The 127,915-nt window shown below is 40.3% G+C and overlaps 4 protein-coding genes across 5 annotated transcripts; 1 reads left to right on the forward strand and 3 right to left on the reverse strand.

The window, feature by feature from the left end:
* Positions 1-11,184: 11,184 nt before the first annotated feature.
* RAD54B (RAD54 homolog B) lies at positions 11,185-75,184 on the reverse strand. 2 transcript variants are annotated; one of them, XM_033060042.1, is made up of 15 exons: positions 75,098-75,184; positions 71,991-72,144; positions 71,162-71,333; positions 36,716-36,916; positions 33,361-33,648; positions 30,781-30,943; positions 29,012-29,237; positions 21,889-22,096; positions 21,241-21,380; positions 20,399-20,689; positions 18,895-19,070; positions 16,437-16,698; positions 15,221-15,287; positions 14,699-14,899; positions 11,185-12,027 (listed from the first exon to the last, which is right to left on the reverse strand). In XM_033060042.1, the coding sequence occupies exons 2-15, from the start codon at positions 72,126-72,128 to the stop codon at positions 11,801-11,803; spliced, it is 2,760 nt and encodes a 919-aa protein (XP_032915933.1). In that variant the 5' UTR covers positions 72,129-72,144; positions 75,098-75,184; the 3' UTR covers positions 11,185-11,800. The 2 variants fall into 2 exon arrangements, with proteins under 2 accessions (XP_032915933.1, XP_032915942.1); XM_033060051.1 differs by lacking the exon at positions 75,098-75,184 and adding an exon at positions 73,068-73,152.
* Positions 51,821-58,514, reverse strand: LOC116996442 (fibrinogen silencer binding protein). The gene is made up of 2 exons (XM_033060064.2): positions 57,497-58,514; positions 51,821-53,306 (listed from the first exon to the last, which is right to left on the reverse strand). Exons 1-2 carry the CDS (start codon positions 57,865-57,867, stop codon positions 52,781-52,783), a joined length of 897 nt encoding a protein of 298 aa, XP_032915955.1. The 5' UTR covers positions 57,868-58,514; the 3' UTR covers positions 51,821-52,780.
* Positions 75,185-75,331: 147 nt separating the features above from the next.
* LOC117008024 (RING finger protein 151-like) lies at positions 75,332-92,653 on the forward strand. The gene is made up of 7 exons (XM_033081530.2): positions 75,332-75,417; positions 79,320-79,433; positions 80,340-80,563; positions 81,776-81,915; positions 84,299-84,461; positions 85,809-85,929; positions 86,877-92,653. Exons 3-7 carry the CDS (start codon positions 80,358-80,360, stop codon positions 87,108-87,110), a joined length of 864 nt encoding a protein of 287 aa, XP_032937421.1. The 5' UTR covers positions 75,332-75,417; positions 79,320-79,433; positions 80,340-80,357; the 3' UTR covers positions 87,111-92,653.
* On the reverse strand, positions 90,033-121,571 carry VIRMA (vir like m6A methyltransferase associated). The gene is made up of 24 exons (XM_033081517.2): positions 121,472-121,571; positions 118,745-118,860; positions 118,405-118,491; positions 117,959-118,007; positions 117,311-117,479; positions 116,274-116,396; positions 115,169-115,471; positions 113,304-114,456; positions 111,789-112,280; positions 110,900-111,054; positions 108,910-108,992; positions 108,357-108,450; positions 107,676-108,220; positions 106,862-107,097; positions 105,885-106,137; positions 104,141-104,358; positions 102,829-102,961; positions 102,104-102,256; positions 99,294-99,454; positions 98,939-99,035; positions 97,881-98,047; positions 97,390-97,721; positions 96,418-96,561; positions 90,033-95,963 (listed from the first exon to the last, which is right to left on the reverse strand). Exons 1-24 carry the CDS (start codon positions 121,532-121,534, stop codon positions 95,806-95,808), a joined length of 5,484 nt encoding a protein of 1,827 aa, XP_032937408.1. The 5' UTR covers positions 121,535-121,571; the 3' UTR covers positions 90,033-95,805.
* Positions 121,572-127,915: the final 6,344 nt, after the last annotated feature.

The raw sequence follows: 127,915 nt of genomic DNA on the forward strand, positions 1-127,915 counted from the left end.
CACAGCCGAGCTGCTGCTGACAGGCTTCTCACACCTTATTGCAGTGTCGGCATTGTGGATGCGCCAACAGGTTTGATCTGAAATGTTCTGTGTCAGAGCAGGAGCAGAGACATCTCTGACATCAAAGGGTGGAGCAGGAGAACCAGCAGGGCCACAGCCACAGAATCATAAAATTGTTTAGGCTGGAAAGACTTCCAAGATCATAAATTCCAGCTATTATTCTGGCACTGCCAAGTGCAGCAATAATCACGTCCCCAGGTGCCACTCCATCCCTTTCCCAGGCAGACTGTTCTGGTGCTTGAGAGCCCTCACCACGGTGTTTCAGCTCCAGGAACGGGGCTGCAGGGCAGAGCTGCAGGCAGGGAGCAGCACCAGTCCCTCTCTGCTGCATGATGCCTCAGCTCTCCCAAATCCAGCCCAGCACACCTGGGCAGCCAGCCAGGCAACTGCACCCAGCCTGCAGGAACACATAGTTCAAAACAAGCTGTGCCTGCCCCAGAAGCCTGATGTCTGCAAGGACTGGAACTGCAGGAGGGAAACTGGAAACCAGAGTTAAAGCAGGACATGGCCTCAAGTCACCTTAATTCCCCACTACCACGGCCCCAGGTAAATCCTCAGGTGAAATGAGACACTCACACCCTTACACTTACCCAGCAGCAGTTTTGCGTTCAAAGCTAGAACCACTGCTGTGGCCAAAGTTGGACAAAAGCACAGCATCAGGCAATCCTAATTGCTTTTTAACAAGGGTTTTGCTTGCATTTATGCCACCAGGAAACACCTACATCAGCTGTAGCAGCTGAGGGCCATAGGCCTTGGCAAAGGTGAGATGAGAAAGCAGCAGGGGAGAGAACTTCCAGTGCTGTAGGCAGGGTATCACTCCAAAGGCAATCAGTGTTCCAAAATTCCAGAGCTGCTTCACTGCAGGAGCGGGGGAAGAGCTTGGTGGAGAGAACTTGGCTTATGGCAGCCCTTTGCAGCCAGGGGCTTGGCTTTTATTGCCTAGCCAGCTAAACAAAAATCAACTTGAAGGTGAGCCAAATCTTTGCTCATATTGCTCTGCTGCTATACCTCTGTCTTTTCAGCACTGTGACACCTCTGAAATTCTCCTAGGGAGAGGAAAAGAATTTGTCTGAGGTTAACTTTTACAGTCACATCTCAGTGCAGAACTAAATAAGCCATGTCCTGAGGGAAATTTCATGTCCTCTGGACGATGTATGCTCAAGGTAAATGCTGGTGAGTAAGATTTTTCTTGGAAACTTCTTTCCAGAAGTTGCTTGGATGCCAAAGTAGGGGGAAAGCAGAAATTATTTTCCAAACAGGTTTTATTCATAGGAGTGTCAGGTTCAACAATATTTTCATCTCCAGTGTGTTCTTTCCTTCTCATACACTATCTGTGGGTTCCTGAGACCATCAAGGTAATTTCTGGGCTGTTTAGCTTTCAAATCAAAGGTGAGGTTTTTTTGCAACACTTCAGCAGCATCTTCAACAGCTTCTCAGACCATTAAACCTTGCAACATCTTTGGGAGGAGATACACAGAATACTGTTGCTTTTGAGTTAAGCTTTTCTTTATTGTACAGCTATGCAAAACAACATAGTTTGTCAATGGCTTTGTCAATTGACAAAGAGTAGAGTCATAGCTAAAAGCATCTCGATGAAAGCTGGCACTACAATTTCAAGTGGCTCTCGGGTTTAGGCAATCTTCTACTGTTCATCTGCATGCCCCAGGCTCCTTGGTTAACTCTGGCTTCTGGGAGCTGCCAACACACAGTTAGTAAAAGACCTCACAACTCTTTTAGGCTGCTGGTTTCATCCTGGTCATATTGAGTTTTTCTCCACAAAGCAGGATTCCTGAACTCTTTCATCATAGCAGGTTTTAAAACCTCACTGCTCCTGAGCAGATTCTTTTGTTCTACATCTATTACAGGTTTTAGACCCCAAGGAGCCCCTGACAATAGTTGGTGACCATTAGTCAGTCACATGCCTTGCAGATCTGTACTTTCTCCATATTCCTGATACAGTCCAGGAGATCACTTACATTGGAAGGAGACTTAGGAGGTCCTCTAGTTTCATCTTCTACTGAGAAAATGACCAACTTCAATATTAGATCAGGTTACTTGGGATTTTGTTTCAGGCAAAAACTGCTAAGGCTAGAGCTTCCACAGACTTCTGGGAGGGCTCTTTCAATGTTAAATCTTTTTTTGCTGTGTGGGATGATTGTTTTTGCTGTTATTTCTGGTCAGATTTCAGTATTTCTCATTTTTCAGTCAATAACTGTCTACTCTTACTCTTTTGTTGTGCACCTCTGATAAGAGTTCAGATCTGCCTTCTCTCTAAACCTCAGGTTTACTGATTTCTCCCATATACAGCCAAGTGTTGCATGGAATTTGACTAATTAATCTTCCCATCACTGCTATCTGATTAAGAGTTCCTAACTGCACTTATGAGGTGGAACATAGATACTAAAGACAGCAATTAAAAGTCACAGAATCACAGAACAATCTGAGTTGGAAGTGAGCATCAAGATCAGCAAGTCCAACTCCTAGCCCTGTACAGCACCGTCCCCAAGAGTCACACCATGTGCCTGAGAGTGCTTTCCAAACACTTTTTGAACTCTGTCAGGCTTGGTGCTGTGACCACTTATCTGGGGAGCTTGTTCCAGTGACCAACCACCCTCTGGGTAAAGAATCTTTTCTGGACATCCAACCTAAACCTCTCCTGACACAACTTCAGGCTGTTCCCTTGGGTCCTGTCACTGGTCACCAGAGAGAAGAGATCAGTGCCTGCCCTTCCTCTTGCCCTCATGAGGGAATTGCAGACTACAATGAGGTCTCCCCTCAGTCTCCTCCAGGCTGAACAGACCAAGGGACCTCAAGCTGCTCCTCATACACCTTTTCCTCAAGGCTCTTCATCATCTTTGCTGCCCTCCTTTGGATGCTGTCTAATACTTTAATGTCTTTCATTTACTGTGGTGACCAAGACATTGGCTAATGTGGAATGACCTCTATGAGATGATACCAGATTTCTGTATATGTAGAAAACATCAATTCCATTCACATCAGCTACAACACCATTCATTCCTAGGTTGCTGTCCATCCTCCTAGATGGATGAAGCAAAGAAATAAAATAGGTGTTCACACAAGACTTCACTGTGATGCATTTGTATAAGGTCATTAAATGTCCACAAGGCAATGCTAATCCTGAACATCCACAGCTTGCAAAACAGTATCTGTATCCTTTAGGAGGTCATGCTACAATGAATGTTGCAAACTTTTTAATCTGGATTATCCTTTCAAATTTCCAGTGATTCACAAATCAGTAGCAAAGTCAATGATTCTAAAAGCTTACAGACATGAGCTGAGAGGAAACAATTGCTTTGCCAGTGACTCCATGGGTATATTGGGTTTGAGTAAGAAGATATTAGCAGCAGGGGTGGCTTCTGTGAGAAGGTGCTTAAAGCTTCTTCCATGTCTGACAGAGCCAATGCCAGCCAGCTCCAAGACTGACCCGCAGCTGGCCAAGGCTGAGTCAATCAGGAATGATGGTGACACCCCTGGGATAATGTGTCTAAGGGGAGGCAGAAGGAAGGGTCTGGAAATGTGGAGGAGCAGCTGGAGGACAGAAGTGAGTGCATGTGAGAGAAATACTGACAGAGAGGATGAGGAGGAGATGTTCCAGGTTCCAAAGCTGAAGTTCCCCTGGAGCCCATTGTGCAGAGCATGGAGGTCACAGTAGAGCAGAGACCCATCTGCAGCCTCTGGAGCACCCCACACCAGAGCAGGTGGATACCTGAAGGAAACTGTGGCTGCATGGAAAGCCCACATTGGAGCAGGATCTGTGGCCCCATGGAGAGAGCAGCCCATGGGAAGCAGGTTTGCTGACAGGACTGGTGACTCTGCAGGGGACCAGCACTGGAGCAGCCTGTTCCTGAAGGACTGTCCCTATGGAAGGGACCCACTCTGAAGCAGGTTGTGAAGAACTGCAGCCCTGGGAAGGACTCACATTGGAACAGTTTGTGGAGGACTGTCTCCTGTGGGAGAGACCCCATGCTGATAAAAGAGCAGAGTATGAGCAGCTCTGTCTCTAAGGAGGCAGGAGAGGCATAGACAACCTGTGATGAACTGACTGCAACCCCCATTCCCTATCCCCCTGCACTGCTGGAAGGGAGGAGGGAGAGAAAACTGAGCGTGAAGTTGAGGCCAGGAGAAGTGAGGCTGTGGGAAGTTAAGATTTATTTCTCATTATCCTATTTGGAATTTGATTAGCAGTAAATTAAATTGATTTCTCCAAATCAATTCTGTTTTGCCCGTTGCAGCAGCTAGTGAGTGATTTCTTCCTCCTTATCTCAACCTGTGAGCCTTTTGTCATATTTTCACATCCCTGTCCAGCTGAGGAGGGGAGTGATAAAACAGCTTTGGTGGGCACCTGGTCTCCAATGAAGGCTAACCAACCACAATGAGCATTTGCCAAAAGCAGAAGGTAAGACCAGGAATCATGGAGTGCATTACAGGATCTGGAGGAAAGCACTCTCACTCCTTTCACCTATCTCAGTCCTTCTTTCTGTTTAGTAGTGGTATCTGGTTCCAATCTTGAATTTTTTTTTTTTTACCTTTCATCCCTGCACATCCTGCTCATTCAGTAGGTCACCATTTAAGCCTTTGTTTGCCTAGTCTTGGTCCTCTCTCCTATCATCTCCTTTCTTTCCTAAGTCCCCTCCACTTCCTTTCCTATCTGCATGGCAATCCTGATCGCACCAGTTTCTTTATCCACACCACCTTGGCTATAGTGTTACTGCAGTGAGTGACATGGCTCCTTTTTCCTCCTGGAGGTGGATGGGATGGCTGGTTTAGGATATGGATGAGACAGTTCCTTGCTGTCAACTGCAGCACTGTGCCCTGCCCAGCAGAGAGCAACTGGAATCAAGAATTGCAGAAAGAATCTCTTGAAACAGCTCTGGTCAGACTGCATTTAGTCACTCTGTGGGATGTGGGGCATTCAGGGCCTGGTCACTGGTAAAAGCTCTGAGGGAATGCAGCTTGCTCAAACTGATAACACTTTACAGTTCTGAGTCTCATTAAAGCTTAGTGTAGAAGAAATCAGGGGTCATTTTAGCTGCTCAAAAGAAAGAATATTCCTACTGCCTGTTTTTTGCAAATATTTATAAACTGGTGCAGAAACTAAGGGGAACAGCGAAAAACATGCTAGTTGCAGAAGCCATGCCTTTTCCTTCTATTTTTTCCCACCTCTATTTTAAGTCCTTATCCAAAATATGAAGGCAAGAAGGCATTTCAGCAGAAGGGTTTCCAGTTCTGGAATAAGGACAAAACAAAGTGTTTTCTCCTACCCAGTCTTTGGAACAGATCAGATATTTTTGCTGAAGGTTTTGATGCAACACAAATATAAATCAACCTGAGAACACAAAATGATGAGGGAAAAAAGAGGTAAAGCTTCACAGTAGCAAAGGAAAGAGCAAAGTGGTGTTAAGCAGGAAGTGCTGGCCAGCTTTAGCATTACAAAATCCTGTTAACCCCTTCTACATTTGTAGGACATACATCAAATATGACATTAGCATGAACACACAAAGGTTCATGTACTTAACTCACTGCTTGGAAATTGAATTTAGATCTTGGGTCTGCAAAGTTTTGGATAAGCCTTGACTCCTGCACAGAACTCTCTGTTGAGAGTTCTCTATGAGACTGTGGAGACCTGTCTGCCCAAACCACCTACAGGACGAAAACCCCATCAAAGGCAACATGTTCCAGGTGGAGGGAGGAAATTTCAGACTGCACTTGTATTGTTGAGAAAATTTTTCCCTCAAAAAGGACCCTTGAAAAGTCAAGGGTCAAGAGGGAACTCACATGTCGTAACTCACATGCTAGAAAACTAAACCTGGGCCAAGGTAGTGATACATGAACAGAGGGAAAATATCTATGGCTAATTGACAGAAAACTCCCAAAAAGCTAGCTCACAGGGACCCAGGCTTTTGTCACAGTGACTGACATTTTGCCTACTTGGAAGGAAATTAATTAGAGGAGAATGAAGAGCACATGTTGTCAAGCGGGTGTAAGCAAACAAAGGAGTACAGGGAGAACTCAGGCCGACATGAAGGCTGAGAGAGAAGAAAAGGCTGGAAGCAGCAACAGCCACAGAGGTTTTTATACAGACATATTTCCTTCAAATCTGTTTGTATTTCCACATGCTGATGGAAAGCTGGAGAAAGGTAGCAGCAAGCAATGCCCCCAAGAAGGGAAATTTCTAGCACAATACTCACAAGTTGGTTGCAGTGCTCAGAATTACTTATCTGGTCCTGACTGGTGCTGCCTGTGCAAACACATACCAGCTCACAAGAGTGGAACACTGCATCACACATTCTAAGTCCTGTCAGTATCCATTCCTACAAAAGCAGCCTTGCTTTTGTACTAAGGAAAAGCACATAAGGCCTCGTTAAAAACCGTTTTCAATTCAGCTTATTCTTCAGTTACTCCATAAAGCCCAAAGTCGTTTTTCTCATTGTTCTTTATAGCCTTCCCAGATCTTCTAGCCACAAACACATAATTTATTTAAGCCACACATAAACAACCATGATTTACGTCAACTTTTCATTCAATGGAAAGCACATGAAAGAGCTACTTTCCTTCTGTGCGTTACTTGCCTGCAAGGGCTGGAGCATGTCTTTCTAAATTCCTCGTGGTAAACCCAAGCAGTTGTCAAAGCTTGTTCCATATCTGGCATTTTAAGAACTTCCCATGAGTTTTTTTCCATTACAGAATCATTCAGTCACCACTTGGCACCTCTTTCTAGAAGATGAGAAGTGAAAGAACTTTATGACCTCTGAAAAAGGCAGACCCTTAACTGGACTTGATGTCAACCTCTTGTCAGAGTGCAAGACATGTCTGTGACAGTTGCCATACAAACTTGTAGGACATCCAAGTGAATGGAGTTATAATTCAGCTTGCTGATCTTTAAGTGAATAATGATTAAGGGTCGCAATCTCAGTGACAAGAAAACTTGTGCCAAGATGGTTAAAAGCTGAATCAACAAAAACTGTCTTATGAAACCTATTTTAAAAAAAAACACTTTGCTGCAGTATGCAGAAATAAATAAAACAGCACTCCCACTTTTTAAAATCAGGGTTGGTCTCAGGCAGGAACATGCAGTACACTTGTCTCTCTGGCAGCATGCCCTGTACCAGAAGTAATTGAAATTTTCCAAAAATCTCCTCCTCCCATCTAAGTCCTCACAAGGAACAAACACAATATTGATTGCTGTATCTGAGGACTGGCTGACAGGCCTCCCTGCCCAGTGTGATTCAAAGACCTGCAGCAGCCATTCTGAGATAAGCAGACCATTTCCTAAGGAGTGTCTTCCTGATCTCTCTTCTGACAGGGTGAGCACTCCTCTCTGAGCCACTGGTGAAAACCAGCTCAAATCGGTGTTATTCCAGGGAGTGCCCTAAAACAGTCTCAGCTCAGATGGAGCACACCCTGACCTGATAGCCCTCAGCATCTCACACTTAAGAAGGCACTGGGATGTTTGGCTGGCACTGCACTCACCACAGGCTTCCCCAGGCAGACCTCCATACTGACCCCACAGCACTAATAAATGTCAAATATTGGCAATCTTTGCTCAGCAGTTGTTGAAATAATATGCTGCTTGCCACTGTGCCTACACATGTAGTATCTGCTGCTCTTCATGCTGCAATGATGATGCAGCATTTAAGACCTGTTGTTAGGCAGAATTGCCTTGCTCCTTGGCATCTGTCCATAAGAACTACCATCTGGTGGATGAATGGTTGCATCCTTCAAAATCTGGAAAAGGCAACCAAGTACAGTAATTTCACGACTATAAGGTGCACCATTTTGACTAAAATTTTCCCTCAAACCCCAAGTGCGCCTTATAGTCCGGTGCGCCTTATCGTCCGGTGCGCCTTATCTGATGTACAAAGTTGCAAAATTTTCCAAACCGGAAGTGTGAGCTGAGAGCCGTGGGGGGAGCCGGAAGTGCCACGGCAGCCGGTTGGAGGCGGGCCCGGAGGCCCGCAGCACTGCCCCTGCCGGGTGGAGGCGGGCCAGGGGGCCCATGGCTGCCGGGTGAATGCTGCCCAGGGGGCCTGCGGCACTCCCCTTCCCGGGTCCAGGCGGGCCCGGGGGCCCATGGCTGCCGGGTTGAGGCGGGGCGTCGGCCAGCAACCATGCGGGGTGAGCTGGGGGCGGAGCCTCGCTGCAAAAAAAAAGTGTGCCTTATAGTCCAGTGCGCCTTATCTGATCTACAAAGTTGCGAATTTTGCCGACTCCCGGGGGGCGCGCCTTATAGTCCAGTGTGCCTTATGGTCGTGAAATTACTGTACATTAATTAACACCTGGTATTTCAAGCATTGCAGTAGAACACAGCCATTGCTTCAACATCCCTTGCCTCCCCCTTTCTGCAGAGCAAGTCTTTGATCTATGACACTAAGACTGACTTGTGAGACCATGCAACATAAACTACATATGGTTTTAGAGCTGGCATCACTGGCAAGGAATCCAGAAGCTGCTTCTGAAAACTTCTGCTAGGCCAAGTATTTCTCTTTTGTTTGTATTTTGTTGTATTTGATATTTGTTTTTCAGCACCAGGCACCTTCCCCATTCTCTAGGGTTTCACACTTGTTAAGAGAAGGGGCAACATGTCATAGCTGGAGACTTGAAATCCCCAATATACCTTACCAGTCAGCAGTTAGATAAGGGTAAATTCACCACAGGGACTTTTACTAGGAGACATTCTCCTTTCTCTCACATGTCCACTTGTTGCAGTCTGTATGGAAATGCTGATTATTACACTATGATAAAACATGAGCAGGATGGGCTGCTCTCACTATGAAGGCTGTTGCAGACTGCTGTGAGAGAACCACAGATGGTACAGAAAATTACAGTCTGTATTCATGCTTCCTATATTTTTCACAATTTCTTCCAGTGAGAAATGTAATTTTTCAGGATAAATAAAATTTCTGAATCAAATTTTTAATCTGCATCATGTGTAATGCCATGTGCAACATGTTCCTTGGATAGTACTGTCTTACCTACACAACCAAGAAGCACATGCAAACTTCCATCATGCCCTGAAGTTGTGACAGGTGAAGGGGGAGACACACTTGGCTGGCAGGGTGGATGCTGGAGGAGCTGTCCCCTGAGCATCACCCTGCAGCTGCCACTGCCAGGAATCTGGGGCAGCTTGGCATAGCTTGGCACAGACAGGGAATGGTACTGAAGCTGTGACTGTCCTTGAGGGTGTCTGTATGGGCTGCTTTGGCCTCCTTGACCTTGAAGCAACATTACTTAGTGTGACAGCATCAGCAGAGAAGGACCAGCACACGCTCCTACAGACAAGGACAGGAGCAAACTTAGAGATTTATGGGCACAGACCTAAGTATCATCAGTCTCAGATAATCATCAATTACAATAACCATCATTATACAGAGTGCCAGAATCTCCGCCTTGAGTTACAGAGCTGCAAACCTTGTCCTTGCTAAGTGAAATAAGCTGTGTGAACTTTGCCTGACAGCACACAGACCCCACAGCAGCTGGATAAGCGTGGCCACCACACCACCACTCACAGGGTGAAGAACGAGCTCTTCAGCAGCCAGCCTAAAATGTAAACATTTAAACTCTACCTGTTAGCATAATTCTAATTATTACCAAGAACACAATATGCATGCCAAAAAGATGTTCAGAATTGATGACTTTCTCAATCATTATCTCCATTTGGTCTTCATTACTTCCTGGTGCCATCCAGCATTAGAGTCAAAGGAAACTCAAAAAACCCTCTGAAATAAATATGGATGGCAAATTGAGTGTACATGGCTCTCAAGATCCAAACCTGCATCAAAATGCAAGGAGAATGTGTGACAATGGGTTAGGATGGGCTGTGAATTCAATGCCAGTCTAGGGAAAGATGCAGCACTAACAATAACACAGAGAATAATTTTAACTACAGTAATTTCACGACCATAAGGCGCACCGGACTATAAGGCGCACCCGCCGGGAGTTGGCAAAATTCGCAACTTTGTAGATCAGATAAGGCGCACCGGACTATAGGGCGCATTTTTTTTTGCAGCGAGGCTCTGCCCCCAGCTCCCTCCGCGCGGTTGCTGGCCGAGGCCCCGCCTCAACCCGGCAGTCATTGGCCCCGGGCCCGCCTGTACCTGGCAGGGGCGGTGCCGCGGGGCCCCAGGCCCGCCTGCATCCGGCGGGGCCGGGGCATGGCCGCCACCCCTCCGTGCTGCCTCTCCGGGGCCGGGCTATGGCCGCCGCCCCTCCGTGCTGCCTGCACGGGGCCGGTGGGTGCCTGTGGAGGGGCAGCTCCGCCTCCACGGGGCTGGAGGGTGCCTGTGGAGGGGCGGCTCTGCCTCCACGAGGCCCGGGCGTGCCTCTGTAGGGGCCGTGCCGCCTCCACGGGGCCAGGGGGTGCCTGTGGAGGGGCAGCTCCGCCTGCACGGGGCCGAGGGGTGCCTCTGGACGGGCCGTCCCGCCTGCACGGGGCCAGAGTGTGCCTCTGGAGGGACGGCTCCGCCTGCACGGGGCTGGGGCGTGCCTGTGTAGGGGCGGCTCCGCCTGCACGGGGCCCGGGCGTGCCTCTGGAGGGGCGGCTCCGCCTGCACAGGGCCGGGGCGTGCCCGCCCCTGCTCCGCCCCGCCTCCACCTGGCAGCCATGGCCCTGCCGGCTCCCCCCGTGGCTCGCAGCTCGCACTTCCGGGTAGGCAATTTTTTTGAACTTTGTCCATCAGATAAGGCGCACCGGACTATAAGGCGCACTTCCGGGTTCCAGGGAAAATTTTAGTCAAAAGGGTGCACCTTATAGTCATGAAATTACTGTATTTCTGAAATTTGGTTGGGCAATTAGGTTCTGTTGCCATATATACCAAATATCATCCTGTGACACAATGCAGTATTATGACAATGGAGGCCTCTTCTTGCTCAAGGTCTTTCAAACTCTGTAAGTCTGCAGTATTTCAGAAAATTATCCATTCTTCTGCTCTTGTGGGCATTTCACATTACTTCACTTTAAAGCTACAAAGTGATTTTGAATTTTTGTGTCTTCAAAAAAGGGAAATACAGTCATTAAAAATATACAATAAAAATGCTCAATACTTCAGTCTGGCAAAACAGATCCTTAAAAAGGAGTTAATAAAATGAAGACAATCCTGTACTATGTATGTCTGAGAAATAAAGTTTATTTTCCCAAGTAAAAGCAATAGGAGAATTTTAGAATATTTTGACTCAGTATCAAGCCATGCCCTCAGATTTTTGGACATTAGTAACTATTGCTCTGAATTTCATTAAATTGTAAATTCAACGGGAAAAAAATCTACCTTGTTATAAAGCTGCATTTATACACACACGTAACATTGTTATAACAAAAATCCAACCAGAATCTTGTTAATAAAATATACATGTATATAGCATTGCCTAATTTATAAAATTTGGCTGAAGAGTTGCCAGCTTTACAAGCAATAAATCATTATGATCAAATGAAAACTATAAACCAAAGTAGGCTTACAGTAGGAATGTGCATAAAAACAATCTTATTAATTATTATAACAAAGGAATAGAGTATTGGAAAGCAAAGTTAGTTTTAAAAAATCTGTATTATAATTACAGCAAGTATGATTAACTTAGTAATAACTGTAACTTTGTATAAACACCAGGAATCACATTTACCCAGAAACTTCATGAGAAACACACAAAACAGAACTGGGCAAAAGAACAATAGGTAACTCACATCAGCTCTTTACAAGGCCTATGACAAAAAGGATGCAGAAAAAGACACTCAAGTTTTATTAGGTGGGGAAGTAGGAGCAGTTACATTCTGGAAAATGAAAGAAACATTCTCTTTTATCCTTTCAAGGAAAGGATCAGCAAGAGTCTGATGTTGCACAGAGAAATGCTTCCATTGCATCAACTGTGACATGGAAAGTGGTTTCTTTGAATTAGGTTTCCCATGGTTTTGTTCAAGCTGGCAGCTTCTAGATATGGGAGGCTTTTCTGAGGAAGTATCTGAAAAAAATGATGCAGTACACTAATGAGAGAAAACTAAGACAGAAAATTTCAGTCTGAATCAATAAGACAGTTGGTGATAACAAACAAGGGAAAATAGAACAACACATACAATCATTCTGTACCAACAAAATCCAAACATATATCCACAGTAAGAGGGATGCCTGTTTCTTGCTCAGTGATTGAGGTTATCAAAATTGCCATATGCCAGCATAAAGACAAATCCTTTTACATGTGGATAGGAAAGGAAATATCTTATCTGCCAGTTTCCTTTCCTCTGTCTTCCTAATTCTGTGACATTTGGCCTGCTCTCATTCTTTAGGTAAATCTGAATCTAGATGCATGTTGCAGCAAAATTCACACTAGCTTCAATTTCTTCCCAGAGGAATCACTCCAGCCAGCTAAGAATAATTTGAGTAGCTGTTTCATTGACTCAGCACACTAGATCTGTACAGTCTGTACATCCAGACTATGCCAAGTTGTACAATATACACAATGCTGTATATCACAGTAAGGAAAAGACTATTGCTGTGAGATGAATTCACTTTTAAGAGAGGATCCTAAAGCCCCAGACAGTGTCAGGCCATTGCAGTGCACATCATACATTGATGGCTTTATGATTCATCTGATGCATAGTATAAACAAAGAAATAATTTTGTATGGAAAAAAATTGCATCATTACTGTCACTGGTTTAAAACTTGTCATCAAATATTTTCCCAGCAGTATTTTGTGCTCGTTAGGAAAGACCAGTGATATGAGCAGCATGACTCAGACTATTCCTGGTCTTTTTAAGTTTCTGAGAGCCCATAAAGACTCATAAACACAGAACTTTCCTTTTGACTGACATATGACATTTGAAGTAGATTTGAAATATTTTTTTTTTACTGGCCAGAAAAAAATTTAAAATAGATGCATTTACAGATTCTGCCTTCCTAACTCCTAAAGTACACTATGATCAGGTAAAACAACATGTTTACAGCTTTGTAGCTGATGTGAAGGCCAGCAGAATAGCAAACAACCCATCTACATGATCCATGCACAGGAAATTTCCTTCTTTCAAGACCCCTGTAGTTTTCTAAAGACGACCCTAGTGTGAATGGACCACAGGAGATGATGGTTGTGTGACCTGTATTATACTGATTGGCTCCTCTTTAGTTTATCTTTTGAATCATATTGCTAGAAACGGAGGAGACAAATCACTGAAAGTTCCTGGCTTTTCTGTGCAGCAGGATCTATCCCCAGTAACCTGGAATCTGGTTCCTTGATGCAGTAATTTGACAGTTTTCTGTTATTAGCAAAGGCACAGAGACCAGCTAGTGGTAGCTGCATTCTGGGGTGATCAAACTGAAGTCCATGACTCAGAACAATCTGAAAAGGGGGACAATGAGCCAGGCTGTCCTCTGCTCTTGAGGAAGTCAAACCTTCCCCTCACCCTATCACTACCACCACTTAAGTCTAATAGTGGCCTTCAGGATTTTCCTTGATTACTGCCAAAGGGTTTTGCTCACTGGGACCAGGAACTACTCTTGAAAAGGTCACCCAAGAACCCAAGAGGCCAACATTGTGAATGAATTGATGAAACCAAAGTGTGTTCAAAGCATAAGATAAGAAGTCAAGATGGTAATACAATTGCCAGCTGCTAAATAAAATTATAAGCACCAGTGTTCATCACAGCAGCAACACAAAATTCCTTTGGATTTCTGCAATCCAGGAGCCACACCAGCCTCACTGCATACCACTGGGAAAATGTGGCTAACATTTAACACAAAAGGTGCCTTTCCCACACAGATCCTGTAATAGTACCTATGTGGAGGATGGTAAATTTAGAAAATCACTTATGCAGAAACAGAAGATCTAATTTTTCAATCATTAAAGAAAGATACAAAGATGATTTAATCAGCATATGTAGCAAAAAAAAAAGGAGATCATAAAATTTTTATGGCTACTAAAGCCCTGTGCTATCACTAGCCAAGTCCTCCCCATTTTGGGTAGAATGAGATGAGAAAGAAGTACAAGTCTAACCTATTACCTAGGAACATGCAAACCATCAAGCAAAACAGTGTTGGGTTTGCAATTACTTCTTTTCTTGCCCCTATTGAGAACACACGGTCTTGTACCCATTTATTGAGTTCTTCTTATTGAGGTTTCTGTGTGCATTTACAAGACATCAGTATTGATACCACCTTATCACTCCTGTAAGTGGATTCTTCATGCTCCACAAGAAAAACATACCAAGGCAATAGACACTCTTTCCTTTTAGAAACTAGATGAGCTATAAAAACTAAAAGGGATAAGATGCAAACTTAACGATCTTTTATTTTTTTAAATCCTGTTTCCAACTTAAACCTATATACCTGAACACAGCAAGGTATGAAAACAACTTTGATATGCCAAAAGAACAGGAGACAGGTTCCTACAGAAAGGATAGATGTGAATATTTGCTCCTTGCATGATAAATGAACTGGTTGTTACTGCAAGGAATTATTCTCCCCCCTCCTCCTTTCATGAAGGACTCCTATGGATTAGATAAATCAGCCAGTATGTGGAAGATTCCATAATGAACCTCATTATTTCAATCCTCTTTTACTGAGCAGCAAAGTTTTCTCCAGAGACTATATATTAAGAATGGATTCCTCAGCAGTGGCCAGAGATAATGAAAAACAAACTCACTTTGATGGTCAATCTTTCCCATACAGTCACATTCTAGCAAGTCATGAGTAACACAGCTGGAATCTTCATGCAGAGTAAAGAGATTTTTAAGCTCCTCAACAGAAAAATGTGTGTGTTCAGATGTCTTGGAAAGGTCTACAACTGCCCCAGAAAGGTCTTGTTTGCTGATCTGTCTTTGATAGATCTTTTCTTCTATTGAGCCTGTATTGAAAAGAAAAACAGAAAAATAGGGATAATTTTTCACCAGTATTTACAAAGAAGTCAAATCCATTTTTGATAATAATATACATAGGAAATGCTAAATCACCATTTCCAGTTATTTAAGAAATAGCAAAACAAAGGCAAGTGAATCAATGTGATGTCTCCATATTAACTGAACTCAGAATAAACATATATTTTTAAAGAACACACAATATATATTTTTAAAGAACAAATTATTTCCAAAAACATTCCCTCTCTTTCTTTTATGGACAAAACATCAACATCTGTCCCACTCTGGGTACGCTGAGCACCATCTCTGACCTGTGGTTAGCAGCCTGTAGATATGGACAGCATGTTTCTGACCATCTCTCCACACTCTAGCCATTGCCTGAAGAAAGCAGGAAGATGAAAAGCATTAACAGCTATACAAAGATACTTTACTAAAGTTTGTAGCCTTCACTTCCTTTCTGTACACTAAAGTAGGAAAATGGGTGTTTCAATTATTTCCTGAAAGAAATCTCCTCTTCATAATTGTTTTCCAAGCATTAACAGCTATTTACTATTTCAGAATACTGATCATTCTCCCCCATCTCCAAAACTGGGTTTTTTTCCACAATACATCTTTAGAAGTGACTTTCACATTTCTATTGAAACTCTAAAAATGATTGTTTGGACCTCCTTTATTTCTTAAACAAACAAAATGTAAAACTGAGTACTGCTACAAGATCTTTTTTTTTTTTTCAAAAATGTATGGATTACACCTACATCCTCGGTACAAACACACACAACAGGGTTCACAGCCTCTGCAAAATTTGTCTGATTTAGCAGACTTCTCAAGCAACAAGACAAGTGACCACATGAGGGTACTAATTCACCCTGGGAAGAGGAGCAAGGCCAAGAATCAGGGCTTATTTCAGGTATTAAGGACACAGCATTACTCTACAATAAAAAGTTTCTTACCGAGATCATAAAAAGATTTTTTAAATTGTTATTTTTAAGGACTATTTTAACTGAAGACTCTTATGCCAAGTAAATAACCACTTGGGGCCAACAGTGCCTTTACAAGAATAGCACAGCATTGGCTTTCTTTTTCTTTTGACATTACTGCCATGTGATTTCTTTCATTCTTGCCATTCTGATCAGAGTCTCTCCCTTTTTCTCAGGGATTGCAAATCATCAGCAACATTTGCTATGCAATCTAATCCCATTTTCCTTTTCTTTTTAGAAACACAGCAACTCTACAAATAAAAAGACATCAAGAGACAAAGAGGATATGTGACTCAATCCTCTGAAGAAACTAGAATTTAATCTTTTTATTTTTTACTGCAAGAGGGTTTCTACTGATCCCAATATATATAATATGAAGAGAAATATTTCTTCTTTTCTTCTCAGAAGGAGTTTTCCCTCATTGTTGTACTTGTCCAGATACAATATGCTAACTGGTAGCAGTAAGACATGTAAAGCCAGGCAATTCAAAATCAGTCAAGAATTAATCTGATGCCCACCCCAACCCACATGTACACAGCTGTTGCCAGACCTGAATATCTGTAGCTGGATTCCAGTCGATATCATACAGGATCAAATGAGATGCTCCAACCAGGTTCAGTCCCACTCCACCAGCCTTTGAACTCAGCAAAAAGATAAAAGCTGGGCTGAATTTACTATTGAAAGTATCAACAATATGTTGTCTCTGGGAGACAGGAGTCTGTCCATCAAGTCTAGTGTAGGAGTATCCATAATGTTTGCATACGTCTTGTAACACGTTTAATGTCTGAGTGTAATTGGATACCAACACAACTCTGTCAAACAGTAAAACAAAGTCATTGTCACAGACCTTGGTAAAATGAAAGTCCAGTTACACATTACTGAAGACATATAAGAAAACAAAATTAAGAGTGAAAAATTACACATCAACCCAGGGTTACTCTTACTTTCTACTAAATAAAACATTTCCAATTAATCAGAAGCACATACCAGATCTGGACGCCTTATACCTACTGTAAAGCATTCAAATGTTAAATAATTAATGTCTCCTTTTGCAACAGAATTTGACATAATGCACAGATTGCAGGCATTCAGAACCAATCATAAAGACAGATTTTTTCTTTTTAAATCTCTATACAAAACAACTGTTGTTAAGACAGCATTTGCAGAGGATGTTGTAGGAGCTAATAAATAATACATATATAACTCTACTTACTGAAAAAGCTACTATGAATTTCTACAGAAAACCTCAGAAAATTCTAACAAAAAAGATAAAGAAAGTCTAGTAGGAAATCAGAGATTCTTTCCTACATTTTATGGCTGAAAAGAAAGGGGATGAAGACTGGTGAAAAATAGACACTGTTTTTTAAGAAAGCAAAATCAGTCTGATTCCTTACAGTAATGGTCCAAGCTATGTTGGTCTATTTTTTCTGAAATTTTGCCTAATTAGGTTTCAAAAGTCTGAAAATCTAGCATTCCTATCCTCCCAAATATTGAGGATGATTCTACTAAGTAGACAAATATCTTTTGAATTTAAGCCAGAAGCAAAAAAACAGATCTGGCATTTGGAGGCATCTGGCATCTCATTTGGAAGTCTTTTGTAGTCTAAACTAAATGTAATGTATTTCATTTTTTAAAAAATCATTATACATTTCATTATTTTGAAATAATATTTTTGATTAAAAACAAGTTCTGAAGAACTAGACAAATTATTTCAGGGGAAAATGAAAATATTAATATTTTAAAAGTATTTCAGACTATTTTTATTATTACACTTTACAACTGAACTACAACCATGACTTGTTTGTAAAGACTTTGCAAGACTTATTTTTTTGTCAATCAACACAACATTTACAGCTTTGTCTGCACTCAAAAATAGAATATAAAATTCAGATTAGCACTGGAATTGAGTCTGTATATTGCAAAAACTATTTAGTGCCAATGAAAGCAGAGAAACCAAAGAAAAAATAAACATGAGCTGCACTGAATTAATGCAACAAAACTTAAAGGCATAAAATAATGCCTCAATTCAGCAGCTCCTAAAGTACTGCTACAGAGAGATACACATTTTACTGACACCCCTGGTTTCGCTGACCTAAATGAAATATGGCCAGTACATCCAGATATTCAGCTGTCATTGGTTTCAATGGATGCTAAGTATATAAACTCCAGCAACAGGCTCAACTTTCTGATTTGTAAAAAGAAAGTATCTTCATATTCCATTACATCAGTGTCAAGAGATCTGCTGTTACTTCCCACTACTGAATTACAGTATATATTTATATACTGTATATAATTCAGTCCTATTTAAACATCAGTTGAAATAAATGTTAAAAGTTAAATACTTTTGGAATAGTAGGGCTTTAATGCATGAGCCCATAAAAAATTATCCTGGAACACCAGGTCATGTGAGATTCCCACAAATCAGCAATTGCACAGAAATTAATCATGTGCATCCTATTACCATAGGACAAACAGAAGTTTTCCTGCATGTCAGTGGCATTTACCACAGGGAAAATAAGTGGTTGCTGGGCAAGTTCATCTGTTGCGAATGGTTGTCCTGAACTTTAGAAAAGGTAGCAAGCAGTGAGCAGTTAACCCTGATTAAAGAGGAAATAACTTATAATCTAGAAATGAAAATATTTCAGTGCAATTTAATAGATTAACACATCTTCTCATGAAGATAACAAAGGATTGGAAAGCCTCTGCAAGTACAGGGTGCAGCACAAGGGCTGTAGCAAACTATCTTACTTGCTTTAAAATGTAAAAAATACAGGTATCACTACCTGGAAAAAATATGAAGAGCATCTTTAAAAATTATGTCAGCTGCAAATTCTAGTTTCACAATCTAACAAGAAAGCCAGGTCTACAATGCTTAAATTAATTTGGCAGCCCTGCAAACAGCTGCAATACTTTTATTTTGAATGCTGCATTCCCATGCATTTGAAAAGCAAATCAATATCCAGAAGGTCACTCCCATTACCTCCCTTCTACCTTTCTTTCACACTTGCCTTTCAGAAGAGTTGAGCTCATGGATTGCTGCTAACAACTTCACCAGCACCTGCAATTTTCCTGAATCGGTTTCAGAGAAAGTGTCTGAAGTATAATCTTGTGGGAATACATCTATTACACCTTCATAGAGGCTGGACTCATCATATTCCTCAGACATAGGATCACAGCTTTTTTCCTATTGAAAATAAAGGGTTAAAATTCCATGTCCCCTCTAACGTATTTTTTTTTAATATTGATATATTTTTATCACAAAGACAAAAGGCAGAAGAAAAAGCTGCCACAAAGCAAGGTATTATGTAAGCCTGAGCATGACAACCTCCCAACATGGGATAGAAAGCAAAGTTTCAAAATACTTTAAAGTGTTTATTTTAGTTTAGACTCTAATCTAAGACATTGTTTGCAGCTAAGTAGAAAGCTGAAATACTTAAAACTGAAAAATGTGTACAACTTCTCTACTTAAAACAATCACACAAATGTATTTACACAGTAAATATATCTCTAAACCTTGGGAGTGAGGAGGAAATCAATACACTGTTTATTCTTTCTAAATGCCCTAATATCTTATTATGAAACTTTCCAATCATTCACTCTGTTTAGGAAATTACTGTCATTAAGATTCAGTTATACTACTGGAAGTGAAGAAAAGCTAGCAGGCAAAACCAATAAAATAGCAGAAATACAGGTAATATTTTGCTGTACTTAGAAAATCAATGTTTCACAGGGAGGAAAAAGCCAGACCACTAAAATGCCGAAACCACAATGGCAATAAATGACTTGCACATACAGTCCTTTCCATCCCAATATTTAATAAAGGCTTGTGCTTTTGCATATGAAAAGTCTCTCACGTTTATACTATGAAGTAAAGGCAATTAACTTTACTTGGCAGCATTGGAAGTTACACTGGATATTCCACCAAGCTCATGAAGTATGTCTTTTAAGAAAGATTTACATTTCTACCTACCTTACTTGGACTTCAGCTAGTGGCCATAGAAGTTACAATTACCAAATTCTAACTAAGATACTATTTGCCTAAAGGAATAAGAACATTTTTTTATGTACAATCCCAGGAGAAGTGGTAACAGAGACACCTAGTATCACCGACATACTGCAGCTCCCAGTGTCATTAACCTTGAAAAAGTGAAATTATCATGTGGACAGGGAGGTTTCAGAGAAACCAGCAGACAAACTACATAATAGTAATCTAGACTAGTAATCTCTAGTTAACAGTGTTCTTTGTAAAATTCACATTTATATGCATTTTTACAGATATTCAGAGACAAGGTTAAGATGGAAAACACATTAAGAAAGAGAAAACAGGATAAGGCAATAGGAAACTGGTGAGATACCTTTCCTGAGTACATTCAGGTTTCCTAACACTTGTGCTTCTGAAAGCAAGTTGTATGTGAGAGTATGGAAATGACCTTAAGCAACATGCACAGTTTTAGTGACCCGCGTCTGCTGAAATGACTAATTGCAAACACACACTCCCGTGCAAATAGATACCTTTATAGCTTTAAACAGAAGACATGGATGATTGCAAAGTTTTTTTAAAGCTCCTATACATATTAGGTGAGGACTATTTTCCAGCCTGCCTTGTAGACAGGATGTAATAACACGAGAACTAAGCAGTTTTCGATACAATTCAAGTTGCAGCGCTGTTGGTCGGCAGAAGATTATGCTCTCCTTTTTGGGGGGCAGAAATTTGTTTATAACCTCCTGTGTTCTTCTTAGAATAAAGAGGCCAGTGAGGCGCGTGAGTTCTGCTGCTCTTTTTTCTCCTAATTCCTTTTCCTCCTACAAGAACAAAGCACAGAATTAATTATAATCTTGCATTTCGTCAGAACAATGTTCTGTGTGATTTTAATTAGGTATTTAAATAACCTCTTAAAAGTATGATACTACTTTCTGACATGGGACTGTAATAACCAATTCTTCTCCAATTAGTACCACTGCATTAGTTCTAGGTCTGGTTTCTAAAGTCTTAAACAAAGGAAAATAATGTCCCAGATGACATCCAAGGCTTGAATTATATTCTAGAATTTCTTGAGATGCAGTGAAAGCATGCAGACCTTGCAGTATTGTGGAGAAAACAGAGATGGTTTTTTGGACAATGGAGGTGTTGGACCACAGTTGTTGCTTGATAATTATTAGGCAGCTGAAATTAGGTGATTTTAACATGTGTGCTCTCCTTCTTCTCCCTTTGGAAAATGAGTGACTTTATGTCAAATAGGAAGGTGAAAAGCCTCAGCTACTATTAGTAATCCCGAGCTTCACTTCACTCCATAGAATGCAAATTTCACTTGACTATGAATTTTCTTCTATAACTGAATTTCTTAATCAAATACCTCTGTTGCTGAAGGTTCTCTAGATCTGACAATTGGCTCCTCATATATCTTTCTATACGTGGATAAAGAACCGAGTATTCCTGGATTCACAAACTCTATTAATGCATAAAATTCTTGCAAGTCATTTTGGATGGGAGTACCTTGAAAGGAAACAAAATAATTCTGCAATTGGTTATTTTTTCTTTAAACTGATGGAAGTACATTGAATACAGGGTTTAATATTCAGAATTCATCTTGAAAACAGATGTTTTGTTTTGATGTGAATTACTCAGTCCTGAATTGATCTAAAACTTTACCATGAATAACAAGATACACTACTCCTAACTTAACAGGCTGCAGATACAATTGTTCTGAGTTCTAAATAAATTTTATTAAATAACTAAAAAGGAAAATCTTGAGTGTATGCTGAATCCTGATTTCCTTACAAAAGATCCAAGGCTCCTTGCTTGCCCCTGAAGACCGATAAATTTTGCCTTTATGTAAAAAAATTGGAAATAACCAGTTTTTACAAGACCTGAGATTTCTTCATTTAATACCCATTGCCAAAATTCCAACTGATCTCATGCTGTATTTAGAATATCTTTTTCTTTTGCTCCACCCTAGCGCTATCAACATAAAAAAATATTAGAAGTTACTATAGATACTAACCAGTAAGGATAATTCTCCTCTCACAAGACAGACTAGTAAGGGCTGTAGTTGTCTTAATAGTGCTATTTTTCAGACGATGTCCTTCATCACAGATCAGGAGGTTAAATTCTACAGCCTGAATTTGATCCAAAGATCTCAACAGCATCTCATAACTGATTATCATAACTGCATAAAGTGGGGAACCGATGAATTCTTCTACTTTGTGGTCCTGCAGGCATAAAGGAAAATACATCACACAACTATTGCATTGGAGTTCAAATCCTTAAAAATCATCACATTCCTTAAAAATCTACTACAGGAATTTCTTCTCACATGACACGAGATACTTACTAGCTCCTTTATGACTTTGGATTATTGATTCTTTCCCAATTTGCAAAAGAGCTCTGATACAGCAATTTAGAATTTTACCACCTCATTAAAATAAAATTTATTATTCTTTTAAGCCTTCAAATCCTCTGAGACACATTACCATGAAGGTGGAAAGCACAGAGTTCCTGTAATAGCTTCCCACTGCTGGCATTTGGGTAAGCTTCAAATGAATAATTAAAGCCAAGATAATGAAGGGCCACAGGTAGCTCCTTGTACATTCACTTCAGCTCTCAGCCTGGTAATGTCCAGTAGGAAGTTACCATATTCCACCAGAATTCCCCATGTAGTTTTTAATTTAATACTATTGAATATTATATTAAATTGACATTATTTAACCTATTGAATTGGTTCTAGGTATCAGATTGTACAAGAGCAAAGTTCAGCTTGCTCAGAGCTCAAACGGGAGGGATTCTGCAGGAAGCCTTCATGGAGGCCAAAGGAACTCCCAGGCTGGGAGTTTTTCAAGAATGCTCTTTCAAGGAAGCATGAAAATAGTGCATCCCCTTTAAAGATAAGGGAAACAGGTGGAGTAAGAGACCCCTTGGCTTAACTGCAAGCTTCCGAGGCAAAATCAAAAGCAAAGTGTACCAGCGATGGAGATGTGAATAAATACCTGTTGACATCTACAAGGGCATTTTCAAGGCCTGCAGAGATGCAGACAGAGAAGCAAAAACTCAGGTAGAAATTACAGTAATTTCACGAATACAAGCCGCAGCAATTTGACAAAAATTTTGGTGGAAACCCGGAAGTGCGGCTAATAGTCGGGTGCGGCTAATATATTAATAATTTTCTGACATTTACAACCCCAGACGTGCCAGCCAGAGTGCCGAGCCAAGCACCGGCCAGTAAAAGCCGGCATTTCGCAATTGTTACAGTGTTACCGTGTTGCCCTGGCTCCCTGCAGGCAGCACGGGGGGCGGGGAGAGAGGCGGGAGAGCTCTCTTCTTCCCTCCTCTGCCGCAGCCCAGGGGAGGAGGGGGGGGGGGGGGGGGGGGGCCGCCATTGCCGCGGCCCGGGGAGGAGAGGTGGGGGGGGGGGCGCCACCATTGCCGCGGCTCGGGGAGCCGACGGGAGCCCTGCGCAGCCATTGCCGCGGCCCGGGGAGTGGGGGGGAAGTGCGCGCCGCCATTGCCGCGTCTCGGGGGGGGGCGGGAAGCGCGCGCCGCCATTGCCGCGGCTCGGGGAGGAGGCGGGGTGCTTTGTCCGCGCCCGCCGCCGGCGCCACGGGCGCGGGAAAGCTCCGTCCCCGCCCGCTGCCGCTGCTGTAGGAGCAGGGGAAGCTCCGTCCCTGCCTGCCACCGCGGGGCAGCGCCAACCCGGGGTGACCGAGCCCAGTGGCAGCGGCGGCCGGCCCCGAGCTGCAGCACCGGGCTGGGCCACCTGGCCCCGTCAGCGGCCCCTAGCGGGCCGAGCCTGCACAGCCTTAGCTCAGCCAGTAAACCCCGCCCTCCCGCGGTTCTGTTACTAATTGCACGCGGGTCCTCGCTGCGAACAACAGAGCGACTTATATTCGGGTGCGGCTTATCTATGGACAAAAACCGAAATATTTGCCAACACCCAGAGATGCGGCTTATACTCAGTGCGGCTTGTATTCGTGAATTTACTGTAATTTAGCCAGAGATGTTGAAAACTGCAAGAAAAAGTTCTGCAGGTATGCAAAACCAAGCAGAAACAGAAGGAAAATATTGGCCCACCAATAAACAGGAGACGTGAATTAGTCACAGCACCTTCTTCACCTCTGTCTTCACCAGCACTGCTGGGTCCCCAGCCCCAGGAACAAAAATCCAGGCTAATGCACATACAGACCCACCAGTGTCAGTGAAGGAAGAGTGGGGGTGAGCTATTACAGGCCCTTGACCCCCATGGATTAATGGGCAAGGCATTGCTCAGGGGATTAAGAGAGCTGACTGACATCATCGCAAGGCCACTCTGCATAACTTTTGGAGAAGTCAAAGGAGAGCACAGGATATCCCAGAGGAAGGATAATACCACCCCCATCTAAAAGCAGGGTTTAAAGGAGGAACTTTTAAGTTATGGAATGAATCTTTATGGGAGCTGTCACACATCAGATGAAGCACAGGATTGTGCTTGGGAATGTGTTGGGAAAAGCCAACACAAACTCACCAAGGAGAAATTGAGCTTGACAAACCCAGTCACCCTCTGTGACAAAGTAAGCTGTTTGGTTGATGTGGGTTGGGTGGTGGACATTGCCTCCTGGATTTCTCCAAGGCTTTCAGTATGGTTTTCCACAGCTTCTCTCTGGAGAAACAGATGGGCTGTGGTTGGATGAGTGCTCCTTGTGCTGATGGGAACTGGCTGAAAGGCAGCACCCAGAGGGTGCTGGTAAATGTCTCCTTTTCAAATGGGTGCTGTGGCACAAGTGGGGTCCCCCAGGGACTGATGTTTGGCCCAGTGCCGTTTAATATCTTCATAAAGTGATCAGGAAGACGGAATCAAGTGCACCATGAAGTGGTTTCCCAGTGATACCAAACTGAGTGGGAAAGTGAACACTTTGGAGGAGAGGACAACCCTGCAGGAAGGGTTGGCTGGAGAGTGGCTAACAAGAATCTGATGAAGTCCAGCAAGGGCAACCGTAAGGCCTTGCACCTGGGAAAACATAACACAGGTGTGCAGCACGGGCTGGGATCTACCCAGCTGGGGAGCACCTCTGTGGAAAGGGATCTGGGAATCAGGTGGGCAATCAGATCAGTGTGAGCAAACAATGCTGTGCTGGCTAAGAAAGCCAGCAGGATGCTGGGCTGCATCCACAAGGGCATCACCAGAGATCCAGAAATCACTATCCCACTCTGCTCAGTGCTCATCAGGCCACACTGGAGCACTGTGCTCAGTTTGGTCCCTGCTGTGCAGAGATGTGGACAGGCTGGAGAAGGTCCAGAGAAGAGCTACAGACTGGGAAGCCTGTGACAGAAAAAAAAGGCTGAGAGAACTGGATTTATTCAGCCTTGAGAAAAAAAAGGCTGAGGGAAGACTTTATCACCATGTTCCACTATTTAAAGAGGAGATGGAGACTCCCTTTTTACCTGAAGTTGCATGGAAAAGACTAAGGGATAATGGGTACAAGGTTACTCCTGAGGAAGTTTCAATTGCACATGAAGAAAATGTTTCACAGTGAGAACCACCAGCCAATGGAATAATCTCCCCAGGGGGAGGTGGAGATTTGGCTGGACAGTATGCTGGGCCATCTTGTCTAGATGACACCTTTGCCAAGAAAGGTTAGCAAAATGCATGATCCTTGAGGTCCCTTTCAATGGGATATTTCATGATTATTCTATAATTAACTTTGCTATTAGCCCTTAACATTGATGGGCTGGCCAACAGGTAAGGCCACTCTGGGACTCAGAATATAAGAGTCCATAACCAGCCCTTTTACATAAACATGCCTTATATACTTCTCAAGCCCTTTTCCTTCAAAAGACACCAAGAATTTTCATGTCTATTGAAGGAAATGCACACACTAAATATTCACTGTAATGGGACAGACAGCTTTCTCCAAAAACAATTACATTTCTGTGCAGACTTCTAAACATACTAGGATTGTTTACTTGTCCTGCAATAATGCATAAAATTGGAAAAATCTACTGTGGGCATGTCCCTTACCATTCCACTTGGCTCCTGAATGCTTCTTCCTATGTCCTAACAGTGTTCACTAACTAAGCAGGCTATGGGTGCTGCTGACAAGCTGAAGAACCTCTTTAATTGTGAAAGCAAATCAGTCTAGAGCCTTAGAAGGTATTTTTATTTCCAAATGAGATCAGTTACCAAACACAGACAACTAAGTCTGGAGCCAGATGGTGTAATACATTGTAAAAGCAGCACCACTTAATTATCACAACCTTTAGAGCCCCCTAGCAGGTGATTCAGATGAATCTATGGGATGAATCCAGCACATTAATCTCACAAAGTACCATGCAGCTGATCAGACCCCCAGTGCTGCTCATGATGAGGCCCAGCACATTGGAAAAAGCAAGGAGTAGAAAGGACCAGGTTCAAGGACATGCACCCATTGCTCCAGGTGTTTGGGACTGGACTTGAGCTCTCCTGTTGTTTCCAGGACTGTAGTTAAATACCTGTTTTCTTGTTGTATTTTTACTGCCATTTTCAAAACAGGAGCAGAAAATTTCCTAATGCAGGAACAGAGACACAGAGGAGCCCTGTAGGGAAGACCCAGTGTTGTCCCAGCCCAGTACGCAGGCTCCACATCGCAGCCTTGAAGACAGAGGCAATGCTTCTCTGAACTTCTCCTGGCATGGTCAACCATCAGAAGATGCCCAAGGTTCAGAAATCATTTTCTTTTCCTACACTTCCAGGCTGTGAGCTGAGATGGGGAAAGTACTGAGGCACTGGGGAACAGCCACCAAAATACCTCCCCTGGAAAAGTACAAAGTACACAGAAGAGTTTGAACTCCTTGGGAAAAAAAAAGCAGGAGACTCCCTTAGAAGCCTCCTGCAGTCAAATATAACATATTTCCTACTGTATGTAACAACAACAGTGGATGATGAATGAAAAATTAAAATAAATTTACAAGCTAATTTCAAGTAATTAATTCACACACTCAACTGGCTGCAAGATATGTCTATATTAGAGCCTCCATTTTAACAATTACCCAAAGTGACTTGACAGGTTTAAGTGAGTTGCCTGGAGCCACATATGGAGCAATTGTCAGTCAGTATTAGAGGTTCCTAATGTCCTAGACTTCCTCTTTGAACAGACCTTTCTTTGCACTAGTTCAAATCCAATGTAGCTGGTAACGTGTAAATTAAAAAATGCTGAATCATAAAGCAATGTAGACCTGTAATTAATTATTTTTTCCAGATATTTTGACTTTAAAGCAAATCAAAACAACTCCAGTAAGAAGTGATACTCTGCAGATGGATAAAGGAATTATTCTCTCAAACACATCGAAAATATAATAGGAATTAACAAGACCTAAAGGTAACCTTTGTGGGGATGCCTTCATTTTAAAAGCAATGTTCTCTACATGACATTTGAATTCTAACATAATTAAAGTGTAATCGCATTTTAAAAGTAGATAATGTCCTGGTGTTTTAAAAAGTCTATTACTGAAGGGTTAAGATCAATTTTTGGTGTTTCAGCATGAAAGTGAGGAAAACATCTTAAAAAGTCTACCAGTTCTTTGAATGCATTCCTTATAGACAAGAAGAGAAAAAAAATGCTTGAGACAAGCTCTTCCTTTTAAGTTGTACTGGAGAAATAACAGTATGGTAATTGCTGTTTTTCCAGAGAAGATAGACAGTAAATTATTTTGAAATACCTCATTATATCCCAGGCAGGTCATATTGTGTCTTCCTTCTGCATGACAGTGTATTCTGCGGTATTTGGGAACACAGTAGTTAAAGCTGCTGAGTTTCCCCAATCAAATAGGTCCAATAAGATGACTAAGAGTTTTAAAGTTATTTAAATTTGAAGAAAATGAAAGCTACTGTCATTTTGGGGCATAGTAACTTTCATCAAATTCAGGCTTTATCCTCCCAACATCATTCATAAAAATTGCAAGAAAACGTTTAATTATCTCTAACTGGCCTTTTGGGTTAAAATGTTTTCATATTCTATTTTGCTTTATATCCATTTCTTTCAGGAAATTTCGTATCTCCCATCCTAACCTATACTATATTACAGTTCCTGACTAGTCAGTTTGCTTCATTTCCACAACCTGAAACAAGTTACGAAGAAAAGCAGATGATGCAAAATGCACCTATAATACATGCATTATCTTCAGTGGAAGATCAGCAGTTTCAAGAGTTTGACAATGAGTGGAATTTAAAGAAACTATTGTTACAAAATTTTGTACAATCTACCAAGAAGTAAACTTCCATTGAAAACTTCTGTTTCATCTGAAATATTCACTCTTCCAATAAGGATCATGCAAGAGACTAAAGGCAAATCTGATTGATGTAAGAACTGGATAACCTTTAGAATGAAGTACTATTTGTTTCATCAGTCTACTTGTATGAGAATTATTAGATTAAAAAATAATTTTGGAATATAAGTATCTTTATCTTTGCTGCAAGCACCAATGGAGGTACTACAAGCTCTCCACTTCCCTGGAACTTGTGAATGTTAATACCAGCAGGAACAGCTTCACTACAGGAGGGGACAGGGATCAGCATCATCCTGCTTCTTAATAAGATTTGTACTTGTCTGCATTCTTCTAGAGACGAGAGATAGTCTCATTACCTAACACTGAGACTCTAGGCTTGGTAACTCATGAGACTTTAAATCATCCTGACAGAGATCTAACTCTTGACAGTGACAAAAAAGGCAATAATCTCCTGAAGTACCCCAAACAGGCAGCCAAAACAAATCAGAAGTTTTCAGTACAGAACCAGAGCAACTACCACAGAAAGAGAGCACAAAGTTGATGCTTTGGTGTGTAAAGCAGGGAAGGTGTGCAGTTTGATACATAACAGAAAACTCCTTAAACTGAAGAGGCACAGGGAGGAGCATGTCACCTTTTACAACTTCACAGGTGAAACCAGAGGAAAGGTGAAACAGACATATGCTACATGCAAGCTGGGGTTATGACCTGGTGACTGACAGCCAAATACCCATATGGACAATTATCTGAAGAAGAAATAAGTATTACAAATAAATTACTAGGCTTTGTCTCTAGTTTGTTGTTTTGGTTTTTTTTAAAGGAAGAGGAAAAAAACCCCATAATTCCTATATTCTGAGCCAATAATGACCTAATCCCCTTTTGGAAATAAATCTTACCTGATCCACTGTAAAGACTTTGATCCTTTCACTTCCCAACCATTTCTGAAATTCTTTTTTCCAGTTTTTCACCAGACTCCCAGGGGTGACTACCAGGGCTCTCTTTAGCACAGGTTTGCATCCATAGGGCCCTTGACGCAGAAGAGTCCAGACAAGGGCAATGCATTGCAGGGTTTTCCCTAAGCCCATCTCATCAGCAAGAATAGCTCCAAATCTGCCACTAACTCTGTAAGATGTAATGAGACACTGGTAACATTTTAAAAGATATAGCTATAACAATTCACAACTGCTTTAGGGATTTTCCTCTGTGGTTTTCTGAAGTATAAAGAACCTCTTTATACTTATTATGTCTACTGTAGGTTTTTATTCAGTTGTACTAGAAGATCTTAGAATGAAAATTGTCCTTTTCTACACTAATTCATAAGTCCTCTAAAACTAAAGTTAAAATCTGCTTTTAGAACTAGAATTACTATCCAATACCTTAAGGAATCTATGACTTGAGAAAACACTTTTGAAAACTATGCTGTATTTTCTTTAACAGGTTAAAATAACATATTTTTTATTCTAAATGCCTGAATTATAAATTCCATTAATAACTTTGAATTACAGTAATTTCACGATTATAAGCCGCACCTGATTATAAGCCGCATGTTACAATACAGAGTGTGATAAAAGGTATCTATTCTATCACCATCTGTTGAGGGTGGGGACAGTGATCCTTATCTCAATGGCAGATAATCTGCTAATGGGCCATCCATTGAAACCAGGCAGGGCATTGTTCTTTATCTTTTCACACCCCATCCTTCCTCCAGGGAGTCATTGTCTGCTAATGGCCCATTGAGTCCCACTGTGTGACTGATAAAATTACTGCATCCAATTGAAAGTTGCTCCAGCCAGGGGGAAGAGCCCAACATTTCTTACCAAGATAAAAACAGAGGGTTTGGGACACTAAGGGAGCCCCTTTCTCCACTGGACTCCAGAGAAAAACCGGATTTTTCCACATCACCACTGGACCTCCAGAGGGAAACTGCACCTTCTACAGGAGCACTGCTCCAACTGAATCACATCTGTCACTGCAGGAGGACTGCAACCACCATTTAATGGGACTGCTACCAACACCCTGCCTGACGGGGTGTCAGGTTGTACTCTGACTTTGTCAGGGTTTGGAGTTTGTTTCTTTGTAGTACTGTATTTCTATTTTGATTTCCCTAGAAAAGAACTGTTATTCCTAATTTCCATATTTTTGCCTGAAAGCCCCTTGATTTCCAAGTTATAATAATTTGGAGAGAGGGGGTTTACATTCTCCATTTCAAAGAGAAGTTCCTGCCTTTCTCAGCAGACACCTGTCCTCCAAACTAAAACAGCAACTTTTTGTTCTTTGTCCATATATAAGCCGCACCTGATTATAAGCCGCACTTTGGATTCGGACCAAAATTTTAGTCAAAATGGTGCGGCTTATAATCGTGAAATTACTGTATATGAAATACAGATTTCAGAAAGCAGTGTTCTTCAGCATGGCTTTGATTACATCTGTGTTTACAAAATCTGGTATGCAGAAATGACAACCTTTTGGTGCATGAGCTCCTCATGATACCTGGCAAAATCATGGCAAGTGTGATGCTACCTTTAGGTCAGAAAAAACTTGTGCAGCCTCTTTTAGGAGAAAATTACTAATATTAATTAACAGTTGCTCAGAACTTCCCAAGTTTCAAACATGGGCATGAAAAAATTATAAATATTAAAGGCCAGAAGGATAATTATTACCTTACCTCATTCCCATTACACATTCATACAGAAATAGAAGTCCTTCCTTCTGATGTGGGCGGAGATTATTTGCAATGTAGGGATCTACAACTACATCTACCACAGGCAAACCAGCCTTATTGAACATCCACTGATGACTTCCATTTGGTCGTGGCATAACTAGAGAATCTTGAAGTTCAAAGCAAAATCAAGTATTACACAAAAGCATTACTTCTAGTCTGTTAGTAAAACCTGTTAAAGTCAATTATCTAATTATTGTTAAAAATACTGATTGTTACATTAACCATTCTCAGACTGAACATGTATTTATAAGTACCTAGATTGCCTTCAATAAAAACAATCTTTTAAAGAGGTTTTCCAAACAGTTTGTATTTTTCTCAAAGGTAAAGGTGATAAACTGAGAAATATGAGGGTTTTTTTCTGATGAGGTGGAACTGCCTACCAATAAAAGTTGATTGATGACCATGAATTCATAGAGTTAAATTAGAAGAAATTCCAAAATACTTCTGAATTAAAAGTCTAAGAAAAAAACCATAAACAATGACCTACATAAAATCTAAATACAACATCACGAGGGGATATTCTTGCAGTAGCCCAGAAAGGCTTCTCTGCCCAAGAAAGAGAGATAAAAGCCACGGATTTGCTAAAGAAAAATAAGGAAGAATTGAGTGTGAGCTGACAAAGATTGCCACAGTGCATGAATAAAAGAAGTTCACAGGTTTTTCAGACATACAGAGCCAATGGCAGAATGAAGTATTGAACAATATCTGAATAACAGTTTTGCTTGCCATCATCGGTTCACAAACATTAAAATTTTGCTAGACAATGTCCATACTGGGTTGCTTCTGCTGCTGCTACATACCTTCACTGAAAAATTATATTGTCAGAGGACAGAATGAGAAAGCAATTTATGACTTCTGGTATTTTTATGTCACTAGTGTAGATCTGTACTGTTAATTTATTCATGGGAATAGGTTGGTTGAAGGCTTAAATTAGTCAGGGAGATTTTTTTTCCTACCGACAAAGGGCTAAGTTCTGATGGATCAAATCAAATTGGATGTGTATATATTTAAGAGTAAGTGACAAAAAGATAACTTTTCTGACAAGAACTTGGATGAAAACTAGGAAGAAATAAGACTTGGATAAACACTGGACTAAAAGCTTAGAAATTGTATGTGGAAGACATAGCTTTACATCTTTGTCACTGTGCTCTGTTCTGATGGCTTTCCATTCCGTAGAAGCTGCATTTTAATCAACTATAATCATTGACTTCAACATTAAAACCTCTGACTGTTCCAATATCAAGGTCCTGGTCTTGTAAAGTATCTCAGTAACTTCTGCAAGAGATTATGCAATCAGGCATTAGATAACGTGATTCTCCTGTGTAAGCAAACCTAAAGTCTGAGACAGTCCAAACTATTGATGTGTTGAGGGCTCCTGAAATCTGATCGGAGGTATTCAAATTCACCAGAAGTCACAGAAGACAACTAAATAGAATGTAACATTTTAACAAACTAGTGCAGAAACAGCAAAGAATGTGCTGTTTATATCGGCTTTTTTTGATCAGATCTTTGGTTAGAATGCTAATGCAGCATCTTGCAATCTCAGGAAGGAACATTCTTAGATAAAATGTAATCAAGTTAAATTAAGACCAGAAGCTGGTGTTAAAAAGGATGCTCCACAAAAGGGCCAGTGATATCACTAATTAACACTCAATTAAGATTTCATAGTTTATTTACATAGCAGCCACTTCAAAAAGTCCCACAGTATCAGGATATGAGGTAAGAACTCGGATGGAGGTATTAGAGTAAGAATGCAGAAAAAGTTCTATTTTTTTAAATAAGCATTGCTCTGCTTGCTTTACACTCATTTTTATCTTCCATCTGAAAGATGGAGCTACCAGCAGAATACAGCTCCTAAATAGTTTGTAGACAAAAGAATAGTTCTGCTTAAATAAGCAGCACCACTTCCTGCAGCTATCAAACACTTACAGGCTCACTCTTACACAACTGCTTAACCAGCCTGTTCCTAAACAATATGTGAATTCTCATGACTCTTCAGCACAGAGTACTTCTAGCACTATAAAACTAAACATTTATTCCAAAACATATCTGGTTGCATTTGAGTACAGTAGTTACACTTGCTGGCTGTGAAGGATCAGGTACTGACAGAAGCAATTCTCTCAAAGTGGCATGACTTTTCTACTACTCATCCTCCACTGCAATTACTGTGCTGCCACGTTAAGGCTGACTGACCCCAGTGGGAAGCTGGAACTCATCCAGAATTTCTAGTAAGTGACAGATTGTTTTAATGATCAATAAAGTAATTTTCCTTGGCAAAACTCTCAGAAATTACTCTAATTTGTTTCCACAGCCATATGTAACAACTATGAAAAACTTTATGCAGTGCAGAGTATTTTACTTGTTAGAAACACACATGACAAAATCCTAAGACGGTCAGAATCTAGTATTATATATCAGAAATATTTCAGTAATACACTGAGGAACACAAACATTTTGGTTACACATTCAGTGTCTTTTGAGAGTCAAAGGATGTTTAAAGAAACTTAAAAATTTCCATCTTACTTGAAGCATTTGGATCATGGCGAGGTTTGCAGCTTTGAGAATCTTTGAGCATATTCTCTTTAGTACTGGGTTGACAGACATTTTTGAATGGTTTACAGAATGCTTTTGTATTAGTTTGAGATAATACAGTTGCATCTGTATCATGAGTCCCTATTCCAGCCTGAAAACACCTGCCACTGCTGAAATCATCTGCTGAAATTACACCCATCACTTCAATTTCTTTTCCGCCAACCATCAGTGTTTGACCTTCATCAAGACTGTCTAGCTCTTTAGCTTTATATCCAGTACCTAAAAGAACATAAAAATTAAACAATTAGGACAACACAGCAAATATCACTTCCTTAACACCAGTACTCATCTACAGGAAAGAAAAACTGAAAAAATAACTGATTCTGAAACACTTCATTGTTACATACAAAGCCTTTCCCTCCCTAGCAGAGTGACATGTGGGTACTAATAATCAAAATTAGATAGCAGAGTGTATGAGCAAAGACTCAGTCATCCTCATCACCAACCAAGTCTACTGAATGTCACACAACTCTTCAGGAGAACTTTCAAAAATTAGACCCCTATGGTAAAATCCAGAAGTTTGCCTTAATAACCATCCTACATCCTTATCCCTTTCTTTCATGTTGCCAAAACAAGTGTCTTGCTTCTTAACCCCCTCTCCTAACCCCTCTTGCTATTGATCTACACAGTGTATTCTACTTTTAAAATAATTCTAAATTAGTTTTTTTACACTTAAAGATTCAGATGCGTCTGAAATCTTCACTTCTACATATGCTCTGGAACATTCTCTGATTATTGCCAAGATTTATGAGCAAGTTCAATAGTTGTTGGGCTTGGTCAGGTGGGCATTCTCAGGGCAGCTACAAACACTACTGGTCTCATTACAAAATTCAGCTACAGCTGCCACTTCCTTTCAAGACAACAGTGTAGGAAAGAGTGGGGTCTCCTTCTTTTAAATAGCATTCTACTGGTTGAAGCTCTCACATAAAAAACAGAGGAAATATATAATTTATTTTCTTAACTCAGAGAGGTCAGAGCCACATCTCTGTTTCAGAATTCTTTACCTCAATTGTTGAATTTGTGTAAATTTGGATAAACAGGCTTGGATCCTTAGTCAGGCCAAACAAACAAAAGGCATTACTGTGTAGACCAGCAGTTAAATTACTCAGCTGTGAAGAAAGAAGCAAGGCCTCCCAAGGCACATTTTACCCAACAAACACCATATATAAATCCTGGAAGCTGTTTGCAAAGCTCAGGTCTGCAGCTTCTAGGAATGTGAAAGATTGGAAGGTGAAGGTCTGCATTTGAATTCCTCTAAGAGGAAAAGATTACTGAGGTGTTTCACAGTCCAAGCAGTGCTGAAAAATAGTCTGGCCAAAAGGGAAAGGGAGATACTTTTCTCCCTCTCCTCTGAAAGTATTCAGAAAGCACACAGCAAACCTTGTTTGGCTCTTGAAGGAACACTTGTCTCCAGGAAAGAGCTGAAGATGCCCGAATACAAAAGAATACATGTGTCTTCCTAAATAGGATGCTTAGGGAGGGCATTTATGATCTCCTTTGCTCTGCATTTTTGTTTTCTGTTACTACCTCTACATAGCTTCAGGCTGAACATACTGAATACAGGTGTACCCCTGTGCAGATTCTGCCAGAAAAATCTAATTCTAAGACAGGAAGGGCTTTAAGGGTAGATGGAAACTGGGAAGGCAAAAAGAAAAACTACAAAACTCAACTGTTTATGCAGCTGCCAGAAATAACCATTTCTGTAACATACAGCAATTTACAAGACAGCACGTCCTAAATTCTTTGCAATGCATTATTAAGGAATTAGGACATTGCAGGGGAGAACAGAAAGATGTTTTGCTGCCTCAAAAATCAGCTATAATCTGTGCTGATTTTAGGTTCCCTTGTGCCACCCTTGATCCAACCCTGGTAAACCTAAGGAAAAAAAGAAAAATTCTTCCTTTGCCTTTTTCTTCCCATTTAAAAATAATAATCCTGAGGGTTCATGCACATTCCCTATAAACTTCCCAGTATTATATATGGTTTTGGAGGTAAGCACCACTACTGGGCCTTTCCTTCTCACTCAGTGAGCTAAATAAATGCAGAAATCTAAAACTCACACTCCTTAAATTGGTCAATTTATTATTTTCTTAGAATCAGCAAGTAGTGAAAGCAACTCTAAATGGGCAAATTAGCACTAATGACATTAGTATTGTTGTGCCCTCTGACACCATCAAACACGGTAAAAAAACTTTTACCAGAGAAAATCACAATGTTCATTTTTCTATTGTGTTTGCTGCTAATTCAAGAAGACAGAACTTGAAAAAAACAAGAACAACAGGGTGGTGGCTGATGCATTCCAGGCATTACTCTCTTTCACTCTGCCTTTTTCAAAAACAAGCAAGTCTGTACATATATTGCTTTGCTATAAATAAATTCAAATTAACTTCTAAGTCACAGACTGATTTGAAAATCAAAACTGCCTGGTCCTAATAAGGCTAACAATGTCATGATTGTAAAAAAAGAGCAGAGAAGCCATCTCTGACCTAAAATTAATCAAATTATGCTTTGCAGAAACATTATCCAATCCTACTCCCTGACAAAATATCTTTGGCTCCATTAGCAAAGTTAATTCTTGCTTTGCTTTCAGTAAAAAATTACTGCTTCAAGTTGATGGCAGCCTATGGTTTGCAAGTCTTATTTTTAACTCTGATATCAACCCAAACTATGTCTTACAGCAGCAGCTGCTGCTAAAACTACAAGACTAAAAATTGCTACACAGTTGACTTTGGCTGGGCTGGAAAATGTTGCTGTTTGCCTGTCTTTCCAACAAAGATAATATTTTTAGCTGTTTGACTGTCTGAAAAGTAGAGATCCAACCTCTGAAATTCCTGATTGCCCTACTGCTGACTGGAATATCTACAAGAAACTTACCTGTATCTTTTCCCCAAATTTTAACTCCTTCACTTCTGCACTATGTGAGCAACCAAAATCAACAATTCATCTCTCATTTGGCATTTCTGCTGAATTAGTACAGCCGATGATTTCCAGATCCTCTCTTTGGACTAGCATTTGGTGTTTCTGTGAATTATGTTATTCAGCCTGCTCCAGCCTCCCCCATGCATCTGCCTTATATGTAATAAATATACTTTCTTGCAGTCTTCCCCCCACCCCACAAGAAAAAAGACAAACCAAAAGCAAACTCAAAATCTCTACTGATTTTTCATCCTGTGGTCAACATTGGTATGAAGAACTAAAATACCTAAAGAGCTGGGTTTCTGCTAATTCAAAGCACAGTGATTTTCTGCCAGGTGCTCCCTCGAGCAAGTATGCAATTCTACTGTACCTCTGCCAATGTCTTTGCCTTCCATATCTTTCAATATTACTGACTTTCCTTTTGTAATAAGAATAGCATCGCCTTCCCACTTCTTGTGCTTTTTCTTTGATGCTTTACACCATACGACACTGAAATATTTCACAAGGCAGTCAGGTGCTTCCTGAGCTGCTTCTTCCTTTGCAGTCCCTGATGTTGGCAAATACAGTGCATCTAAAAGGGAAATAAAATAACAAAGAATATCTCAGGTTCTCCTAATAAAGTCTTTTGCATTTCAAACAATCAAGGACAATCTACACATTTCGTCTTATATAAACAAAGTGGTATATTTCCTGTCCTTATGGCAAGTTTGGATTGAGACAGAACACCACATAAGGACTCATCCTGAAAAAAAAAAAAAACAAAATGAAAACAAACCCACATTACATTGTTTCAGAAAGTATGTACTTCCAGGGAAATCAGATTATTTGTTGCATTAGTAAGTGAGCTCCTAATTTGACATACATACAAGACGGTAAGAATGGAAAAAGAGTAAAAGGAAAGGCTGAAAAAAAGCAAAAGGGAAATGACCACAGAAGCTCATGAGACAGTGCTGGGCAATGTTTTGAAAGCAAGGACAGCAACACAGAACTCAGAAAAGGGAACAAAGGAGTCCAGGAACTAGATCTGGAGCTGAAGTCATCTCTACTAAGTGGCAGAATAACCATAACTGCAATAATACAAAATATAATTTCAACTCCTTTCCTTGCATCCTTCAAAAATAAGTAATTGTGCAAATCTTGAAACAGACCATCTCTTGAGTATGTACCACCTCAAACACTGTTACTAGGCTTAGATTGATTTAGATTTGTCAACAGTTATCCAGTTGTGTCATGGATGCAAATATTAATAGGCAATATTTAGGTTAATAAGGTTAAGAAATGATAATAGGACAGACAGCAGTTGATTATAACATTGATTAAGAACAAACACATGCTTTCAAGAGTTAGCAATCTGAGACAAGTGATGGTAGAGAAGTCACCAGCATTACCTAAAGGAATATATCTGTGGCATTCCTTTTCAGCACATGCACAGCTTCAAAAGGAGAATCAGACTAATTTTCATTAAAATACCCTTGCATGCTGGTTAAAAGCTTAAATCTGTTTGCTCCTTTGATTCCATCTGGGATTCAGCTATACAAATCTGTTACAGAAAAGTGCTTATGCCACAGACTAACCTTTCCAAAATTTGCAAGTGTGCTGGTATTTAAAGGAGAAGCAACAAGAGGAAATTCTTGCTCACAGTAATAGTCTGACAAAGAAGCAGCTTTAACGCCTCTACATCAAGTCTACATATTCTTAAAACTGCAAAATACTTGTAAGTACATGCCTAAAAGGAGTGCAACTTTTCAGACTAGTGTTTAGTAAAAAGGTATTATCTAAATGAAAAATGCTGTCTTTATTGAGTTGAATTTTCTTTCCAAAACACTTTAAAAATTGTATTGTCTGTACAGAACCCCATGCTAACGCAGTGCCTAAAGCAGACAGGATTTTCCATACGTAGATGTTCCTTCAGTGCATTAGCCAACATCTGTAGTTTCAGGCAGCAGATGTGTCCCCATCTCCAAGGAATAACAGAGCAGCTACTGAACACTGGCATTTCACTGAAGGATAAGAATATGGAATAGAGTAACCCTTTTTAAAATGTAGGAAATTCTTTGTAGATTAATCTTGGTAAAGAAACCAGACAGTAACAAAAAATCCTTGCATCTCTGTAAAAGGCTCTATTGGATCTTCAGTAACAACAAGTGATCAGATTTAGAGAAGTGAAAGAGAGAGGGGGAAGAGAGGAAACTTGTTCCTTGCAAAAGATTAATTTTATTCTATATTGAGCTTCTAATTGTAAATTGATTCAACAGATAAACACATGGTTTTCTTTTTGTTTTTCTAACTGATTCTCTAAGTTTAATCAACAACTACTTTCCTTATATTAAGAATTTAAATTATTAATGCAAGAACTGGAGATTTCACTGCAGAATTTTCTTCTTCTGTCTTGAAGGATGGCCATCCATAAACAAATGACCACGTCTTTGTTGCCTTCCCTGACCTCCCACATGAGTTTGGTGACCCCTGAGATCTGTTTTATGGTCACTGCTCTTTTACTCAGGGCATCCTGGATGGTATTATCCGAATCACCAGTAGCTTAACTTTCAAGTCAATAACAAGTGTTCAAATTTTTCTTATCTTCATTTAAAATAATTAGAAAACCAATAATTTAGAAATAAAGCTGGAAATTGAGAGCCTTTGGTAATAGTGACTTTTGTTGAAAATTATTCCCAAAGCAACCTGTCCCCAGTAAGAAGGAAACTGGGCACCAATATTCCATGCAATACTACCATGTTCCCATAGGGAAAATGAAAAATTATAGCCTCTGCAATGTTCAGATTTCTTCCTTCAATTTGTCTTCTGAATTACCATAACTTCTGCTTACAGAAATATTCAATAACAATTCTATGGTATATAAATTATCTTCCTTTTACCAATAACTACAGTATAGTTTCAGATTAAAGTGTATGATTTTTTTTTAATTAAACATTTTTATGTAAAAATAATTATATCCTCTCAAAATTATCTTCCATATAATTTCCTTGCATAGGAAACCTAAACCTGTTCGCCAGCAATGCTGATTAGGTACTTGCATTCAACCTTCTTTTTATCTTATCAGTTTTGTTTGTATTCAGCTCCACACCTATTTAACCTAAAAGATTATTCTAGTGCAATAGCAGAATATTCAAATTCAATAAATACAGTGCCGTGAGCTTTTCAGGAACTGAAATGAGAATGGCATGTTATGCACAGGAACTAAGTTCAGTGTTTGATATAGGGGTACAGCAAGCACTGGATTCAACAGAAGCCCCTTGCTGCTCAGTGACCATAGGCAGTATCTGAAATAGAGCTGGATTCGTCGAAACCCTGGAAGACAAACTGCAATTGTACCTTCTGAGCTCTGCAGTTAATCAGTTCAGAGTGAAAATAATAAGTAACAGCAACCAGGCATACACTGAGGTATGAGAAACATCAGGAAACCATGCCCACTCATTTCTCTCCCAAGCAGTCAAAAGCCCAGCCTGATAGTGAGGTTTGCTTAACCATGAAGAAATGGTAGCAAGAGGCATGGCTGTCCTCCAAAGGAAGGGCTAGGGAACTTTAAAGACTTTAATGGCTAACAAAGCTTTGAAAAGCTTCCACAAATGAAGCTTTCTCTCTGTGGTTGAGAAAACAAGGCTTAGGTTTCAAGACATAAACCATAGCCTCGCTGATATGAGGAAAAGTTTCAGCAGCCCCAGGAAGGTGATGATTTACAGAAATCAGGACGGGATCCAGGAGAGGGGACGGGGAGCATTCCAATGGCAAACTAGTTTAACCAGTTTCTGATGAGCAGGATTTAGAGAAAATGCATCGATTAAGCGCGTTAGGTTACTCCCAGCACAGCAAGAAAAGCGGCTGCGCTATGAAAGCCAAGTTACCCGAGGTAACCCAAGCGTTCATTCTCAGGGCACTGTGGGCTGCAGCACCCTGAGTACACACATGCTGCTCTGAGGAGTGAAGGCACACTCCAGTGAGCCAGGCACTGGCAGCTTGGCCTGGGTGTGGTTTAATGGATGGCTTAACCCCATCCAACTGCAGGCTGCTGCCAAAGCCCATGAGCTCACCTTTCCTTCCCTCTCCCGCTCTGCTTCTCATCCACCAGCTGCAGGAAAGACAGCTCAATGAATCCCATCACAGCTACAGTCAATACAGGGAAGGGGTATGTGCAGTTTGGACCAAGGACACTGGGAGGCTGCCCATTTTTTGTAGCAGCTACTGTTAGGTTGGGGTGAGTTTTAAACCATGGCTCCTGTGTTACCCATCACCTCCACACCTCAACTTCCACGATGTAACCACGTATGAAATGACAGGTGAGTTTTCCCTCAACTGTTCTGAATCTTTTCAATAAAAAGTACTGTCACAATGCAAAAATTACAGCTCAGAGAAGACAACTTTGATCCAAGTTGCACACTATAGCACTAAGGAACAATTAAGAAATAGAGGGAGAAATGAAAAAATCTGAACTTTGAATGAATCACAGCCCAAACTCAAAGCCAGTGCTCTGCAGTAGCCTCTGCAGTGTCTCTGCCTCAGGTGCCATCAGTTTGCTCCACGGAGCTGGCACTATCTCTTTCTTCTGAGCAGAGGAAGTAATCGAAAAGTTCCTTAATTAAATCAACTCATAACATTTTGAGAACAGACATTTACATAGCAGTTAAATGTTTAGGTGCCTATGGAAGATCTATATGTTACACTCCTAAGATATCCCAGGAATATTTAAAGAAATATGAGTCAGATAGCATTATCTTTCACTTGCAAAGCTATTTCAGTCTAATCATAAACTTAATACTATGCTAACATGTAAATGTATATCAGTGTGCCTCCAAGATGGAAAAATATGTAGTAACTCTTCCCATGGCACTTCTGTGAGACTTCAGGAGGAGCACAAACAGTAAGAGTCAAGCTGGCTTGCCCTAATCCTACAGGAATCAATGACAGTTGGGATGACATTTCAGAGTAATTTTATTACAACCCATAGCTTTGTACCTCTCTTTCCAAGACAAAATGTATTTGTAATTCATTTTGCATGTATGAGCATAGGTAACAAACTCACCTAAAGACTGGTACTTCAAGCAGGAATATTTTCTTTGGAAAACACATAATTGTTCTACATCAAAAATTATTTTTAAACAAAAATGCAAATGATAAAAGAAAAAAAAATATTTTTAAACTTATGTTTCAAAGAAGTTGAAATGCCAATCAAACAAGCCTCTAGATTCCTGGCCATGCAATAGTATGGGGATTTTCTTCAGTAGATTTTGTTTTACAAAGCTAATAACCTTGCCAGGCCTTCATAGCTAATAACTTTGCCAGGCCTTCATGATTCTATAGTACATCTTCCATGCTAGCTGTCTCAGTTTAACCACACGTATTCACACACACACACAATGTACATAAAAACAGGCAGTGAAAGAAAAATCACTGTATATAAGAAAAAAAATCACAAATTAATCCAGTCTTAGCCACAATGAACTCTTCTCCCTTGTAGAAGCTCTATTCACTCAATACTCTAGAAAATAATCTAAAAATCGCAGAGGAGACAACACTTTTTCTCTTTTTTTGCTAAGGTGAAACTTCCATTCCTGAAAGCTAAAAGCTCTTAGAAAGACTGTGCAGTTTGCACAGTCTCTATAGCTTAATTTCTAGAGGATTACACACTGGACATGCTCTAACTGAGGCCCAGAATAGGTTTCTCAGTAGTCACAGCTTTCACCGCTCAGACCTAAGTTGAGTTTCTTCCACAATTCCAACAGCGAATTTTTCCACGGCCCTGTCCTTCAAACCATCTTCTCCTCCTCTCCTAGCACCAAACAGGTAAGGATGGCAGAAGGGATGAGGAGCAGCTACAAACAAAAGCAATTTCAGAGATGAAGCCTGACAAGAAAGACTATTGCTGGTAAGGAAAGCTGATGTTGAATCAGTGGAAAACTGGCAATTGGGCAAAAGACTGGAAATCTGAGCTGGAAGCAAAGCATGCAGGGAAAGAAACCAGACAGGGAGTAAAAGAGTAAGAAGACAACAGGATATGTTAGGAGGATGGCTGGGGAGAACCACTCAGGCAGACTGGGACTGGGGTCCAGTTTAAGAGTCGAGGACCAGAGAGTTGGAATTTTCTGAGCAGAAGACGGTGCAAAAAAAACCAACTTACTACCTCTCATCTCTGACCCTCAAAATACAAGATTCACTATGAAAATGTACAGCTGGAAAACACTGAGGGAAATCACAGGACAACTTGGGAGGAAAAAATAAGAACAAGAGCTGATTAGGCAATAACAGGGGAAAAAGAAGTGGAAAATGACAACAGAAAAAACCAAATAAAGACAACATGGTATTGACCCATTAAAAATGGCCAGCAGTTGAGCACATAAGGGCACTCACATAAACACAACATCCTGATAAACAGGGCCCATTCTCCCCATCCTTCAACTTTTTCCCTAATTCAATTATTAAGACCACCACAGTGGTCTTAAAAGTAGTCAGCTTAAAAATACTGTAATTGTAACACAGTTCTATAAAATTTTACAGACTCTGTTTTGGTAGTTGCTCTGCAGGTGAACAGTGCTGCAATGGAAGATAATAGGTGCAGCATAAGAGATGGAGGTAATTAAGCTCCTGAACTGAATCCTTTTCACAGATCATTCTCTGCAAGACAAACCCAAATTGATTCTTAGTTTAGGACCAGCAGAAGGTCTAGAATCAGAGAAGTATCTTCTAGTGGACAAGTCCACATAGGCAAAGCACACACTAAAGCTTGAATCACTGTATCATGTGCAAACCTCAATGCCTTGATATTAAATGGTGTACACTGAATTCAGTGATGTCTTAATGCAGTAATTTGCTTTATTACTTTAAAGGGGAAAGATAAAGTTTTCAGCCCTGTTTTACACTAAAAGTATCAAATTAAATGGAATAATCTATTTAGAAATGTTAATTTGCTCCAAAACCCAAAAGATTAACAACCTTGTGGTACAAAACCACATTATCTACCTGCCCACCACCCCTATGATCCATCTGCCACCAAGTGAATAGTTCTAAGGTTGTGAAGTCAAGCAAAGTTTGAAGAAGCAAAATATAAGGTGCTCCAGTGACTTGATCTGCCCCACTTGTGCATATACATTTGTGAAAAAGTCTTTAGAGAAAACATTCTGCACTACACTGCCATGGGACCTCTTGCTCATTCAGGGCAGAGCACTGAACTACTGGAAAGGCAGGAAAAGTGGAAGGAAAAAAGGCTGATGTTGCCTCTGCCATCCCTGCACTGCTTTACTGTAAATTGCAAAAGGTGTGGGGTGGACAACGCTGCAAGGACAGATAGTCCAATCTTGTGGTTAGATAAGCTGAATAATGCCTTAAAGAACTGGACTTTACTTGCAGGTCTACTGTAGTATCCCTGTGACATAAAGAAAGTAATTTAACCCCAACTTTCAGCAACAAACATTTGCCTGAGTGCCTGACTTGTGATTCAGTCTCGTTTGTATTAGCAGCGAACACTCATGGGTGTAACTGGAAGTTGTGGTTGGGGAAGATTAACTGCACAGTATCCTAAAGCACTGACACAATGCAGCTCTCCATGATTCAGCCTGCACCTTCCATAAAAGTAGGACTTCTTGGTGTTATTCTCTCTGCCTCAACTCGCACTTTATCTCCTAGAAGGTGGAGATTATACCAAGTTTTTGTCTCACAAGGACGTTGTGAAATGTAATTACAACTCATAGGCACTCAGATACTATCACAATGAGCACCAAAGGAAAAAAATATTAGCTAATTAATTCAAAATAGTTTGAAAAATGTGCTGAGAACAAGGTGTAGCTCTATAACTGAACAAAGAGGTGGAAAGAAAATACTGAATAGTGACTCACTGAGTTGCCACAGTCCATTCTGTGAACTGGCAAGGAAAACTACAGAAAGAAATAAATCCTTAATCATGTTCTTAATGACTATACCCAATAGAATGTGAAAACTGGTTCAGGTTGTGCTATTTGTAAGTTTTTGAACACTTGAGTATGTAACCTTTATTTTCAAATATGAACCTTCTATAAACAATAAAGAGCTGGTAGATGTATTTAATACAAATATGTAGGATTAATCCTCTCATCACCATTTAATGAAACATTTACTTCTTAAGAGTATCAGCTGTAGAGGAGGGAGGATTGAGAGCACATACTTTCAAAATTACAGCTCCACGGCAGAAAACTATTCTTCCTAAACCTCTCAGCTGTCTAAAAATCCAACTGACTCCAGCTTTCACTGTAAAAATTTAATGAACTAAGCTGAAAGCTTCTGTCAAGTCCACAGAAATAGATGTGCAAGTCCTATTATCAAAGGAAAAAGCAGCATCATTGAGAATTCTGAAAGGCTGCAGGCATCATTTGGTGCAGTGAGCCAGATCAGCTCGGTAAAACATTGGAACCAGTCAAATACCATCTAAATCGACTGTTTACTACAGTCCTCAATGTTGCCATCCACACTGAAAGTTGTTTTGATTAATTTGTCAAGTAAAGAGGTTTTTACTGCAAAAAATAAATACAAAAGTGATACCCGAAAGCAAAATTTAGTCTTGGGTTCTGTAAAAATTGAATGTTATTGCAATAAATTATAGTGTAAATGTGATATTAAAATATTCCAAATATTTAAATTATCAAAAAGCCCACATTATTAAAAAATAGTTAATAGACTATTATACAGTCACAGGCTAATTGTAGCCTGCTCAAAAAGCAGTCATTTTTGGAAGCAGTTTGCAGATATAAGTGTTCATCCTTTTGTGTTTAAATGTAAGTGGGAGATACTCAGCTAAACCCATATGTGGTAGTTTAAAAGTACGTGGTTTGGCATTCTCTTAATAATTTCTTATTACTTCTGTCATTTTTTCAGAAAAATAAAACCACTTCTTTACTGTACAAAACCTCTGTTCCTAAAATACAAAGACTTAGGTCTGTAACAAAAGGCAAGCAGGCAGAAAGGGATTTATTAAGATTACATGGCCTTCATATTAACATCTGTTTTAGCACATACTGGAAGTAAAAACACATTTATTATCCTGTTTGTGTTTGTTAATGGCCATCTTTGACTTCCCTGGATTATAGTAAAGAGTCCTTAAAATACAAGTAATCAATGAAACTTATGCCCACTGTCACAAGCATAAAACAGAACATATTCCTGTCCTAAATTATTTAAACAGGACTGTTTAAAATTTATGACATTACCCTGGGAAGAGGCACACAAAGGATGAGTCATATTTTTTAGAATTTTCATGTGTTATGCAGCAATGATTACTTGCAGAGTGGCTGACGAAATATTTGGAAAGGGAAGAAGTAATCTTTCCAAATCAAGTTACATAACTTTGATTTACATAAATGTAATCCATTCAGGAGTCCAAGCAGAAAAGTAATATTTATGGCCCAAACACAAAAACCTAGAGCTTTAGTTATAATTCTTACTAGGAGAGCAAAATAGAACAGGGAAAATGAAGGAGGGAAGAGAAGAAATTCATCATTGTGTAGGTACGAGGTATTTATGGTGCCACCTTTGCTGGCTCTGGATGTAAGAAAACTGAATACAACTTCAATTGCATAGAAATTCCAATGCAAATTAATAAGATGATTCCATGCAGAAAGCCTTAAATTTGTGATGCCTTTAACAGAGCCTACTTTATGTCAACCCTGCCTACTTCTGATCCTGAGCTGACCACTTATATAAGGAAATGCTAGAAGACATGGAGATGTGGCAGCTTTCCATCAGCAGACTGGTTCTATTTGCTATTCCCAAAGGACTGCTTTGACCCTTGGTGTCACTGGAAAGCCTCTGCAGCACATGCAGCTCTTCCTATCAACTGCCCCTAGGTGCATCTCGTGGGGTATGTGTGGCTATGAACATAAACACATGGGCACACTCATGAGAGAAGGATGAGAGTCAGAAAAAGATTAAATTTATCTATATTTCCTCTGAAAACAAGCTTTAGAGATAGAGATACCCACTAGATCTTCAGAACTAAAGTTTCTGAAACTCTCCAAGTATATTTAAGTTCTGCACTGCTGAACAATATCTTCAGTGCCATCTCAGAAGTTTACTTAGGAATTGTGTATTTTCAAAACTCAAGCACAGCAAATGAGCACATACAGTTCACAACAAAAGCTATTCTGAAAGGAATAGATTTTATCTAGCAGAATTAATTAAACAGCAAAGGCTAAATTCCCTAAACTAACTTAGTCCAGTCCTTTTCTGCACATACACTATGCAGCAATCTGAATCACAGAGCTACAAGCCATGTTTTCCAGGCTATTGCTGGTCTTTTTGCAAAAGAGCTGGGCCATTACCTATCCAGCTGGGCAGTCCAACAGCTCTGAAATCCTTACTGTCCCAAAAGAAGGGCACGCATGCTTGAGATCCCTGTCTGCCACCTCTGGATCAAAACAAAGTGTCTTCCTCACTGAGGCTGTCTGTTACTGGTAAAAAACTACAGACACATTTTCTTGCTTTCATTCAAGGTGTTTACAGCTGAGAACTCCCTGATCCACTCCCAAGAGTGCAATGCGCTCAGGCTGGAAAGGCTTTCCTAAGAATCAGTTGTCGCGGACTACATCCAAAGTGTAACAAACTTATTCTGAAAAAGACCACCTTCTGTGCTTGTTAATGACTTACAGATTAAGACAAACTTGAGTGAGGTTTTTTAGAAATGGCCAAAGACCAGTTTGATGCCAAGTTTCAAGTACTTTTTCAATGCACAGGGAAACTGGAACACTACAAAGGGAAGATGATAAAAATTCAATATATGCTAAACAGAGTATTCTCCCTGCAATTTGATTCACAGGAAAAAGATGAGTCACCAACAAACACATTTATAGAACACAGACATTATAGCCTGAGAGAAGGTAATACAGCAGAAAGTAGCTTGGTCAAACTGATAGTTAATGCTGCTAAGGTCATCCTGTCATGTACAACCTACTGCCAAAGCCTCCTTACAATGCAAAGCAATGCAAACATTACTTGGGTGAAATCTGCAGAGTTTACAAGTCAGTTTTGTTTGGATGTGGCTTACAGTGCAGCCCAAAACAAATGCCATATTACAATAGAGAACACGGCAATAGCAATAGTAACATACTGGTATTAATCCTGTATCTCTGTTACCTAACACACAGAAACGTTTTGACTTCACAAAATTGTATTCTTAACACTATCAACAAGTGCCTTATGCAAAATTTATCTGCAAACTGCTGCTGAGTTACTTCTCTCACATGACATATTCAGTGATTAGTAACAAACACAACTCAACACTACTGCAAGTTTTCATCTGATACAACGCAGGATACAAACAATATTGTAGCAACTAACCACAGGCACTCCAATATCCCTTCTCCCCATCCCCAAACTAGATAAATACTTTGTCCAATTGCTTCTGTTAAATGAAAGCTAAAAATACAAAATTTTAAATCAGTAATTTATAAACTGGTTTACTTATTTCAAGCATGCAGAAAGTTCCAAACTTTGAAAATTAATGTATTTTGAGAAAGCATTAGCAATACAGGCAAGGCTCTTATAACAACATACAAAGCAAGCAAATGGTGACACACAGAATACTGTAAACAAGATGACTAAGCCTTAACCAAACTGGGTCCTGAAGTCAACCAAATCTGGAGGGGCAATATAAGCCAGTGGAATTATTTTTTCATGATATTTATGTCAAATTATGCTAGTTATTGTGCCTAACTAAGAATGAAAATCAAGAGCCAAAAGGGAATGGCCAGGAAACAATGACTCCTTTTAAGAAAATATATATAATTGCATATGTAAAATACAAAAAAATCAGTAGCATTTTCCAAGTCTGCAGTTTGGTTAAAGAGCAAATAGAAATCACAAATTATGTGGAGTAACTGCTGATTAAGTATTCAACTTAAATTATATTATATTCTTCTTGTGTGAGTAATATAGAGTCAAACAAGATGTTAAACTGAAGAGAAATTTGGATGCATCAACAAAACATTCTGTGTAATCACTAGGATAAAACAGTGTGAAAATCCCATAGCATGGAACAAAGGCAGGGGCAGTGGGGAATGCCAATGCCTACAGATGGCTGAGCTTTCCTTGGGTTCTCTGACCCTCATCCACCTCCCCACACACACGAATCAAAAGCAAGGTTTTCAACTATTTTACCACTGGACAACTGTAAGTTTTACAAGGAAGAACTCATTTTGTTACTTAGTGTTCAAAGGAACTTCAGGAAACTGCATCTACAGTATGGAGAAAAACTTCACCCAGACAAACTGGATGCCATTTAAGAGCAAGCATTACTACACACAGGTTGATACCAAGACGAATATTTTTGCTTTTAGCAGAGATAAAACACAGAAACAGAGGTCGCAGAATGACTGAAATTTAGTCCTGTGTTATACAGAGAGCTATCAGATGTTATTTTAACTACTGTAAATAGCACCTTTTTTCTTTTGCTCTAAGACACAAGCAGTAAGATTTCTCAAATGATTTAAGATCTGGATATTGAAAACAGAGTAATGGCCTTACTTGTTAGGAATACACACTGAGAAGCTATATTTAATGCATTTTAATGCTAAAAATGTTCTTTTTAGAGGCTTCTTTTTATTTTCAAAGGCAAAATGGAAAAGTAATCAACCTCGTAGGAAAACAAGGTCTTATCACCTTCTTGAGTAACTGTTTTATTATTTTTCTAAAGTTAAAACTGACACAGAAGCATCCTAAAGCACTTTAAAAAAAGACATAGGAAATTTTAAAAAACAGCTTAACCAGGTAGACTGGGTAGCACAATTACTTGTTTCTTCCTCCCACTCAGAAACAACTACCATTTGATTATAAGGAACTTAATGGCTTTGACTATTGGAAATCCAGGGAGCACAAGTTTGCCCAAAGAACGCAGTATGTAAGCTCAAGTTTATGCATTTTTGTTGTAGGAGAGGAAAAAATCCCGAGTCAGAAATGTGTAGAGATATAAATGAAATAAATAAATTTAAGCTAGTTAAGTGGAAAATGTTAGAAAACAGGGGTATGACAAGTACAATTAGCTACAACCAATCTCTCCCAGTTTTGGAGTATTCTCTATTGCCATTTTTACCTGATAAGAATTCTCATCTACAGCAAGCATACTACAAGAATCAAAAGCTTACAGGGAGAAGCAGGAACAAAAAAGCAACATAACTTAGGTAGCAGTGATGAAATTATAAACTGCTTGTTAGTCATTTACTTGGATAGATGAAATCACACAAAATGTTATCACAATTATCACAAAGTTATCACAGGTGCAGTTTTTTATTCTAATCCTAAACAAAAATTCATTAGATGTTTGGAATTAAGTTACTCCTACAGCCTGTTTATTCCAGTTATCTTGGTAGAAGGACATGAACATATGGTAGAAATTTGTCCTTGCCTAAAATTACTCTGCTTGTACTCTGTACATTATAAACATGCAGACAGGGAATGGCACTGCCAGATGTAGCAAAGGGAGTAAGAGGATAAGAATGAGGGTGAAGGAGGGAAGGGCTTCCTACCATCCCTTTCACACATGCTAGCACTGTATCATTTGCTGGAACAGTAAAAATTCATAGCACTTCATGGTCCAGAAGGATCAGCCACAGCTGTGGTGCATGTACCCAACATTAGGAATACAAGAAAAAAAACCAGGAACCAGCATAGAGAAGTGAGAAGCCAGATTCAGAAAGATAACCTGATACTGTAAAGCAGATGTAGAGTGAGAAAGAAACGCAAATCCACCATATAGCATACAGCATATAGTCAGCACCACACTGTACTGACAGAGCAATATAATGGCACTGAAGGAGGAAACACTTCTCTAGTGAAAGGAAATAATCACCTCACTAGTAAAGAAAGGAGCAAGCTCCATAGGCACTCAACAGATGTCTCCCCGAAAGTCAAACGAAACAAAACTGAGAACACAGCAAATGAGAAGCATGAGATCTCTGAACTAGACATGCTGCTTACAGATGAAAGTCTTCCACTAACAAGTGACACAAAGTCAGAACAACAAAACATGGAAGAACATCCAGTATAAGGGGACAGTGTATTTTATTTCTTAACTCATTTGCATCCTTCCCCTTCCAACATCAAGAACACAAGGGAGACTTTGCTCTATGCAATCCTATTTTTGCAACTACTTTGCCTGCCAGCTCAGAAAAGACTATAAGCTTTCCAAGACTGAAAATTCCTCCAGTTCTAGTCCACGAAATAAAAATACTATGCTAGTAGAAACGCTGGAAGTCACCTCTCCATCTAGCATCAGTGGCCAGTGTTAAAAGTACCTACAATTCAAAACCACTGTAAGACAATGAGCCATGTGGGAATTTTTTCATGAACTATTAGAAACTTGCTCTTATATATTCATATAATATATAAGAACAGAAACTAGAAATTAATTCCTTACCATTGGAAACCAGAATTCTGATTTTCAGCTGAAAGGATAAGATCATGCATTTCCAAATTACAAGACAAGGGCAGATAATGTAGTGCTGCTTCCCATTTCTGAGAAGCAGAAAAAATAAAATCTATATTTATTTATTAAAGCCAGCATTTTGATTCTTGTAAACTCAAGAGAAGTGAGTATCTCCTTGAAGCCTTTCCAGATACACAAAAACAGATCAATGTCCTTGAACTAAGAAATATACCAGAAAGCCAACAATGGTACTGGAACAAAGGCCACTTATCCAGGCACCATCATTTTCAGTGCACACAAAAATTCCCAAAACATTTACAGTACTCTCTTCTCAAGAAAACAAGAGAAAAAGTATTGAGGAACTCCACATTGTCAACACTTGTTTTCACTGCTCTATATTTTTCTTTAGTTTGTGAATAGACGACTTGCTTCCTTTACTTTTTCTACCTGAAACCTGTTAAAGTTATCCTGGGCAGTGACAGTCAAGATTATTCTATCACAAAATTTAACTACAATTCTTTTCCTCAACTACACTTTACATGCTCCCAGTTTTCAGTTTTCAATAAGTACCTACTCCTGTGGAACCTGATTCACTCAGAAGACCAACAAGGAGGTCTGAGGCTTACCTCATTGAGAGTTTGCTGACACAGACCAGTGCCCCATGTTTGCATGCAGAGATTTGTGCGAGTGGAGAAAGAAGAAAATTTGGGAAAACAGTAGTGACAGGAGTGAGGAAGAAATAGTCTCCTTCCTATTGCTTTTGTTCATTCTGTTGGGGCCCTCTGAGATGGGAGGCACCAGAAGAACTACATTTCCTTTGTTCAGTCTTTTTCCTTGATGCTGTCCTTCATTTCCTTTTCTTGCTGTAAAGGTTAGAGGAAGGGGAAAGCATTGTTACAGGGAGTAAGGATCCAGAGGTCTAAGGCAGTCGTGGATCCATGCACAACAGGCAGAAGACAAAGAATTATGAAGAAATTAATTATCTGGGACTGGTATTTTCCACATACTTTTCTTACAGTTATGAATGTTGATCATAACTACAGAGGAAAGAGCTGCCACTAGGACAGACAGAAGAATCAATTTTGTTTTCATGTGGGGTTTTTTATTTGAAACTAATCGAAAGATCGGAACAACAGCATCTATAAAAGGGACCCAGAATAACACAGTCGTCTGTTGATTTCAAGTCACATGTTACTTACATACAGAAACTATTTTATTTCAGTAGCTTATAGTCATAGTGATATTGATCAAAGGCACCTGCAACTGTCTTGGTTGCACATGCATTGTAGTAATTATGCATGCAAATGAGCAAAGAAGATATTTATGTGGTTGATCACCAGTATAATTACTATAACTGAATACACAATCATGGTAACTGTACACACAAATTACACATGCATGCAGTTTTAAAAACCAAGTGTTGCATTCATTGTCTCTATTTTGATAACATCCTATGGAAACACTTCTCCACTGGAAACAATTTAAAAGTATTAACTTTTAAAAAGATGCACATTTATTCAACTGTCTACTGAACATTAAAAAAATATAACAATCCAATAATTTTGTTTTCCAAGCTGACATATCAGTAAAATGTCACTACTGTCATAAGATTTACCAACTTGAAAAGAATAAAACATTTAAACATAGCCTCTTATTTTTCCTTTTTATATGCATTTATTTACCTGCAACTTCCTTAAGATACTAAAGGTGATTATTTGAAAAAAGTAACGCATATGACCAAAAATTTTAACAACAGTTGAGTTAAATTTTCATTAGCTCATCACAACTCTAAAGATAAGTGGAAAAATTTTTAAAGTTTGGGTTTTTAATAAATCTAAACATTTAAATGTGGATTTGATTATACTTTAGACCAGAAGAGTTGGTGCATTCAAACCCATACGAGGTATTTTTCTAGGGTACTTAAACAACATATGCTTTCATGTCTCAAGCCCAGATTTTGATCCATCCATATTAACATAAAAAACAATTTTGCATTTATTATTAAGTATTTCAAAGAATATGACAGAAGTAATAAAATATTTAGATATTGCTGTATTCTGGCAGATCACGGCGTAGTCGTATTGCCTTCAGCTTCTCTACTTTGATTTTTGTACGCAACAGTTCTTCTTCCAGTTGCTGCTTTCTTTTCAAACCATCCCTTTTTTCTTGGACATAAAGACCAATTTTTCTTTGGTTTTCTAATATTATTTGATGCTCCTCTTTCAGCATTTGTAACATCTGTGGGTCATAACCACACATGGGTCTAAAACGTTCTCCAACCTCAAGCCTAAAAAACTCATCTCTTCTTGGTACAGGGGAAGGAGACATCATCACTCTCATATCAACTGAAGACACTGACGTTGAAGGAGACCTTTCCATAATATGCACCAGTTGGTGTTCTTCCTCTTGTCCTAAGTTCTCATTTTGCTGTGAGTCTATAATCAGAGAAGGAGGAGGTTTGACATCCTCTTCTGACTGCAAGTCCATCATGACTGTCGCAGGATGGTGATCCAACATTGCCTGTGGTGAACTGGTACCAGCAATTGTTTCTTTATCGATACTAGCACTAGAACACATAAAATCATATTTAAATAATCCATTAAAAACTATTTTAAAAGGCATAGCTGTAAGTAATCAAAGCTTCATTTGAATATTACTCTGCTGTCTATGTCTGGGACTCTATTTCATTATCTGAACACCACTTGTTTCCCTGTTTCTTTCTACCACACAGATCCAGCCCTTACTTCTCACTGAAAATCTTGCTCTAAAGGCAGTACATCCAACAGAGAACTCATGTGGTAGGTCCCTCTGACACTGAAGAAGCAAGAGGGCTATTAGTGACAAAAGAAAATATTTTTTAAAAAGCAGCACTAAGTCATACAAGTAACAGAGGAAAAAGTTTATAGAATATAAAAGCTGATTTTAAAAGGACATTAGATAGAGTGAACTACGGCAGAAATATTTCCATCTCCCAAATTTATTTATCTCCCCCTGTTTTAATGTGTTCCCTGTTCCTGATTCATGCACCCAAGTATCACTAAATAAAATTACACAAAGAGCCTTGGGGAAAGAAGCCTAAAAGACAACCCTTGCCAGCAGATTTGGGAACCAAGCTAATCCTTGCTCCTTCTCTTTGAATCGTTGACCTTACTATTTCTTCTGAAGCTTCAAGACACAAATGTTTCCATTAAGAGCAGCCTATAGTTCTGTGCATTTCTTTTTTAAAGAACAACACCCACTTGACTCATCTGTCTTTGTGTAAATCCCTGAGTCAGCAGCATCTCAAATCATGATTTGACATTGCACTGGCTTTGATGATAATAATGGCTCAAGCTGTTCCTGACACTTGTCTACCGTTGGCTGGGTTTGAAACCCTACACTTCTGCACATCACTCCTTTATTCAGGTAATGCTTTTTTAAGCCAGATCTGCTTCTTGATCTATTACTGTACAGATCCACAAAGAATACTTGCAGCATGACTGGGAAGGCAGTATAGAGTTACATGGGAACACGAATATATTAACTTGGGATTGACAGCTAAGTCAGTGCACCCTCATGGCCAGGACTGTCTAAAACAGAGGCTCTAACTGGTGGTTGCAGACTCAAGACATTTCTGAACCCTTCAAAAATTGCTGCTAGCAGTTAAAGGCAGCAAGTGGATCCATGATATATATAACATTCATGGATGTTCCCCAATCCTGGAGGACTTGAGTCACCAATTTAACTTTGAGGGTGAGCAATGGAATTTTTCTATACCTTAAAACACCTTCAGAGCCCTATAAGGCACACATTGAGAATCTACCTGATTATTAAAACACCACCCTGGTTAGTAAGAGATGTGGGTTCAAATTCCCAGAAGCAAAGAAGAAATGTAATTTATACATCCTGTTCTCATATAAATGTACTAACTTCTTAATGAAAAGGTGGCATGATCATAGTTTCTGGATCTCCCATGGTCTTAAAAACTCTTGGTTTACAAGAAACAAGAAATCATAGTTGCAATTTCTGAAGGACCCTGACTTTGCCTGCCATCCATTAACATGAAAATGCATTTTCTATAATAAAAGCATGAAAGCTTCTCAATACTCAGTTGCAAAAAGGCTCATCAGGATCAGACCAATATAATTCCAAAAATAAAGCCTGTCAACCACATAAACTATTTAAACTAAAGATTCTTTAAATACCACCATCCATCTGAAGCAGGTATTGAAAACTGACCTTTCATTAATCCCCTGAAGAAAAAAACAAGATAATCTTAATTCTATTGACTGTTACCTGAGCTGCCTATAGAGTATCAATTATATCACCTTACTCCCTTCTACCTCATGCCACAAAGCCTCAGTCTTTCCTACATGCTCCTTTCTCACATTGTTTTAGTCCTCTCAGCATCGGAAGCATTATCCTGCACACAAATTTTCACTTGTTTTCCCCAGTGCTGAGTGTTATTCTGAGTTTCCCCCTTCTTCACAACCACAGCTTCTAATAAAGCTTCTCTCCTTCTTATTTGCTGGCACCTGGCCAGCTTCTAGCCTGAGAAAAGTGGAAACAACCAGCAGGAGAAGCAGGTCATTCTGACAAAAGGAAATGGAGAGAGCAGAAAGAGAAAGTAAAGGAGGTTAAATAGAAGAAAGAAAGGTAAGATTTTGTGTAGCATAGACTAGAGCCTCCAAACAGAGGAAAAAAATCCAGCTCTTTAAAGTGTAAACCACACAGAACTAGAAAAATTACCAGATCTTCAGGTAACTCTGATGAGGCTTGTTTTTTTTTTTTTCCCTTAGTCAGCCTCTTAAGAGGAAAACAATTAGACAGCAAAGAGAGAAAGAAGGAATTGAAAAACAAAAGAGCTGCCTGTATGGTGGTTACTAATGTTGTTTCTGACAACTTGACTGAAAGAAAGACAAACAACAGTTACCACAATTGGGGCATGGTGTTTATAACCCTGCAGGCACCCATGATTCACCAGGTTTCATTTAATCACAGCGAGCTAGAAATTGCTTAAAGGTGCGATTAAGAATTTGGGCTCGTTATAAGTCATATTTCCCTCCTCCAAAACCTAAGTCATATCCTGGTGAGTTAAAACCCAACACTGGGTTTATAAAATTAGGGTAAAATGCAACTCAGAGAACTATCAAGTAATTATGTATTTGGGAAGGGAAAAAAAAATATCATCTTTTAAATTATGTTCTTTTCCTTCAGCCCACAGTGTAGTGGCTGTTCCTAGGAACAACCATTTTGGGTAAGCAGTAATCAAGCCAGTGTTTCCAGATCCATAAAAAACTGCAAAAAATGTTTAAATTACAGGAGACAAACTACGGAGATCATTAGCTCTTAATCATTCCCTAAAAGCGTCAGTTTTTATAAGCCGATCTACAAACTAAAGTTCTCACACTATTTCCCCCCCGCTCCTTACAAAAGTTGGTAGTCAAGACACTGCAACCTTTATTAGAGCAATTAAAAGCCTCATTTTGTTCCAGAGAATTCTTTGGAATGGTTCCTTCAGGGGCATTCACCAGGAGCAGCAGCACAGTCCAGTTGCTTTAGGCTTCTTTACGCAAAGGACCCACAACAGAATATTTTTAGAGCATCTGGCATGTTGGGATTTAGACAATTGTTACCATTCAGTTCAACCAGTGGCACCATGAATCCAATTCAGCGAGTGTGCGCATGCCAGCTTTTCTTAGAGTGTTACGCTGCTGCACTCACTATCAGCATATCTGATTAAAATACGGAAAGTTCACTTCCCATTAATCTGCTTGGGAAAATAGGAAAAATCAGAGCTTTCTCAAGGTTGCTGGGGAGTTATTTGACTTCCCTCCCCCACTCCCTAGCTTAGTTTTTGTATCTGGAGGAACCAAAATCCGACCCAGGCATTTTTTGATCCCTCAAGGACCAATACAGAACCAGCAGAGTGTTGCAAGTCAGATATGAGGGGCATTAGCCAGCTGTGGGAGAAAGCCTGCACAGTGCCTGCCTGTATTATGTCTGGCTCAAATCTAGACAGTGTGTCTCACTTTACTGAGCAGTAAAAAAAAGAAAACTTCGAGTGCTGTACCTCTCAGTTTCTCTCTGTATTTAAACTACCTTACATACGACACAGAACTGCTTGGAGTTTAGACTGCAATTAGCTTTGCTCCAGCTTCAGGGAACCACCGTCAATGCAAAGAAAGTATAATTTTAAAAATCATTTGCACTCACAAAGGCACTGCAGTGTGGAGAATCAATTTTTTTTTTCTTTAAAGGATTTGGATTAGCTAAAATGTAACATGCAAACACCAAAGTAAATGAGAGAAAAAAGGTGAATAAGGTTTCCTAGCTCTGTGAACCAACTTTATTAAAAATCCTATATAAACTGGTAACAGTTCCATATGTTGCAAAATGACTGCAGTATTACCTTAAATGGAGGAGAATAGCCATCACTTTGCCAGTGTTTGAATAATCTGCCTATTAAAAGGTAGGGGAGGGGTAGAGGTTGGAGCTCCTATTTCTCTTTGATTCACTCTTAACCCTCACTTTCCAGAGTATGACAAAGACTCTGAAACAAGCTTTGAAAGAGCTGAAAGAAATTAATGCAATGCTAAGTCAACATAAAGCTTCTCATAAAACAAAAGCAGTATTATTTTTGTCACTGTTTCCCATTTGGAAATTTTCTCTGATAAACACTTCCTTTAGGTGCCTGAGCACAAGCAAAAGCCTTATAAAGTAGATAGGAGGCGCCATAATTTTCATTCAGTAACAAAATAAAAAGAATTGTCTCACCTTTGAACACCGCTCCTGTCTCTTAAACACACATTGGAAATCTGTGGAATCATCTCCACAACTTTCTTGGTTGGCTCGGAAATGCTGCTTTTACAATCTGAGTGAGTCTCCTTTTGCTGCAATAGCTCCTGTTTGGCATATTCTTTGAGCCTCTTGTACAGCGTGCGCAGGCCCTGTGCAGTACGAGGAGGGCGATCTACTCCGATGGCATTGTAGTTATCAGCTATAATATCCCAGCATTTGTTTTTTTCCACTATTACAGAATGCTTATTGGTATGTTCCTCGAGAATTTTAACATACGGCTTCACGAGTTTTAGCAAATCGAGCTTTTCAGATAAGGTAAAATTAGAAGATCTGGCCTTCCCAACCATTGTTATCTTTGAATTAAGGAAGCCGTTCCTGGAGCCACCATGCAGTCCCTAGCTCTGCTCAGCTCTTTTTCACAAACAGAAAAAGATCAGGCTTAACTAGGCTAGTCTCATTTAGGCCCACGCCTACAAGGGAGGGTTTATTAAAATTCCTTCAGCTTAAGCTGACGCAGGTTCAGGAAATCTGCTTAAGCCAAGCCTGACCTACATAAGGCTTCAGACTGAAGAAGGCGAGAAGAAACAAGCAAAATACACTTTTGTATGAAGAGACCAGACATATGCAGGATTTAAAAACATAAAGGTTTAAAGATTAGCACGTTACCCAGCTAAAAATTACCTAATTTAGCTGGAGTAACAAGCTCTGACACATCTCCCAGCTCCCTCACACAATCTCAAACTGAAACCGTGCTGGAGATGATTTTACGTGTAACGACGTCCCCCCAAAAAAAGCAACAATTGCTTTGTGCGAGACAGGGCGCGTTACGGGGAGCGGGAGGCGAGAGGCGGCGGCGCGTGTGGAGAGAGCCCCGGCAGAGCCCCCGGCGCCATTTGCATAGAGCTGGTCCTGCTGTCAGTCACTGCGGGGCGGCATCTCCCCCAGCCGGCTGGTTACGCTCGGGCTTCGCCGCAAAGCTCGGCTTCTCCCGCACTTGGCAGCCGGCGACAGCCACCGGCACGGGGGCTTCTTAAAGAGCCCGCTGCGCTCGCCGGCCGAGCTCCGGCAGCGGCGGGAGCGGCACGAACGCCTCGGGGCGAGCGGGCCCCGAGCGCCGCCGCGCCGGCCCTGAGGCGGCTCCCGGGCGAGCCCCGGCGTCGCCCCTCGGCCGGGCTGCGAGGCGGCACCGCCAGGGCCGGGGCCGCCCGCGGTCGTGACGGATTTACCGAGTGCGTTACAGCGTGTGGATGCCGGGGTTTGCATAATAGCCACCAGCAAACAACGGACTTCTATTATATTTATCCAGGCGTTTCTTCAGGATAAAGAAAAAGCTGATTTTTGTTAACAAGATGTGCCTCCATTTCTAATGTTTGCTCAACGACGGGATCACCTTAAAGCAAGCCTTCACATAAAAACGCATGCAAGGCTTTAAATGTCTGTGGCCTAAACTAAAGCAGCAAATCGGAGAAAGAGAAAACCCAGCAGACAGAAGGCAAGGTATTCTCAAGTACAAAAAGCAAAAACTAAGTTAGAAAAATGACGTACTCCACTGAAAGAGTCCGGAGGGTGGAAACAAACACCACTTGAGATAGTGGCAACAGCTTCCTAAGCTTAACATGTCCAGCCTTGAAAACAAGGGAGCCTAGAAGTAGGGGGAAGGAAAGAGAAATAATTATAGCTTGAAATATCCTAAGGCTATAAAGATCTAGGTATAAGCTTGTTTGCTCTAAGGGGAAAAAACCCAAAGCAGACACAAGCCGCATTCAAAACAAGAAATTCACACTAAACAAAGGGAGACTTTTAACTGCTAAAAATCAATTAGCATTTAGAATAACAAGCACTTTTGGAGCCATTTCTAAGACTTGGCTTGTCAGTACCACCTAAGAAAATTGTGACCAGTCCACTTTGCTGGCATTGCTTTCAACCCAAGATTAAATAAAGCATTTTATAGTTTGAAGCCTATTACACTTAAATTTGAGAAACAAAATACTCTTGTGGTTAGAAGCACTGTATGAAAACCATTACTTATAAACACCTAATCCTTTCCTATTTCCCCTCACTTTGCACTTTGCTAATATTAAGAATATAAAACGAGTGGTTAGAGTTTTGTTTTGGTTTTTTTTTTTTTTTAATTTATGTTCTTAGTTGTTCTTCAGTAACTGAAAAACAATTGGATGTGCTTCACATAGTTTAGACTCTGGCAGTATGAGCAGTGAGAAGTCACAGGCTGTACCCTGCACTGTTGAAGCAGTTGTGCAGTGCCCACCCAGACTCTTGACGTTTTACTGACAAAAATAAGTCGGTGATTAAAGGCTCCTCCCCACAGACACAAAGAGCACAAATGAACTGTGTGGGGCAGAGGAACCCCAATAACACAAATGAAAGAAACCAAGCCCTCAGTCCAGCTGCTCACAGGCCCCAGGGATGAGAGACCCAGAGTCCACGGGAGACCTCTCCAGATGACCTCACAGGCTCAAGGAGTGGGTCACTGCCCACTGGAATGGGACTCCTTGTGAGATACCAGTAAGAATATTTTGGGATTGCAGAAGGCAGTACAGGATATTTAGAGGAAGAACTGAAGGTAAGACAAGGGATAGTGTGTCAGCTGGGAGACCTGGGGATCCAGGTACCACTTGCTGGAGGATCCATGTTGTATACACAAACATTTACCACAAACGAGCTTTCTTCACTGTCAGCCAGTGAATGGAAAGGATGTGGCCATTGAAGCTGTTTATGTTTGCTTGAGTGCCGAACTTTTTGATGTCTGGCTGTATATACACATATAATGTGCGCATGTGCCTCTTGAGGACACATCCTCGTGGTCCTGGCCACGAGGAGCTGCAGCAGCCTCCTCTATAATGGGCTAGCAGATGCAGCAACTCCCAGTATTAGACTTACCTGAACTTGTACTACTCTATTACCTTAGTGCCAAATGTTGCTAGAGAGACTAAGTTTCCACACTAATGTAATTATAGCAAAAACTGCTATAAAGTTTTCTTTTGAGCAAATGCCTTATGAAATGTCTGAATTACATATTGTTCTGCATGAGTGTAAAATAACCCTTGTAAAAAAGCTGGCTGCCAACCAAGATTTTTTTCCTTTCTTTTTTTCCCCCCTTTTCCCCCTGCTCATCAGCCTAAGGTCATATCAGTACTTGGATGAGAAATCACAGAATGTGAAAAACCTGGATATTAATGATACATATAGACATCTTCCCACTAAAACAATAGGTGTAGCTCCAAGACAATTACAAAAACCAAAGATGTTGCCACAATCCACCCTTCATCCTACACCTTCCACCAACACTTGCACTTATGCAACACAGTGCACAGCCTGTTCAGCAAGATGATCTAGCTACAGAATAATCTATTTTGCAAGCATAAGAATGTAATATGAATTTAATAATTGGTTTAAGTCAACATAGATGTGGAACATTGTCAAAACAGTCATTTCTGCCTCCCCCCAACCATGTCATGTTCCTGCCCCTTCACTATGCTGATAGGAGCACTCACAAAACTGGACAACTCATATTAATCATTTTTTTCTGAGCTGGTTTAGTTTTAATCACCAGCAGCTCCCTAATCCAGTATGCCACAGGACAAATAACTCACAGAAAGAAAGACATTGAAAAAGCTTCTTCAGACTATCTTGATCACTGCAGGGTGAATTGCAAACCATATTCCTAAAGACTTGCATTACCACAACTGAGGGGACAGCAAACCACAGAAAGCAGGACAGAAATTCTGCTCACCACTGAAGAAAATAAACATACATGCACCCTTACATCACTTCACTGCCTTCTATACCTCTCATTTTTGCTGTGAAAAACTCTAGAATTAATACCAAAAAATGATACAAACAGTGCATCCTGGAGAACTATTGAGATTAATGAATCACAGATATAATATAGCCATGAATTACTGAAAAAGCTCAATGGCCATAAATTTTACAAGTGATAGGTTTGTATCGTAGGCACTAACTGCATCAAGTGGCCCATGTAAATTTAGGTGCATTATAAGACAGAACACCCTGGAAAGGAGAATGTCTTAAATCAAGGGAGCATTTTGGAGGGAGGGGGAGGATCTTTTGTCACACAGAACTGAGGAAGAATCTCTCCATGACAGACTTAAAAAAAGAATCACTTTAAGGTACATGAGACAAAGGGGAAAAGACATCTGAGAAAACTGAGGATGCCCTAAGAAAGAATGCATCTTGAAAGATGCTGTTTGGAACAGAGAGCAAACATGAATGTTGAAAGGAATGACACCAGCTTAAGTGATTCAGGCTGGGACCTTCTAGTGCAAAAAATATCAAATCAACAGATTGCTAAGCCTTGTGAAGGTACTCTGCCCACAAAGTGGTAGCCCCAGGATAAGTCTGAAGGAGTTCTGTTCTTATTTAGTAATACGCAATCAAACCAGCTCTGCAGAGACCTGGGGTTAGCATTTGCAATCACCTAGGAACCTGAAAATCCTCGAGAACAAGAGGATGATTGCAAGATTTGAACCCTGGTTCCCCTGGTGCTTACAAAAATGCAGAAAGATTCAGCAGCTAGGATAGGGTATGTTACACATCACTGAATATACTGGGCTATTATAGCAGTGGAAACATTTGGCAAGTATCAAGGCAGTTGCTCACTCTTGAAAATGAATTTGGCAGCTGCATAAGATGAGAGTGTCTATAGGTAGCAAGGGCTGCAAAACTTCCATTAGGTCATCATATAGTCCTCTCTACTGACACGAGAGCAAGACAGTGCCAAGTCATTTGATCTGCCGTCTTTAAGAGCCTGCTGAGCAAAGGGTGGGTAAGAAAACTTTCAACTCAAGGTTTCTCACAGGGGCTAAGGGGTGCAGGCATTATTCACTAAGGAGAGGATTGAAGATAACTAAGTTTTGTGAACCAAAAGTTGTAATACAATTTCACCTGGAAGTTACAGTGCTTAAATACATTCACACCAGACCCTTTAGAAATAGTACTTTTAGGTCATTTGTGTTTCAAATGGCTTTCTCATGTCACTTGATTTTTTTTTCCTCATGTTCATCAGCACTTTTACCATCAGTTTTATACTTTACTGTTCTAATCTTTGCTGTATCTGGACCTCTGAGACCACTCCTTTCCTTTCTCCTGCACAATTATTTCTAAACCTCTGTCCTGCGTGGGAGGTGAGACAAATAAGGCAAAGCTTTACCTCTTTATTTTGTCCTGCATCTATTTTTGTGATCAGCATCTAGCATGTATTAACTTCCACCCTCTAACAGTTCTTGAAACTGCTGCAAGAACAGGGGTTCCAGCCTGCTTCAGAGCTCTTATCAGCTAAAATTCCAAGCATTAAAGATAAATGCAATTCTGTCCTCTCTGCTGATATAAGGCATTCTCTCAACATTTAGCCCACTGAAATGGGGAATATATGAATTAGCCAATTAAAATGCCCTCCATGCCAAATTTTAAAGAATTTATCTTCATCTCAGTGTGACATTCCAGGACACACACATTCAGAGCAGTAACCATCCTTCAAAACTAGGCTTGGCTTAAAGCTACAGGACTCTATAATAATATGTGACTGTACAGCTCCATGAATTAGCTCTTCACTTTATAAGTTGTGTCCTTAAAAACAGAAAAGCTAAGAGCCCCATTGTTTGCAAATTAAGAAATCCTAATACATGCTTGTACCTCCTCTGATCATCTCTTCCTACAAGCTTTTTGATGACTAATCAGAAACAGCTGAGAAATACAGAAAGGTTTCAAAGTATGATTTTCCCAGGATATTTTCCCTAAATTCTCACATCTTCACTAGCAAGATAGCTCCTAGGAGAAGAAAGAGTGTGAGAGAAGCCAAGTTTCTGCAAGTCTCTCGTTTTGTTCATAGAGAGGTTAAAATTTTGAAGATTATGCTTTTACATACTATCCTGAAAATACCACCTGTGCACTATTCCCTGCATTTGACAGAGAAACAGTTTCCTTCATCCTGCTAATCTTGCTCAGTGGATGTTTTGAAGACAGTAAGATAACCATCTTACCATTATCTTGTTGGCTCAAGGAAAGTCATATTGTGACACAGCTTCTGTTTCACAGAAAACTTAAGGCCCAAAGCCAAAAGCTTGGACTGAACTCTAGTTAGGCTGATATGGCAACAAAGGGAATACAAACAATGAGCACAGCCACAGAAAGATTTGACAACTAGCTTTGAAGGCATCCAGGCCTAGTCTGTCATAATACTCATGATAGCTCAAAAAAAAAACCCTCCCAGTTCCCTTCAGTAAGGCATTTCTTGTCCCTCTACCTGATAGCTGCGTTCCCTCATCTTACCTTAAGTCCACCTTTGTATCTGACACAGGAGAGCTGGGAATATACCCACTCACCAACTGCCCACACTCCAAACTAGGACTTTACCAAGGGTGAGGGAAAGAAAAATAAAAATGTCAGAAAATATGAACAGCCATGTCTCTTTTGCCCATCTTACATTCACACAGCCTGGCAACAGATTTGGAAAATCAAAAAAGAAGTAAGAAGAAACTATGTGTGCAGCTCCCCTCCGAATGGATGAGGGAATAGAAAGAATTATTACTGATAAACCTAATCCTTTAAGATAATCTCTATGCAGGGTATTTTCCAAGTTCCTCATTTTTAAAGTTACAGTATGAAATAATTTCTTTTTATGCATATTGCAGCCTATATGCTGTGTGCTAAACAGTAATAGATATATTGGGATAGTAGGTTCATTTCCCTACACATCCCCTGCCAGCCCTTGGAAAGGAGTGTTTGCTTTATATCTGCAGTTTCCAAGTAGACCTCTCTTTCTGCATGAGTATTTAAGTTTTCTGCTTGTTTATAAATTTTACTTTTCAGTAACTTAATACCTTTTTTAAAAATGCATGAAAGACTATCATCTTTACATGGAGCAGAGCTTTCTTCAATAATGGATATATCATTGCTCAAAAGTAAAGAACCTGGCAGTTTATATTTTTCATTGTAAAGAAGCAGCCACAGTTCCATCTAATAGACAAGTTACTACTGTGAAACTTTCAGTTTAATCCCTCCAACTTCTTTGGGAAATGTTGAATATCTTTAATATAATTATTTTTCTTTATTTTCTGATAACGTAAAACCCTTCTGATTTTTGGTTTCCTTCTTCTCTCCTTCATTACCTTCATTAGCTCAAATGCAAAGCACATTTAACTGGGGCAAATGAAAAGTACATTTCTCTGCCAATTCACTGCTCTTTTCTCCAATGTGTGAATATCCTGGTTATATCATCTGCAATTACATAAAGCCTAGTTATTCGTATGACAGCAAGATATGATCATATCAAATTATAAATTAGGTTGTACTGCCTGTGGAAATATCCCACTAGAATTATGCAAGTCTGGATTTGTTTTACAGCAGCATTGCAGATGCTGCAGATTGCTGCCCCATCCAGGAAAGCAGTTTCGCAGTTGCTGAACAGTATATGAAATGCTGCCTTTGGTAATGAAGCTGCTGTAAAGCTCCTTCTTTCCATCTCACTCTTGGCTGCTAATTCTACTAGCACTGTGTATCTCAGCACTCAGCTGGTGGGCATCCCAAATTCAAGATGAATAAACACCGTTAGGAATGTGACAGCAGCCCAGGGGAACACTGAATGTGCACAATCAGCGAGGGAAACACTCACTAGGGAAGGCCTTCAGACAGCAGCAGAGTAGGAAACATCATTTCACACCCCAAGGAAGAGCACCAAGTAAAAGATGTTGTCCTGAGGAGATGTCAAAGAATCCCAAAGCTACAGACCAGAAAACACAAGACCCACTATGACTGATGCATAAATGAACCAGCATCCAATCAGATACCAACAGTTTATCTTATGATGTATTTACATCAATCCACTTTTATTGACCAGTCCCCATCTCTTGAGATGGACTGATCAAACAGGCACAGATGACACCTAAACAGTAAAGAAACTATCTTGAATTTAGAATAAACTTGTCTATAAATTTGTCTATTCACCATTATAAACTGTTCTTCTAGCACATTGCAGGGAGGATAATATTTTAAATCATAAAGATCTATCAAAGTAATTTGATACTATTTAGAATAAGAAATTACAGCAAAGATTATAGAGTTGTAAAATCTTACTTGCAAACAATGCAGTAATAAATTACACTCAGGCATCCAGTCACATCTTAGCTGTTCTTGGTGTGCTTGGCAATTATTAAGAGCTACAGATGATTATGGAATATCATTTACCCAAAGATTTAACTGCTTTACCAGCTGTTTATAAAAACATATAAAGGACACACAGAATGCAGCTACACCCCTAAAACAGACTGACTGAAATATATTTTCTAGTACATCTGTGAAGTGCAAGAACAGAAATTAATTTAATACTTGTACTTTTGCAGATATCAAAGTAATTCTAGGAATAATCTGCTTTATTATGAGATGCCAGGCATGAATGTTTTTAGTTCTGTTACTAGAAACATAAGTAGGCAGTTAGACTGAAAACTGGACAATGTGAAAGTCCTGAAAATAAAAAAATTTAAACCTCTGATTAAAAGCAACAGGTAATTGATTGCTGCTGTCATAAATGAACAGTGGATTTCCTCTTACTATTCACATTAATTGGTTAAAAGGATTTTATTGGTATCAAGTGATAAGAGGTATCAGCCTGACCTGTAACAATGTTCTAGAAAGCTGAAGGAACCACACTATGAAAAATGAAGCTTAAGTATGCAAAGCATCCAAACCTTACAGACGAATGTAGTCAGTAAATATTAACATTCCAGAGAAGATAGAGAAAATATATGCAAATAATAAGCACAGTTGATATCATCAGCATGAAAGACATTCAGAAACATCTATTTAGAGACACAGGGCGAGCACATTAACCCCATTATGAAATAGTTACAATTTATCCTCACTGTTAGCTCAAAGATAGTATCTGACCATGACTTCTGGCAAAGTTCCTCTTGGGAGATGCAGTAACACATGTTGGTGATGGATGAAAGACAAAGTACTCCTGACCCAAAACCCACCCAAACAGGAGGTGAGCTGTAACAGAAAAAAATCTATATCCATTTTTAATGTTCACCTACATCCAGTTCAAACAATGAAATCTCAATCCAGCTGGAATGTTGCACTTTAAGTGTTCAGGTGAAAGAGCTGTTCATTTCCACACACAAAATAGCAAGCCCAAAAGGCAAAACACAGCAACATGCTCCTAGATTAGAAGTACCAACAGAAAGCAAGCTGTAAACTCAGATAATAAACATAAATTAAATAATGTATGCTTTATATAAATAAATATATATTAAATCCTTGAATTGAAGGCAACGTGGGTAAAAACCTCTTGTTCTTGCCAATCCTGCTCACTAGCAACACTGAGGAGATACTAAGTGTAGTTTAGGGATCTGCCTGTCCATTGTTTCTTCAAATGCAAGTTATTTGTATTTTCTTGTTATTACTAATAGAATCTTGGAATGTCATGAGGACAAGTAGAAACGAGCACCTGAGAGGTACAGTAATATCCTTCCAAACACATTTATGGTTTTGTTTTCAATTACCAGTAAATAGTTAGAAATGTTTAAGTAATTTTCATTTTTAAAGGCATACACATTTGGCTGAATTCTTTGGAGGCATGTGAGAAAAAGTATTAATGACAATGTCAAATAAATCACCTCCCTCCCAAAGATCCATTATGTGAACAAGTATTATATTATGAATACAAAACAAAGGTACCAAAGAGATGCCATGTTCATTCCTCTTAAAACAAGGAAATACCAATTCTTAAAGCAGTAGTAAAGTTCATTTTCCTAAAAGAAACATGTGACATTATTTTCCAGTATTCAGAATTTATAATCAGAAGTTGTAAACTGCCCAATGAACACGTTCAGTATCTTAAAGTTCAAACACGCCTAAAATTACAACACATACATAGGTTTCATTTCAGTGTTGCTAGAAACTTTTTAAATGTCTCTGGAAATACCTCATCACACAGAATTTCAGAGTCCCTTGAACTTCACTTTTATTAATGACATTTTAGGGAAAAGTTTTGGGATTTTTTTTTAAAGAAGCTTAGAAAAACAAGTATTTTTTAAGCCAGATATGCTATAATTTTTAGATTGATTCCATCTAATAAAATCCTTACTTGTCTGCTCCAAGAAATGGACACCATGTGTCAGATAACTGACTTTTGTTGGTTTTTGGGGTTTTTTTTTTTGAAAGAATGCACAGCATTTTCAGGGCTGGGTTTCAGAAAGATTAGGTCTATGAACAGTGCAGTTGTCCAATGGTTCACAGGTGTTTCAAAAGAATTTCAATGGAACCTAGGGTATTTATTTACACATTCCACTGCCGCACTGGAAACCCAAACACAGCAGCTTTCAGTGTGATATATAACTATCAAACTTTTTATCATCTGCATTAAATGATATGAAGACAATAAATCAAAACAATGCATGCATACAGATTTTTTCCATCTTAAAATTATTTTAATGCCCCTTTAGCAGAGAAGTATGAGGCTCCAGAGACTGACCGTCAAATATAATTCCATTACAACATTAATAATAATAAAAAACCCCAACTGACTCTGGCTTTCACAACTGGTTTCCATTACTTCTGTATTTCATACCAAAGCCAGCTTTGACAAAACAATTTAACTTCACACTACAAAGAAGGTTATGATTTACATAATCAATGCAATCACTACATTAGCTGTAATGAATAGCAGACCAAAGTGATGTAAAGGGAAGAAACTGTCTTGGAAAACCTAAGTTATTAAGAAGTTACTTAAGATTTAAGGAAGACTCAATACAGGCTAGTTTTCTCACTACAGTGCTTGTATCACCAGTAAACCTGAAGACCATAACTAACACTGATATTAGATTTCTTACTTTTATACCACATTTCATGACAGCTTTTCAAAGGCTTGCAGGGTTAGCCTCCTTCTGCAGGCATAGAAAGGGCTTTGGCACAAAATGCCCTATTCAGAAAGGCAACAGCACATCAACAGAAGCAGCTCACCCAGTTTCACTCCACAACTTTTTGGTTATTTTTCTAAAGTCATCACAGAGGACCTACACCAGACCAGCTGCACCCAGAATTCATGACACGGAAAAGACATTTAGTATCTTTTCCACTTCACAACATTTTTTGCTGAAATGACTGATGATTTCCCAGATTACTTTGGAATTAAATCATCTATTTATCTTTTCAAGTGCACTGCTAAGCAGAACTAGAAGATACAAATTTTTGCAGAGGTACCTATAGGAAAGCATCACCCATCAAACATGTCCCATAGACACTGAAAATTTTCTTAAAGTGTAGGCTTCAACTGGAAGTTTCAACATGTAGCAGATAAACACGAAAGCCATAAGACTTAAAGACATATAAGGAAGCTGAATTTCCCCACATTAGCTCTGCCAGAGTGCATACACCAGGTCACATACCATGCCAGGGGCAGCATCCTGTCAGGGCTATCACATTCCCATTTTCTGGGACTGAAACCCAGAAAGAAGAGTCAATGGGAAAGGCTCTCCAAAGCACCTCACAGAATGCAGGGGGTTGCTGCCTATCAGGGCCTGGAATTTGTGCAATCTCCAGATGCTAGAAAGGGCTTTGATGGAGAAAAAAATAATTAAAAACTCAGGCAGGAACAAGCACATAACAATAAAAGGAAAAGGGCAGTCACTTTTAAACTGATGAAGGTCAGCAAGCTTCCTCAGCAATGCACTGCATCCTATTGCCAGACCAAGTCCCATCTTCATACTAAACCACATTTCTAAGTATTTTCTCAGGTGAAAGCTGGAGTTGGACCACACACAGGTTATAGGGCTCAGGTACCTGATATGTCAGCAAGCAGAGAGGCCAGAGACCAAGTACACTGACTTGTGTGAGATTGCTAACAAATATGAACATGGACTAGCTGGCAAGTAGGATAAGAAGCTTGGAAGCCAAATACTGGAGCAGCCATCAGATATTGGGCCAGATATTGGAGAGACCAGAGGGTCTGAGACTTGGCTACTGAAGGGACCAAGAAGTCTGTGCAAGTTACTCAAGAGACCAGGACATCTTGGGGATTTTATGTCTTGGTAAGTGTAGCTACCAGCCAGAAATGTTTGTATGTGTGCATCTCCTGGGCACAAGGTAACTGGGAGATCACAGAACCCACCACTAAGCTGACCAAGTGGCTAAGACAAGTTACTGGCAGGACCTCCAATGTTCTTGTACCTGTGGGAGTGCAGGTCTGCATACCAGCAACTGGACTGGGAGCTGTGGGCCTCTGTGGTTCATGTGCCCACAGATGGGGTGTCCAGCAAATCAAGGAGCCAGCTACTGAACAGACTGAATGCATGAGGTCAGTACTGGAGGGATCTGAATTCTCTGTGTGCATGTGTATTTACACAGAGATAGATGTGTATTCATTTGTTTTTCCACAAACAGGCTTTCACCCCCAGAAGTCAGAGAAGAAATGTGTGCATGGGCACTGCTTGTGCTAGCCTCAGTGCTGTGTTCCATATCCATATTGGCCTATGTGACCAGTCATGTGTATGTGTACATAGGACATAAGTGTGCCTATTGGGAATAATTCCCTTTTGGGAATTAACCTCACTATTGGCTGGACCTTGGGACACAGAACTATGTCAGTTTTGCTTCAGTGAGGCTTCAAGATTTAAGAGGTCTTAGAACAAACAAAATTAAATACGACTATTAAAGCCTTCCAGTAATTCAAGGTGATAAGTGGCCCTGAAATGCTCTTTTAAAACTTCACTCACTACACAAAGTATTATTAATTAAATGAACTTTAACCCATCATTATCAGTGTAATTAATTATGAAGAAACAACAGTGAAATAACTGTAAGACAGATGTTTAAAATGCCTGAGCTGGCTCCAAAAGGAGCGATTTTCATTCATCAATGTTAGTAACCCAGTTCAAGTGCCAGGCTTTCAAGATGTACTTAGCTCCTGAGGTCATATGCTTGCATTCACACAACACAGAACTGTGATGCATCTGTGGTCAGGGCACACCAAGACTGGGAAATGAAAACACTCAACCCCACAATGTCGTTCAGGTCCATACAAATGCACTTGCTATAGTTCAGACACTTTGCAGTGCTTACTGCCCTGGTTTTTCGGAGGCATTCATTACCAGGGCACAGCTGATGAAGTGCACACCCACAAATGAGCAAAGCCAGCTCTGCTCTGTGGCTAAAGTTGGCTTAAACCTTAAGTGCCCACTGGAGACACTGAAGAAAAGAAACCCTCGTGAATTCTGAAAAAAAACCTGAATCCATTCAGAATGGTTAGCTTTCCCTGCATGAGGCCAGCAAGGTCTCCAAATTACACTTTCCCACTATTTAAGGTATCACAGTTCTTGTACTGCACCAACTGTAGATTAGAGTGAGTTGACTGTAAGGCTCTTCTGGAAGGCACAAACCTGAATAGCAACACTATCAACTGACTTCCAAAACACCTTGGTTTTTTCCTTTTTTATGTAAATATTCACTTAACACTTATTTCTTTCACTCTATCCAGTATAACATCAAATAATGCCAGCACTGCACAACATTTGTAATAGTACTTCACAAAAGTTTAGTATATGCAGTGTACTCATAAGCTTTAAAATTCTCTTATGATACACGGTAGTAAAAAAGAAAAGAGCATCTTACCAGCTTTGGGCACATTTAGTGTTTTCATTTCTGCCTTACTACACTTGTCAATGCTGAAACATGCTTTTGTCTTTATTTTTCCAGTTGACTCCACAGACTGTGTAATATTTTCATTTTGATTCTGGACATTTATTTTTGACAGCAATGAAGTACCTCCCTCTTTCTCATCTATCTGCAAAAGAGAAATAAGTTCACAGTAGCATTTTCTTCATGGAGGTGAAGAGAAATAGAGAAAAGAGCAACAAGAAGGGATTTCAAGACATATTAATTGTCATTATCAAATTGTTACATAAATATACACATCTCTGCAAAACTACATGCATCACAACAAAAAGTGGGTGCACACAATCTCAAACACTTGTGTAAATAGTTTATGAATTTACTTTAGTACAAGTCTTCTGTAGATAAATAAATAAAAAATGTGCTGCTTTTCTGTGTCAATATTAAAGGTTTCAGAGAAAGTACCTTTGCAGCAGAACTGCAATCCAGCATACCAAGACTTTACAACAAGTATCCTGGCTTTTAAACTGCTTTTACAAAAATAAAATCCAATAAAGCCCATGCCAAAATACAATCCCCACCTCCTTTACACCTAAGAATTGCATTTGGGCCAAATACTGATTAATTTTATTTATTTGAAAAACATTCTTCTGCAACCACTCCAGAGTGAGAGAAGCCTAACCTACAAAGCAAGATCAAAGGTACTGACAGCAGAGCTACCAAAATTAGTTCTGAATAGATTGAGCAGAGATTGTTTGTGATGAGCTCAGATGTTACCTTTTATTCACAATACTGTACAAAATACTTTTTAATGCACTGTTCAGTTTACCTCCTTTAACTTAATTTCTTGGTCCATCTCCTTAGTTTCATTCTTGAGAGAAACAGCAAGACATTTTCCTGGTGGTATAAACCTTGGCTTTTTGCCTGCATTTCCTAGGACTTGACTTGGAGCTGCAGATCGCCTCATATTTAGCTGTACTGCTCTGCAGGGTGGACAGGAAGGAAGGAAGCAGATAAAGACAACTGTAGTCAGCATAGGCTTCAAATATAAAAATATATCCATAGATGACAACAAAAGCACTATTTCAAAATATAAGAGAGCATACAAGATCTTCAAATAACAATATTAATTCACAAGCATAATAACATTTAAGAAAAAGTAGTATCATTGTAATGCTTTAAGTACTAAGAAAGATCAACTACAGCAAATTCTGCAGCTGAACACCTTGATTTTCATTTTAAAAGCCACTGATGCAGTCCCCAATAGCAACACGTGCTCTGGAGATGCACAATATAGGGCTACTTAACAAACTTACAAAAAGAAAGACAATTTTAAGCAAAACTTACTATTCTGTATACTGGAAATGTAATTTTGAAAAGCCCGTTATTAGTGCACAATAAACAATGAATCCTGAAGGTATGTCTCATACCTGGGACCAGCATTTTGCATTAAACAGTCAATTACATTGATCATTCAGGTTCACCATAATAAGATTTACATTCAGCAGAATATTATCTCAGAATTACAGTTATACTCCATGTTATGTCCACTTAAACAGTGGAAGCAATGTATTATAGATTTTCCCTCAAAATATAAGACGGTTATTCCTCTGAGCAACCTTAGGACAAAACTAAACATATGCCAATGTTAATGTGACAAAATTTACTTTGCAACCACTAGAATAACAAGTTATAATCTTAACACTTCCAAGTAGAAGGTAGAAATGAAACAAAAGAAGAAAACTCCAACAGAATAACACAGCAGCTGAAATAAAGAAGGCAAGCACAGCTTTCACTACAGTTACAGGTCTAATACTCTGTTTACACACGTTTATTTTAAATGATCCCTCCACCTACTAGGTTGAAAATAAACCATAATACAGATTGCAGAATCAAACTTCTGTACCATCTCAAAAGCATGTCTGCATCCTGCTGCAACACTGTGTCTCTGCACCTTCTTTGGTGCTGCTCTGCACTCCAGTGGCTTCCTGGGGCACAGCCACCATTCTTCCCAAGGTTTGCACTGAAGCAGTAACAGAGCAATGCCAAAACACTTTGCAAACATGCAGAGACTGGTAGCAGGAGTACTTACCTCTCCACCATATCTGCAATATTTACATATATATGATGCTATATATACTAGACATAAGTCTCAGGGGCAAAATGGCCTCAACTGTTGTCACTTCCACTGTAGCTGTTACTCAAAATACAAGGAAAGAAGCCTCTGACTGTATCTACAGCAGTTCACTTAAATTAGGCTTACTTGACAACAGCGATAGCAAATTAATTTTAGTTAACCCTATGCAATAAGGGAGCAGCTTGGTTATTATAAAAGGAGTATCTGTAGCATGAAAAGCCACTGTGAACACTGCAAAGGTGTCCAGAACCTTCCAAGGGAGCAGACTGCAAGTGCCAGTGCTGAGCACAGCCAGCTTCAGGAGCCATGGGAATCTGAACAAGTTCTCTACCCAACCCTGCACTGCACAGTAACGCTTGGGAAGGCAGCACAGGATGCTCCAGGCTCTGCATGAGGGCTGTGCACAGCATGGCCACAGTGCTACACTAACCCTACACTAACCCTGCCCACTGCACTTGAGGTTCTGTGGGACAGAGAAGCTGCACAATTCATAAATTGCACATATCCATGATTAAAGTGCTCTGGTTTCCAAATCCGTTTGGTCATTGCACTGTCATTTTGTCTTAAACCACAAAAACAGACTCATTAGGAGATTTGAAAATTACTAAGACATTTGAAGACACTACCCTTGATAACTCAGTAACTTCATTGTTACCAGTATTACCTAGGTGCAACTACAAAGACCCTTATGGGTTTGTGGGTTTTAAAATTAAATACTGCATCCAGAAATACATCTTTGTCTTTTAAAATATAAGCTTTCATAAAATATAACAAAAACATGCTAAAAATAATAACCAAAATTTTTACATTTTGACCCTTTACACTACTACACAATAGAAATAGGACATCAGGGATGTGCAACAAACCACTGATGCCAGATCTTTCAGAATGAGTGTAGCAAGGCAAGGAACAGCTCCAGACTACAACTAAATGAAAGAATATGCAAATATGCCCGTTCCTCAGAGACGGCACCTGTTCACCAGGGAACCTTGCACTTGCCTTACTGTTGGGTCTGGCTGCAGGGAAACAGCTGCAAGCAGTGCAAAAAGCAATGCACTGCTCCTCGCTTTTATTAGCAACCAGGCCTGACCAAACCCAGTGCACCACGAAACCACAGCCCAAACCGTCTCACAGGTGCGTCCGGCTTGTCAGGCATTGAATTCTGGTTGCACTTTTGTCCTTAAAGGCACGTTATTAGCTGCATTAAAAATTAAATACACATACAAAGAATGTGTCAAGATGTTACACATCCAGCCCAACGCGGTGTGCACCGAGCTCTGCGAAAGGCTGCTACAATGCTCATCTCGGCCCAAACTTTACAGGCTGCTCTCGGAGTGTTGGAAGAGGCACTGGCGGCACACACGGGAGGCAGAACGGGCTGTGGGCAGCTGCAGAGATGTGACACGGCATCAGCTTTTACTCGGTTAAATTGCAGGCAGCGAGTGCATCGCCTTGAACTTCAACATTACTGAAAAGTCGCATCAGACCAGAAGTAGCTGTGAGGGATTTTTACAAGAGCATGTAGTGGTAGGACAAGGGGGAATAGCTTCAAACTGAGAGAGGGGGTTTAGATCAGATGCAAGGCATAAATTCTTCACTCTGAGGAAGGTGAGGCACTGGAACAGGTTGCCCAGAGAACTTCTGGCTGCCGCATCGCTCAAGGCCAGGTTGAATGAAACTCTGAGCAACCTGATCTAGTGAAAGATGTCCCTGCCCACGGCAGGGGGCTTGGAGCTGGATCATTTTAGGGTCTTTCCCAAGGTCGCTTCCACCGGGCCCCCCTCCCCTGGCTCCCGTACCTGCGGTGCCGCCGCCGGTCCCGCCTCCGCGCTCAATTGTCCCGCCGCGCTCTCCCGGCAGCCCCACCGGCCGCACCGCGCATGCGCCCTGCGCAGCCCTCCCTTCCCGCCGGGCGCGCCTGCGCCGGGGCCGTGCCGCTGGACGGGGCCTGGAACGCGCTTCCCGCCCCCGCGGGCGCTGCCGTGCGCGTGCGCAGTGCGGGCCCGCGGCGGCCCTGCCACACACAGCATGGCGGAGCGGCTGCCCGCCGCGCCGCCGTCAAGCGGGAGCGGCCGCAAAGGGAGCCTCGGCTGCGCGACAGCGAGCGGCGGCGGGCGGGGTGAGTGAGTGGGGCCGCGGCCCCGAGCGGTCCGGGGGCGAGGGCCGAGGGCCGGGCGGGGGCAGCGGGGCTGTGCCCGGGGCGGGAGGTGCTGCGCGGGGTTTGTTCGCAGCGTTTGTCGGGGCCCTGTGCAGGGCTGGCGGCGGCATCATCGCTGGCGTGTGGGGAAGGGAGCGGGAAGGGTGTGTGCAGCTGTAGGGCTGTTTGTCGCTGTCTGAGGCCGCGCAGCTGCTGTGTCTTGGTGTCGGGTCGCTTCTCCAGGTGTTTGCTGGCCAACTCTGTGCTCTGTGACCAGGATCGTTGTCCCTCCCTGAAGCCCAGGCTGAATCCGGAGGCCTTTCCTGTTAGCTGTATAAAATTCCCCCTCCCACAGCTCCGAGGGTAGATTGCTCCTCTCGCCTTGGTCTTGGCTCGAGGTGCCAGAGCCGGCCTTGCACAGCCTCGAAGGTGGTCACAGAATTAATTACGGTGGAAAACACCTCTGAGATCATCAAGCCCATTCCAATGGCTGACCACCCTTTCTGTGAAGAAATTCTTCCAGCTGTCCAGCCTGAAACCCAACCCCCGGCGCAGCGTGAGGCGATGTCCTCTCATCCTGTCGCTGCTCACCTGGGAGAAGAGACCAACCCTCACCTGGCTACAGTCTCCTTTCAGGGGACCCATAAGGTCCCCTCTGAGCCTCTTGTTCTCCAGGCTAAGCAACCCCAGCTCTCTCAGCCGCTCCTCGTAGGACTTGTGCTCCAGATCCTTCCCCTACTCCACCGCCCTTCTCTGGACTCTGGTTCTGTGCAAGGCAGGACATGGATGGCAATGTTCTGAGTAGGTTTTGCAGGACAGCGAGTGTTGCACAAAAGTATTCTTTGTCAGAATAGCTATAGTAGTTATGTACTACTGGGAGAGGCCTTAAATTGTCTCATATTTTTCATATAAGCTTTTTTTTGAAAAATATAATTTGTTTGCATCAGTGTGAGGTGGTGTTGCTGTTCATTTATTCTTACCCTCCTCTGTTCCTTTTCTCTTACACAAATGTTCATCAGACTCCCCAGTGTACCAGTCTGGGGAGCAGAGCTGAGGGAGTAGCTCTGTGGCATCCTGGACCACAGACTGCTGCTGTCTGTCTTTCTTTCCTTTCTGCCCTGGTTGCAGTTTCTTATCTCTGGTCATGCCCTGCTTACACTGTCTCTAGAGCTTTTGCTGAGCCATTCACAAGAAATTCTAGCCCAACAAATCAAATCAGGATATAGTTGTCTGTGTGGTGAGTTGCATGAGCCAATTCAGGAAAGGGGCAAATTAAATGTTCTCACTGATTCAAAGGAGGAGGTGGAGGGAGGTGGGGAGCACATTAATTTGTGGATAGATAGGCTTGGGCTACTGTAAGAAAACTGCCAAAGTTAATTTTTTTCCCCCTATTCAGTCTTAAAACAGGTTAGTTACCAAGAGTGATGCATCAAGTGCTTGAGAAACCACTTGTAGAAGGGGTGAGTCTGCCCCTTTGGACATTGATGCTGGCTTGAAGCGGCTTACAGTGTCAGAGTGGCAAAATCATACTAAAATATTGCCTCTGTATAGCAGGATTTAAAGCACAGTGTGTCTTTGTGAAAATAAAGGCTAAAGAAATGTCATGTCTCAATGTCACCTCATCCCTGGGCCCTGCATAGACTCTGTTCCTCCAACATTTCTGAAAATGCTGTCTTAGCCATGCACATCTGTAGTTCTGGTGTGGTTCATTCCAGCCTTTCAAACAGTTATGCTTTGTTTTGTCACATGGAAAAGAAGCATTTTTTAAAAATCAGAAGCTACTGCAGATGAAAAAATGAAGACCACTAATTTCATTCCAGTGTCCTGACATTCACAGTGGAGTTGCTGTGATTAGTGCCAGACAATTACAAACTGTGTGATGATGTTGTTGGGAACTACATCCCCCCTGTGTTCTCCCTGTTATCGTATCCTCACCAAATATCTGAGGGCAGTGAAGTCCACAACCAAGACTGGTTTTGGATGTGCATCTGCCTGGCTAACAGTGTGGGATAACTGTTGAAAAATTGTTTGATACCTCTGAAGTCTGAAAGAGATTTTTGCTTGACCAGAACTGTAGGAAAAATAAAACATGTGAAACATTAAAAAACAAATAGCATGTCATAGTTTGTGTGCTTTCTCTCCCAAACAAAGAAATCCCTGCACCTTCCCCTCTATGCTCTTCACGTGGCTCTTTTAGTCTAGTGGTGATTTTTGATCTGGGGTCTTCTAACAGCTTATTGTATTCTCTCCATGTCCATGCAGGCAGGCTATTAACTATTCTTATCTTGAGCTGCAGCTTCTGCTGATGACCATGAGCTCCTTATCTTCTGGTTTGTGCTACTTGTGCACCTGCTCCCCTCTAGAGCATGGGAAACTAGAATAAAGTCCTGGGCTTAGGATAAACTTTACTTAGCAACAACTAAAACATTGGTGTGTTGGCAGCATTCTTCTCATTCTAAAGGCAAAATGCAGCTCTGTAGCAGCTACTGGGAAAATTGCTAAGGAAATTAACTCAGTTCCAGCCAAAAGCATGTCTAGGCAAAAGTCCACAGTTCTCAGCCTAAGGCTTGCAGCAACCCAAGCTACATATACTAAGCAAGTAGATATAAGCAAACAGCATTCTAAATCACACAGTATTATAATTCTAAGTGACTTACCCTATTTAGAAGTTACTTGCTTAAGCTAAGCAACTGACATCTGTCAACAAAATAATGTAGTTTCTAGGTGCATCAAAAAAGGATTGTTACAATTGTATTATGTGAATTGTAGTAGAATTGGGAAGATAAGTTTTGAGGCCAAATGGAGATGAGAGGAGTCTCTGGGAATAAGCAGAAGCTGAAAATTACCTCATTTTGTGGTGAAGATACTGAGGAAAGTGATCTGTACTACTGAAGTGCGTGACATTCATCAGATGCACTCCCAATGCTTATCTCTTGACTAACGTGCATCTTTTGAAGTTGACAAGAAAATAAAACATCTCTGGTTGTTCAGGTCAGGAAACCTCTGCTGGAAAAAGTCTGTGACTTCAGTAGTAGCTGTTGTCATAGGTCCCAGATCCGTGGCCACAAGGGTTCCAGCGCTGTGTTGTGCTGCTCCAACATGTGTCTTGAAAATGTGCTGAAGAATCCCCCTTGATTGTATTTTTTACCTCAAAGTTCTCATCCACTCTTCATTTGAACTCCAGTTTGGCTGGGCCTTTATACATCCACATATATTTATATACAGAGGCATATGTATATGATATATATTTTTTGTTGTTGCTGTTGCACTTCATTTCTCTGTTAAGCACAAATAAAGTTTTTGTTCCTCGTTTGGTAAAAATACTCTTTTGTGCATTCTGTTAGTATTCAAACTTGCTAAAATATGCTGAAGAGTGTCGTGAAGACTTGGTCCTCAGGGACTAGCAGTGTTTGTTATGCTACATATCACAGCAATATTTGCCAATACAACAAATTTGACAGTAATAATTTTGTTTTTAAAAAGAACTGTGTGTCACAACTGGATAAGAACAGGTAGATAAGGAACTTCCATCTTTTTGAGGAGTATAATTTTACAGATTTCAGTCGCTGCTTTTTAATAATACTGAATTCTGTTGTTTTCAGTCTTGCAAACAAAACAGACTTCAAAATTGGTCATCAGCAGGGTGTTCGGTTTTGTGATAAATATCTGCATCAGTAGCAGTTGAAACAGAGACTGATGTTATTTTCACCCTAATCTAGTCAGTTCTCCTGTGTTGAATTGCAGTTTTTCAGTGGCTTGCTTTGGAAAACTTGGTTTTAATGGGCTGTTAGGACAGCGTCTATTCAGTAGCTGGCTTGTTACACATAGGACTCAGTAACTTAGGAAACACTACTGAGCCTTACTGTTTCTAATTTTTCTCATAGGCATAATAAAGCAGTGAAGAGAAACTGAAGGAAGTATTACATGCCTTACTGGTCAGAAAACTGTTTCTGAAGTATTTGGGCAAACTACATATATATGTAGTAAAATCTGCAAAGGTAAGATATCTTCCTTTTCTATTTTATTTAGAAAACCTCACAAGTAATAAAGACCTCTTTCACGAGTCTGTGTGTGTTTACAGAAGTGACTTTGTATGCCAAAGAGCAATGTGGAGCCTAAAACTTATTCTTTTGAGTGAGTTCTATGGAGTCTTACCAAATTCCACAAGGTTTTTCATGATAGGATTTAGTTGAAGGCAGATTGCTTTCAAATCTATTCAAAAGCTGCTCAGTTTTATAAAATAGATCATGTAGGAAAAGACAGTAGTTCTTCATGATTTCAGGGTTAGCTGCAGTTTTGGCTTCTTTTACTTCCTGAATATTAAGTATGTCTTTAGGCATGTGGTGATTTCATGCTGTTCCCTCTGAAATGGAGGTCTACAGTGAGTATAGAATCCTTTTTTCAATATGAAAGCAACATCTTAAGTGATGTGCAGTTCATAAATCCAGGATCTGCTAGCTGAAAAGGACACAGCTTTTATTGGTAAGAACACTGTTTTATAAGTTTGTTAGGCCTTACAGGAAAGGTATTAAAATGAAAAGCAAACATTTGCATTTGAACTTCTGTTATGTTTCTGCTTCAGGTAGAATTCATGTAAATAGAAACTGTATGTTTCACAGTGGCTGCTGCAATTATGTTCAACAACAGCATGCAGAAGACACGCAGCTCAGCTGTGCCAAAGTCTTTGCTTTCAGAGTTCAAAATATCTTTATAGAAAATTGTGATTCTGACATCCAGCAGTACAGTTATCAAATTCCCACTTAAATCTGAAAGTGTCCAAAGTGTGTAAATGTTTATTTGCACTCACACATTACATCTTTATTCACATTAAGGTCTCCATGTTTTTAGAACAGGCTTCTTTGCACAAATTGCTTTATTTCTGTGTGTTTGGGGTTTTTGCATAGGCTGAAGGTGTGGAGAGCATGGGTTATGACATCGAGCGCTTCGTGGGCTATGTTAACGAGGGGCTGTTGTGCTCCATCTGCCGAGACGTGTTAGAGGATCCACTGCAGGCTCCTTGCGAGCACGCTTTCTGCACTGCCTGCATCCACGGCTGGCTGGTTCATCACAGTAACTGCCCTGAGGACAGACAAGTGATTGATGTGTCTTTGCTGCGACCTCTCTACAGGTATCCAGTAATCTTGCTGTGTGGAAATTACATGAATTTAGGATTTCTCAGTTTTGCTTCATCTCCTGTCGATACTGTCACTGAGTCTGTCTCTATCCAGTATGCCCGTGGTAGAGACCAACTACTTACATGGAAGCATTAGCATTTTCTATTTATTATGACTAACTTTTAGGGTGTTAGGATTTCAAAACTGAAAGAACACTTAATTTGTTCTCCACCTTTTTATATCTTGAATGCTGATTCTACATAACTGTCTGGATATTATTCTGAGTATTTTTTATTGCATCAAACTTTTCCATATTTTATTTTAGAGAAAGCTAGCAAAGCAAGTCTTGATGACAGTCCCTACACACTCTGTATCTCTTTTCATCTTAACTAGATGCTGTGGTGGGGTTTGTAAAGGACAGTTCCTGGAGATACAAACCAAATTTCTGACCTTCAGATTCTTTTTAAAGAAGAACTTTAGACATATGAATATCTATTGTGAACACCTTGTCATGTAAAGCAGGTTGTTTTTACAAGAGTCTTCTCTAAGTGGTCAGGGAATTGGACCATATGATTGTTGTTGGTCCTTTCCAAACAAACAATTCAATTTTAAATTCTTTAATTCCTGCTAGTGTCAGCACAAAACAGTTTCAATAGTAGACACTGCTTGCTGTTTAACACTTGCATTATCTGTTCTTGCTCAAATTAACAGTTATGTATCTAAAGTCTCCAGCTACAGTAAATTTAACTTTGTTAGTACTCACCATGTAATTTTTCATTCATGAGATTTTACGATCTGGAAGTTAACTATAGCACAGACAGAGCACTAGAGTTTAAATTTTTGATTGTTTCATCTGTACTCGCTGTAGTTATTTAGTCTGGCATGTTTAGAAACAGAGAACTTAAATGGCAAATGAGTAGCCCTGGTGTTTGTTATTGATAATATCTGCTGAACCAACAAAAGGTTGCAATTAAAAATTGTTCACAAATAGGGATTTCATTTGCACATTTAAATTTGGAGACTGAATTTTCCATTAACGTTTCTTTCAAGCTGTTTTTTACTGATATGGTTATTTGAATTCTTAAAAAAATAAATTAATTAAGCTAGTTGCTCAGAATTTTTCCTAATGGAGATTAGAACCTTGCTTTCTTTTCCCAAAAGTTGAAAATACAAATTTTTCAATTATGTTCCCAGATTTAAGAACAAATTCTTTTCTTTGCATGTAGATATATGAAAAATGATTTAAACCGTCTTCAGCTACATTGCAGAAACAGAGAGTATGGCTGTGAAATGGTTTGTTCTCTGGAGTCCATAGACAGGCATGAAAGGGAGTGTGAGTACAGTCAGATACCTTGCTCCAATGCTGGTGAGTAACATTCAAAGAAGTTGAATCCTTTCTGTTTAAAAAACACGTTTGTCATCTTCCCATCCACAGAACTGAAATAATGGCCATTATTTTCCAACAGAAATTCAAAGCTTTGGCATGATCTGCTCTTTACAACTGTGTTTTTGAACAAAATATAGTAGCAGTTTATAGCAGTCATGATGATTAGCAACTGTTTCTTATCCAGAAACTAACCCAAATGAATATGTTGAATTTCAAATATATGAAAATGTAGTAGTGCATTAGTTTTGCTTTCTGACAAATTATGAGATTGTTTTCCAGTTTTGACTGCCTGTTTTGATGTTTGAATGAATGTACTAGGCCCTGCAGAAGACTTAGAGGTCATAAATTATTTATAAAACACCTGGCTGCCTGGTGCAGGTGCAGCTGCCAACTCTGTGACGTGGTTTTAACAAGAATGTATCTTGGAAATAAGAATTATTCTAGGCTAAATTCAGGTTAGAGTTGTTCATGTTGAGATTTTATTTAAAACAAAGCTACACCTCCTGAGAAAGAAATATGCCTCTAAAAAGGAACATACTGTTAAAATTTCCCAGTTGATTTCATTTGAAATGTTGTATGTTCGTAGATAAAGTTAATTTCTAATTAACAATGCTAAGGGCACATTGAGGCTGCCATTAATTATGAGATGATTAAGGTATTAGAATTGCTCTGCTGGAAGTTATAATTTCTCTCAGAAGTAAGTGACTTCTGCAGATGCTTGATTCACCTGTTCTACTTCCTACAGAAACAGTAGTGTTTCACTGGTTTATGTAGCTTACAGTGTTTTACAGATTTATGTTTTTACACCGCATGGGGTGTCTGGTGTTTGGGGTGTGAAGGCTCTTACATCCCTTGAGCTCTTTCCCAGGAATACATGGAGTGTATTTTGAGTACCTCAATTACAAATCATTATATTTATTAGTAAAGCTCTTCTAGAAAGCTCATTTGTCACTTTCTAGCATGGTTTGTTGGGAAGTTTCAATACTCCATTGTTTAAGTTTCCTTAAATTGCTATTCTCTTCACATTAAATGCAAGTGTATATTTCAACAAAGTGAGCCTCAAAGATTAAACTACAAACTTCCTAAGTTTGACTTCATAAGTTGAGACTACAACTTCAAGTTTAGAGTGTTACATTTAGCAATAATTTCTTTAATACAGTAGTTTCACGATTATAAGCCGCACTTGATTATAAGCTGCACTTTCATTTGCAGCAAACTTTCGCAAAGTTGCCAGTTAGTAACAGAATCGCAGGATCGCGGTTTACTGGCAGGTGCTGACCTTGGAAACATTATTTCCAAGCGAAAAAAGATACAGACAATAGCTACGGCCGCATACCCTGCAAGTTTTATTAACAAACGGAAAAAGATACAAACAATAGTGTGATCATTTTACAAGCATTTCCAACGAATCTGCATTGCCTTTAAACAGCCACTCGGCCACGCAGGTGGGCGGGGAGCCCAGCACGCAGGCGAGCGGAGAGCTGCGCAGCCACACAAGACTGAAAACACCGAAAAAATACAGAGAAATATCACGGGCTCGGATCGGCAGCGCCGCTCCGCCGCTGGGGCCGCGTGGGCTCCCGCTCAGCTCGGGGCTGCTGCGGGCTCTCACTTCTGGGTTGGCAAATTTCTGAACATTGTTCATATATTTGCCGCTCCAGAGTGCAAGCCGCACTTCTGGGAACGGACCAAAACTTTAGTCAAAATGGTGCAGCTTATAATTGTGAAATTACTGTATTTATTTTTGATTCTTTACATTTTGCTTTTGATTACTACAGAACTGCAGAGTTTGTATCCTAGAATTTCTGTGGAAATACTTCCATCTTTGTATGAGAAGTTAAATATTCATAAATAAATGATCTAACTTACGTATATGGTCTAGTACATTATGGACAAGACCAACAAATTGTCTGGAAAACAAGTATACATTCCATCTCACCCACATCTCTCTTTACTACATCTTTGGACTTTTCCCTATGTTTGATAGCATAATATTATTTTACATGTGTATCCTTTATCAATTCCGGTCATTGCAATCTATGATGGTAGTACAGGCAAGCTGTTAGTGTCTTAGCTTGGCATCAGGATTGTCATTACTGAAGTTGATTTAATGCCACACCAGCAGTAGAAAACTTTACAGAAAATACCTTCTTCCAACCTTTCAGTATTTCCAGTTAATGGAAAAATATCTTAGTAAGATCTTCTAACAGTGTTGTATTAGTAGCTACGTATGTGTAATTTCCATATTTCATATCCTAAAGAAATCACTTTCCCCAGCTTCCTTTCCCGAGTGTTTTTGTTTGGAATGACCCAAAATGCTTTTGTTGTAAGTGGCTGTCTTGCCTCGCTGTCCCTTGCTCAGGTTGTACCGTGCAGATCGAGCGGCGTAACTTGGACGGGCACCTGGCGGTGTGCGAGTACCGGAGCCGGGAGTGCCCCAACGGCTGTGGCTACACCATCCTCAGCGCAGAGGACACGCAGCACAACTGTGTGGCAGAGCTGAGAACCGAGCTGGAGCTGCTTCGGTACAAATCTTCTCTTTCTCTGCTGGCTCTGTTGGGCTGGGCTTAAAATCACTGCATGAAGCACTTTGAAATACTAGCACTGGATTCTGGTATGTGTTAAATGGTCCACCAATTACTTGATGGTAATGGGCCAGAATTTTATTATGTGTCAGCATAGACTTTGAATTCTTGCTGTTTGAATTCTGTTGTTGTTGGGTTTTTTTCCCCCACTTACTATACATCTTAAAATACCATTGCTTACAGTTGAACAGAACTGCGAGCTTACTGTTGAAAATGACAAAAAACCTAAGAAAACTGAAATTGGCAATTTAATTTTTCCATTGGCCTGTTATAGACACAAAGTCACATAATTTAATAATTGTATTTAGCTTTTGTTTTTACAGATCGAGAAGATAAAATTCTGTAATTATTTTAGGAGGTACAGGTAGATTCAACCACTGAAGGTCTAATTTTGATTTTTTTTAAGTCCTGGTAGACTGACAGTCAGTGAATGTGACTCTTCTTACCAGCATCCTTGTTTTCCTCTTACTTAGGTTTCTGTAGCTTTCCCTTCTCATTATATTCCAGTTGAACCTTTTTTTTCCCCCTCATGCTCCTTCCCATTTGTATCTTTCAGCTCCTGAGTGTTGTGCTTTTGAACACTGTTGTGAGGTCAGGCTCAAATATGGTTTAAATGCGTTGAGACACAAGGGATTCTGCTAGCTGGTTTCTGAACTCAGAACATTAATGTAGTGCCCTCTGGTTTTGGCTGTGGAGCTGTGTGAGTGACTAGGCTGTAACAGTTCACTGCATACTGTCGTGTGGTGTCCACCATAAAAGTGAACAAGATTACACAGAACCATGGAATCATTTAGACTGGAAAAGAGCTTTAAGATAATTGAGTCCAGCAGTTAATCCAGCACTGACAGGCTCAACACTAAACTGTGTCCATAAGTGCCACCGTGTCCACACACTCAGACTGTCTCACTTCCTTACATGTTTAGCAGTACTGTGGGATTCAGACTTTTTATCTTGGCTGCCTCTATTTCATAACACATACTGTAGGCAAACAGCAGAAAATCACTTAAAGGTCATAAATACACCTTCTTGAGCTCATGGAATTACTTGAGGGATATGATGTGATTGTCCTTCTATGGGCTCCTCATGGGTACTTTAGTGCCCCTGGGCACAATGCACTTCTTTGTGCCAGTTTGTTTTTTAATTAATTAATCATGCCTCTACAGGGGCATCCTGTAGAGCTTGATGGGAATCAGTTCAGTCTGTTTGGCTGCAAGAAGGCTTTCTGGATTTTGAAGATCATTCTTTTCTCTGCTTACAAGACTTAACGAGGAGAAATAAACTTTTTAGGTCAGAAATGATCTGCAGAGTGGAGGAGGCAAAACATGAGATGGAGTCAAGGTTAGATTCACAGAGAAGGCATATGGTCCAAAAAGAGAGTATTCTGCAAAATGAAATTGAAGAACTAAAGGTAAATACGATCCTTTTTTTTCCCTCTTAACAGTCTAGCTTTTTGCTTTTCCCAGTAGCAGTTTCTTATTTTGTAAATAAAGTCTCATAGAGAGGAAAATGGCATTAAGTGTGGGAAGCAAAACCATTAGAGCTTTGCCAGGTTAGCTCTGTGGAGAAGCAGGCTGGATGCTGAATTCCTGTGGTTTATATGCTTCAGTTTCACTGGAGCTCACCTGGGTACTCCATCCCTGTTCTGTGCATGCATAACATTGTCAACAGAACAGTGTGAAACTGATTTCAGTCTCTAAACGTAGAGTAACCGTCACAAACTGGATGTAATTAAACATCCAGCTCCATTTTTAATTGCTATCCAAAGTGGCATAGTCCAGAGCTGACACAGAGCCCTAGTGCCAACAGAGGTGTTTGCACTGTGGTCAGAAGCTTCACTGTAAACTTCACCAAGTAACAAGCAAGGCTGTCTTATCCTTTTATTCATCCTGGTTTTGTTATATCACAGAACAATGATTTTTAAAGCAATAGTTTTTAAAAGCTTTATAAAGTTTTTTAAAACTTTATACTTTACGTTTTTATTTTTACTGGATTTGATGTTAAATCCTTGAAGAATGTATCTGAACAAACCCACAATCATATTTTGTTTGGATTCTTGAAACAGAAAATAAAAGCAGCAAGTGGGTAAATTGGATGTTTCTCACTTTGTTAAGAACCAAAATATGAAAACAAAATATTTTTGAAAAACATATTGGAATCATTAGAACAAGACCATCCCAGAAGGTGAATGCTGGATTGTGTCTCAAATTGTTTACATTTGTTGCGCTATCAAAAAATTGTTTTGGTGTTTTTTATTCCTAAGACTCTGTCACCCTGCGTGCATGGGCAGTTTGACCTCATTGCACCATCATTAGAAGAGCGTTTGTTTCTTGCAGTAAATTTGTATTTGCATTTCAGAGTCAGATGTCACGAATGATGTCAGACGTGCGGTCTCTGATGGCAGCAGAGAGGCAGCACCGTCAAGAGCTGGAGCAGGCAGAGCTGGAAAAACGAGAGTTAATGGAGCTGCTGAAGGGGCTGCAGAAGGACTGTAGATTAACTACTACAGAGGGAAGCAGGAAATCAAATTTCCGTCCTTTGGCACGACTAGAGAGTGTAAAAAGAAAACCTAGGGAAGTTACAGTTATCTAAATCGTACTAAGCTCAAAAAGCATTTTCTTCAAATACTGGCTTCTGACAAACTACTTTCTTTGAATGATGGGTAAACTTTATATAATTTCTGATTTACTTGTTTTCTTTTAAGATCTATATTACAACTGTATTTCCTTTGGGGCCATGAAAACAAACAGAAGATATTTTTTTTTGTGAGGGAATACTGGTCATTAAAACCAGTAATTGGAAGACATATTTTCAGCTAATGTTTTTATAAAAAGGGGAAGGAGACTTGATTTATTCTCTGTTTACTGCATCACTTACAGGAATCTTTCAGGACTGAAAGCTACAGCCTTTTAAAGTCAAAGATAAGGACTATTATGGACCAGGAAGAAAAAACATTTAAGTATCTCTGTTTCAAACAAAAAAGAAAATGTGACCATTTGTGATGTACTTAATTTGGGGAAAAGTGAATAGTAGAATTAGTAAGTCAGTAATAGAAAATTAATAAGATGTTGTTTGTAGTCTGTAGAAGGTCTTGTTTCAAAGGTGGAAAGCAAGCACTTTAATTCTTCTGCTATGTAACAGCTTTGGGTGAGGTTGACTGTTGCTTTAGGGCTTCTCATTTCCCAGGCTGATACACACTTACGAGACTAACACTAAAGCCCGAGGTAGTAGAATAATCTAAAACCCTTTAAACAGATATGTGAATAACTTTGAGTTTGTGGGAATGGATCTGCTTATTTTAAAATGTGAAGCTTTTATATGTGAAAGTATCAGGTTTCTACAGGATCTTTTGAGCACAAGACCAGTCTGTTTAGTACTCAATGTCTTTAAAGTGTATGTAAATACCTAGAGTATCCTTAATTTTCTTGTGGCAGGTTTAAGGCTACTTGATATGCACAAGATATTTGCACAATCACTTGAGCTTCAGACATCTGTGTTAGTGCTCAAACAGGCTGCAGGGGGTGCCAGAGCCTGGCACTGGCATCAGAGGGTAACAGAACACCTGTGTGAGTGTGAGTAGGTCAGTGACCTGCTCTGCTTAGCAATACAAGGGCAGGTGGAAGGGTTAAGGAACGTCAGAACATGAGGAAGACATTGACTGGTAGAGTCATTCTCTACCTCCCCTGAGGCAAATGTACCAGTCAAATGCACCTCAGAAAGTGGAGGATCACTAGAGATGAACCTAGGGTGGCAGGTCTACAGTGCATTGGCCTGGGTAAAGTGCATCTACACCAATGCTCAGTGTGGGCAGCAAGGAGAAGGAGCTGGAACCTTCCTTCAGCAGGAAGGTTTTGATGTTGTCACCATCACAGAAACATGGAGGGATGACTCTCACCATGGGGGTGCTGTGGTGGCTGGATATAAGCTCTTTAAAACAGAGAGGCAAGGCAGGAGAGGTGGTTGGATAGCACTGTACAATAGGGAGTGTTTTGGTTGTATTGAAATTGATAGTGAAGATGATGAGTTTGGGTGCCTCTGGGTGAGGATCACAAGGAAGGTCAGCAGGGCAGATGTCATGGTGGGAGTCTGTTGGAGACCACCCAGCCTGGAACAGCAGGTGGCAGAGGTGGCACTGTCACCAGCCTTTATACTCATGGGTGACTTCAACTTGCCAGATATCTGCTGGAAATACAGCAGAGAGGAAGTGGCCTAGGGGTTTCCTAGAGTGTGTGGAAGACAGCTTTCTAACTAACACAACTAACTAACTAACACAGGTCCTGCTTGACTGGTCTGATCTCCTATGACTAAGTGACCTCAGTCATAGGAGAAGATGAGGGAAAGGCTGTGGATGTTATCTGTTTAGACTTCAGTAAAGCATTTCACGCCATCTTTCACAGCATCCTCCTAGAAAAACTGGCTGCTTGGGACTTGGATGGATGGACTGTCCAGTTGATAAAAAGCTGCTTGTCAGGCCCAGAGAGTGGTGGGGAATGGAGCTAAGTCCAGTTGACAGCTGGCACTAGCAGTGTTCCCCAGGGCTCAGTATTTAGGCCAGTCCTGTTTAACACCATTATTAATGATCTGCACATGGGGATTGAGTGCATCCTGAGTAAATTTGCAGACACCACCAAGTTGGATGGGAGTGTTGATCTGCTTAAGGGTAGGAAGGCTCTACAGACAGGCATGGACAGACTCAACAAGGACAGCTGCACAAGGTTCAGTAAGATGAAGTGCTGGGTTCTGCACTTGGGCTGCAGCAATCCCATGCAGTGCTACAGGCTCAGGGCAGAGTGGCTCAGGAGCTGTTCAGCTGAAGGGGACTTGGGTGTGCTGCTTGATAACAGTCTTAGTATGAGCCAGTGTGTGCCCAGGTGGCCAAGAAGGCCAGTGGCATCCTGGCCTGTATCAGAAATAGTGTGGCAGTGGTTGTCCCTGTATTTGGCACTGGTGAGACCACTCCTCAAGTGCTGTGTCCAGTTTTGGCCCTTCACTTTAAAAAGGAAATTGAAATGGTGAAGCATGTCCAGCAAAGGGCAACAAAGTTCATGAAAGGTCTAGAAAGCTTGTCTTGTGAGGAGCAGCTGAAAGAGCTGCCTTTGTTTAGTCTAAAGAAGAGGAGGCTCAGGGGGCACCTCTTCATTACCTACAACTCCCTGAAAGGAGAGTGTAGCCAGGTGGGGACTGGTCTCTACTACTGTGGCTACAGTGAGAGGACAAGAGGAAATGGCCTTAAGCTCAGGCAGGGGAGATTCAGTTCAGATGTTAGAAAAAAAAAATTCATTGTTAGGGTGGTCAGTGAGCTGATGGAGTCACCATCCTTGGAGGGGTTGAAGAGTTATCAGGATCTGGGGCTCAGCAATGGTTTAGGTGGTTTAGGAGTTGCAGGAGTACAGTAATTTCACGACTATAAGGCGCACCCTTTTGACTAAAAGGCTTTTCATGTTGTTTATAATGGTATAACTAAGCCATATTCTCAGCTCATCAGTGGACTAACTATAGAGATATCTGACCTTCTGTTCACTGTATGTGTAAACCAGTTTTGAAGGCTCAGGAATATGCAGGTTCAAGAACCCGAATATGTTAATTTTATAGTTCAGGAAGCAACTTTATTACTGTGCATGCCTTGCTGTCACTCAGAGCAATGCTTTTATAGCTAATATCATAACCAAAGAGAGAGGCAGCAATCTTCTTTAGCACATAGTCTACATTATGAAGATTTGTGGTCAGAGGTGTCTGAATTTCAGGCATTAATAAATCCTTCTAACTTGCTGTTTCCTTAGTACCACTGAGGCAGATGTGCACATATTCAGGTCTTACGTATGTAAAAACTGGTCTTGTGTATTTAAAAACTGACATAAATAGCTCTTCTGTAAAAGCAGGGTTTTTTTGGGGGAAAAATTCCCACATTCAAAGTAATTCAGAGTATTTGGGACACTAGCAAACTCACCAGTTCATGCCATAGCACATCTCTTTAAGCAGCCATGTTTAATAATCTAAACCAGTAAACCAGTAGCTGTAATTTGGGAAGACCTTCATTCACATTAAATGTTCAGTGGTCAATTCACTTACATCAGTGTGTGTATTAAAGCAATAGGTAGAAAGTAAGAATGCTGTTACTCTTGTGTTCTAAACAAGCAAGCTGTGAGTGTCTGTGCTCTGCATGACATTACTGCAGCATTCACACTAATTTTCAAGCTTTTTGGCAACACCAGATTTCATGCTATTAGGTTCAGTTAGTGCTTTTCTGTGTTCTGTAACTGTGTGGTTGTGATGTGACTTTATCTACTTTGCCTAATGTAAAGAAGAAAATTACTTCAAAATCCTTTAAAACTTGATGGATCATCTTTGCTGAATCAGAGGGCAGTAACCCAATCTTTTCTGTTCTGACCACAGAAGAAAGCAAGTTATTAGCTCTGTGCATTCCTTGTAATGGGATCTCTGCATTTGTTTGCTTTAGAACCTTCACCCACACATTTATAACTAAATTCTTCCTAGTATGGGAAATAGGGTTTATTTAATGTTTACTTAGCATTTGGTCTGCTGCCTTTTCCCTAAGTGATGGACATGAAATTGCGTGAGAAAACATGTTCCAGGTTTTTAGGAAGGACTTTCTGCTGTGCAATCAAGCTCTGACAGTCCAAACTTCCACTGGGCCCACCAGCTGCTGGAGTGGGCTGTCAGTTTGGGTTTCCTTTAGCTGCAAAGAATCACTTTCAGAGATGTTTTAAATAGGCACACAGTAGGTAATGGCACCAGGGCGCTCTGGTGACTTTAAGCTTAATGCAATTTCTCTGGGTTGATAATGATTCTGCACTTCAGATTTTCCTCTGCTAATGAACCTCACACAGGGTGGCATTGCTGAAGTATCATCATCATTTGACCTGTCTTACAATTACATTAAATAGCCCATTATGTTAATATTTCATCTACTTTTTGCTTTTCCAGTCTCATGTATTATGCAGCTCTTAATAGCACTTGGCAGCAGCAAGGGATTTTTTTTTCCTTGTTTCAAATAGTCTGTTAATCCTGTTCACAAAAACTAAGACTCCAAGTATTGTAATAGACATTCACTTGGAAATGCTACTTCCCTAGTCATGATCATATTTTAGCATTATATGAGACCCTGCTAAAAGTGCATTACAGGAGGATTCTAGCACAGAATTACTGCTATTACTATTCTCATACTAAATGACACTTTAATCAGTTCCATTTCCTCACAAGTGGAACTGCTGTTCCAAGTGGACCAATAACTGGAAATTGTCGTATTTTGAGTTGCTGCTTCTGACTCTTTGCAGCTGGAAGAAGGAGATTCAGGAGAGAACAAGTGTGGTGTGACTGTTCCTTCAGCCCAGAAGCAGAGATGTGGCTGCACCAGCTTGTGCTACCAGCCAGCTTATCCGTGTGAGCTGCCAGCATGGCAGGGAGTTAACATGGCATTAAACAGAGATCAAATTTTTATCCACAGTTAGGTGGGTACAATGTCACAGTATCAAGCCTGGGAGATACAGAAACAAAACTCAGAGAGAGCAAGCAAGGGATGTGGAACTTGCATATATACAAGAGTTTCTTGCTAGCATAGAAGGGAAGGGAATTGCACAGTCTGGCCAAAAGTGGTTTTATCTGAAACGTTCTTAGGTGTTTGTACAAAGTAACATATTCATAGACCCCAGCTGCAAACAGTTCCTACATTTTACAGAAATTGGTAGCCTTGCAAATGAGATTTCCCATGTGCTGTCCTCTTGGATGTTTCTGGCATGGTGCTTCTGTACAGCCGCTTTCCTTAGAAGTGCTGGGTGGTATTGACAAGGAGCAGTACTCGCCTTGCCTTTCTCCCGTACTGTTGTCAGATGGAGTACGGTAGGTCAGGGAGATTTTATCACGTAGAAGATGCCTTCATAAAGACCTACAATTCTATGCAACTTTCTATTAACTGAGTAAACACTGAACTGTCTTCCAGCATTATGGGTCGCTGCCAGTCTATTTACATTTTCTACCTTTATATGCACAAGGATAAACCAGCGCTTAACAGATCTCAATCTCTAGTGTGCATAAGAAATGGTAACACTTTGTATCACTTTGAAGTACACTTTGTATAAAAGTTGAACTAATAAAGGGTCTACACCATAATTAACACACTTGGGTTCACTTCGTTCTTTACAGCAGTCTGAGTACCCTCTTCATCTGATGGAACAGCAGCATTTATGTACACTGGCCTGCAGAGCATAGGAGTCACAGGCTTGGTGCCCTGGAGTAGGTAAAGCTGCATTTTCCCTCCTAGAAGGAGCAATAAACAAAGCAGCTGTTCAAACTGTCCCTTCTCACAGATGGGAGATTCTGAACAGGATGAGCAGCTGCTTGGAAGGCAAAGCACTAGCAAAAACTGGAAATTCCTGGAGTACAGCACTCCAGACAACAGGACAATAAGGGGCAAGAAGGGAAAAATTAATTCTCCATCAACTGCAAGTTTTTTTACAGCCACTACAAAAAGCCATGTGGGAATACATAAGAAGAACAAAACAACAAATCTGTTATATTTGCTTAAACATGAGCAATCTGGGCATGGGGCACTCAAGCAGCAATTGCTGCAAGCAGTCACTGTCTAGTGAAGAACACTTGTTCTCTTACCTGATGGAGGAGTTACTCAGCAGAAAAAAAAGGCTGAAAGCCAACATGGCACAACCAGAGACCAGCCCAGGATCTGGGCTGATAATCTGTTTATCTCCTACACCTCCTCTCCATGTGCCCCTGACCCTCAGCCACATTACAGACTGAACAGCAGCTCAAGATTATGGAAGCAAAAACAAATGCACACAACTTGTCTCACCCTTGTGCCGCACACAAACTGCTTCTGTCTGTCCGTGCTGCACTGGAGATCTCTTCTGCCTCACTCACCCTCCTCCCACTGTTCTGCTCATCAAGCATAGGAGTCTCTGAAGTCAGCCACTTCCTGGTGCTCCAGCCAGGAAACAAAACTTGAAAATGTCTTTTTTTTTTTTTAGCCAGAGTATCAAAAGCAAAATTGAACACTTAAAAGTGTTATTTACTCATGGTAGTAATCCCATTTTGAAGAGCAAACCAAATAACATCTGAGTTTTAAACAGCATTATTTCATGCTGAATTTATCTATGAAAGGAAACACTTTGCATTGAAGGGTTACAGAACTAAAACCATTAATAAAAAAAACCAAAACAAAACACATGATATACACACACATTCTTTTTTCAAGTTCAACTAAATTTACAGAGCTTTCATACACCAATGTAGCCAACCCTTCATTTCCTCCTAGTTTGAAAATTACTAATGTGATATGCTGTGTATTTTAAACTGAAGAACCAGTACTAAGTATTTACATATTTATTCCATGCTTGACACTTGACTTTTCATTTCTAATTCCCTGACAGAAACCAAATTATTTAGATCCCTGCTAGTTTTGAAAACAGTAAAATCTCTAAAAAAATAAAACCACCTTAAACACATGGTATAAAGGAGTGAGTCAGCTTTAAAAATATTTATGCAGTGCTCCTTAAAAAAATAGCATTAGTAACAGTAATGCCTGTCAAAGCTCCACCCATTTTAGTCATAATAATTATTAGTAAAATTACATCTCCCTTTTATTTTACCATTCAGAAAATTGTTTGGCTTCCAGTCCAAATCTGTCCATGTTATTTTAAATAAGGTTAAACCCTTTATGAACCAATATTGTTCCCTGGAAGTGCACCCAGTCAATTCATGGACATTTCCCATTTTCATTAGTTATTCAATCCCCTCCCAAGCAGTAGGACAATCTCAGAGTCTCCACACAGAAAAAATACAGCTAATAGGGGCCCTCTCTGTAGCAAATGGAAAACCTACTTAATTTAGTCAGGCAGTATAAAGGTAAAATAATTTCAATTTGGCATATTACCATACTTTAGAAACAAGAGGGTGTTAAAGTTCATGAGTCTAAGACAAGCTGTCCAAAATAAGTCAAAATCACATAAAACAGTAGCTGGGCTACATTTAAGTAGAGTAAGACCCCTCTATAGCACTTCTGTAACGTCAACAGACCAAGCATAAGTGAAAATCAAACTAAGTCTGACAGTGGAGCTCATTTGCAAAGATTGCATGTGGCCTTTAGGGCTACCACACCCCACCCTATCCAAAAATGCAACAGCTGCTGAAAAATCTGTTAATTCTACAACACCCATGGAGCCCAAAGGAATGCTAACACATAAAACTTGGCTTCACTGAATTCAATATGAAAATAAATTCAGAATTTAATTGAGAAGGGACATTTCTTTATAAATTCCTACCCCTCAAAAGTTTTTCTTTTTGCACTGTATCTCAGTCTAAGAGGAACAAAACTCCAACTCTTCATAGACAAAGTTTAACATCGCTACCTCACTGCATGTTCACTCAGGTTATACCTGTGTATCTGCCCTCTCCTCAAGGGGAGGCAGGGAACAAATTAACTCCAGGTACTCTAAGGGTAGGAGTGTCTTGCTTTTTAACTGAAAGTATATGCTGCTTTCCAATGAAATAACTCTTGTGTTCCTAATACATGAGCTGGAGTTGTGAAGTAAGTGATGTAATGTTGACTTACTCTCCCTGAAATTAGTGACTGATTTTATTCAAATTTTATCTGGTGTGGGACTTAGAAGTTTCTAGTCTCATTACCCAAGATGTACAACAAAACCTACATAAATTACATTTACATTTGTATACTTATATTTTAACAGGTTAATTATTTTCGGTCATTCTTCTACCATCAGCTACTTTACCTGCTGGCAGATACCTCATTCATTAATAACCCAGACCAGCTAACAAAAAAAAACCCAAAAAAACCCAAAAAAACCCCTAAAAAACAACAAAGGAAAGAAAAGGCTAATGACTCTAAACCTGAGGAAAAAAAAACAAAATGCCTTACATACATTTTTTTTTTAATTTTCTTGCAGTAATAAGTCACACACAAAACACTTGCACCTTTCTTTTGGCACAATGAATATTTAAGTCTTTCAAGTCTTAACTCAAAGAAGTGCTCTACTGAGTATTGCCTACCAAAATCCACAAAAAAAATTGAAACATTCTTTCAAAAGGAACAAAAAATTTACAATTGTACACAAAAAGTCTTGAATTTTATTGAAATTTCAAGTCTTGTATCAAACAAAAGCTTTTTCTTCGGACAAAAATATTCTCTTGGTGTCCTCCAGATACCAGAAACACTGAATTGGTCCGTTAGTGGCGCTGCTTTCTTTGTCATCTTCACAGAAGTCCACAAGGTTGAGCTGTTCCACCATTGGGTCTTATTTTATCGTGTGAAGGAACGAACATGACGACCTCTTCCACTGCCTCCACTAACAAATTTCCCTCTTGAGCCACCACTGCTACTACTATTAGCACTTGTCCAAGACGGTCCAATTCCTCCGCGGCCTCTGGAAGCACGATCGCGAGGACTCGGTCGGTAGCCTTAAAGCAAAGAAAAGTATACTCAGTTGGAAAAAAAAAAAAAAAAAGCCCTAGGCGGAGTAGCTGCTGCGAAAGCGTAAGAAACAAAACCAGGATGAGATACAAACAGCGTCTGTTTCCTCCTTTTAATTCTCACTTTTCTTTTAGGCAAGCATTGCTGCTTTAATTGCGCTATGATTACCATGGAGGTACGAAGACAATCGAATGACAAAAGTCTGAGTGCAAAATTAAGATTCTGCGATCAAGTGTTCAATTCAGCAAGTTCTATGGGTTACAGGGCAGTTCGTATGAAAGCACGTATTTGACACGGTCTCAGTGAGAACTGTTCATATATGCTTAAAACATTTGCTGAATTTCAAGGTGTCTGCAGCATCCTTGCATGGTTTCATTTGTAAAGCAAAAATGAAATTCAAGGAATTCTCTATAGTTCGATGCCCATATGAATACCATGTACCTGCTGAACTTAATGGTCTCAGTGGTGGCAGTGGACCCCTGTTAAAATTGCTTTGACCACCTCTACTGTCATTGTAGGTTCCCCTGGGCGTACTCTGTGCACTCCAACTTGAGCCTCGAGCGCCTTCACGACGACTGTAATTTCCTAGATAGGGAGAGAAAAACCAACATGCTGTTGAGCAAACATCACTGCGTTTGGGTTTTTTGCCATTTCCATCTTCACAAGACTCAGAGTGGTAACATAATACTTACACAAATCAAATAGATAAAGATAGTCTGCATCAACATACCTGCTGTATTCCAACTTGAAGCCTACAAGTTACTCTATTCTGCACAGAGTTAGAGGAACAGATCTATTTATCAGGCAAAGACTCAAATTTAAAAGAATTTATACTATCTAGCATATTAAGACAGATTCTTACACTTTCAGATTTTGTGGTGAAATAAATCCTAGTATTTAAAACTTTATAAATAGAAGTATTTTCTGTTTCTGCTTTGCAAGGACTTGCCCTAATTATGAGATGGAAGGAAAAGGAATGCAATCTTGTCCATGTATGAAAAAAAATTAACACTCTGTAGGCTAATCTCTAGGTTCACTGAAAATTGCATCTTTTTCTTGTCAGGATCTTCCACCCTTGTATTCCAAAGCCTCATTTAAACCCAGAGAGGTACTGTGGTGCTTGATTTCAGGAGCTACCATGTCACAAAAGGTAGGGAAGCACTCCAAGAGTTGCTAAAACAGCTGACTCCTTTTGTAGAAGAAAGGCAGAAAGGCAGCATGAGAATTCACAGCCTTGTTTCAATTGTACAGCTTTGAATGGGAATCTTTCCTGGTGCTAAACAACTCATTGCAACAACACTGCTTCAAGAAGATCTCACACTGGGGATGATGAACTGCTAGGACATTGGGTTAGCACTACTGAAGCAATTTTAGCATGCATTTACTCCACCTCTAATACAGGAACCAACATACCTTTTGAAGCAGGTGGTGTAAAGAACCTGTTCTGACTGTGAAAAGCTCCTCGTCCTCCACGATTCCCTGAGAACCCACCACGCGAAGAAATCTTCTGTGACACCTTTGGTGGCCTTTTGGCTGGTGGTATCCCATCTGGAGCAACCACTTCTTTGCTCTCTGCAGCAACAAAATCATCCACATGCATGGAGGGTGGCCTGCTTGTGTTCTGTTTCCTCTGACGGAAGATATCGTGTGGTCGAATTCCTTGTCCAAATCCTCCCCTTCCTCTTCCTCTGGGTGGTGGCACAACGTGAGCTCTCTTTGCAGGCTCTATGTACTCAGATTTCCCACTGTCATGACAAACCATGATTTAGTTAGCTAATGTAACACTGTACCTACTGATGGTGAGGCATTCTCCATATTGGAGATGCCATTTGAAAGGTATTTGACATCTTAACAATATGCGAAACAATGCTGAAGATGCTGTTAACTCATTAAACTCATTTTACCTTGAAGTTATAAAGGTCTCATGCTTGTGCTTGCCGAGCTTGAACCCTTTTGTGGTTTTTGTGCGTCCAGGAGATGATGGTTCTGACAAAAATGACCTCTCCAATTCAGCTTGCAAGTCAAAATCACTGCAGCCCTTCTCTGACAGTTCAATTAAGTCAACTTTTACCTTCCAAGAGAGAGTTTAATCAAAATGGTCATTACTAGCACCTCCAAAAAAAAAAAAATCTAAAAAAAGCAGCAGTAATAAAAAAAATGCAGCAAATCTGAAGCAAAATTATCATGACAGATCTGAACACAAATAAGAACAGGTGTTTTGTCACTTAATGGCCTGCAGTGGGACAATTCTCTTGCTTAAGTTACAGCTATAAATTTATTAAGGTCACTTTTATACAGTTTTGTTTTTTCTTAAGAAATTAAAACATAAGTATCTTTGCATATAAATTGAAAGAGTAAAGCTAAAAAATAATTAAAGCAATTAAGTCAACAGAAACTGATTATTTCTCACACAAGAAATTCCTTAGTTCTAAAAAAACAGGAATGCTACTGTATTTTTCACTATTAGCTTTAAAGTTTAGATTCTAAATGCTTCAAATCTGTGACAAGCTTTTGTGCACGTAGTTTCATTTACTACTGCCATGTTTCCCACTTTTGTCACATCAGAGCAAATATTTAGATTTTTAAAAGTGACGCTCTCAGGCTCTTGTGGATATTGCTGCAATGACAGAAGACTAGCAAGGAGAAAAAAATAAATCACATTCTTTTCTGTGTTTAATACAAACTGATGAAAAGCCCCAACACCAGTGCAAGTGCAGTTTGGGACTGACACAGCAACTGTTCCCCTAGGGTACTGCAAAGGATCCTAATTTTGCAGCAGCTTCCAAGTCAATCTGAAGGCATTTGATAACCCCTTTAACAAATACCAACCTCTCTATCTGGGTCATGTTAGAAAGTGGGCTCAGGAAAACAAACCATTTGGCCTTATGAATTTCTGATGCTACTATTTCAGATTAACCCTTATTTTTGAATTCACTTCAGATATGTTAATTAAGCCTTTTACCATATCCAGGTCAGTGTCTATTTCTTCAGCCTGAAAGGGTGAGAACCACATGGACTTCAGCTGGTCATCCATCACATCTGCCAACACATAGGTAGTCCTACAACAAAACAATGCCAAAGGCCTGTTTGGTTATGAACCAAACCGCAAGGGTACACAGCAGCACAGAACCTGGGGTGAACATTGCTGCCTTACCCATGATACTCACATGACGTTAAATACATTGGGACTAGCGGGCAGTAGTGACAACAGTGCTCTTTAGATCCTGTTTTTAATATACTTAATTTACATATGTCTAAATTACTCCATTTTCTCAAATAAATCACAGGTAGACTGCTGACACACTCAACCATTTTACCTGTTGTTAAACAAATTCTGAAGAGAATCTGGTGCACAAAGAGTAGGCTCAACATCTTGGTCACTCAGTGGACAAGAATCACCTGCTGATTCCAACATTTGCCTTACTCCAACAATGTTGTCCAGTAAGGATTCGAGACCATCATCTTCCTTAGAACGATCCTAAGTCAACACAGAACAAGTCAGAATTTTTTCCCCTCCTCAAAGAAGGAATAATGTTTTGCTTATTTATTAAGAAAAGAGGGAGGTACTATACAACAGTTTATCCAGCCACAAACAGTGAATCTAAGGCACTTGAGTACAAATAACAGCAGAGCGTTACTAGGTGTGGTATTAACCAAACCACATCACTACATGCACGTTCTAGGTTTCAGTCCCAGCTGATGCAATATCCTTTATAACAGTCCCAAGGAAGACACTGCCCCAGGTTTCATTCAAGAAGCTCTCTGTTAAAAGCATTCCAATGTCCTGTGTTCTGCTGTTCCCTATTCAGAACAATTGTGGCTTTTAATCTCATACCTAACAGATGTAGGCAGCCAGGGAAGGGACAGGAGGGAATATAGCACTTGAAAAGCATTTGTGATCAATAGGCTGTGCAGCAGCTGTTTCATGGACTCTCTTAAATTAGTCATCCTCTGCATGGCTGCCATCAGTTACATAGAGTCAAGATTTTAATATCAGAGTTAAGTTTGCAATTATAATCACAGAAAAGCTGGATGCATTGAATTCTGCATGTCCTCTAGTCCAGTCCCCACCATCACTACTTGACGCAGGACTACCATCAAAGCCAGATCAGGTCATAACTTTAAAGCCATAACTTTATCCAGTCATGTCTAAAAAAAGTTCCAGTGACAGAGAGCCCACAGCCCCAGTGACCTGTTCAGTGCTTCACTTCTCGCTCAATGATTACAGTAATTTCACGATTATAAGCCACACTGAGTATAAGCCGCACTTCGGGTGCCAGCAACTTTTCATTCTTTGTCCATACATAAGCCGCACCGGATTATAAAGCTGCACATTACAATACAGAGTGTGATAAAAGGTATCTATTCTATCACCACCTGTTGAGGGTGGGGGGCAGTGATCCTTATCTCAATGGCAGATATTCTGCTAATGGGCCATCCATTGAAACCAGGCAGGGCATTGTTCTTTATCTTTTCACAACCCATCCTTCCTCCAGCGAGTCATTGTCTGCTAATGGCCCATTGAGTCCCACTGTGTGACTGATAAAATTACTGCATCCCATTGGAAGTTGCTCCAGCCAGAAGGAAGAACCCAGCATTTCGTACCAAGATAAAAACAGAGGTTTTGGGACACTAAGGGAGCCCCCTTCTCCACTGGACTCCAGAGGAAAACTGGATTTCTCCACATCACCACTGGACCTCCGGAGGGAAACTGCACCTTCCGCAGGAGCACTGCTTCAACTGAATCACATCTGTCACTGCAGGAGGATGCAGCCACCATTTAATGGGACTGCTACCAACACCCTGCCTGACAGGGTGTCAGGTTGTACTCTGACTTTGTCAGGGTTTGGAGTTTGTTTCTTTGTAGTACTGTATTTCTATTTTAATTTCCCTAGAAAAGAACTGTTATTCCTAATTCCCATATTTTTGCCTGAAAGCCCCTTGATTTCAAAATTATAATAATTTGGAGGGAGGGGGTTTACATTCTCCATTTCAAAGAGAAGCTCCTGCCTTTCTCAGCAGACACCTGTCCTCCAAACTAAAACAGCAGCTTTTTGTTCTTTGTCCATATATAAGCCGCACCTGATTATAAGCCGCACTTCGGGTTCGGACCAAAATTTTAGTAAAAATGGTGCAGATTATAATCGTGAAATTACTGTAATTTTTTTTCCTACTGTCAACCTGAACCTCTGAAGCCACAATTTGGGGGCATTGCTCCTTGATTTATCATCTGGAATTAATTACCAAAAGACATTTTATTCCACCACCTTTGTTACCATCTCCCCGAACAGCTGTGGCAAACTCTGAAATAGCTCCTGAGCCCTCTTCACCAGGTTAAACAAGCCCAGCTTCTTCCTGCTCTCTAGTACATGTGCTGTAGGTCCCTGACCATACTGGCAGCATCCTCTCCAGTTTCCCCAGATCTCTCTAGAACTGGTGACAGGGCAAAGCTGGTCAAATGTGAACACAATATCGCACATGAAAGCTCAGCAGCATCCCATGGAGGGAGACAAGGCCCCTGGATGTGCTGACCATGCCCCTTCCAGGACAGGTCAGAACACACTCCTGTTTCTACTGACTGTGCACTGTGGGCCCACATTTAACCTATCAATCAACATAACCACCTGGCCCTTTTCAGCCCAGCCTGCAACAAGGTGTGGGATTATCCTGCTTTCACTGCAGACCTTTGCACTTCTCCTAATGAACCACACAAACTTTCTGATAAATCAATCCTAAAGCATTTATTGAGGTCTCTCTGGATTGAGGCTTTGCTGTATGTCAGATTAGTCACCCCCCTCATCCTACTGGCATCCACAAATTCACTGTATATGGATATGGATACTGAAAATTTATCCATAGTTCAGGCCTCTGATGAAAACATCCAACAACATAACATCCAGCCCCCAGTATTAATTCCACTTGTTACCAGTCACCAGTAACATCAAGCCACTGCTAAGATGGGGTTCCTAAAGATGTTGTTTAATACATTAATAATCTGCTTCACCACTACCCTACACCATCTGCTTGTAGGCATGTGCTGCCTTCCACGAAACCGTTAACTGCCTGGGCTCTTAGGATGCGCTAACAGAAAACTGCCACATCAACTTCATTATTTGAATTCTTTTACCATAACATGTTTCTCCAGATCAAGAAGCAGGTTTTCTGGGGTTTCTTCTTTGTTCTGGAGTAGATGTTTTAATTCTGCAGTGGTAAGACCCAGTGTTCTGCCTGAATGGGATCCATCTGTTTCCATAAGGCTTCCATCATCTCCGCAACATCCCTGAAATATTTGACAGTTGGGGAGTAAGTACTCATAAATGTTCAGTACTTCTGGACTGCAAGCCCCTCTGAATTCAAACACACATTAGAGCAAATCCAGCAAAATGAGTTCTCTATTTAAATACATATGATATAAATTATTTTAACAAAGTACACTTAAACAAGTTTATATACTGCATCAAGATAAATGCAACCCTTTCCTGTACAAGATTAGGTCTGTATCACAGAATTAACAAATATTTTATAGTTCTTTCGACACTACACATCAATACAGCAGCTAACAGGATGCTGTGAATCTAAAACTGGGAAACCTCAGCATACTATTCACTTAGGAAATCAGCATGAACCAATATGCCATTCTTCCTACTGAAAAACCCTCTTACTAAACCTGCATCCTGCCCAGGTTTCACAGACTTCATTAAAAACTAAAGATGGCACTACACTACTGATGGAAATGCCTTATTAATCTGCAGAATCAACTGCTTTCTGAAATAATTGCTCCTGAACATGTCTTGCACAGCAGATTTCAGAGAAATGCAGCTGAATTTAAGCACTCAATACATATTCACTTACCAGCGTATCAGAGTTTAGAATCTGTCGCATAAAATCCAAAAAAGAGGAGGCCAGTTCACCTGTGTCTTTGCTGAAACCAGTGATTACTCGCTTTAATACAGTGTACAGAGCATTGCTGTGTTTTCTTAGAGAGCTGTTTTAAAAACAGTAAGAGAGAAAATATTTTATTATATATACATTGTGACCATTCCACCATAACTGGCTATAAGAAAATTAGATACGTGCAAAATAAAGTTGGCAAATTTCACAATTATCAAATTCAGCTTAGATTACAAACCTAGAGCTTCATTATTTTCTCTGTACTAGACTCCTGTTTTCACCAGTACTGTCTGCAGATATTTCAGACTGCACATATACAGCTATATATGCTACTTCCAAAACATTCAAGAAAATATAATTTCATCTTTGGCAGAAAAGGGACTGAAGTACAGAAGTAAGCGCTTGCACAAGAACCTTATGTACAAAGCAGGATCATGCTTGCAGCTACAATTTCACTCCATCCCATGATGCCTAACTGCAGAAAACAAACTGTAAAGGCAACATGAACAGAAATAGCAAGGCTGTGCACTTAAGCTGACAGCTGGACACACTCATAGAAAGAACAGCATCTGTAACTCGCTAATTTTTCATTGGTGCTTGAATAGCTTCTTGCATCCAACAGCATGACTTTACGTGTTTTGAACAACCTTGTATTGACACAGCTCCTTTTTCTCTCTGCAGACCTCACCTTTTTGCCTCTGTACTTCAATTTCAGCAAAGAGAAACAGGTCCAAATACAGGACAAAGAATCAAGTGTCAAAACAACACAATATTGTCCAATACATGTTTATATTCTGTTCAAAGTGGATGAAGTTAACAAAAATAGTTTGGAAAAAACTTCATTTCTAAAGTCTTAATTGTCTGGAGGTCAGAACACTCGGGGAATTGCAAACTGAATCCCCTAAAAATAGAGGAATTACAGACAGTTCTCAAGTGTTCCAAAGAGAGCTCTTTGAGGGTCTCAAAAGGGAAATAACAAAAGCACTATATCTCATTCTAATCCTTTCATCCTTGGAGTGGGGAAAGAGAATGTAAAAACCTGTTTTCAGTACTTTGTCTCCTTCTTGAAACTAAGTGCTTCTGTATGAATACTGCAGAAACTATTCAGAGGGTGAAGGAAGACCAAAATACTGAGCAAAACATTGTAGCCCCAAAGAGAAATAAAAACTTAGGCGCCTTATTCTCAACATTTTCTACTAAGCATGTAGGAAATTATTTCACAGAACATTTTTAAACAAATTTAAGCTGTCAGTGATATCATAAAATACCATACCTCTTCAGGTGGTAGAAGCCATAGTCATGCTCTGTAAGAAACATCATTGTTCGGATGCATGTCAGCAGACAACTGTAGCTGCTCTCAGAATTTGTTAATGTTTCCATCAGACAGTCACAAATTAAGGGCATCAGCTCTTTGCTTGGGAGGGAGTTGGAAAGCTGCTCTAATTCAGACACAGAGCCTTCTGATGAACTTGGTAAAATAAGTGCAATATCCTAAAAGAATGATTATACATATAGTAAAAATGCATTCTGTATGCCTGCAGTAAATATAAACCATACATGAAGTCAGAAGCAATGTTTCTGACTTTCACTATCCCTTTATCATCTTATTCAGTATTTCAGTTATTACTGACCAGCAAAATACTAATCTAGAGTATCCTTTTTGTTCTGTTCTGTAAAGGGTTACAAACCATTATTTATTTCTAAAACATAAAAGCTTCAAATTCTGAAATACTGTAGCAGAGCTAAAATTAAAGCCAAATAGTAATTGGTTAACACAGTTTCCTGCCTGGGTAGTCAATGTGTGCCTCAATCTCAAAACACTGGTTAGAGAGGCTGGTTCACCCAGGAGAAGACAAGGCTGAGGGGTGACCTCACAGCAATCTACAAGTGCCTCAAGGGGAGCAGCAGAGGGGCAGGTGCTCTCCTCCCTCTGGTGACCAGTGACAGGACACAGGGCAATGGAATGAAGGTGCATCTAGGGACAGTCAGGCTGGACCTCAGGAAAAGGTGCTTCGCTGACAGGTTGGTCAGTCACTGGAAGAGGGTCCTCAGGGAAGTGATTAGGCACCAAGCCTGTCAGAGTTCAGAGAGCATCTGGATGATACTCTTAATCATGGTTTAGTTTTAGATATTCCTGCGAAGGGCAGGGAGTTGGACTTGATGATCCTTATAGGTCCCTTCCAATTTGAGATATTCTTTGATTCTGCATTCTATGAAAATTAAAGAGGCTGCAGACACCACCTAAGAAGTTTAGGATCTTCTGTCATTTCCATATTTTACATAAAATAAAACAAGATTGATTTTCCCAACGAGTTTGTATTGTCAGAGAGATCTTGTTTATATGCAAATGGCTGATTATCTCTACTGACCAACAACATCCAGATGTCTTTTGTGTAATTCGGTAAGCAGCAGATCAAATAAATACATGCACTAGTGAGACAAATAATGATATGCAAATCTGTGCACACATTAATGAGGAACTACAGGGCTAGGCTATGAAAATCAATTTTCAACCAGCATTTCTCACCTTGCTCTAGTAACTTCTGGTTTTTTTAATGGAGTTTTACAGTACCAGCATAGCATACAGATCTTTTATATCGGAATACATTTTCAAGAGGTTTCAGTTAGACCATTAAGAGATACATATTTATTTAACTAGGTAAGAAGTGAACCGTGACAACTCAAGTTTTCTCAGTGGCCCACATGGAGATGTCGCATCCCTCTCTCAGCTGATGGGACAGAAAATCTTTGTGTCATTCAGTTTCTGGTCTCTCAGGAGCTACCAGAACAGTGCACATAACGCAGAAGACATGCCATAAAATGGAAAGGCTTTAGATTCAAGACCAAGCAGGCAGCAAGTCTGCCAAAGCAGCCAACTATGCAGACTTTTCTTTTTGTGTTTTAACAATGTTGATTTTTTTTTAATTTTGAAAAAAAAAAGGTATTTAAGAAACAACCTAATTTAATTTGTCTTCTACAATAATCAACACACATTATGCACTAAATACAGCAAATACCTGATCACAGAGTGACTGCAAAAGGGAAGTTACACATTCAGCACACTGTTGATGAGTGACATTGTCCCCGGCTGATCGCATCAAAGCCAAGAGCTCCTGGAAAACCTCTGCATACTTTTCATCTCCTTTAGTAGTTCCATTGATAAGATGCAAAATAGCCAATTTACAAGCTTTATGTGAAGCCAGGGCATCCAGCAAAGCGAGCAGCCGAGTGGTCTGTCCAGTGTACTGCTTCTCTTTATCTTCTGTGTTGCTGAAAGGGTATCAGTGCACTGTGAAAAAGCTGTTTTAAAGTGATCTAAGGCACTATAAAAACAACCATCATAGGAGTCATATATTCTGCATTTTAGAAAAAGTCCATCCAGTTTGCATACTTAAACTTAACAGTTCCATTTGATTTTTGATAACTGTTCAACTTTCACTGAAGAACTGATCACATCGTTAATTAATCTACTATGCATTTAACATACTGTAGGACATCTAACTGTATAAGACAGATTTTTTTGCTTTTATGTAAAATCATCTAAGTGGATAATTGTACTTCAAAGAAAGAGCACTCAGTTTCAAAACCCTCTGGACCTGTATCATTCAACTTCCTCCAGTTTAAAAACACCTACACACATATGTAATCCCAGTATAGCAAACTTTACTGGCCTATTCTTCTTATTAAAGTCCTACAGGTCCTTAAAAGCAATTTATAAGCAAGATGAGGCTTTGCAAGGACAGCCTAAATCTTCTTCAAATACTTACCATAAACATGCAACATGAAACTGCCTACATGAAAAGAAGTATGAGCTGGTTTTCTGGCAACCTTAAGCATTATTGGGACACAGCATATAGCACTGGAATGAGAATTCATTCAGCCCATAATGAATAATATTTCCGAAAGTATTTTCCTCCTCCTAAAGCTACTGCACAGAAGCAAGGTGAATTTAACAGTTCATTAACAAAATCTTTGCAAGAGAAAGCAAAAATACCTTTGGAGGTCTTCTACAATTAGATCCAACACTGTCCTCATGATGAGAAGAGCAGTAGGTGAAGCCAAGTCACACAGCTGAACACAAATCCGCCTCAACATATGCTGAATGGGCTGGCAAGACGAGCCAGAGAAAGATCGAACAATCTCCTGTATCAGCTTGGCCTGCACGTGGAGGTGCATACTCCACAGCTTCCTGGTGTTCAGTGCCACTGCAATATCATGGGCTTCAATCACCTGCAGGAACAGAGGGGCAGGAGGGGTTTTCCTGTCAGTTTGAATGGTAAAAACTGAATTCTATCACAATGTATAAACAAAGATAAAGTATGAGTACTGTCCTCATTAAAAATAAGGAATGCCATTTTCATTGTCGCCAAATGAAGGGCATGAGCCAGTAAATAAGGTATTCCTTCAGAAATATGGATTGTCACACGCCTTTTATGCTTACTTATTAAAGATCACAAATTCAAGATCCATGACAAAAGAAAGAAGAGCCTTAATATACCAAGTTCAGCATTCAGAGTTAAATTAAAAGTTTCCAAGTATGTAATTTAAGAAACAGGAGTCTAGATAATCTCACATGGGACAAAAGAACAATATATGACTGCTAACTTAAGAAAAATGCTCCAAGTAACACCAATTTTCTTTCTGCTGAAAAAGACTTATCTACAAAGAAACTGTATGAGCACAAATGCTTTACAACAACTTTAATTCATCCTGTCATGTATCTGTTCTTTCCACCACTACAAAAGTGGTCAAAGGGTTATATACAAATAATAAAAATTCTTTAAAAACTAAATACATCGAAGTTATACCTGAGTAGTCTGCATGGGCAGTGGAAGAGGCAACAATTCTGAAAGCAGTATGAGTCCAGAGAAAAAGCCTTCAGGAATTCTCAAAATTGAAGAGAGAACTTCCTTCAGCATTAAAGACCAAGTATTGTTTGCCAAAGTTTCCTCAGAAATTGTAAGTTTTTCATTAACACCTTGTGTAAAAGTCAGCAAGATATCAACAATGTCATTCTGGATTTTTTGTTCGTCGCTATCCAAGCGGCCTGACAGAGGAATAGAGCAGAGGAGCATGTGTAAAGAAACAAGTGCTGCAGGAACACGCATGTCCTTGAATTCAAAGGATCCACCCCTCAGGAGTTCTGTCAGCATTGTTTTAAGGAGAGTAAGTGTGCAGCGGGCCATAGAAATAGTCGTAACTCTGTGCAGGGTGGTGCCCATGTTGACGTGGAGTCGCCAAGGCTGAATAAGGATGCTGTTCAGCTTCTGTAACACCCGGATGAAGGTGTCCATTCCCTCAGAAGAGAAGAGCTGAATAACTGCAAGATTCCATTTAAGGTCTTTCTGTTGACCTGTACAGAAAATAAATAAGATTTCTGTGTTTCTAATTTCTCCTGGGCAGTCACAGTTACACTTTAGCCAGGTTTAAGTAGAAGACTCAGAAAACTTAGATTTGTATTTCAACCTGTACAAATGTATAAGCCATACCTTCTACCAGAGGTGGTGGACATGCAATATGACAAAGAACACGAAGTGCAGTGGGAAGACCAACTCCATCTGGGGTCATCAAACTGTCAATATTCTTTTAAGGGAAAAGAAAAGAAAAATGGAATGAACCTGTATTACAAAGAAGAACTTTTGAAGTATATTGCTCACTTGGTATTCAAATTCTGTATTTATTTACCCTAAGCATGTCACAAAATTTAAGTTTAATTATTTCACCTTTTGGTAAGCAGTCATAAATAAGGCAGAAACAAAAAAGAAAGTATCAGCATTCGCATTGGGATTTACAAGAAGGTAAAAGATTTAAATAATTAGATCTTTGCATCATGTATTTATTTACCTTAGATTTTCTTTCAATAAATATAACAATGCAAGACCCAGACTAGATCATAAGCTTTAATAGAATCATCTCCTTTGGATAACAGTATGTATTTTTAAATATCATGTTAGTATGTATCTAAGAAAAAATACCAGAGTACAAAAGGTCTAAGCTTATAGAACATAAATAAAAGATAGCATCTACCTGTATTTTACTGACCTGTTTGATATATTCAATAAGATTTGGAATACAATTTATTTCAAATCTAAGATTTTTCAAAGGTTCAAGCCACTTGCTGAGCTCTGGGGATAAAAAACAAACCACTTAAGTCAGTGAATTTATGATCATAAAACCTTTTTCAATCAAAATGTACTCAATTTGCACAATACTAAAGCCAAGTGTGAAATCTGGGGGGCTCATAGTGTAGCTGTAGCCAGCTGAAAAGCATCAACAAAAATAAAACTTAATGACAGGCAATGTATGTTATGCACACTGACAAATTTGGCTCAAGTCAATCTGAAGACAATTAATTTTCATCTCATTATCTGTAATTAAACATTTTTTAAAAGACACCAAGGGGCACTGTCAGCTAAAGAAAAGAACCAACACACATTTCCCTTAATGTACAGAACAGGTTATTACAAACTATGTACAAAGTTTCTACTAAGTGCCCAAACAGAGCCAATCTCCGCTTTGCACTCCACTCTCGCTAGAAGTCCTTACAGATTATCAGCCTCTCTCTTAGCCTAGAATAACTTGAAAGTCCCAGGTTCCTGGGATAAGAGATTTAGAAATCTAAAAATCATTGTTCCTGAAAATATTTATAAGAACATGAAGATCAAGTGGATATGAATTGATTATTCAGACTGATTTCATGATTCAGTTTAATAAACTAGCTGTGCTTCTCATGAAGCAGTCTGATGTCAGGTGAGGAGCAAAAATAAGAGCATGGCAGAGGAGAGATTTAAACTAAAACCTTGAAGAATTCTGATTTCTTTCAGTGCATGCAAGTTTTGGAAGAATTTATCGGTATGTCTGTATGAGTCGGTGAACCAGTGCAGAGCACAGCTTTGGACATCAGAGTTTCAATGTTCAGGTGTCAGAATAGCCCCCAGCAGGATTTTGCTGAGTGTCCCAGGCCTGATCTGTAAGCCTGACCTATAAGCTGGGAAGACACCAACACACAGTTTGGACACCAAAAGATGCAGTAACAGGGTAACATGGACTATGCTGGCCTAGGTGCCTTAGAACAGTCCCAGTATTATTTATTAGTAAAGATCCTGTCAGACTACATCACTGCCCTGGTTCCAGCTGGGACAGACAGAGTTTTTTTCCCTCCTAATAGTTGGTTCAGTGCTGTGGTTTGGATTCAGCCTGAGAACAACACTGATAATACACTGATGTTTTCATTGTTGCTAAGTAGTGCTTATCCTAAGTCAAGGACTTTCCAGTGTCTCATGCTCTGTGAAAGAGGAGCTGCACAACAAGCTGGGAGGGAGCACAACCAGGAGAGCAGACCCAAACTGTCCAAAGGGATATTCTGTACCATAGGATGTCATGTTCAGACTGAAAACTGTGAAAGTCGCCTGGAAGGAGCTGATCACTGCTTGGGGAGGGGCTGGGCACTGATCACCAGGTGGGCAATGGCACTGTGCATCACTTGCTTTCTTGGGTTTTATCTCTTTTCTCCTTTTTATTACAATTATTATTGTTGCTATCATTAGTATTCTTAGTGCTATTATATGTTACTTTTTTTCAATTATTTAACTTCTTATCTCAATCCATTAGTTTTACTTGTTTTTCCCCGATTCTCCTCCTCATCCCACTGAGAGTGGGTGGGGGAGTGAGCAAAGGGGTTAAACCACAACAATAGTGATAGTAAACAAAAATAAGACTCAGTTCACTGACTAGTTAGTCCACTTCTACAGAAATTTGCTCTCCCATTATCAACACAGTTCGAATAATTTCAAACTTCCTGTAATTATCCAAAATTCATGGTAGGTATTTTACTTCAAAAATAATTTCCTAAATTAACTCTCATTACCAGAAAAAAATTGCATATTATCGCAGTGACTCAACTAATCACATGCAACTGGAAAAGAAATTTCATTTTCCAAGCCAGACAACTGTGAAGCAGCAATTATTCACATAAAAAAAAGATTTCTTCTATACATTCAAACAATTCAGCTGATAATTACACATACTGTACCTTGCAACTTGGTGTTATTTTCATCTGCTTTACAAAGCTTCAGCAAAGGTGCTGAGTGCTGTTCCAGCATTTGAACATCACTGGAAGATTGTACCACCAGCAAAACAAGGATGCAGGCATAATTATAAGCAACTGACTTCTTAGACTTTGAGTCTCTGAAACAACAATAAGGATTTTCTTTAGATCTCAGCTAATACAATTGGATAGCTGTTCAATTCTCATTATTTTCCCCTAAAAATCTACCTACAGAACTCTTACCTTCAACAAGGATTGCCCCATATAAATATTCAATGAAAGAAACCCAATTTCCTCCTATGCTTTTTGGTAAGTGAACACTTTCTGCTACATTCATATTTACTTCAGCACCAACAAATTATGAGATCCAGTCAAGTGGCATGCAAATATTTTTATGTCATTTCATCTGTTTCACAAATCATTTTAAAATCACTGCTACCTAAAGTAGCACAACTGCCTGTCCAGAGAAAACAATGACTGTATTTAACATCTACAAGAACTTGAAGAATTGAGAGATTCCCACCCCCAGTAGTATGCAGTACTCTCTGTACCCAATCAAACCTTTTGCTTGTTTCACAGCCAACATTTTATGCTTGAATGAAAACTGCCTACTTACTGATTTTTACATAACCAAAAGTTTGCCCTACATATTACAACAACTTTGTTGATGACCTCCACAGACTTGGAGTATTAAGTACTTGATTACAAATGACAGGCCTGATTTTGTATTACATGCTTCTTCTTTAAAGCTGTTTTGGTTTTAAGTAAAAACATCTAAGGAAAAATTAAATTCTATTTACTGAATTATTTATTAAAAAGATAGATACTTTTAAAATGAAAAAAACTAAAGGAAATAAACAAATGCATACATTACCCTAAAGCTTCTTTGGAATAGTATTCCATTAATGTAATAAGACTTTGGAGATTTTTTTCCAGACTGAATACATGAGCCACAGCAGATCTTCCCACAGGGTTAAAGGTGATCAGGTAAAGGTTGTGAAGTGTTCCCAGCAGATCTGAGTGGTCAGTCTCCTCGCTGGCTGTGCACCGCTGGAAGTGGCAGAACAGTTCTGAAATGCACTGTAATGTCTGTGTTGAATGCAGGAGCCACAGGGCAAAAGCATCCTCATTGGCACCATCTGACTGCAGACCTTCCTCTTGATCTGGATCAGAAAACTGACAAAGTGCTCTAACCAACAAGTTTGTTGCTTCATGCTCAGAAATAAAGAAAAGAAGACCCTTCTGTGACTGTGCCAGGAAACGCAATATATCTCGGACAGCTTGAAGCACACCTGGATGTGCACCTGTCACTGGAAGAGACAGTAGCAAAGTAATGCACTCCAAGAAATGGTGACTGTGAAGATATCTGAAAAAAACAAACCAAAACCAGGAAAATCATCAGCAATGCTACAAATATTTGTCGACACCGCACAATAACATTATATAAAACTATGCATCTCCTAGCTTCAGTACACATTGCTCTATGGACTATGAGAAATAACAACTAACTATGAAATAGTACAAAATTTAAACCTTACAAAACATAACTGCTATACTATTTACAAGAGATCAGTCCTAAAATTCTGATCTCCATTAAAAACCTCAAACAAAAAAAACCCTCAACTCTATCTACACACAAAACAAGGCACTATATCTTATTAAATTTGCTGCATCTGAATAATCCTCAACGCCCGATTCAATGTTTTAAATGCACTAGGAAATCAAACATTGCAGTATATCTAGCAGGCAATTTTTGAAGATTCCTTGTATGTAAGATGTTTATCTTCAGCCATGACCTACACCACTGCTACCAAAGAAATCTATCAGCATTTAGAGATATACTTTCTAGACAGAAACTTGCTAACAGAGTAAGAACCCGTGGGATGGTTTAACTGGTTGCAGGCAGGCCTCAGCTACTCTGCCTGTGCTGTGAAACACTGACATCTGCATGAGCTCTTCATGAATCTCAGGCTAGTTTGCATCTTGCCACCTCCACATGCAGACTGAGGATTTCCAGACCTATTTTATCCATACACATAGACAGTATGTCAAATGAAACACTCTAGATTTACAATCATTTTCAAAATGGACAGCACCTAGCATAATCAGTCAGCATCTACGAATGCAACTGAAGGGTGAGCACATGATCAGTAATAAGGACATGTTAACTTCTGTCTAGGTGCACTCTAGGTTGATTGAAAGCCAACAAAATAACAGGTACATTAACTTAACAAACTCTCTCAGACCTTACATACACAATCTCGAATCTTCCAATAAAGAATTAAGTGAAATATCTAGCAAAGTGTTACTCAAAAAAGTCACCCTTGAAATATATCTCTATCAAGCTGGAGGAAATACACTCTAGGAACTGAATTTGCAGCTGCCGTACCTAAACAGGACAGGGTAAGGATCATCCCTTTCTGGAGGGCCTGTAATGCGTGCCATGGTTGGGAAAGATTTCACAGGTGGTTGAATCATTGTATGAGGAGCAGTTTCCATCAAATGGAAGATCTCTTCAAGAAGACTAACAAGTTTTTCCATCTCTCCTTCGCTTATATTAGAAGACTCCAAAAGATGATCCATGTCCATAGGAGCCTCCACATCATTTTCATATTCTTGGTTGGTTCTTTCAAGTCCTGCCAAGTCCTGGTCCTGTTCTGGTTCTGTGTGATTAGGAAGAGGAGGAGTGTTCTCTGCTAACTGATCAACCACCTTTTTAATGTCTGACAGAATCTCGTAGAAGTGACATTTCTGGAGAATTGCAGAACCAGCTGTAACAACTCGCACAGTCTGATCTAATAGTATGAGTTCCAGGAGTTTCTGATAACCACTTTTTTCATGTACATCTGTGCCACCTCTTAGAAACATTTCCATTCCCTCAGTCATACTAATGACACTATCCAAAGCTTTAAAAGCATTAAGTTTAAGGGAGGATGATACATGATCTGCAAACAACAGTTCAAACAACACATTAATAACTCCTGCCTGCAAGAGTGCTGTTATTCCTTGAGCCCCACATTCTGCTAACGAAGACACCAGTTTTGTCCCAGCTTTGAGCTGTCGAACATTCAAAGCAATGGGCTGTTTGAGAGCCACCTGAAGGTTTAAAGCTTGCAGGGTCCAGTCTACTAGCTGTGTAATATAGTCCTGCTTTGTGTTTTTCACCAGTAGGTAGCTCAATTCCTTTACTATTAAACTTGGAATTTCTTCTAATGCAGTGACCCATTTTGCACCCCTTTCCTCTTGATATAATTCCAACAGTTCAGTTAATTTAACTGAGCCTTCCACTGCCCCTGAATTTTCTTTTTCTGAGTCTTGGTCCTTTATTTTAGCAACTTCATTTTCAAATACAGTCTTGTAAGGGCAGCTGAAGTATAAAAGTGGTCCAAGCTCCTTTTCAAAAGGTTCATATGTCACAGGGGGCACAGATGCCAGATCCTCAGGAGTATATTCAATATCAAAGCTTGGATACTTAAATGTTTCACGCTCCAGATCAGCAATTACATCTTCATCACTTGAAATCTGCTCATAGCCATCATCTCCTAAAAAACAGAAAGATTAAGTTACTGAATCAGTTATGAATAAATCAGTTCATAACTGCAGAGAGTATCTTCCAAATACAAAGTAGTGATTCATTTTACACAGATACTACTAGCTAGAGAACAATCATACACTAACATAGAAAAAGCCTTCTCTTTCAAGACATGAGTGAAAAAACCCCATCTGACAGGGGTTTTTTATATAATAATGGAGTAATTTAAAAGAATGTATAAAGCAAAAAAAGTTTAACTAGAGTACACATTACTACAACTACATTGTCCAGTTTTCTCACTGCAGTTGCAACTATAATACAATTCTAGCCTGAAATTTTTGCAAAAGCATGGGACGGATCTTTAAGTAATACAAGAAGATGGCAACTAACTTTATTACATAAACAATTTCACTTGGTTTTTACTTAAGAAATTATTTTTCACCACTTTCCTACATTTTTAAACAAAACATAACAAGAGTGAATGTTCACTATCACCTATACAATTGTATCTATATCTTTCTCTATCTATAGACATTTTTGCTAAAAAGGAATAAATACTCCACAGCAAGTTACTGTTCTTGAGAGATGTCAGGACCACAAACAAGGCAATGTTGCAATAACCAAGGGAAAATGTTCAGTTCCCTTGGCACATACTCATCATGAAGGTACTGCCATCAAAATTTCACAAACTCCAGTTTTTTTTCCTAAACCCTACAACTTACCATCACCTTCTTCCTCCTCTTCACCCTCTTCTTCATCTTCATCATCTTCCTCCTCCTCCTCTTCTTCCTCATCAGCAATACTCTCTACAGTATGACCATCATCATCATCATCGTCGTCGTCATCCTCATCTTCCTCCTCCTCAACATCCACATCATCATCATCTTCCCCTTCTTCTGGCTGATCCTCCTCTACCTCTCCATCATCAGAATATTGGCTTTCTTGATGAATGGACGTTCGATCAGGAGAAATCGGCTCAAAGTAATCCTCCCTATGGTCCACATCATCTTCTTTTTCCCCAACCACTAAAAACAGAATCAAAGTTGCAGAAATAAGAGTACTTTTCTGAAATCCAAAGATCTTAAACAGGACAGGCCCTATGAGTGGGTTCCACCTGGCCCCATACACTTGGCCTGACCATTCCCTCCTTAATTACTGAGGATTCATTCTGCCTCATGTCTGTTTTCCAGCCCAGGTGAGTAACTGAACTTCCTACTAAAGACTGAGGCAAAGAAGTCATTACTACCTTAGCCTTTTCCACATCCTTTATCACCACGTATCCCCTTGCATCCAATAAAGGAGATTCTCCTCAACCCTCCTTTTTTCGTTGTTAATGAACTTATAGAAATATTTTTATTGTCTTAATGGCATACATATGCTTTAGGTTTCTGCAACACATATACTAGAGATGCAAAAAAAACATTTTGAAAATCCTCACGTTATCACAATCACTTATTTCAGCAAGACTATGATTATGTAGAGTTCGTGGCACTTCTAACCAATACAGAGACTGGGTAACCTGGCAGATGCTGCAGAATAATGGAGAAGGACAAGGGATACCAGAGTCAGTAGAACACTTATAAAAACCATGAGCAGCATATTCAACAATGTACTGGTTAACAGCCAATATTCTCAATCTACTGTCTTTAAAAATGATGCAAATGAACAAACCCAAAACTTTAATTTTTCCAAATCTCTTTCCTAAAACCGAATCTGTCCAGCAGAAATAACAGCAGACAAAAAACTTCACACTGAGCAGGAACACAGATTCTGCCTCCTCTAAGCAGTGATGTGCAGCAAATAAAACACAGTCTCTTCTCATCCTACCTGACACTGGCATAGGTTCATCCTCATCATCATCAGGAGGAGGAGGGCCTGGAGGTGTCCTTGGTCCCCTGGGTTGTGGTCTTGGAGGACTGCCATTGAATTGGTCTTCTTTCTCTCCATCAACTGTATTTATTGGAAAAATAAAAACTTGCATTTAATGAAACCATGCAAATAAAAGCAGAAAACTTTTGGTTTTCAGTTCTTCTTCTGACTGGGGAACACCATAGTCCAGCTTTTATTTTATCTATATTCTGCATTACATGAGGCAACTTCCTAAAGTCACTTTTGATGAAGTAATTTTTTATGCAAACAAGAACTACATCAATAAACAAGCTTATTAACACTACTGATTTTTTTATGTAATACTTGTTTAAAACTTAGGTGAGTAATTGCCAATTTTGGTTTTTACACTACTCATATTGCAACTCTACCAATAATATCTGAATTGCTTTAAAAAAAGTTTACATTTTACTCAACTAGTTTTTATGGTTTACAACTGTTTTTTACTGCACATAGTATTCAAGTTTTGCAGTCTTCTAGACATACTTTGAACAATAATTCTAACTTGAAATCTAAAACCAAAATTGAAGCAGAAACTTGACCATGGATTCTATTAATGGCTGTTCTAAAACCAGCGCCGAGCACTCTGCTGTAATATATTTTACACAAGTCAGAGAAGCAAAGTTAACTATGACTGTGAATTTCTTTGTTATGATTTTAATACTATTCTAATCACTTCTTTTTTATTATTCCAATCATCTACACTGTAATGAGTTCACACAAGTTTAACTGCATTTTGACCATCCAAAGTAACTAGCCACAGATCAAATAAACCACTCTCATAAAAGCACCAGATGAGACCCTACTTAAAACCATTCAATATAAATCTAGAAGAAAATATGAAACTAAAGATATAATAAGGAAAAATGAAAGCCATGGTAATCTAAAATGTGGAAGAACTGGGCATTTATTTCTCAGATGGGATACTGTAACACTGATTTGTAAAAGAAAAATCTCGGTCTTCTCCCAAGACTCACCATGTTTTGGATTTCTTTTCAATCCAGGCTGTTGCTGGGGAGGTGGAGGCGGAGGGGGTGGTGGAGGAGGTGACTCTCTCTCATGAGTTATTACCCTGTCAACTGACCCATATATTGCCAAAGTCAGACAGTTGTACCACCCTCTAAGAACCAATCCATCCGTGTTGACCTGTGTTGGTTTTAAAAAAGAAACCAAAAAAGCAATAGTACTTAAAGACAACTTCAAAACAGTTACTCTAGAATTACTGTGTCAGTATCTGCATAAAAGCCAAAAGAAAAATCCAACATTAAAATATCTCTTTTCCCACATTTTCAAAACTGAGAAAATATTAAACACATCAATCATTGCAACAAATAATCTTTCTCTAAAACCATTAAATTCCTTGCAGTACATACATTGACTAGATAGATTCCAAATCTACTACAGCCCATTAATGAAAAAAAAAACCCAACAAAAAAATCAAACTAAAGACAATATGAAAAACCACAAGAAAATTCCAAAGTAAAGAGCATCTAAACTACAGGCAGGTTTTAGGATAAGGTTTGAAACAAACACTTTACACAGTGCTAACACATTACATGAAATAATATTTACACCTAAATGACAGATATGCAGGGAAAGAAGAGGTTTAAATCACACTGCATTACCTTTGCATTGGGCCTGAAAATAATTGAAGTGTTTTCATCATATTCAAGGCTGTTAAATGAAAGATATAAAGTCATTTTCCATTTTAATACAAAGCATGTTTACAGAAATAAAACACAGCAATACTAATCACACAAGCCAACAACAAAACACTGAACAAACACATACAAGAGTGAAAAATAATTTCATTCTACAGAATTATTTGCATTAATATATATGGGCTCTGTAAATCTAAAAATAACAGAAATTTTTCTTACTTTTAGCATAAACCACTGTCCTTCCACACAAATTGGAGGAAAACAATAGGAACACAAACTAGCAAAATCCAAATCAAACATGAATGTCATGGGAGATACAGGATTTTCTATTGTGCATTCTCTGTACTATAAAAATTTTCAGGAAGAAGAGGTAGATAATGAAGATACACAGTAATCTTGAAAAACCTTACCTTCCCAGCCGATCAAAAACAGGGGCACTTGGTTTGCTGACATTGTTGAAAAACAAGTCCAGTTGAAATGAATGGGGGGATGTCTCTCTAGGAACAGAATAAAAGGAAAATTAAATTAGATGAGTTCTTTATCAGAGTAAGTAGGACTATCAAGGGAAAAAAACAAATCCACAAAATTATACTGTTTAAGTAACAACCCAAAATAATTACAGGCTCAGTAAACACATAAATGCATTTTACATTTTTGTGTAGGAAAGTCCATTGAGATACAAATGTACAAATGTTCAACAAAAAAATAAGGAGGTTTTCCTGAATCTGATACCTGGTATGCTTCACTTACCCATAAGCCCTGTTGTCAGGCAAACTTGTGTGAGCTCTCACTCCTGGAGGAATGACTCGGACTTCATTTATGTAAACCACGCACGGAAAACGAACCACATCAATATTGGTACTTTGCTACAAAACAAAGAAGAAGCAAAGTCTAGGAAATGTAAAATGCAAACAACATAATGCACTCATATTCTCCGCTAAAGGAACATGTTGCAATCAATAATAAAATTAAATTCTGTAAAATGCTAAACACTGATAAACAGTTACACAGAAAAATAGGGCTTTTAACATAATCTCGGCACTTTCCATACATTCAACACTATTTTTTCATAGAAAGTGTTACTGGTTTGTTTACTTACTTAATTTATTACCTCTATTTGCAACAATCTGTTAAACAGTAACAGGTTGCTTTTTCCAGACAGAAGGTATGCGTGGCATAATTCCAAACATTAGCAAATTTCATATTTCAAATACAATATTAAAAATTATAACTATAAGTCACTTTTGCTAGACCTATACAAAAATTCCGTATGATGTTTATTTTTCCAATTTTGCAACACCTGAAAATCTTTAGCAAAGATCATTTTTGTGTGCCACACAGAAACAGCAAGTATAAAGAATTCCTACACCTCCTACACCTTCCAAAAAGATGTTTGAGCAGACTAGGAGGTTATCAAACTTAGATTTTCCATGTAGCAGCTACTCAATAATTAATGCTGCACATCTTCTCTCAATAAATTCACTGCATTAGATCTTATTACATTTATCCCTCATTTTTACCATATATATGTTCATAAAACAATACACATACATAACTTCAGCTTCAATTGCAAACATATAAAGATTTTCTTAACAGAAGCTCAGAATCACATTTCCAATTAACAAGCTGAATTAGCAGACTTATAGGAAAAAAACCCCAAACCACTGATCTGTCTATTAACACAACTAAAAAATGAAAATTAAAAACCAAGTTGATCTGCAGTTGAAATGTATCTTTTTCACCACCATCAGAAAGCAAATGAAACCAGTAGAAAGCAAGTACAAAAATTTTTAGAAAGCTAGTAAGTAATGAAACAGACAAAGTAAAGTTTTAAAAACAGTTTTTAAGACATGGTTTTGGGCATGTGTTACTGTCTTCTAAAAAATCCATGCAGACATTTTTTAGCAGACAGCACAGCACCTTGGCCTGTGGGCTGACATGTTAGAAACTGGATGGTGGAACCAAAGGAATCTTGCTAGGACAGGGAGTACAGATGCACAAACGGGAACAGGGTGAAGTGCAGCCTGCATGGAGTGAGGGCTGTGGGAGCTCATCTGTGCCTCTAGAAAAGATCTGAGTCATGCAGGAGACTCAGATTTGTGGAGGAAGGGCTGCTCTGGGGAGCTTCATCCCCAGGAATACTGCTCAAATAAAGACAAGTTCCTCTTTAAATGATACAGGATTATGCCCTGGCAGCCATGCATCAACATCACCAAAACAGCAAGTGAATTCAATCTATTTTTCCTACAAAATATTAAAAAAGACCCTACATCAGAACTGCTCAAAAGCATTTAAACTGCATAGCTAAGCCAAATAAATAATTTTATGCAAAAACACAGCAGTACTTTTCAAGAACTGCAAGTTCCAGTGTAACACTCATAATCCACAAAGCAGAGTAATTAACATAATATAAAGAAGGTTTTAAAGAAAGATGTAAAATCCCTAAGGTTCAGATTCGGAAAATGTCACTGGTAAGAATGAAAGTGACAGAAAATTATTTCAAAAGAACATGATTTAAAATGTTCCACAAGAGAACACAGGGTCCTGCAGAGGAGGAAGAGTGGCTCCTGTTTCTACCCAGGGGAACAGCACTGGGGAGCATTCCCCGCCTAACACTGTCTTAAATAGCAGAATTCAAAACACATTTGGGCCGAGCTGATCCGGACAGCTAGAAAACTCCTGAGTAACTTTTCAATTGCATTTCACTGCAGCATGATTTCAAAATACTCAGTTTTCTTTCCCTAATGCCTATCCATGAAGGCAGTCGAGTTATTCTATGAATCTGAAACGTCTTTCTTATGTTACAAAACACAATCACTTTTTCCCTAACAGTCCCATTCTTCCTCCCTGAACAGCACATCGAGCTCAGCCCCGGACAAACCTGCTGCAAGATCAGCAGTTTCAGAGATGCTCAGGATCCCAACAGCCTCAAGATGGAATATTTGCACGACCTACCACTGACAAAAAAGCCTGAAATACTCATTTTGTGTAAAGTGAATAAATCTAAGGGAATATCTCACAAACACACAAATATTCCTCGTCATCATTTGCTACACAAAAGCATCAGGAATCTCACAAGCGGCAGGGCATGGCCCTCTAGTCGACTTCTTCTATTATCGCCTTCTGGAAGCACGTTTATTTTCTTTGTTCTCCGCTCGCCTCTACTCCCCTCGTCACCTCTAAATCCCCGCTCCTTTCCTACCACCCTCCGCCCCCTGCCAGCAGCACCTCGGGCTGCCAGGACAGAGGCTCGAGCAAGGTTTCGTGTTAGGGGAGGCGGGAAGGAGACCCCAGCCCCGCCTTGGCGGCACCTGCCCCGGGGCTGCTCCTGCCGACCGCCGCCGGGGCCCGCCCCAGAGGGGGTTCCGCACGCCCGGGAGGCGCCGGTGCGAGCAAGGGGGCGCCGGCAGTAGCCTAGGAGGAGGGAGAGGAGAGGAAGGGAGGTGAGAGGAGAGACGGATCCGGACCCCGTTTTACCTCCGCGCTTTGGTGCTTGAACGTGTCCAGGAACAGCAGCTCGGTGGCGGCATCCGCCGCCATCTTGGCCGGGCCGCGGGGGACGCGCTTCCGGCGCGCGCGCGAGCGCTTCCGGGGCGTGCGGGGCGGGAGGGGCTGAGGGCGGGGCGGGGCTGAGGGCGGGGCTGAGGGCGGGGCTGAGGGCGGGGCTGAGGGCGGGGCTGAGGGCGGGGCTGAGGGCGGGGCTGAGGGCGGGGCTGAGGGCGGGGCCGGGGCCGGACTGTCCAACCTCAGCGCCGTGAGGTGGGACAGAGCTCGGCTTGTATCGGCACTCACGGAGCCACAGAATGGATTAGGTTGGTAAAAACCGCTGAGATCGTCGAGTCCAACCTTTCACCTGCTAGAACTGGGGCCGCAGTCGGGGTTGTGAGCAGCAGGGCGGTGCTCCCGCTCCCCACAGAGCCAGTCCCCGCTGGGCGTCACCGCAGTCCCCGCCGAGCCTTTGCCTCCGCTCGGTTACACAAACTCGGTGCTGGTTCATGTCAGCCCCGCCTGAGAAATTTCCTTTGCAGCTTTTCCCGGGCTTAAAACAAACTCTTTTCAGGTGAAGAACTTGTCGCTTCTCTCAAGTTCGCGTGGCACAATTCCTTTCAACCTTTCCGCAGCACCAGATGTACCTGTTTGGCATCCATTGCCCTTCTGAAACAGCAATCAAGTTGTACAAGCACTGGGGACACCACGAAGCCAAGACCAGCCCATGGCCAGGAGAATGATGTGGAATTAATCTTACGCAAGCGGTGTTGCTTACATAAGTTTTCTGTACTAGCTCTATGCCTGACAGCAGAGCCGACCATGTGCCTTCGGAGGAAGCTGTAAAAAGATGTGTTGCATCTCTTAGATGGAAGCTTCAGCCAAATATCTGCACTTTCCTTAACGGGGATAATTATCACATGCTATCTTCCTCTTGTGTCTGAAACATCTGCTTATGAAATACAGTGGTTTGTGTGTGTATCAGGACTTCACAAGCCCCTTATTTGTTTCAGTAGCTGAGCTTGCTGCTTTCTCAGTGCTCCAAACTTTCACTTACACCAAGAGCAGCAGTCCTCTGGGTTCTACTCCACGTGAAAATGTTGCATCACTTTAAAGAAGGCTGTGGTTCAATATATCTATTTGCAGTGGTGAAACTAGTTCAGGAAGTTCCTGTCCCCACAGCACATGTTGGGGAGCCAGACACAGCATGCAATTCCCCAACCAGTTCTACTGGCACACCTGAAGAGATGTTTTGTGGCACTGCTGGGATACTCATCCACTAGAATTTTTTCTCCGTTCACTGAAAACATGGCTCTGCCTCATGCTATTTGAACAGAAGTAGTTAAAGTACAAATGCCTTTAAAGAAATACTTCACAATTTGAAAACCGAGGGGTATCCTTGGCCACGCTGGCAGATTTGCGTGCTGTCATTCTTGCCCCAACGTGGATCCCTCTCTCATCTTGATGAATTACCAGATCTAAACTCCTGAAATAAATTACAATATCTTTATGTAGAAAAGAAGAAAAAAACATTTACATGTATTTTACTGAAGTACCACAGTGCCTTTTGACACTTGGCATAGCTTTTTTTGGTGACGTTTAGGGGCTCTTTGGAGACCTCTGTGGGGCAGTAGCTTTGCAAGTACTCCAAACATGGGCCTCGCCTTGTGCCAGAGGAGCGCAGTGCCTGTCAGATGACTTCTCTGCTGGGACAGCCTGCAACAGCACTGCAACCAGGTCAGCCTGTTGGTAACTGGCAGGGGAATTCCAGCCCTGCGTTTTTATCTGCAGTGACTCCCTTGCTGCTGGTAACAGCTGCAGCTCTGGATGTGAACAGAATCAGCTTTGCAGGATTAAATTTTGACGGCTCTGAATGCAGTGTCATTGGCTTCAGCACATGGCTGGGCTTACAGGTCAGGCATTTCCTTGCTGCAAGGTAAAACAGCAGTGCTTGAATATAACACACAGTTGCACAATATCAAGAAGCAATTTAGGTATTTTGGGGGGTATTTTCTCCACTGATGAAAGTGGAGACAACAGAATTTGGTTAGGAACAACAGTTTTCTTAGAGACATTAAAAAACAGTGGTAAACATTAACACATTCAAAAAGAATGATACAGTTCATTCCCCAATTTCAGTTGTAAGAAGTTGATATTCTGAAAGGAAACTGGGGAAAAGTGATACAAGTGGGATACTTGTCAGAGGCCAAAGGTCTGTGCAGGAAAGGATAACAGTTGCAGGTGGTACTGGGATGAAGGCACTCCTGTACAGGAGTAGAGCGAGGTGGGACATGCAGAACTGGCAGAAAAAAATCTGACATTGAGAAGTGCAAAGTCACAGGTTGCTTGTTTGTAAGGAAGGGGATCAATGGGTGGAAGAAGGAAGCTTCAGAAAAATGGAGGAAATAAATAAAAGTACACATGGGGAAATAAATAAAAGTACACATGAGTCTCTTGCAGTGTTGGGAGTGGGGAGGTGTGAGCTCCTTGCCAAGAAGAATGGTGTGAGTGTTTCAGAGCTGTCCTGCTACAGTAAGTGGAACAAAAGGACACGTGGTGGGAAATCACCAGAACTATTACAAAAATGACAGAAAAACAGTTACATTGAGATTAGCAAAAGAGTTGGGCAGACAGACGGCAGGCAGGAAACAAAGAATTGCCAGAGAGGGGATGAGTACAGTGTGCTGGGAGGAGCCCTGAGAGGCCACCTTGCTTCAAGGCACCCCAGTACCTTCCTGTAGATAACAACACCGATGTCATCTGGAAGGTGACACTTCAAGCAAAGGCTATGCTCAACCAGTCCCACAACAGTGGAATGGCCAGGAACAAGCAACTGGAGTACACAAATGCCAAGAGCCTGGGCAACACAACACAGGAACCTGACCAACTGGTGCATGTTGTCAGACCAGATGCTGCAGGCATGCAAGAAAGGGTGGAATGGGAATTGTGACTGGAAAACAGGTGGTTTAGGGAATGTATTAGCCAAGAAAGAGAATAAAAAATAATGGCTCTATAGTAGCAGTTAGTGACAAGCAGCTTCATAAACAAATGAATAAATAAAACAAGGGTCAGCCAGTAACCCAAAAGACATAATGGGAATTAAAGTTACTTTTAAGGTACAGTTTCACCTTTGAAAGGGGTTACTATACATAATGCAGCCTGCTGTAGCAATAATTTGGGGAGTCTCATGCTCCTAGATGGACAGAGACATAGGATGAGACAATAAGGCAGAAGAGAGAAAAAGAAAATGCATGAGACAGAACACAACAAATCGCAAGTAAAGGAACAGGTGCCATCCAAAAATCATTCTCACAAAGACAAGGGCTGCATCTCAAAAGCCAAGCTGGCACTGAGAAAGAAACTGCCTGGGACAGATGATTAAGTTTCACTGAAAGACAAGCAGCCAGCCAAGCCAGAACTCTCTGTCTGGCATGCTCCACTGTGAAGTAATTTCAGAAACGTTCTGGATTTTTGTACCAAAGTATAAATGTTTTTCTAAGAAGTTGTAGTTTCTGAAAGGGAGCTGCACAAAGAAATCCTATGCCTTTGAATCTTTCTGCTTGAGGGTAAGCAGGGCTCACAAAGCAAACTCCCTGTGTGAGGACCAACCTCACTCCTCAGATGCTGAGTACAGATCACCTGCAGCCACTACGGAAGACAAACACCCCAGACCTCCACTTCACAAATGTTTTGCTCAATGCATCAAAAGTCAGAAGACAAGTGCAGAAAGAAAACGAGGTGCTCTAAACCTCCTACAAATAGGGCACAATTATCTTAGTTGTTTCCTGATACCATAGCAAATTTCAGCTACTACTTTTAAAAACTGGAGGGATTAATTTGACATTTTCACCCCTTAAATTGTAGTCTCTGCTACCAGTGAATGTCAATTTTGAAATTTGGACCAGAGAGAGTGAAAATTGCTCCAGCCATCATGTGTTGTGTTGGAATTTGTTGGCAGTCGCCACAAGGAGAAGCAGGCTGTACCAAACCACAGTAGGGCAGGAAGAGGATGCCAGGCACTATGGGGACAAGGCAGTGGCTGACAGGAACCCCAGCAGTGGTGACATCTGCTTCCTTCCTGCCAAACAAATGTGTATGTGTTAATAAAAGGTGGTGCAAGCTGTGAACCTGCACCAGCATAAGGAATGGTGATGAAGAAACCACACAAGGCACACCTTCATTGAAATGAACAACCAGGTGATGATGGGTGAGCAGCTGGCCCACAGGTCAGTGAAAAGAGTTGTAGTGAATGGGGTGACATCAGGCTGTCACTAGTGGGGTTCCAAACGGCTCCATCCTTGGCCCAATTCTTTTTAATGCCTTCATTAATGCCTTGGATGTGGGACTCAAAGATATACTAAGTAAATTTGCTGACAACATCAAGTTGGGAGGAGCTGTCAACTCCTTTGAGGGAAAAGAGGCCCTGCAAAGGGATGTTGACAAATTAAGAGAGATGGGCAATCACCAATGGTATGAAGTTTAGCAAAGGTAAATGCCAGATTCTGCACCTGGGATGGGGCAATCCTGGATATACAGACAGCCTGGGGAACAAGAGGCTGGAGAGCAGTGGCACAGAAAGGACCTGGGGGTCCTGGTCAGTGGAAAGTTGAATGTGAGTCAGCAGTGCCCTGGCAGCCAGGAGGGCCAGCCCTGTCCTGGGGACATCAGGCACAAGGGAGGGAATTGTCCTGCTCTGCTATGTGCTGGGGCGGCCTCACCTCAAGTATTGTGTGATATAGAGAATGTCCAAAGGAGAGCCATGAGAATGGTGAAAGGCCTTGAGGGGGAACTTTATTAGAGTAGTTGAGAAGAAAGGAGGAGACTGAGGCAAGACCCTCATGACTGTTGTCAACATCCCCACAAGGAGCAAGTACAGATCTCTTCATTCTTGTGACCAGTGACAGAACTCGAGGAAATGGCATGAAGCTGAGTCAGAACAGGTTTATGTTAGATGTCAAGACAAGGTTTTTCACCCAGAAGGTTGCTGGGCACTGAAACAGGCTCCCCGGGGAAGTGATCACAGCACCAAGCCTTCATTAGTTCAAGAAGCGTTTGGACAATGCTCTCAGGCATACTGTGTGATTCTTGGGGTGTCCTGCACAGGGTCAGGAGTTGTACCCAATGATCCTGATGGGTGTCCTTGTTGCCTTTTCCCAACCTGAAAATGAAATTCAAGATAATTTTAGTAAGGAGGTAATATAAAAGGATCTTTTATGAAGGCCTGCAGGGACACTTATGGAAAGATGTCCCACAAAAGCCCACCCCCTCCAGGGGTGAGTACATTTTTATAGGGTTTAGAATATTAGCATAATTGATAAAAAAACACTAATTAGGAAGACAAGTGGTGATGCAACTATCCCCCCAGGTCAAGCCCGTTCTCTGGAGCCCTGCTTTCAGCACTAGTTGTACTTTGTCCATGAAATGTATCTCGAAGAGTTGTTCAGGAAGAACCAAGAACCAGAACCACTGGGGTCTTATGCCCCCTGGGGCATGGAGCTCTGCAACTTGTTTTGTCTTTATACTTAGGGAAAGACCCTGGAAAAGTACTGGGACAATTAGCTACTAATACAATAGGAGACAGAGCTACAAATGTATGTGTGAAGAATACAGAGAACATAAAAAAGAAGAAAAAGGCAAAACCCAAACAGCATCAGTATATTCCATGATTCTGTGACCTCAGTAAAAATCTCAAGCAGCAGCATCTTGATGAAGGTTGAAATGAACAGTTGAGGTCTTAAAGAATCAAGTGTATTACAGGATTTTCCTGCAGAAAGTTACTAGTGTTTACCCTGCATTGTGTGACTTGTCATGAAAAAAATTGTGTTGGAGAATCATGCATTTAAAACAGATTTTAAAATAAAGATTTCAAAATAGAGATTTCACCGTGGAACAAGAGGTATTGTCAAAAGGACCAAAATCACCAGCTCATCGAGGGAAGGCTGCAACAGCCAAACCAGCTAGCTGTTAACACACGACCTGATCTGCCGTGCCAGAACCGTACAGAAACCGCGTTGCCGCTGCCTTGAGGACGACAGAAAATGCTTCACCGCCCTGAGCCCCTGGTGTCCTCGGCAGGAGCTGCTCCTGGGAGCAGCCGGCCCGCAGCCGCCACAGCGCTCCCTGGCACACACCCGACCAGAGCGGGGCTGGTAGGAGCGGCGTGGCCATCTCCCTGCCCTTCCGTCCGGGGCCCGGGGCTGCCCGGAGCAGGGCAGACCTGCCCTGTGCGACATGTCCCGGCAGGACCGGGCGATCGCGCCCCGTCGCTGAGGAGTTGCACCATCCCGCTGCAGCGCACCTCGACGGCGGAAGGCGCAGCCCGCCTGGGTCCGGGCCGCCGTCGGGGCACGCTGAGGCTCTTCGGGGGCCCGGGAATGCTCCTCCGCCGCCTCGCCCTCGCAACCCGTCCGCAATCGCGGCCCCGCAATCCCGGCC

This window comes from Catharus ustulatus, chromosome 1 (assembly GCF_009819885.2).
Source record: "Catharus ustulatus isolate bCatUst1 chromosome 1, bCatUst1.pri.v2, whole genome shotgun sequence".
Classification (NCBI taxonomy): domain Eukaryota; kingdom Metazoa; phylum Chordata; class Aves; order Passeriformes; family Turdidae; genus Catharus; species Catharus ustulatus.

Excerpts from the sequence above, each read along its gene's own strand:
- LOC116996442 (XM_033060064.2), bottom strand. The coding sequence starts at position 57,867 with ATGGTTGGGAAGGCCAGATCTTCTAATTTTACCTTATCTGAAAAGCTC. Across the intron at positions 53,307-57,496 it reads GACAGGAGCGGTGTTCAAAG|TGCTAGTATCGATAAAGAAA; the intron begins GTGAGACAATTC and ends TATGTGTTCTAG.
- RAD54B (XM_033060042.1), bottom strand. The coding sequence starts at position 72,128 with ATGAGGCGATCTGCAGCTCCAAGTCAAGTCCTAGGAAATGCAGGCAAA. Across the intron at positions 71,334-71,990 it reads AAGAAATTAAGTTAAAGGAG|ATAGATGAGAAAGAGGGAGG; the intron begins GTAAACTGAACA and ends TCTCTTTTGCAG. Across the intron at positions 21,381-21,888 it reads GAGGAGAATTATCCTTACTG|GTACTCCCATCCAAAATGAC; the intron begins GTTAGTATCTAT and ends TTTCCTTTCAAG.
- LOC117008024 (XM_033081530.2), top strand. The coding sequence starts at position 80,358 with ATGGGTTATGACATCGAGCGCTTCGTGGGCTATGTTAACGAGGGGCTG. Across the intron at positions 80,564-81,775 it reads TTGCTGCGACCTCTCTACAG|ATATATGAAAAATGATTTAA; the intron begins GTATCCAGTAAT and ends CTTTGCATGTAG. Across the intron at positions 81,916-84,298 it reads GATACCTTGCTCCAATGCTG|GTTGTACCGTGCAGATCGAG; the intron begins GTGAGTAACATT and ends TCCCTTGCTCAG.
- VIRMA (XM_033081517.2), bottom strand. The coding sequence starts at position 121,534 with ATGGCGGCGGATGCCGCCACCGAGCTGCTGTTCCTGGACACGTTCAAG. Across the intron at positions 111,055-111,788 it reads TATTCCAAAGAAGCTTTAGG|AGACTCAAAGTCTAAGAAGT; the intron begins GTAATGTATGCA and ends TTGTTGTTTCAG. Across the intron at positions 96,562-97,389 it reads TACACCACCTGCTTCAAAAG|GAAATTACAGTCGTCGTGAA; the intron begins GTATGTTGGTTC and ends CTCCCTATCTAG.